Source organism: Ambystoma mexicanum, chromosome 4p (assembly GCF_040938575.1).
Source record: "Ambystoma mexicanum isolate Mex_15411 chromosome 4p, UKY_AmexF1_1, whole genome shotgun sequence".
NCBI classification, from domain to species: Eukaryota; Metazoa; Chordata; class Amphibia; order Caudata; family Ambystomatidae; genus Ambystoma; species Ambystoma mexicanum.
The window spans coordinates 1,204,495,916-1,204,640,094 of NC_090927.1; positions in this window are offsets into that span (position 1 = coordinate 1,204,495,916).

The following is a 144,179-nucleotide window of genomic DNA, read 5'->3' on the forward strand; positions in this document are numbered from 1 at the left end:
TAGTTTTCGACAAATAATGTTGAGATTGTTGCTTTTATGTTTTTATATTCAATACATACCTGGAAGAAGGTAAAATGTATACTAGGTTATCGATGGAGCCCTGAACCCTGAATATACCTGTATAAAATACCTCAGATGTTTTCATAATTTTTTGTATGTTATGCAATGTTATTGAAAATGTTCTGATTTTAGAAATTTGTTTTATTTCACTTTTGTACTTTGATGGCTTTTAGCCGAATAAAGTCTTTGTTATGTCACAAATCAGAGCGTTTATGTAAAATGTAACTTTCAGTCAGAGTGTTTGTGTGTGAAAGAGTGTAAGTAAACGAGAAGGCACATAAAAAGATGTTCCCACTGAATGCATACATGCCCATCATGAGTATTTAAAACACAGAGTTTCATGAAATGAAATGTTCATGCCTAGAAGTATCCCTGTTTCATCAATGATTAAGTATCAGTCCCCCTGGATGCCTCAGGAATTCTTCACAGGGAATTCTCCATCTTTTAATGCAGTGCAATAAATGTGAAATGCTCGTCTGGCTTGGAACAAAATGAACATTAGATTTGCAGGGTAATTCATAGAAAATCGCACAAAAGTGGCGCACGCGACTGGCGCACAGCATGCCCATGCGAATGTCTGCGCCAGCCGCGTGCGCTAAAATCGATTTCTGCGCACAGCGTATTCATGGATTTTCGCATCCAAAACCAGCTGTGGCGCAGCGTGGCGCAGCGACCCTGCAGCAGCGCCAGTTACGCCCCCAAGAACGCCCTCGCGCAAGGAAAAGCCTTCAAAATCCCCAAATAATCGCAAAGGGCTGCGCTAACCCTGGACCAGTTCACAGGGCTGGCAGACAGCAAACGCCAAGCGGGGAACGTGTATTACAGGGGTTCGTGGGAAGTATCACACGCGATTCCAGCAGGGTACGTGTATTTCAGGGGTGCGCGGGAAGTTCCACACGCGATTGGCCCCGTGCGAGCAGGGTACGTGTATTGCAGGGGTGCGCGGGAAGTTCCACACGCGATTGGCCCCGTGCGAGCAGGGTACGTGTATTCCAGGGGTACAGGGGAAGTTCCACACGCGATTTCAGCAGGGTACGTGTATTTCAGGGGTGCGAGGGAAGTTCCACACGCGATTGGCCCCGTGCGAGCAGGGTACGTGTACTTCAGGGGTGCGCAGGAAGTTCCACACGCGATTGGCCCCGTGCGAGCAGGGTACGTGTATTTCAGGGGTGCGCGGGAAGTGCCACACGTGATTTCCGCAGGGTACGTGTATTTCGGGGTGCGAGGGAAGTTCCACACGCGATTTCAGCATGGGTACGTGTATTTCAGGGGTGCACGGGAAGTTCCACACGCGATTTCCGCAGGGTACGTGCATTTCGGGGTGCGGGGGAAGTTCCACATGCGATTTCCGCAGGGTACGTGTATTTCAGGGGTGCGCGGGAAGTGCCACACGCGATTTCCGCTGGGTACGTGTATTTCGGGGTGCGGGGGAAGTTCCACACGCGATTTCCGCAGGGTACGTGTATTTCAGGGGTGCGCGGGAAGTTCCACACGCGATTGGGCCCGTGCGAGCAGGGTACGCGTATCTCAGGGGTGCGCGGGAAGTGACACACGCGATTTCCGCAGGGTACGTGTATTTCTGGGTGCGGGGGAAGTTCCACACGCGATTTCAGCATGGTACGTGCATTTCAGGGGTGCGCGGGAATTTCCACACGCGATTGGGCCCGTGCGAGCAGGGTACGCGTATCTCAGGGGTGCGCGGGAAGTTCCACACGCGATTCCATCAGGGTACGTGTATTACAGGGGTGCGCGGGGAGCACCACACGTGAATTGCACGTGTGGGTCCTCCCAGGTGTTCCCTCTACACCCTCCACGGCCCCTGCACGTGGCTCACACCACAGGGGCCTACCCTGCACATGTCCTGCAGGCACCCCATCCACCATGGCCATGCCCCCCAGCCAACCCACATGTTAACTTGCACTACTGCCCACCAACGCATGTCCCCCTGCACCCTCAGCCACCAGGGGCACCCTCCACCAGGCCCCCACCCATGTCGCCCACCACCCCCAGCAGTGCAGGGGCACCCTCCACCAGGCCCCCACCCATGTATCCCACCACCCCCACCCCCCAGCCACCAGGGGCACCCTCCACCAGGCCCCCACCCATGTCTCCCACCCCCCTACCCCCCAGCACTGTGGGGCACCTGCCAGCAGGCCCCCACCCATGTCCAACTCATGTTCCCCACCACCCCCACCGCCCAGCACTGTGGGGCACCTGCCAGCAGGCCCCCACCCATGTCCAACTCATGTTCCCCACCACCCCCACCCCCCAGCACTGTGGGGCACCTGCCAGCAGGCCCCCACCCATGTCCAACTCATGTTCCCCACCACCCCCACCCCCCAGCACTGTGGGGCACGTGCCAGCAGTCCCCCACCCATGTCCAACTCATGTTCCCCACCACCCCCACCCCCCAGCACTGTGGGGCACCTGCCAGCAGGCCCCCACCCATGTCCAACTCATGTCTCCCACCACCCCCATCCCCCAGCACTGTGGGGCACCTGCCAGCAGGCCCCCACCCATGTCCAACTCATGTCTCCCACCACCCCCACCCCCCAGCACTGTGGGGCACCTGCCAGCAGGCCCCCACCCATGTCCAACTCATGTCTCCCACCACCCCCACCCCCCAGCACTGTGGGGCACCTGCCAGCAGGCCCCCACCCATGTCCAACTCATGTTCCCCACCACCCCCACCCCCAGCACTGTGGGGCACCTGCCAGCAGGCCCCCACCCATGTCCAACTCATGTTCCCCACCACCCCCAGCCCCCAGCACTGTGGGGCACCCTCCACCAGGCCCTCGCCCGTGTCCCATCCATGCCCCCCTGCACCTGGGTCCCACCAATCCCCAACCATGTCCGTAATGGCCATCCTCCCCTGCCAAAAGGCCCAACCAACTATCACATCCACCCACATATCAAAGGCAATTACATGTTACACACCCAATGTAAATAATGCAAATGAACACATGTCTGTCACACACAATGGCTGCAAGTGAATGTTAAAACACCCAACATGACATGCATGAAAGCAATCAGATGATACGACACATTGAAGGATGAAAATAAAAATGTATTTAAAATCAACTTGAATGGAAATGAAATGAGAAAAACCACAAAGCAAAACAACCAAAAGAAGATGAATGTCCATGAAAAATAATCAAAAACACACAGCACAATCAAAATAAATGGTGTCCAAAGTCACAGTCAGAAAAGTAATCCAAGTGTAAATGATAAACAAAAACCATTGCTCCATGGCGATGAAGAAAATCAAAAAAATAAAAAAATCTATTGAAGAACTATTTACAAGATAATCCCGGGTCCATGAGCCCAACCAAATGAAACCTAACTATGACAACTAACTAATAACTGAACTACATACAAAAATGTGGCGCATTGTCCAATCGCAACCAAATTAAAAAAAAGAATAAAGGAAACCTAACACTAACTATATAACTATATACAAAGGCGGCGGGCAAGTCCAGCGGCTCACTCCGTGGTGTTCCGGGCCAGGGCATCATCGAACTCCTGTTCGATGTCCCGGAGGCGGTCCTGTTCCATGGCCCCGAGGGTCCGCAGGGACGACGCCATCTCCTCCTCCAACCCCCTGCGGATTGCCTCGAGGCACTCGGCCCGCCTCAGGGCCCTCCGCATGGAGTTCTCCGCCCTGACCATTGTGAGCCGCGCCTCTTCCGCCCGCCGCCGCTCCGCACCTATCTGCTGGCCCAACCGCTGCCACACGGAAGACACTTCCCGTCCTGGGTCCTCCTGCCCTCCGGCCGATGCCTGCCCCTCCGATGTTGATGGCCCCGAGCCATGATGCCTCCCACGCCGAGCCAGCTGCTTCCTCCCACGCCACTGCCTCTGCCAGCACGACGGCATCCAGGCTGATGGAATCCACCGACGCCGTCGTGCACGTGCCCTGCCTGATGATGCCGGCACATCCTCCATCTGCTGGGGTACAGTTGCTGTGGTGTCCACCCCTGCTGGACCTCTGACTCCCGACTGTGGCAGGGATGGGATCCCCACCAAGCTGGCTGCATTGGTCAGGGCAGGTCCACAGGGGGCCCTGGTGGCATCTGGGCCGGAAGACGGCAAGGAGAACGACTGGCGTATAGTCTCCACAGAGGAGGAGAGGGCCGCCAGTTTTGGCCGACACATGCAGGAAACCCCCGAACATGGAGGATCCCAATTGGGCCACGTCGGCACGGTGCTCTTCGTGATGACGTGCGGGCTCCTCCTGGGAAGCACGCACGGCATCACGAATCACAGCCGTGCGCATCGCGACCCAAATCAGGACCTTCTCCATACGGCCAGGGGTCCCCTCGTCCGCAGGTGGAGGGGAGTCAGATGACATGGACATCCCCTCTACCTCCGGACGGGCCTGGGACGGGGCATCCCTGCTGGTGCATGGTGGTGCAACCACAGGGTCAGGGACAGCGACATGCACAGGCCCCTCCACGGTGACCTGTGCTGCCTCCTGCCCCTGCCCCTGGACTGCACCACTTGCACCAGCAGGGATGCCCCCACCAGGCCCCATGTGCGCCTCAGTGGCGGCCTCCTCCTCCTCTGTGGAAACCACCAACCTGGATGGCTCCTCACCGTCTTCCGCCATAGCAGGCCCCTGTGGGGGCTCACCCACCCCTTCCGCTGCAGCCGTGGGGGCATCCCCGCCATCTTGCTCCACAGCGCCGTCTCCGCCCTCTTCTTCACTAGCCGCTGCGTAGAGGGAGACATAGAACACAAGCATCAGGGTACTGTACAATGGTCCCCTAGACAGGAAGCAATAGCAGATGAGTGCCACTGTCAAAGTACACTTCCATCATGTCCCTCCACAACACATGTGTCAGTCCAGGCAAAACACACACAGTATCTTCAGATGCCTTGGCTCATGACCCTTGTGCGTGATCCACAAACATTGCAAGAGACAGCATACAACCAGTCACGCAGCTAGACCCGCATATGCATTGATCGCACTGGGGGCACTGATGTACGCCCCTGAAAAAGGTGGCCGAATCGTGCTACTGTGTTGCATGTTGCACAATATCTGCATGCAGCAAAATGTACCACTAACCCCTGATGTAGACATGTCACTCCAGAGCCATGATGACAATGATGCTGGGGCTGCAGTACGCATCAACAGGGATGATGTAAGGGATGGCAGGATAGCATGCCAGGCCCTCATGGACAATTTTTTCTAACACATGCACATGGCACAGGACATTTACCACTGAGAGCAACCCACTATTGTGAATAAACCTGGCTTTGCCACAATCAAAAATGGCATTGCATCGATGCAGTTCAACAGATTTATTGCTACCAGCTCCCCAGCACACTATCCCCCTCCGCCTCCCACCACCAACTCCAGAGCACACTATTTCACCACCCCCCACCCCCACCAACTCCCCAGCACACTATTCACCCTCCCCCACCAACTCCCCAGCACACTATCCCTCCTCCCCTCCTCACCATCATCTCCCCAGCACACTATGCCCCCATCACCAACTTCCCAGTACACTATCCCCCCTCCCACCACAAACTCCCCTCCCCAGCACACTAGCCCTCTCCCACCACCAACTCCCCAGCACTCTCCCCCCAGACCATGTCCCACCACCAACTCCCCAGCACACTATCCGCTCTCCCACCACCAACTTCCCGGCATGGCTACTCATGGCGGCCGATGTCCCAGTGTCATTCACTGTTGGGGCCTCTCCCGCCTTGCCGGCCCAGGTGATCTTGGGCACAGTAGTCCCTGCTCTGTCGTCGTGGCATTCCCTGCTGTGAACCCTCCATGGGCTTGGTGGAGGTGGATGGGACGGACTCCGCCACAAGGTTCTGTTGCTGCTGCTGCAGTTCATTGCCCTGCTGTAGGGTTTCTGCTAGGGCAGAGACACTGTCTATCATTTCACAGCTACATTGCGCATATACTGTCAGGGCGGACGTGTTTGCACTGATCTCGGCCCTGTTCCGCACCATCTGCCGCACTACCCTGTGGGTGGCCCCTTGAACACAGTCCCTGATGGCCTGCAGGTGTGCAGAGTGAGTGCGCCTGATCGCTTCATTCTCGCGCTGCCTCCCCTCCATCACATCCATCCTTTGCATCAGCACGCTGCAAAATTGACTAGGCTGTCTGGGTGTGGGGCTCTGCACTGGACTGGGGCTGAAAGCAGGGGAGCCAGGTGATGGGGTGTCCACAATCGACTCCGTTGTGTGGACATGTGCTGGCGGTGCTGAGGGCTCCCTGGGGATTGATTGTGCTGGCGGCATGGAGGGCACCCCTGTGATTGATGGCGCTGGCGGCGCAGAGGGCTACGTGAGGATTAATGGCACTGGTGGGGCCGAGGGCTCCCTGGGGATTGATGGCCTTCACCAAGAGTGACTCTGCGCTGCTGCCCCCCTGTGGCTCCTCAGTGCCCGTGGCAGCAGGTGTTGCCTCTGTCTCCGTGACTATGGTTGCTGGTTTTTGGGTAGGGCCTGCGGGGCCACCTGCAGGCCTGGACTTGCTCGAGGACCAGCACTGTGCTGCATTTCTCCTCTCAAGCGTTGAGTGCCAGTGGCTCGGCAGTGACTCCTCCTGTCGCCAGGAAATCCCGGTGGTGTTTTGACAGCAGTCCCCGCACTCTTACCCTCAGGTCGTTCCACTTTTTTCGGCAGTCCTCACCATCACGGGGTAAACCGGAAACTGCTGTGATCTTCTGTGCAATGTTGTGCCATATTGCTGTCCACCGCTGCCCACTGGTCTTTCTTTGCCTGGCTCCAGACAGCTCCTCACAGTGGGCCACTACCTCATCTGTGAGGACCACAAGCGCACCCTCGCTAAATGTGGGCTTTCTGAGGCGAGATTTGGCCCCCTTCTCTCTCAGCCACTCCTGAGACATTTTGGATGGTTTGCAGTGATGTATGGCTGCAGGAAGTGGAGATATTTAATGGATTGTGTTTTTCAAAATGGCTGCCACGATGCTACCCATTCCGGCAGTGATGCAATTTCCACCTGCGTTAATAGCACCAGGGTCACCGGTGGTAGCACTAGTAGTGCTGTTTTTCCAGCAGTAGCCTTTATTTCGGTGCAATTACCTCCGGTCACTAATTGCGTTACCGTCTGAGTCATGGCACGTGCGTGCCAGGTGGTGATGCGGCTTTGTTACCACTGCATGACCCGGCGATAACGCTGTTTGCACCCAGCAGCAATTGCACTGATTTACTGCCAAACTTGTGATGAGGCCCTATATCAGGAGATGGACCAAAGATGAGTCTTCCATTCCAAGCTTTCATATGCTTCAGCGGTATTAGGTCTAGAGACCTTTCTAAAAAAAGCACAAAAAAAACAAAACGATTTAGAAAGAGCGCTCTGTGACTGCACAGAGTGGTCTTTCTAAATCGAACTGCCAGCCCCTGCGACACACACAAGTGCACGCGAAGAAATGTCATTATTTCTACAAAAATCGAAATAATGGCATAGAACCGCTTTAGCTACCATACTAACTCTTCTCTGGCATCTGGTGATAACTGTATCAGTCATAAGAGAGATGTTTGCAATGAGGCTCTGAAATGTCCTGAAGTGCGGAGGGGCGTGAAATTCCCCTGAATGGAGGCCGACAGCATCCCCACTACACGATCAAGGAGTCTGAGAGAGAAGGTATTCTTATGTAAAATGGAGCTGATTATAGTATCCCATTTTCTTCATTCTTGTCTTTGGAAGAAGAAGACCTCTGAGAATCAATAGCAAAGCCCAGAAAATGGCTATATGTGTTGTTTATTAAACATTCTACGTCTTGTAGGAGAGGTAATGTCATCTTGAGATGCACAGGAAGAAAGGGTCAGTTCTTGGCCATCAGGAGCATATCGTTGAGGTAAATGTTTATTCCTATTCCCCAAGCCCTTAGGAATGGCATAACTGGGCACAACAGTTTGGTAAAGCATTAGGGGGGTGGAGGGCAGGCTGAACGGTAGAGAAGAGAACTGCCATTGCTTGCCTCGCAGGAGAAACTGGAGAAATTCTTGATTGGACTGATACATGGGTATGACTAAGAAGGCATCACTCGGTCCACCTTGACCATCCAATCTCCTTGAAGGAAAACATCTCTTAAAAAATGGAACCCTCCAGTTTGAAGTGTCTGTAAACTACAAATGTATTGAGGGCTTTACGATTGATTACTAGATGCCAACCCTTGTCTGTCTTTGGAGCTGGAAAAATTCATCTGAGGAAGGGAAAAGCAAAATGAGTTGCACGGACTACTGCTCCATTGAAGCTCCTGATCTACTAGATGCCCCTTCCAGCCATGGTAAAAAAAACAGTAGAGAATACTTTCCTAAAATGTGTTTGGGCTCTATCTAAAGCTGTGAACGTGCATAGGCAAACTTTCCAATATGGCTGCCCGTTCCATGATGCCTTCCACCAGAGCCTAACTAGGCAAATACTCCAGCATCTGACCCCCTGATTGGCCGCCGCTCCCCCTAGGGCACCCATTGGTCACCGGCAGGCGAAGCCGGCCCACCAGCACCAAGGACCACTTGAACAAGGACAACGCCTGTTTTGCTGCCTGTTTACTGCCGTGTCTGCCTTCTGCCAGTCCCCCTGGCTGCTTTCCCTTCGCCCCACCACAAGGTAACATCTGCAGCCCTTCTCTGCACTGTCGCCACACATGTTATGGGTCAATATTCACCACAACTACATCTCTACTCGCCATTACTAATGTTATGATGCCACATTGTTACACACTACCCAATTGCGATATACCGCCTGTGCAAATACGTTGGCTCTCAAATTCCTTCCGCCAAAAATGTCGCTATGTTGCTTCTAACTGCACCTGTTTAAACCACTCAGACTGCCTGTAATTTTGCTCTGCATAGAACTGCATTGATTTAATGCTTTGGCATCTTGTGTGAACATGCTGAACTCAACCTTACCTGATAAAGTGGCACCTAGACTGCCTGAAATCTGGTCAACTCTCAACTGCTTATACATGCATGTTAGCCAAACTGCTGCATTCCGATATTAGCTGTTTACCTTTTACATTTTAGCCACACTGCCTCATATTGAACTTAGTGGTTTCTCCATGTATTTTAGGCAAATTGCTGCATTTCGATCCTAGCTGTTTTTACCTTTTACATTTTAGCCATACATACTGAACTTAGTGGTTTCTCCATGCATTTTTAGCGATACTGCCTCATATTGAATTTAGCGGTTTCTCCATGTATTTTAGGCAAATTGCTGCATTTCGAACTTAGCTGTTCACCTCTGCATTTTAGCCATACATACTGAACTTAGTGGTTTCTCCATGCATTTTTAGCGATACTGCCTCATATTGAATTTAGCGGTTTCTCCATGTATTTTAGGCAAATTGCTGCATTTCCAACTTAGCTGTTCACCTCTGCATTTTAGCCATACATACTGAACTTAGTGGTTCCCCCATGTATCTTAGCCATACTGTCCCATATTGAACTTAGTGGTTCATCCATGTATTTTAGCCTAAGTGCCGCATTTCGAACTTAGCTGTTCACCCCCTGAATTTTAGCCAAACCTCCATACCTCAAAGTTAGTTGTTTACCCAGGTACTGTGGCGAATCCGCGCTGCCTAATTTTAAGCACTACCTACTGCTTGTTGACCTCACCTTCTAGTATGTGTCTTCTCACCACCAATTTGGTTGCCTACCTCCTGATTAGTCTCAATCTTGCTTTACCAACCAAGATGGCTCCATTCTTACCCAACCTGCCAGCTTCATCTAGGTCTAACAACCAAGTACCATACCTAGTCCTTAACGACCCTCAGGCATTGCTACTGTCCAGTCACCCACGCACCACTATAGAAAGGAACCTAGGACTCAGAGCCAGACTAGCAAAAATCTACGAGCCCCTGGCCCGCTCTTTGCCCTTCACACAGAAATCTAGAACGTCACCACTCCGACCTAATCCCCCCTTACAAAACAGCAACCCCTCACAAAAATGTCACCTCACACCCCTCCATAACTCCTTTATCCAGGGCACTCCTGACATACACAGGACAAGCGCCATACCTCGACGCCAAAAAATTCAGCCACTACTCCCAAAAACCAAGCTTGCCCTAAAATTAAGGGAGCCTTAATCAATGCAAGATCGCTAGTAGCTCATGCTACAGAAATTGCAGACTTAATCCTCACTGAAGACCTCGACTTCTTAGCCATCACCGAGACCTGGTTACACCCAGCAGCGGGCCCCATGCTCATGTTGGCAGTCCCAGATAATTACACCATTTTAAGACAAGACCGCCCTAACTCCAGAGGAGGTGGTGTCGCCATCATCCATAAGTGCAGTCTCGCCATGAGACTAGCTACCTCTACTAATGCCCTCTCCTGCGAAACACTAGCAGTTAAACTACCACTTACCAACACTCAAACTCTTAACATATACTTGATCTACCGCCCACCAGGCCCCATTGGCACCTTTGAGGAAGACCTTAACTCCATTCTATCCTACAACCTTAAAAGCTCCACTCAAGTTCTCACATTAGGGGACTTCAACCTGGGCTACAATGACCCGGATGACCATTTCGCCAGCGCCACAGCCAACACTCTCACTGAACTAGGCTTCGTGCAAAGATGCACGACACCTACGCACGCAAAAGGCAGAACACTCGACTGGGTGGCTGACTACAACTGCCTAGTGAATATCATAAATATTTCACCTTTAGCCTGGACTGACCACCACCTGGTATCATTCATGCTTTCCACCGACAGACCTCCACCCACACCCATCACTAAGGCCCCACCCACTCTCACCAGAAACAAGAAGAACCTGACAGTGGAAAGACTCACCCCCAACCTACTTCCCTCACTCAATGCACTTCCTGACAACCTGGATCCCGAGTCACTGGTCGAAGAATATAACAAGATTATGGCCACCTCGCTGGACCGCATCGCCCCCCTCAAACTTAGATCTAGTAAACCGAAAACACACCTCAACAAATGGTACACACCATTCCTCAAAAATCTGAGACAGCAAAAAAGAAACTGCGAGGCCATTTGGAAAAAATCCCCTTCAGTCCCCAACAAAATCAAACTCTCCAAACTAGCTGCACTCTACAAAAAAGAAATCTACCTGGCCAAACGAGCTTCCTTTGACTCTCGCATATCCCAAGCTAAATCCAACATGAAAGAACTTTTCTCCATCCTTAAAGAAATAGAAACCCCCATAGCACCCCTTGACACGTGCATCAAAGATAAAAACTGGTGCTCAGAAATCCAAAGTGCCTTAGCGAATAAGATTGTGAATCTTCAAAGCAAAATATCCAGAAAAAGAGCCACCCTGAATGACACCCTCTACGCAAAAATTCTGGATAAGCCCATGCCCACAGACCCCACCCGCTTCAAGTTCTCTAAAGTCAACATACTGGAAGTTGAAAAAATCATCTTGTCCCTGAAACCGTCTAACTGCCAGGGAGATCTGTGCTCTGCACAGCTCATTAAAGATGCTGCCCGCGATCTCTCCCCTTTCATCACAAAATTAATAAATGCCTCCTTCGCTACTGGATCCATCCCTACTAACCTAAAACAATCCTGGGTACTCCCACTACTGAAAAAACCCACACTTGACCCAGCCATACCTACAAATTACCGTCCTATAACGACTGTTCCCTTTTTACTAAAAATTCTGGACAAGGTTGCCTATGTACAAATACAGAAGCACTTGGAAGAACACAACCTCCTTGGATCTAGACAATCTGGATTCCGTCCCCAACATGGGACTGAAACTGCTCTCATTGACCTGAAAGCACAGATCGATCTGCTCAGAGACAACAGACAAGCGGCCCTACTCCTCCTCCTAGACCTATCTGCAGCGTTTGATTTGGTCGACCACTCTGTCCTATGCTCACACCTCCACACCTCAGCTCACTTCTCCACTGAAGCCATCACCTGGATCACATCCTTCCTTAACGGCAGGACCATGAGGGTCTTCTCTCTCACAGCGGCAGCTGACCCTATGCCCATCACCGGCGGTGTCCCTCAGGGCTCCTGTGTCTCCCCCACACTATACAACATATTTACCAAGCCCCTTTTCGATGATTTGGATCATCTTGGTATCACCTACACTAACTATGCAGATGATACTCAGATCCTCCTTCCGCTTTCAGGAGATTATGGAAAGGATTTGGCCTTGCTAAATAGGGTGTACATCATCATCCAGGCATGGATGGCCACTCATGTACTATGCCTGAATGATGATAAAACAGAGCTTATCATCTTAGGTACTACTTTCAGTATAAAGAAACTTGGCCCTGCCTATAATTCCTTCATGATTGACAGGAATAACATCAAAGTCGGACTGGAGGTCAAAACATTGGGATTCTACCTAGACTCTACTTTTTCGCTCAAAAGACAAGTGAGTTCTCTTGCATCCTCCACGGCCTATACGTGTAAATTAATCCGCGCAACCAGACCTTTCCTGTCGAACTCTAGCTGCCTGACACTTGCCAGAGCCCTCATACTGTCTTGTCTCGACTACTGCAATGCCATGTACTTGGGGTCTACCAATGCCACCACCAGTAAATTGCAAACCCTCCAGAATAATGCTCTCAGAGCAGCTCTGGGCATTTCCAGAAGAGAGCACATTACAGAACTCAGCCAACAGAACAACTGGCTCTCTACTAGAGATAAAATTCTCTTTTAAACGGCATCACTCACCCACAAATCCCTTAACAATGCTGCCCCAATCTACCTGATTAACAGATTCCACAGACAATCCTCCTTAAGACCCGTCAGAACTATATACAAAGACTGCTTATCTGTTCCCCACTACAAACGGGCCACCATAGGGGGTAATAGTTTCCCGGTAAAAGCTGCCAAGCTCTGGAACTCGCTGCCCCCAAACCTTAGAGCAGACCTACCCTATCAGAACTTCCGATACAAGGTTGTCTCCTGGCTGAAATTGGAGTCCCATTAAGAAAATGATATGCCCAGCACTACCCGCACACTTGTGCCTTCTTGCTCACTGGTATATTACGGTCCTGTAATATGACTGCTGATTTGTATATAACATTATGTACCTTATTATGGCATCGTGTATATTCTATGTTTATTGTAACCAAGCTTTGAAATTTCTTGTAAATGCTGCGCCCTGATACCCCTGCGTACATTCGCGCATTATAAATAATAAAAACAAACAAACAAGAGGTCCTTCCCAATCCCGTCTTCAAAGAGACACCACTGAGCTTCGGACCAGTTTCAGAGGGTGCTAATTCTTCCAGCTTTGAGTCCATTTGAAAGAGGAGTGGTTTTCTCATTTCTACCATCAAGGAGGACTTCACTTTGCCGAACAGGCAAAATGACCTCTGTATCCATCCCTTAAGGACTTTCACATCTGGATCTGAGCTTTAACAGTGCTATTTTGTATCTAGTAGCTCAAATATCTGAGATATGGGACCCGGCACATCCAATAATTTGTCCTGGCATGATCTTAATGCTTTGTCAATACCTTTTTTTGGATCTTTAGCCCTTCTTGGGAGCTACTATTGACTGGTCTATCTCATGGGTTTGGGCAACCCTGTCTGGCTAGAATGTTCTGGGACATTCAGAATGTATTGCGTTCTTCTTTACCGAAGGGTATTCAGATCCAGTGTCTCATGAAGGATCACACTGTCCCTGATGAGTGCCTTTCTGTTGATCGCAGATGTTGGAAATTCGGTGGGTCAAAAAAGGTTTCCCTATCTGATCTAGTAGCCCTGTTTCAGGCGACGCCCGTCCCCCAACACGTTCCTCTTAGCAAAAGAATCAGAGTCTTCGGAAGAAGCAGAAGTAGTAGAACTTATAATTGTCTTGTCTCAGGTGTTTGTCTTTTTGAAAAGGGCGCCACCACAACCCCGAAATGAGCAGCTTCACGTTCTTTTTCTTCCTTTTAAGGTTATAGGATATTAAAGTGGGATCTCTAGGAGACACCTCATCTCGAAATATTTGGTTTTGACAATGCATTTCGCCGGAGCAGAAAGTACAACCTCAGGCTGTTTTTGGAGCATTATCAGAGTGTAACACTGCATTTTTTCAATAAGACGCCCACAAATTGCTGACTGGGTGTTATTTAAATCCCATTCTCCATTGATTCCAGAAACAACTTTATTAAAAGAACAAGGAACCATACACTCTTTACGGTATGAACCTTCTGCTTTAGGGCAATGCCCACACTTTCTGAGGAACTGGATTCTCTTTGCACCATGGACATATCTTTACTTAAGGGCGTCTGTCTGGTACCTTCTTCCCGTTTAGTGGTAGACATTTTACAAAAATGAAAACTCCCCCTTGCTTTACTTTAAAAGCTCCATTTAAGTTTCATTCAACTTGGACATGTTAAACAATAAAGCAGGAACAGGGGTACCAGAGAAAACAGCTTCTGTCCTGCAGGCTCTGTGAAGAGAATCGGCGGAGCAGCGCACTACCAATCCAAGTGTCCTGAAGGGCAACTAGTGTGCACCCTAGCCCTGAGGGCCATTTGAAATCAAGAATGTAGAGGAGGGAGAGAAGAAATTCAAACACTGTTCTGTCTCCACAGAACAGTATATTGTTTGAAATGGCTATTCAACCAGCAACACTTTCCCAGAACTCTCGACTCACATGCTTTTAGGGGGGTGTCAACCGCCATGGAATCCTTTTACTCACCCACCAAGCTCCTAACCAGCCCATGCAATTTTCTGGTCTCTCATCCACCAACAAGGGCATTTTCTGTTTTCACCCACACAGGGTACAGAAAGGGTTGAGAGCTATGCTTTCCATATGCAAACTCTCTTTGATGACAACGTGACTCAAACTGGGAGGGTACACGTCAGATCACAAAGCCGTTGTTTGACTTCCCACTTGCAGTGATTTTTCGCAGCGACAGAAAACAATACACAATAAATGAATAATTGGTTGTGCGTGATATGCACTAAACAAAACTCAATAGCACATTACATAAATCATGAACATTAAATAAATAAAAGTACGATAAACACTAAACCACGCAGTAAGGACTGGCAGAACTTATATCAGCTGGTTGAGCAGAAAAGAAGCGGGTGAAGGACTAACGTGAGAGAGCTTTATACTAAGAGGCTGTGACTGATTGGCTGATGCAGGGCCATGAACTGGACTTCAATTTTGGGTTGTGTTGAGTTTATGGAAAGACATTTTTTCCTGTGTTAAAAAATGTTAATTTTTCATAAAGTCTGCAAAATATTGTATTTCTTATTTATGTATAGTCAGCACCTAAGATTCTATGTCAAGAAAGAGGTTTCTTATTATCCATTAATCTCTGTTTACTTCAACACGCAGCAAAGAAATAAATTATGTATTTATGTATTTTATTTATTTATTTATTAGTATTTGTTATTAGTTCATATAAGAACTTTTACAAATTAACAAAGTATTAACAATGAATGATGATGATTCTGGATGCTTATGAAATTAATAGCAAATGAAATTGAAAAGATGAATTTGAATTTTTAATACTTTGTTAATTTGTAAAAGTTCTTATACAGATAACACGTGCACATTTTCAAAATATTCATATATATCTGTGAGGGGTCAGAAATGAGATGTGGACACAAAGTTGCAATATTTTAAACAACACACATCTTTATCAAAGAAAAGGGGTTGGAGAACGGCCTTTCTGTCCCTATCCTAAAAGAGAGTTTCCCTGCCTAGGAAACTAAAACTAAAGATCAGTCTCTGCCTCATCGTCAAAATTATGCAAACTGTCCTTGTGTACAAAGCGTTCCTTACCCTCACACTAAAATAAACAATCAAAGGTGTAAGGTAAGTATCTCTGTTTTGATTTAGCAAAAAGTGTGTAAAAACCAAAGTTCGAACATTCAACAAACACTCCTCGAATCCAGGAGGTGGTTCCCTTCCCCTGGAATGTTTCAGATAGAACAGCAAAGTTTTCTTTTCAACCAATGATTCCTTAAGAGTGGCGGAAATGTCTCTTTTCACACAACACTTTCTTCAGGATGGTGAAACGTCTTTTTGAAAATTAGCAAAACTGTCTCTTTTACACACTTTCTTCAGGATGGCAAAATAGTCTTTTGAAGAATAATTGTCTCTTTCCTACAAACCTTTCTTAGAAATGCCAAAAGTGTATTTTCAAGCATAGTAGAAGTGCTTCTTTTCCACAACAACTTTAAAAGGATGGCAAAAATTGGCAAACGTGTCTTTTCAAACATTGACTCCTCAAGATAAGCAGAAATGTCTCTTTCGCCCAATACATTCTCGAGGATAGTTTCCTGGTATGATTCCCTGCCAGGTATCTTTCTCTCAAAGGCTCACTGCCTGATGTACATCTTTCACCAGGACTTCTTATAAAGTTCTCTTCAACATATTCAAACTATATTACCTGGTATACTCTCCTGCCAGGAATCCTCCTCTGGGCGTTGTAGATCCCTTTGTATACTGCCATGACAGGTATCTTTCTCCCAAAGGCTCACTGTCTGATGTGTATCTTTCACCAGGACTTTCTACAATGTTCTCTTTTCAGTAGAGCACAGTTGCACTCCTTTACTGTTTATAGTGTTTTGATTTTAGGTACTACTTGTTCCAACTTTCCCCATACTGACATCTCATATATGGAGACTTGTACAAGTTCTGTCTGTTAACTTCTTCACTGGTATTCATTTGCTTGTGGCAATGCTTATTCCAATGTTCCCCAATTGACATCTCATATATGGAGATGTGTACACATTTTGCCTTTCAACTTCTTTGTTAATGTTCATTTGCTGTTGATAACATTTTCTCCAACTTTACCCATATTGACATCTCATATATGGAGACTTGTGTAAATGATGGCTTTCTAATGTACATGGTCGGTATTCCAAATAAATGTTCAATTGTTCATAGGCCTTTCGGCACGTCCACAGAGCATGCCGGTGCTATGAAGACATCAAATGAAGGAATGTCAGAGGAAAGATGGACCATAAAGAATCTACATTTCACAGATTCCTGAATCTAGTGCAGATATCCACTCCCAAAAGTCTCTAGGCTTTCTTTTTGTGAAAGGAAAAACATGAGAAACCGTTCCTATAGGACACTCAAGAAATTACCAAAACATATTTCACTAGTGCAGTTACAAAGAATACTGCTGCCAACAAAGTTCCAGGTAATGTAACATTTGCACCAGTGCTCAAAATTGAGCAAATGCTTCGATAACACAATGGAGCAAACAGTTATCGCCACAATACGTATCATCGGAGAACGTTTGTATTCGGGCAAAAATGAATCCGACTTAGTAAAAAGAAGTGTATTTGCTAAACCTCTTGGCTCCATTCTGTATTTCCTAAGCACCAATATTAGTGCTAAATTATTTTTTTGCTCCAATTTTCTTCACAAGGGGAAAGTTTTGATAATCTGGTATCTGGCATTGCACAAAAACCTACTGGTATGGATTCAATTTTAGCTCTGAACAGATCTGTGACTGCAAATAATCATACACACACACACCCCTCACAGAGATAGCCTACATGCAAACTGAAAAATCCTTGCTGCTATAGCAGCATGGAGAAATGTTTGCTCTTCCTATAGCACAACCATCAGCGGCTATTGTGCAACCCCCTGCAAGAGTATCTATTATGCAGGAACTCTGCTCCCACTGCATGAAGCAATAGTTGGAAGCAATATGTCAAGTGTTCTGAAGGCAAAATCAGACTTGAAAAGTGGCAGGCACAGTGACGCAAGACATATCTTTCATCAGAATAGAACATTAAGGGCACCTCGGGACAAAATAGAAGAAAAAGAAATTTGTTGGCACCCTTTACAGAATATGAGTATTGTGTAACAATGTAAATGGGATTTATTTATTACTGTAAAATTATTAAGGTTTAACTGTGTAAACTTTAGTGTTGGATGCCTGATATGAAATGTATTCACATAGTTTATGGATAGCAAACATTTACTACTGGGTATACAACAATAATAGCACCATGTACAATTATGTTAGTAAAATGGGTCTTACGTGATCAAAACATGTTTACAGCTTGTCAACAGTCAACAACAACAGGCTTGATTCCTTCTCTGTGACTATTTAATATTGACCTGAACGCCCTAGCTGGCATCATCACTCGTTTCACTGCCACTTTCCAAACATCTAGATGAGGGGCATCTGTTAAAGAAACCTAGTCCATGGGATTTTGAATGAAGTGAAGGCTTGCCTACTGGGGATGCATTGATAATAAAGCATACAATCATGTACCACCAGGTGTTTTGTCTGAATTTGTGGCAGAGGGCCTGTGTGATGTCATTAATCCAAGATGGCCACCGGTATCGATTACAATTTTGTTTTTGAGCTGTAACTGCTTTCAGGGTGGTTCTATGAAAAATGTGCTGAGTAGGTTTTTTATTAAACATGATCAAAGGAATATAAAAGTTCATATAAGGAATTTTTATATCTGTTACCATTTCAGAGATATAGCCTTGTAAATTATTGTTACTTCATCGCAAGCCTTCGACTGTATGCTCACTAAATTAGAAAGTTTGAAATAATTTCTCATTGAAATATACTATTTATTAAAACTACACTAGCTATTTACATTTGAATAGAGAAATTAAGGTTTTACAGGTCATCTTCTGAGTCCCAGAGTTTATTTTCATCATCTACAAAATCGTTGTCATCATAGAGCTCTTTGTCGCCACCACACTTACACAGGTCTGTGCCCCTTAGTGACTGAGCTTGGCATTTGCAATGCACTGCACACCTTCCTTTGAAGCATGCACACCGTACCAGCTGTTTGATTGATTGTGGTGCACATGGAAGCGATATAGTAGGAGAATATTGATGACATGCCTTCTCCCACCCGAATTGTGATTGCTCTGGGAAATTTGGGTGTTGTTGATCAGCGCATCACTACAACATCACCTGGTAAGGTGTCCATAAAATGCATGGTATTACAGAGGATCTTGTTGGCGACAGAGTTTTACTTTGCATCTCTTTTTTGCTGAACATCCCCCAGCGCAGTTGAGCGATGTCCGAAATCTTTGATTTTTATGCCTACCTCCTCATGTGTGCTTTCTATATCTCCAACATCATTTCCATTTGATGACTTGGCTTCATTTCTTCAACTGGCTACCAGGCGTCATTTTATCCTCTTTGCAGGTAAGCTGTTAACTCATCTGAAGTTTTAGAATGCAATAGGAGGGTTCACATTGAAAATGTTTCAATATACGTAGAATCCGTGTTTTTGTACTCAACAGGTGCTGCATTTCCAGTTTTTTCCCCTTCACATGGAGTTCTTGAGTGAATTGTCTAAGTAGGTATCAAATACTAAATGAGTTTCATCATACCTGAGCAGATAAGGTTCTATTTTCTTGTTGAACTCAATTGTAAGGTCTTGGCAAGGCTTCACATATGGCGGTTTTTGCAGTGCTTGCAATTCTGCCATTATGTTAAGGACAGCTGCTAAATATGTTTGCTCTGGTACAGATAAACTATCCTCCGTAACAAATTGAGAGATCCGTGCCATGTTGTTAGAAACCTCTGTATGTTGTTCCTCTTCCAGCATATTCACCAGCTTGCCTTTGTTTGCAACTAAAATCACTGTACCATCTAAGTTGAACACTTAAAGAGGTACTGTAGAGAATTCGTAATTACATAAGCATTCCTGAAGATCAATGTCAGTTCGACTTTGTGAAGCAATCACCAAACGTGTGAACAAAGAACGCTCTGCCTTAAACTGCACTATTGTGTCTGATACTTTTATCTTAATAACTTTACATGCATTTTTACACAACTGAAGGTTCTTTTAAAAAAACCAAAAATGATTAAACATTTGGTGAACCAGCAACAAGGCAGTTATAATTTAAAGAAAGTAAATCTGCATACAGATACAGCAAAAGGAAAATGCACCACCGACCACCGTTGAGATGACACACAACATTACATATACCATAGCAATCAGAATCTATGTTATCAGTTTGAGGGGGCAGCATTTCTCATCAATTAATGACAAATGTCCTGCCACACTTTCTTAGGTTGTCATATTGGTGGTAACAATGACAAATGTAGTTCCTCCATATCGTTTGCCCACATGACGTCATGCAACCAATTCCCATGCATCAGTGGCCCACTCCAGGACGATTGCAGCAAAATAGCTCCTTTACAAGTAGCAGCCCCAAATTCAAGAATCGTTGCTTGATCATTGGCATCTTTCCTGTGAATCCCAACAAACAGTCCTGAACTTCAAGGTTAAGTGGTCGACCCAATATATCTGAGAGGGTCTGGCAGACCAAAGCCCAGTAAACAACCAGATTAGGGCACTCACAAACATATGCAGCAGCGTGGCGTTCACCTCATGACATCTGGGGAAGTCCCTAGTACTCAAGGGACCAAAACTGTTAATCCTAAAGGGTGGATAGTACAGCGTATTAAGTGTCTTAAAATGGATTAAACAACATTTTGAATTAAGCGAGACCCCCCTTGGTCAGGTTGCATATAGTCTACCACTGTAAGTAACTCAATTCTACCTGCAGATCAGCACTCCGTTTTCCCCTTGACTTCGGCCGTACCGTTGTATCCATGGCACATTGCAGTGCATAAAGTGTAGAGACATCCTTCTTGGCACCTGGGTTGGATAATATGTATTTCAAACAGGTGTGCAAAGGGGGCTCCACCGGAACGCCGGCCAGATTGTCATGAAAGCAGCTCTCATATGAAAATAGTACAGCAACTGTAGAAGTTCATTGCCTATGTGTACCTTAATAGTATTCCAATTCATGAACCATTCATCGACATATAAATCACGAAGAATAAGAATGTGTGCACTGCACTAGCAACTTTCAATATTTCCATCTGTTGTGGGAGACACCACTGAATCCATAGTGGTACCTCTTTATCGTAAGGAGCCAAGAGGCCCAGTCTATTTTTGAGTCACTTCCAGGCTCCCACATTACCCCTACTGGACCCAGGGGATGGGAGGGCTGATACAATCACCAACAAGTACCGAGACCAAGGGAACAGAACCCATCTGCAACCTCTGGAGCAAAACCTGTGGGGAGTCCGACAGTGCGCCCATCCAAAAGGTCGCAAAGTGTACCTGTGCCATCAAGTAGTATAGTTCCCAGTCTGGTGCCATCAAACCCCCAGCAGCATATGGTCGGGCAAGACGTTCCTATTTCATGCAAATCTGACTATTAGCCCACAAAAAAAAGGAGCATTCCCTGGCTAAATCATGAACAACTCCTGCCCATCCACATTGGAATATTTCGGAATAAGTACAGTAGCTTGGGCAGAATTATCATCTTGATCAGGGATAACTTCCCATCCAGGGACATCAGGATATGATCCCATTTTCAAAATATGGATATCACGACCGTCGGGTATGATGTGTATTTGAGGGCCAATGTCAGCTCTGCCGATCGGGCTACCAGTATACGTCCGATACTACCAGTCTCTTAGCAGTAAGAGGAAATATTTCAGACTTTTCAGCATTTAGGTGTAATCCAGAGTGCCTGCCAAAATCCCTAACTACTTTGATCAGTGTCAACTTCCAGATCCTGTATATACAAGACAATGTAATCTGCATACAGTGATATCCTTTCTGGTCTTCCCCCTAACCATATGCATGCAGCAGGAGCGAGAGTGGGCAGCCCTGCCTAGAGCTGCCCTATTGTAATTGTAATGGTTTATTTATAACACCCTTAATACTCAGAGGTTTCTAAGCACGGACCAGGGATCGAACCTGTGTTGCTCTGCGCCGTGTTGCCCCTGAGCTATCCCCCAAGACAATTTTAATATCGGCGATAACATCCCATTCGTGTGTACCTGAGCATAGGGGCAAGTGTAAAGGCGCCTGTCCCATGATATGAACTGGGCCCTTGCCCATAGTTGGATAACACCTGGTAAAGAAACAGCCAGGGCACTGTGTCAAAAGCGATACTGCCACTGCACGGACATCAGGGGGAGTCAATGCCATTACATCATAAAATCTCCTTAGATTCCGGATGGACCATGTAGGGCATCAGAGGAGATAGCCTAGTTGCAAGGACCTTTGCAAGTACCGTAGCATCAGTGTTTATAAGGGACAGTGCTCTATGTGACCCGCAATCCTCAGCAGCTTTGTCGGGTTTCAACAAAAGACTAATGAATGCCTTGCGGATAGTCTCAGGAAACATCCCCCCCCTCAGTAATGCTTCTTTCCATGACTGTAATAAATTAGGGGCAAGCATGTCTTTGTATCTTTATAGAATGCTGTGCAGAATCTATCGGATCCTGGAAACTTACCATTCTGCAGATTCGTTATGGCAGCATTAATCTCCTCCAACGACAGCGGCAATTCGGGATTCTCCCTCGCCTCAGTATCTAGTATCAGTAGAATGGTCTGTGTCCCATTTTAAAAAATAATCTGTTTGGAGGGGGTAGCACTTTAGACCTTTAGTCTGATAGAGAGTCAAATAAAACAGGGAAAAAAGGTTATTGATCTCCTCCTCGGTATGTGCCATCGTACCATCCTGATGTTTAATGTATGATTGAGACTGCTTCCAGTTTCCGCATTCACCAGGCATTCAAAGACCCTGGCAGGTCTGTCAGCCTGGCCATACTTCCTAGCAAGCGCGGATCTATTAAAATACCTCACTTCTCACTGTGCCACCTCACGAAAGGCATCCAACACAGTTTTGAATGCATATCTCAATTCAGGTGTGGGACTTAATGCTTACTGTTGCTGTAACATCGAAAGTTTGGCATCACTGGAGTCCAGTTTGCTCCGTATGCTCTTAAGGAACCCAAATTCTGCCGATATTTCGACCCCTAGAATACGCAACTTAAATGCCTGCCGAAGAGTCGCTACCGAGTCTACCAACCCCACGTTATTATGAAAATATGAGGATACCTGCTCATGCAAGTTCTGTAAGAAATTCACACCCAGCAGCATGACTGGTTTTAATCGCCACTGTGGACGTGGTCCGTTGCCAGGTTGAAACCCCACCGCTAGCTGAATGGGATTGTGATAGGATCTTGCAATATACCACTTTATTCAAGCAATAGGGAGTCTGCGATTTGCCAATAATCTATACGAGAGTGCATATCATGCACAGTCAAAGAAACAGAATACTCCCTGACGGTGCAATGCAGAATCCGCCAGGTGTCTGAGATACTCATCGAAGCCATATGTGAACAGATTCACTGGGGGGACCTAGTGGTGCCTGTACGATCAAGCGCAGGATAAAGGATTGTGTTGAGGTCCCCCCACAAAGTATTTCCGCCATGGGATATGCAGCGCAAAACTGAAACAGCCTGTCATAAAAATCAGGATCGTCAACATTAGGGCCATATTCATTAAGCAGCATTACCTCCTGTCGCTGTAATATACTACGCACCACTATTTTTTATTTTTTTTATAACGCGCCTAATATCATATTTGAGTTTGGATTCTAAGTGCAGATCTGGGATTTGAACCTCTGTTGCTCTGCGTGGTCTTGCTTCCGAGACCAGCGGGTTGCCCCGTGCTATCCTCCATTCACTAACTTGTAAACTGTAGAGATTGGTGTATGAGAGTCATTACTCCCCTGGCATGTGAAGAGTAGGTTGTATAGTAGCTTTGGGGGCCACATTCTGGTGGAAAGGACATTGCCTGCTTCCCTAGTGCATGTCTCTCTTGTAACATAGGATGACATTTTGTGGGCCTTGAACGGTTTGCCCAAACTGCAGACATTGCAACTTATAGGGGTTACAGGATGGGTCACATTATGCAGTGCTGCCATAAAGTCCAATGAGAACAATACTGATAACCTGAAGCAGCCTCTCTCTGCAACTGCCCTGCATCTATTGCCACCAAGTGTGTTTTCAAATGCTGCAAAACCCTGTTTCCCACCAATACAACCTCAACCCTCACCGCCCCGAAACATTGGCAGTGCACATCCCCCCACCCAACACAACACACCACACAACTAGTTGCACTTGAAAATGGGTACAGTCATTTCAGCAGAGGGTGGGTTGCAATTCCATTCATTTTGGATAACTAACCAAATATGCGGTTATAGCCCCAATCCTGACGTTCAACATATTGCAATGAACACATACAATGATCAGTATACAGTGATAATATGCACCAAACAACTTTCTACCAAGATTCAGCTCGATCCAGAAGCTTCGCCCCTCCCAGCACCCTCAAGAGGGATCTTGGATTCAATGAAGGAAACAGTTTTCTCCCGCACCGTAAAAAAAGACAACTTATTATTACACTGAAGTTTGAGTCATGCAGGAAAAAGCATCACATAGGGGATTTTCCATTTGCAGATCATTTTCTTAACCCCTAGAAACATGCATCACTCCTGCAGGATCGCCACAGTAAAATCCAGATAAATGAGAATCGACTGGGAGTCCAATCTCAGCTCCTTCGTTTCTCTTGCTCACCGAAGTATTACATTGCAGTCTTGGTTGTTCATATACGTTCAATAATAGGCCTTGGATAGTCACCAGGCTTGGGTTGCGCCATAAGAGCCCTGTGGGCACGCTCCACCATGAAATGCGGGGACAATGATAAATTATCCAGTAGGTTTTGGAACAGCTCTTCGACAGCCTCCTTCATGTTCCCAAGTAGTGCCTCCTCTGGGACCCCATTATGCGAATATTGTTCCTGCATGACCAAGACTCCAGGTCATCGCACTTTGCCTTCAACAGTTTCATGTGCTTCGATAAAGCAGCAACCATGGATTGTGGAACCGAGACGCCATCTTCGGTCGTGCTTATCCAACCCTCCGCTGCTGTCATTTGTGACATTTCTCCCTCTAGCTGAATGCAAAGGGTAGCAACATTGGTGTTAATATCGTCCGATTTTTGTTCACTGATGCAAAGCCATGTTGCATCGCCTCCAAGATTTGGTGCCTATCTAGTGGGGTGGCAGGCACAGTGGCAGGGGAATCATCCGGTGAGTGCGCCAAGGATACATTATTATCAAACAGCCTAGGAGTGGATTTTGTGAACTGGTCCATGCTCCCAGTCTTCTTGTTTCCAGCTCCCTTCAAGAACCTCATAAGATCTATTTGATTTCCTTATTTGCAGATGAAGGAGGCGCTACCAGAACAGGCTACTGCACCCTGCCTCTCGCTGCAGCCTGGCGGCTATTTTTATGTGAAAGTACACCATCAGAAATCAGAGTTGCAACCCCACTGGTACAGACCTCATCTTGTCGTGTTCACCGCACAGACAGCTATCAGGTGTCTGGGGCAAACGCCCTGCACACATGCCTCCCAGTGCAGGTGGGTCCAACTTCCACCAGACATCCCAGGAGAAACCGCAATTTTACCCATGACCTATTCTTCAGTTGATTATGGAACAGGGGCACCTGCAGATTCCACCAATACCTCTGTAACTGTATGCAGATGTGCTGAAGCAAGACCGGAACTTGCTCCAACTCTTTGAGATTGTGGTAATCCTCCAGAAGTTGCTCTTCGGCCAGCTCCAGAAATCCCTGGAAACATCTTGCCAGTAGAAGCTGACTCCAATCTCCCAGAAAACCACCTCCGCCTGTCATTGCCCAGTGCGGTTCTGTCTCCCCAACACAATCATTTTCAGGATGACTTTAGAAGTGAATCATAGGACAAAGACTTAGACGGCTGCTTGTGTCTGATGCCATTAATGGCACATTTATGTTCAACTTCTCCTCCAGGTCACAAGGACAGTGACAGAGACATTCAAAGGGGATTCAGTGACATTCCTTGTCCAAAATGATTCTGATTTTCCTTTGACAGTGGGGCAGCTAGATTATTTCTACTGATAAGCAGTCTACTCATCCTAATGAGGATGCAAGGTTGCCTTTGATCATACTGACTTCTTTGTTCACAGGACTGGTACTTTGAACTGAACTGGTTGATTATCTCCTCGCCTTGATCTGACCTAATTTCTAGAAAATTGGCTTTCCTTTGACTAGCAGTAAAGCTGCCCTTAAAAAGATAAAATGCTAATTCTCTTTCTTAAAATGCTGCAATTTCATTTAGAAATCTATAGGCACGCGATGATCATGTGTGTACCATTTCTAATCCTGTCTTTTACAACTACAATAGTTACTTTCAATACCACCTGTCACAAATCACAATGCCATCCTTGGGTGGACAACCAAAAACACCTTCCTTCTTGAGTGTATGCTCATCTGCCAACAGGATAGCTGAGAAGTCCAAGATCTGGCAGAGGCATAAAGTATATGCTGAGAAACCGAAGGTCTTGGAGCATCGAGCAATCTAAAATGAACATTAAGAAACCCAATGTGTGGTAGTTAACTAAAGCGATGCTGAAATCCAAGGTCTGGGAGCAACCTAAAGTGATTGCTGAGAAACCTAAAATCTGGAAGAATTCTAAAGTGAATGCTGAGAAACTCAATGTTTGGGAGTGACCTAAAGTCAGTGCTGCAACATGAAGGTTTTGGAGAGACCTGCAACTGAAAGCTACGAGGCATGGTGAAGTCTGAGAAGTGAAACCTCAAAATTCTGATTGAACCATGGGAGAGGTCTTGAAAGATATTTTGAAAGCAGAAAGACTGAATAGGGGTCCACTGTGTGAGTAACCCCTAGTAGAGCCTTCGCACAAGACCTTTTTCGTTTTGTTGAGTTAGACCAGTGTTGAACATTTGAGAGTAGGATTTGTACAATCTTTTGTTAGCAACTTCTTGAAAAATGTTTTGTTTTATTTTAGGGTAGCCTGGAGGTTAACAGCTTGTAAAGATTAGGATTAGGAACTTTCTGTCGTTTACATCTTTAGACATTGTTATGCGGATAGGTTGTCCCAGGAAAGAGACAAGAACTCCTAAGATTAGGGTAGGAACATTATAAATGTGAACACTCATCCTCTGAGGTGTTGGACACATGGAGAAACGGCCACATTGGGCCTCATTACAAGGTTGCCGGTCCAGTAAAAGCGCTGCTGGTATAACCAAATCGGCATCGTTTACCAGACCAGAGTATTATGGGCCGCAATGCCGGTGTCACCGGCATGCCGCAGTAAAGTGCAAATTAGGAGGTGCATAGACATGCAATCACTGGCATGGACATGCCGGTAATAACGGTTACAATGATACTGTTAACATCAGCATCGCGGCACAGGCATTAATAGTAATCTGCTGTGTAGAAGCCTGCCACAGGTGCACACAATCAGCACAGGTGGAGGCAATGGGATCTGGTACAGCCCAAAAGGAGCACTCTCACACACCACACCACACCCAAATCCACAATGCTACCAATAGCACTTGCACTACTGGAGCCGGAGGACATGCTTGCACTGCTACTCCTCTAGGAGGCAATGAGGCATAGAATGTAGCAGAGGCGCATGAGGAGGAGGATAAGGACGGCGAGATTGGGCCAGCACATTCCCATTGTGCAGGCAGTTATACCCCGCAGGCAGCCACCAATCCCTCAACTAAGGGCCAGCCCATTCAACATAACCCCTGCACAGATCTGCAACCTGTACCGCCTGGACAGGGACACCATCACCACAATAGTGGACCTCATCCATGATGACCTGATGAGCCTGATCAATATTGGGACAGCCATCCCCCCTTTGCTGAAGGTAGTGTCTGAGCTACACTTCTTTGCCACAGGCACTTTTCAGCACACAGTGGGGCATCTGCATGGAATCTCACAACCCTGTTTCTCCCGTGTGCTCAACCAGGTGCTAGATGCACTCCTGTAACACGCAAGCAACCACATCAAGTTACCACGGACTGCAGAGGAGGTGAATGCAACCAAAATAGCATTCCATGCCGTGGCAGGCATGCCAAATGTAATTGATGCCCTCGACTTTACCCATGTGGAGTTGGTTGTCAGGCATATTGTGGAGGTAGTGTACCGGAACAGGAAGCTGTACCATTCCCTGAATGTACAGATGGTGTGCGATGCACGCAAAATCATCACGCATTGCTATGCAAGATTCCCTGGCTCCACACATGACGCCATGGTGCTGTGCAACTCCACGCTATATGGCATGAAACGCTGCACAACGTACCTGGCTGCTGGGCGAGTGTAACCACAGGTCCATGAGGAGTGTTGATTGGGGGGGATCACAAGCATAGACAACGTGCCTGCTGGCTGGCCCACGAGTGGAGTTGTGTCATGATGCCTACCCCCGGGGAACCAGACCAGGTCCAGCAACCCCGGAGGCAGGCATCACGTTATTTTGAGCAAGCCCAAAAACCCCTGCTAGGGGCTGTTTGGGTGCGGTCCTGGTGCCTATGGCGCCAGGCTCATATGGAGAGTCAGTCCTGGCGCCTATAGCGCCAGGCTCATAGAGTGGAACTTACCTGATGCAGACCATGCTGCAAGCTTACCTGATGCAGACCATCATGCAGAGCTCCAAGCCAAATGAGGCTAAGAAGGGACTATTTTACCTAGGGACTATTTTTCTCGGGTGGGGCTGGGGAGGAATACTTACCTGGGACTACTTTGGAGGCTATTTAAACCACGCCCGAAGAGCAGCACACGCTTCGCGTTATTCTGCATCCAGTGTAACGCTCACCTTGTCTGCAAGCCTGCATCCAGTCTTCTGCCACGCCCGCCTCGAGTCTGCAGCTCCTAGAAAAAGGGAGGAACAGAAGGAGAAAAGGTTAGAATAAGAGCAAAACCTTCGATCCTTACCTGAATTCCGGATTCACCGCACCTTCGAGCTGGAAGAAAGAAGCATTTTACGCGCGCCGCCTCGCATGCTGCAGCGCCGCGCTGAACTCACCAGCCTTCGCAGCATCCTCACAATCCACCGCATCCTTCTGTACGTTCCCGCCGCATTCTGGCACCTAAGGGTAACACAAGAACAGCAAAGGTGAGCCAAGGGAATAAACAGAGTCAATAGTAACTACCCCCATAGACTTACCTGATTACCGCCGGGGGGACTATTCCTCTTCACGGGTCGGCGCAGTCTCCATTGCATCCTCGCCGTACCCCGGCCCCTAAGGGGAACAAAAGGACAACAAGGTAAGACAAAGGGACAAACAAGGGGAACTCTTCTCACCGCAATAGACTTACCTAATTTTACCGCCGGAGGCATTATTCCCCGAACTTTAATTTTCTCTCCACACCTGAATAAGGGAGCAAGCAACAGGTTACATTCTGGCCTTATTTTATTGAACTGTGTAGGATAAGCCAAATCCTTACCTGAACTTCGTCAGCTACCACGAGGAACTCTTCGCTGGGGTCAAGCTGCTAACTGCAAGGAATCGGACAAGAGTGAAAGTCACACATGTGAACTCTTACGAACTACATACTTTTCGGAGTCAATATTGTTCTGAAACTCACCAATTCCTTCGAGCCAGTGTAGCAACTGGTTATCAACGCGCCCCTGCGCTCAATGCAGGATGGAGAGCTCATCTTTTCAAACCATCAGGTGAGAATATAAGAGGGGACATCAAAAGTGATCTGTGGGGAGAACAGCGGGGACGGGGGGATTTACGCTCAACTCCATGGGTGGTTAATTCCCTTTCTCCATTTGCAGAAGAATATTCCTAAGGGCCAAGCAAACGAAGCTAGGTGGGCCAGTCCAGTCCGTCATCTCGGCTCTACATGTCACATTGGTGGAGACCGCAGCTGTCCAGTTCAGATCGACGCCTCTGTGGGAGCCAGGTGAGCGTAACAAGTTGGATCATAGCAAAGATTGCATGCATGAGGAGCCCAAGTGGATGCCACAGGCATGAATCCATCATCACTCCAGCAAACAGCCGTAAGCATCACCAGGCATGCAATAGAGTGCAGAGACACAGACACTTATCTGGGTAATAGAATTCAAAGTTGGATGAGGAATCAGACCTACCAACCTCCTCATCCCCAACCTCCACGACATCAAATCACACACACATAATTGAACCAGAGCACACAGAGCATCCTGGGTGGCTAAATCTGTGACCTTAGTAAAAGCAACAGAATGTGCAACACAGGCAATGCTTACATATGTGCCAGGCCCACACAGCTGTGTGTACATGCAATCAACAGACACAGTGCGCACACCAGCACATGCATCCGGAACATCAGAAAACATGAACCACCGGTACCACAATGCACCAGCCTGCAGTCACAATGCATGCAATACAATCAGCAAAGGAAATAATTAGTCATGATGCCCTGCCAGAGCTAAATCCATCGGCCACACAGCAAAATCTCAGTCACTGCACTCAGTCCACAGGTACACCGCAGATCAGTATGGCAGTCATGTCACCTTAATGGGCACCTCCAAGTACAATGGGTCAAGCATGGAAATGAATAAAATCCTAAGACATGCAGTACCACCAAGAAATGATTGAGAGGATCAGGTCCCTTCCAATGTACCTTACTACCACCATGCCACCCTCCACCCAGCCGTATCACAGAAACGTAACCCTTCACCGGTGGCCCATACCATCAATGTTAATCTAACCAATTCATATAGGTGAAGGTGTCAATGGACATGTACATGCTGACATGTATAAGTAGAGTGCATACGGTGGACACCACTGTGTTACATGATGCACATTAGGCAGATAAGTGATTATGCACTGTACATGCACAGGCCATTCCCATCAGTGACACATCAATGAAACCTGAGGACATCATGGACGTTAGGGCTTGATTTGTGAGAGCGAAGGTACACATTGAATGGTCCTTGGGACGTCAACTGCACCCTCCCCCAACATTGGAGATCCCTAAGTATACTTTCCTGGGTCTTTGAAAATGGAAGAAGTCATGTGCAGTAATGAATCCTTAGTTGCATGTAATAATTAACACTGTACAGCCAGTGGTAACATGAAATTCACATATGATTCACAAGTACCCTTCCCATTGCTCCCATGCAGGTGATGCCGGGTATCCCCTGAAGCCGTGGCTCCTGACCCCCATCAGGCAACCAGTCAACAGGCACAAAGAGGACTACAACCGTGCACATGCAAGCACTAGTGTCACCATTGAATAGACATTTGGGCTGATGAAGGCCCGGTTTCGCTGCCTCAGCAGGTCGGGGACACTCATTTATGGGTCGGAGAAGATGGGGAAAATGGTGCTATTATGTGCCATGCCCCACAACATGTGCATCCGGTGCAGCGTACCCCTGCCCTCTGATATGGACATGGTGCCACCTGAGAATGAGGATGATGATGGGGGAGATGGTGGAATTCCACATCGGCACAATGTGAATGAGGGAAGTGCAACACGGAAAGATGTCATTGACCACTACTTCCGATGGACTGGAGAAGAAAAGGGCACTGGGGATGGGTCACATTGGGCACTGGGCACAGTACATAATTAAATTGACTAGTGCTAGTATGCATGTGTGCATAATGGCCATTAAAGGTTGTGAGGCCTTTGCCGACTCCCTGCTAGCCACCCATGTCTAATTGGTGTGTGCATGGCGGAGAGAGGTACACTATGGGAAATAAGCTGGAGGGTTGTCTATAAGAGGGTAGTCACAGTTCAAAATGTTTGTCGTGAAAGGTAGCTACATTCTTAAGGCAGCAGCGTTGTGCAAAGCTTCCTTCGAGTTGTATGTGAAAGCAGATGCGTGCAAGAGTGTGGCCGTGCCTTTGGCTAATACCAAAGCGGCGAGGGGAAAGAGTGAATTGGTTATAATCAAGTGCAAGCATAGAAATAGTGCATTTAGCAAATTCTGAAACATCTGGGTTGAAAATGATGGTGGGTCCATGCATCCAGCTATCATTAAGTGGCTACATTCAAGACCCCACTTAAGCGTACAGGACGCATTACGTCAGCCTACGTTGCTCAAACATGCATGCATCATTTCTAGCTCAGTTGCAGTCAGGGTAAGATTCACTATGTAACAGCTGGGATTTCATCCTTGCCTTTTAGCGAATCCAAGCATTGACCTTCAACTTATCGCAAACACTGCTCCTGTTATTGTGGCAAAATACTGACTTTGCTGGTGGGTTTTGCTTTCTACATCTTCTAATTATGGATCGGCACAAATTAACTTGTTAAAAGGCCTCTGATAGGGTGCGTTCATAATCAACTCCATGAAATATCTAAGTACCTCTCTCGGCTGTAAATATAATGATCAAAATAAATTATTTTTGTGAATACTTATTGGCAGTCTCAAATACTTCACAATAGGTAGTTAGGAAGATTTCTTCTAGACACTACATTATACATGCATATTGCATTTGTGTTTGGTATCACACAATATTACAGAGAAAATGCTTTTGTTTTTCAGTAATGATAGCACAAATGCACATGAATTAAATCATTGTTTGGGGAGTCTTAGAGAAGAGCACTGTCAACTAAGTAGTTCCACATGCAAAGAAATGAAAACTATTTTCACTCAGACTGGTGAAATTATAGGCCTAGTCACCACTTTTGTTTATCTGGGCATCTGCATATCGAATAACAGCCATTGGTCAGACCAAAGGAGGACGAGCGAAGGCACCCTCAGACAAAAAGCAGGAGTCATACTGCAACTTGTCCCAAACTTGGTGGGGCTGCCATCCCATCAGGAGTAGAGGTATAAAAGGCGATATTATGCGAAGCAGCATAATCCGGAGCAGGATTGTGGGGTCAGACCTTGGGAGATGATATGATATGATTAGTAATTTATAACGTGCTTGTAGACATGTGTTTCTAGGCGCGACAAGACAAGGGAGGGTACGGTGGGACGACAAGACAATCATCTTTCTAGCCCTTGTGTCATTCAGATTGTGCAAGTGCGGTAACACAAAGTGCAGTGGACGGGGACGCGGAAGTGCAAGGGGGAGGGACAGGGGGAAAGTGCAATCAGGGTCGCATTGTTCTGAGTAAGTGCAGCCACGACAATGTGGCTCTGGTTAAGTGCAAGGAGGCAGGGGGTGGGGGCTGTAGAGGTTACAGATGCAGCCCCTAGTGTGAGACAGCTCCGGAGACACTGCTGGGGAGAGCGGTCCAGAGGAGCCGGGTACCCAGTGAGACTCTGAGGGCAACCAAGCAGATGGTTTGCGACTAGCAGAAGGAACATTTATTTGGAAATTACTATCAATCCTGACATCTGCTCCCTCTATTCCTGCATATTTAGAAGTGGCTGCACGTCTGATCTCTTACGGGGTTGCGAGGTACAAATTAAACCCCTCCTCTTTTGGGTTCGTATGAACACAACTACCAAATTGAGCTGACATAAAAAAAGTATTTTGGTCAATTGAACACAGTCTATCATGAAGTAATTGGAAATGGGTGAGATGTATTACAAACCTGATATCAGATTTGGACCTCCGCCCTTTTTGGAATGAGCCAGAAACAGTACTAGCAGCAATTACAAATTGGGCACTCGCTCATCTTTTAATCTCTGGCGATTTAAGTGCCAGGATGAGACCATTTCTGATTGGGCTTTGAAGAATATTTGACTTGGCTGGAGAAACCAGTACACAGAATACTGCTAACAATGTTGTGCTTACAAGTCCTTCCCTTGGCTACATTTACATCCAACAAGGCCAAAGAAAATGAATAGTATTGTACTAGATGTCAAAAATGTTACTGAAACACTAGCACATTTAATGTGCTTATGCCAGTTGTATTCCTCTACCAGGGCCAGATAGAGCAAACCAGTTTTAAGGGTGAATGGACTTAGACAAATTGAGCAAGATTGCACTTTCTAAAAGCGTTTAGCTCAAAACCAATATGTCTTATGCCAGCTAACTTTTGATAAGAATGTTAGTTTTCGACAAATAATGTTGAGATTGTTGCTTTTATGTTTTTATATTCAATACATACCTGGAAGAAGGTAAAATGGATACTAGGTTGTCGATGGAGCCCTGAACCCTGAATATACCTGTATAAAATACCTCAGATGTTTTCATAATTTTTTGTATGTTATGCAATGTTATTGAAAATGTTCTGATTTTAGAAATTTGTTTTATTTCACTTTTGTACTTTGATGGCTTTTAGCCGAATAAAGTCTTTGTTATGTCACAAATCAGAGCGTTTATGTAAAATGTAACTTTCAGTCAGAGTGTTTGTGTGTGAAAGAGTGTAAGTAAACGAGAAGGCACATAAAAAGATGTTCCCACTGAATGCATACATGCCCATCATGAGTATTTAAAACACAGAGTTTCATGAAATGAAATGTTCATGCCTAGAAGTATCCCTGTTTCATCAATGATTAAGTATCAGTCCCCCTGGATGCCTCAGGAATTCTTCACAGGGAATTCTCCATCTTTTAATGCAGTGCAATAAATGTGAAATGCTCGTCTGGCTTGGAACAAAATGAACATTAGATTTGCAGGGTAATTCATAGAAAATCGCACAAAAGTGGCGCACGCGACTGGCGCACAGCATGCCCGTGCGAATGTCTGCGCCAGCCGCGTGCGCTAAAATCGATTTCCGCGCACAGCGTATTCATGGATTTTCGCATCCAAAACCAGCTGTGGCGCAGCGTGGCGCAGCGACCCTGCAGCAGCGCCAGTTACGCCCCCAAGAACGCCCTCGCGCAAGGAAAAGCCTTCAAAATCCCCAAATAATCGCAAAGGGCTGCGCTAACCCTGGACCAGTTCACAGGGCTGGCAGACAGCAAACGCCAAGCGGGGAACGTGTATTACTGGGGTTCGTGGGAAGTATCACACGCGATTCCAGCAGGGTACGTGTATTTCAGGGGTGCGCGGGAAGTTCCACACGCGATTGGCCCCGTGCGAGCAGGGTACGTGTATTGCAGGGGTGCGCGGGAAGTTCCACACGCGATTGGCCCCGTGCGAGCAGGGTACGTGTATTCCAGGGGTACAGGGGAAGTTCCACACGCGATTTCAGCAGGGTACGTGTATTTCAGGGGTGCGAGGGAAGTTCCACACGCGATTGGCCCCGTGCGAGCAGGGTACGTGTACTTCAGGGGTGCGCAGGAAGTTCCACACGCGATTGGCCCCGTGCGAGCAGGGTACGTGTATTTCAGGGGTGCGCGGGAAGTGCCACACGTGATTTCCGCAGGGTACGTGTATTTCGGGGTGCGAGGGAAGTTCCACACGCGATTTCAGCATGGGTACGTGTATTTCAGGGGTGCACGGGAAGTTCCACACGCGATTTCCGCAGGGTACGTGCATTTCGGGGTGCGGGGGAAGTTCCACATGCGATTTCCGCAGGGTACGTGTATTTCAGGGGTGCGCGGGAAGTGCCACACGCGATTTCCGCTGGGTACGTGTATTTCGGGGTGCGGGGGAAGTTCCACACGCGATTTCCGCAGGGTACGTGTATTTCAGGGGTGCGCGGGAAGTTCCACACGCGATTGGGCCCGTGCGAGCAGGGTACGCGTATCTCAGGGGTGCGCGGGAAGTGACACACGCGATTTCCGCAGGGTACGTGTATTTCTGGGTGCGGGGGAAGTTCCACACGCGATTTCAGCATGGTACGTGCATTTCAGGGGTGCGCGGGAATTTCCACACGCGATTGGGCCCGTGCGAGCAGGGTACGCGTATCTCAGGGGTGCGCGGGAAGTTCCACACGCGATTCCATCAGGGTACGTGTATTACAGGGGTGCGCGGGGAGCACCACACGTGAATTGCACGTGTGGGTCCTCCCAGGTGTTCCCTCTACACCCTCCACGGCCCCTGCACGTGGCTCACACCACAGGGGCCTACCCTGCACATGTCCTGCAGGCACCCCATCCACCATGGCCATGCCCCCCAGCCAACCCACATGTTAACTTGCACTACTGCCCACCAACGCATGTCCCCCTGCACCCCCAGCCACCAGGGGCACCCTCCACCAGGCCCCCACCCATGTCGCCCACCACCCCCAGCAGTGCAGGGGCACCCTCCACCAGGCCCCCACCCATGTATCCCACCACCCCCACCCCCCAGCCACCAGGGGCACCCTCCACCAGGCCCCCACCCATGTCTCCCACCCCCCTACCCCCCAGCACTGTGGGGCACCTGCCAGCAGGCCCCCACCCATGTCCAACTCATGTTCCCCACCACCCCCACCGCCCAGCACTGTGGGGCACCTGCCAGCAGGCCCCCACCCATGTCCAACTCATGTTCCCCACCACCCCCACCCCCCAGCACTGTGGGGCACCTGCCAGCAGGCCCCCACCCATGTCCAACTCATGTTCCCCACCACCCCCACCCCCCAGCACTGTGGGGCACGTGCCAGCAGTCCCCCACCCATGTCCAACTCATGTTCCCCACCACCCCCACCCCCCAGCACTGTGGGGCACCTGCCAGCAGGCCCCCACCCATGTCCAACTCATGTCTCCCACCACCCCCACCCCCCAGCACTGTGGGGCACCTGCCAGCAGGCCCCCACCCATGTCCAACTCATGTCTCCCACCACCCCCACCCCCCAGCACTGTGGGGCACCTGCCAGCAGGCCCCCACCCATGTCCAACTCATGTCTCCCACCACCCCCACCCCCCAGCACTGTGGGGCACCTGCCAGCAGGCCCCCACCCATGTCCAACTCATGTTCCCCACCACCCCCACCCCCAGCACTGTGGGGCACCTGCCAGCAGGCCCCCACCCATGTCCAACTCATGTTCCCCACCACCCCCAGCCCCCAGCACTGTGGGGCACCCTCCACCAGGCCCTCGCCCGTGTCCCATCCATGCCCCCCTGCACCTGGGTCCCACCAATCCCCAACCATGTCCGTAATGGCCATCCTCCCCTGCCAAAAGGCCCAACCAACTATCACATCCACCCACATATCAAAGGCAATTACATGTTACACACCCAATGTAAATAATGCAAATGAACACATGTCTGTCACACACAATGGCTGCAAGTGAATGTTAAAACACCCAACATGACATGCATGAAAGCAATCAGATGATACGACACATTGAAGGATGAAAATAAAAATGTATTTAAAATCAACTTGAATGGAAATGAAATGAGAAAAACCACAAAGCAAAACAACCAAAAGAAGATGAATGTCCATGAAAAATAATCAAAAACACACAGCACAATCAAAATAAATGGTGTCCAAAGTCACAGTCAGAAAAGTAATCCAAGTGTAAATGATAAACAAAAACCATTGCTCCATGGCGATGAAAAAAATCAAAAAAATAAAAAAATCTATTGAAGAACTATTTACAAGATAATCCCGGGTCCATGAGCCCAACCAAATGAAACCTAACTATGACAACTAACTAATAACTGAACTACATACAAAAATGTGGCGCATTGTCCAATCGCAACCAAATTAAAAAAAAGAATAAAGGAAACCTAACACTAACTATATAACTATATACAAAGGCGGCGGGCAAGTCCAGCGGCTCACTCCGTGGTGTTCCGGGCCAGGGCATCATCGAACTCCTGTTCGATGTCCCGGAGGCGGTCCTGTTCCATGGCCCCGAGGGTCCGCAGGGACGACGCCATCTCCTCCTCCAACCCCCTGCGGATTGCCTCGAGGCACTCGGCCCGCCTCAGGGCCCTCCGCATGGAGTTCTCCGCCCTGACCATTGTGAGCCGCGCCTCTTCCGCCCGCCGCCGCTCCGCACCTATCTGCTGGCCCAACCGCTGCCACACGGAAGACACTTCCCGTCCTGGGTCCTCCTGCCCTCCGGCCGATGCCTGCCCCTCCAATGTTGATGGCCCCGAGCCATGATGCCTCCCACGCCGAGCCAGCTGCTGCCTCCCACGCCACTGCCTCTGCCAGCACGACGGCATCCAGGCTGATGGAATCCACCGACGCCGTCGTGCACGTGCCCTGCCTGATGATGCCGGCACATCCTCCATCTGCTGGGGTACAGTTGCTGTGGTGTCCACCCCTGCTGGACCTCTGACTCCCGACTGTGGCAGGGATGGGATCCCCACCAAGCTGGCTGCATTGGTCAGGGCAGGTCCACAGGGGGCCCTGGTGGCATCTGGGCCGGAAGACGGCAAGGAGAACGACTGGCGTATAGTCTCCACAGAGGAGGAGAGGGCCGCCAGTTTGGCCGACACATGCAGGAAACCCCCGAACATGGACGATCCCAATTGGGCCACGTCGGCACGGTGCTCTTCGTGATGACGTGCGGGCTCCTCCTGGGAAGCACGCACGGCATCACGAATCACAGCCGTGCGCATCGCGACCCAAATCAGGACCTTCTCCATACGGCCAGGGGTCCCCTCGTCCGCAGGTGGAGGGGAGTCAGATGACATGGACATCCCCTCTACCTCCGGACGGGCCTGGGACGGGGCATCCCTGCTGGTGCATGGTGGTGCACCCACAGGGTCAGGGACAGCGACATGCACAGGCCCCTCCACGGTGACCTGTGCTGCCTCCTGCCCCTGCCCCTGGACTGCACCACTTGCACCAGCAGGGATGCCCCCACCAGGCCCCATGTGCGCCTCAGTGGCGGCCTCCTCCTCCTCTGTGGAAACCACCAACCTGGATGGCTCCTCACCGTCTTCCGCCATAGCAGGCCCCTGTGGGGGCTCACCCACCCCTTCCGCTGCAGCCGTGGGGGCATCCCCGCCATCTTGCTCCACAGCGCCGTCTCCGCCCTCTTCTTCACTAGCCGCTGCGTAGAGGGAGACATAGAACACAAGCATCAGGGTACTGTACAATGGTCCCCTAGACAGGAAGCAATAGCAGATGAGTGCCACTGTCAAAGTACACTTCCATCATGTCCCTCCACAACACATGTGTCAGTCCAGGCAAAACACACACAGTATCTTCAGATGCCTTGGCTCATGACCCTTGTGCGTGATCCACAAACATTGCAAGAGACAGCATACAACCAGTCACGCAGCTAGACCCGCATATGCATTGGGCGCAGCTTTGGCCGGCTGAATGCATGTTTCCACTGCCTTGATCGCACTGGGGGCACTGATGTACGCCCCTGAAAAAGGTGGCCGAATCGTGCTACTGTGTTGCATGTTGCACAATATCTGCATGCAGCAAAATGTACCACTAACCCCTGATGTAGACATGTCACTCCAGAGCCATGATGACAATGATGCTGGGGCTGCAGTACGCATCAACAGGGATGATGTAAGGGATGGCAGGATAGCATGCCAGGCCCTCATGGACAATTTTTTCTAACACATGCACATGGCACAGGACATTTACCACTGAGAGCAACCCACTATTGTGAATAAACCTGGCTTTGCCACAATCAAAAATGGCATTGCATCGATGCAGTTCAACAGATTTATTGCTACCAGCTCCCCAGCACACTATCCCCCTCCGCCTCCCACCACCAACTCCAGAGCACACTATTTCACCACCCCCCTCCCCCACCAACTCCCCAGCACACTATTCACCCTCCCCCACCAACTCCCCAGCACACTATCCCTCCTCCCCTCCTCACCATCATCTCCCCAGCACACTATGCCCCCACCACCAACTTCCCAGTACACTATCCCCCCTCCCACCACAAACTCCCCTCCCCAGCACACTAGCCCTCTCCCACCACCAACTCCCCAGCACTCTCCCCCCAGACCATGTCCCACCACCAACTCCCCAGCACACTATCCGCTCTCCCACCACCAACTTCCCGGCATGGCTACTCATGGCGGCCGATGTCCCAGTGTCATTCACTGTTGGGGCCTCTCCCGCCTTGCCGGCCCAGGTGATCTTGGGCACAGTAGTCCCTGCTCTGTCGTCGTGGCATTCCCTGCTGTGAACCCTCCATGGGCTTGGTGGAGGTGGATGGGACGGACTCCGCCACAAGGTTCTGTTGCTGCTGCTGCAGTTCATTGCCCTGCTGTAGGGTTTCTGCTAGGGCAGAGACACTGTCTATCATTTCACAGCTACATTGCGCATATACTGTCAGGGCGGACGTGTTTGCACTGATCTCGGCCCTGTTCCGCACCATCTGCCGCACTACCCTGTGGGTGGCCCCTTGAACACAGTCCCTGATGGCCTGCAGGTGTGCAGAGTGAGTGCGCCTGATCGCTTCATTCTCGCGCTGCCTGCCCTCCATCACATCCATCCTTTGCATCAGCACGCTGCAAAATTGACTAGGCTGTCTGGGTGTGGGGCTCTGCACTGGACTGGGGCTGAAAGCAGGGGAGCCAGGTGATGGGGTGTCCACATTCGACTCTGTTGTGTGGACATGTGCTGGCGGTGCTGAGGGCTCCCTGGGGATTGATTGTGCTGGCGGCATGGAGGGCACCCCTGTGATTGATGGCGCTGGCGGCGCAGAGGGCTACGTGAGGATTAATGGGACTGGTGGGGCCGAGGGCTCCCTGGGGATTGATGGCCTTCACCAAGAGTGACTCTGCGCTGCTGCCCCCCTGTGGCTCCTCAGTGCCCGTGGCAGCAGGTGTTGCCTCTGTCTCCGTGACTATGGTTGCTGGTTTTTGGGTAGGGCCTGCGGGGCCACCTGCAGGCCTGGACTTGCTCGAGGACCAGCACTGTGCTGCATTTCTCCTCTCAAGCGTTGAGTGCCAGTGGCTCGGCAGTGACTCCTCCTGTCGCCAGGAACTCCCGGTGGTGTTTTGACAGCAGTCCCCGCACTCTTACCCTCAGGTCGTTCCACTTTTTTCGGCAGTCCTCACCATCACGGGGTAAACCGGAAACTGCTGTGATCTTCTGTGCAATGTTGTGCCATATTGCTGTCCACCGCTGCCCACTGGTCTTTCTTTGCCTGGCTCCAGACAGCTCCTCACAGTGGGCCACTACCTCATCTGTGAGGACCACAAGCGCACCCTCGCTAAATGTGGGCTTTCTGAGGCGAGATTTGGCCCCCTTCTCTCTCAGCCACTCCTGAGACATTTTGGATGGTTTGCAGTGATGTATGGCTGCAGGAAGTGGAGATATTTAATGGATTGTGTTTTTCAAAATGGCTGCCACGATGCTACCCATTCCGGCAGTGATGCAATTTCCACCTGCGTTAATAGCACCAGGGTCACCGGTGGTAGCACTAGTAGTGCTGTTTTTCCAGCAGTAGCCTTTATTTCGGTGCAATTACCTCCGGTCACTAATTGCGTTACCGTCTGAGTCATGGCACGTGCGTGCCAGGTGGTGATGCGGCTTTGTTACCACTGCATGACCCGGCGATAACGCTGTTTGCACCCAGCAGCAATTGCACTGATTTACTGCCAAACTTGTGATGAGGCCCTATATCAGGAGATGGACCAAAGATGAGTCTTCCATTCCAAGCTTTCATATGCTTCAGCGGTATTAGGTCTAGAGACCTTTCTAAAAAAAGCACAAAAAAAACAAAACGATTTAGAAAGAGCGCTCTGTGACTGCACAGAGTGGTCTTTCTAAATCGAACTGCCAGCCCCTGCGACACACACAAGTGCACGCGAAGAAATGTCATTATTTCTACAAAAATCGAAATAATGGCATAGAACCGCTTTAGCTACCATACTAACTCTTCTCTGGCATCTGGTGATAACTGTATCAGTCATAAGAGAGATGTTTGCAATGAGGCTCTGAAATGTCCTGAAGTGCGGAGGGGCGTGAAATTCCCCTGAATGGAGGCCGACAGCATCCCCACTACACGATCAAGGAGTCTGAGAGAGAAGGTATTCTTATGTAAAATGGAGCTGATTATAGTATCCCATTTTCTTCATTCTTGTCTTTGGAAGAAGAAGACCTCTGAGAATCAATAGCAAAGCCCAGAAAATGGCTATATGTGTTGTTTATTAAACATTCTACGTCTTGTAGGAGAGGTAATGTCATCTTGAGATGCACAGGAAGAAAGGGTCAGTTCTTGGCCATCAGGAGCATATCGTTGAGGTAAATGTTTATTCCTATTCCCCAAGCCCTTAGGAATGGCATAACTGGGCACAACAGTTTGGTAAAGCATTAGGGGGGTGGAGGGCAGGCTGAACGGTAGAGAAGAGAACTGCCATTGCTTGCCTCGCAGGAGAAACTGGAGAAATTCTTGATTGGACTGATATATGGGTATGACTAAGAAGGCATCACTCGGTCCACCTTGACCATCCAATCTCCTTGAAGGAAAACATCTCTTAAAAAATGGAACCCTCCAGTTTGAAGTGTCTGTAAACTACAAATGTATTGAGGGCTTTACGATTGATTACTAGATGCCAACCCTTGTCTGTCTTTGGAGCTGGAAAAATTCATCTGAGGAAGGGAAAAGCAAAATGAGTTGCACGGACTACTGCTCCATTGAAGCTCCTGATCTACTAGATGCCCCTTCCAGCCATGGTAAAAAAAACAGTAGAGAATACTTTCCTAAAATGTGTTTGGGCTCTATCTAAAGCTGTGAACGTGCATAGGCAAACTTTCCAATATGGCTGCCCGTTCCATGATGCCTTCCACCAGAGCCTAACTAGGCAAATACTCCAGCATCTGACCCCCTGATGGGCCGCCGCTCCCCCTAGGGCACCCATTGGTCACCGGCAGGCGAAGCCGGCCCACCAGCACCAAGGACCACTTGAACAAGGACAACGCCTGTTTTGCTGCCTGTTTACTGCCGTGTCTGCCTTCTGCCAGTCCCCCTGGCTGCTTTCCCTTCGCCCCACCACAAGGTAACATCTGCAGCCCTTCTCTGCACTGTCGCCACACATGTTATGGGTCAATATTCACCACAACTACATCTCTACTCGCCATTACTAATGTTATGATGCCACATTGTTACACACTACCCAATTGCGATATACCGCCTGTGCAAATACGTTGGCTCTCAAATTCCTTCCGCCAAAAATGTCGCTATGTTGCTTCTAACTGCACCTGTTTAAACCACTCAGACTGCCTGTAATTTTGCTCTGCATAGAACTGCATTGATTTAATGCTTTGGCATCTTGTGTGAACATGCTGAACTCAACCTTACCTGATAAAGTGGCACCTAGACTGCCTGAAATCTGGTCAACTCTCAACTGCTTATACATGCATGTTAGCCAAACTGCTGCATTCCGATATTAGCTGTTTACCTTTTACATTTTAGCCACACTGCCTCATATTGAACTTAGTGGTTTCTCCATGTATTTTAGGCAAATTGCTGCATTTCGATCCTAGCTGTTTTTACCTTTTACATTTTAGCCATACATACTGAACTTAGTGGTTTCTCCATGCATTTTTAGCGATACTGCCTCATATTGAATTTAGCGGTTTCTCCATGTATTTTAGGCAAATTGCTGCATTTCGAACTTAGCTGTTCACCTCTGCATTTTAGCCATACATACTGAACTTAGTGGTTTCTCCATGCATTTTTAGCGATACTGCCTCATATTGAATTTAGCGGTTTCTCCATGTATTTTAGGCAAATTGCTGCATTTCCAACTTAGCTGTCCACCTCTGCATTTTAGCCATACATACTGAACTTAGTGGTTCCCCCATGTATCTTAGCCATACTGTCCCATATTGAACTTAGTGGTTCATCCATGTATTTTAGCCTAAGTGCCGCATTTCGAACTTAGCTGTTCACCCCCTGAATTTTAGCCAAACCTCCATACCTCAAAGTTAGTTGTTTACCCAGGTACTGTGGCGAATCCGCGCTGCCTAATTTTAAGCACTACCTACTGCTTGTTGACCTCACCTTCTAGTATGTGTCTTCTCACCACCAATTTGGTTGCCTACCTCCTGATTAGTCTCAATCTTGCTTTACCAACCAAGATGGCTCCATTCTTACCCAACCTGCCAACTTCATCTAGGTCTAACAACCAAGTACCATACCTAGACCTTAACGACCCTCAGGCATTGCTACTGTCCAGTCACCCACGCACCACTATAGAAAGGAACCTAGGACTCAGAGCCAGACTAGCAAAAATCTACGAGCCCCTGGCCCGCTCTTTGCCCTTCACACAGAAATCTAGAACGTCACCACTCCGACCTAATCCCCCCTTACAAAACAGCAACCCCTCACAAAAATGTCACCTCACACCCCTCCATAACTCCTTTATCCAGGGCACTCCTGACATACACAGGACAAGCGCCATACCTCGACGCCAAAAAATTCAGCCACTACTCCCAAAAACCAAGCTTGCCCTAAAATTAAGGGAGCCTTAATCAATGCAAGATCGCTAGTAGCTCATGCTACAGAAATTGCAGACTTAATCCTCACTGAAGACCTCGACTTCTTAGCCATCACCGAGACCTGGTTACACCCAGCAGCGGGCCCCATGCTCATGTTGGCAGTCCCAGATAATTACACCATTTTAAGACAAGACCGCCCTAACTCCAGAGGAGGTGGTGTCTCCATCATCCATAAGTGCAGTCTCGCCATGAGACTAGCTACCTCTACTAATGCCCTCTCCTGCGAAACACTAGCAGTTAAACTACCACTTACCAACACTCAAACTCTTAACATATACTTGATCTACCGCCCACCAGACCCCATTGGCACCTTTGAGGAAGACCTTAACTCCATTCTATCCTACAACCTTAAAAGCTCCACTCAAGTTCTCACATTAGGGGACTTCAACCTGGGCTACAATGACCCGGATGACCATTTCGCCAGCGCCACAGCCAACACTCTCACTGAACTAGGCTTCGTGCAAAGATGCACGACACCTACGCACGCAAAAGGCAGAACACTCGACTGGGTGGCTGACTACAACTGCCTAGTGAATATCATAAATATTTCACCTTTAGCCTGGACTGACCACCACCTGGTATCATTCATGCTTTCCACCGACAGACCTCCACCCACACCCATCACTAAGGCCCCACCCACTCTCACCAGAAACAAGAAGAACCTGACAGTGGAAAGACTCACCCCCAACCTACTTCCCTCACTCAATGCACTTCCTGACAACCTGGATCCCGAGTCACTGGTCGAAGAATATAACAAGATTATGGCCACCTCGCTGGACCGCATCGCCCCCCTCAAACTTAGATCTAGTAAACCGAAAACACACCTCAACAAATGGTACACACCATTCCTCAAAAATCTGAGACAGCAAAAAAGAAACTGCGAGGCCATTTGGAAAAAATCCCCTTCAGTCCCCAACAAAATCAAACTCTCCAAACTAGCTGCACTCTACAAAAAAGAAATCTACCTGGCCAAACGAGCTTCCTTTGACTCTCGCATATCCCAAGCTAAATCCAACATGAAAGAACTTTTCTCCATCCTTAAAGAAATAGAAACCCCCATAGCACCCCTTGACACGTGCATCAAAGATAAAAACTGGTGCTCAGAAATCCAAAGTGCCTTAGCGAATAAGATTGTGAATCTTCAAAGCAAAATATCCAGAAAAAGAGCCACCCTGAATGACACCCTCTACGCAAAAATTCTGGATAAGCCCATGCCCACAGACCCCACCCGCTTCAAGTTCTCTAAAGTCAACATACTGGAAGTTGAAAAAATCATCTTGTCCCTGAAACCGTCTAACTGCCAGGGAGATCTGTGCTCTGCACAGCTCATTAAAGATGCTGCCCGCGATCTCTCCCCTTTCATCACAAAATTAATAAATGCCTCCTTCGCTACTGGATCCATCCCTACTAACCTAAAACAATCCTGGGTACTCCCACTACTGAAAAAACCCACACTTGACCCAGCCATACCTACAAATTACCGTCCTATAACGACTGTTCCCTTTTTACTAAAAATTCTGGACAAGGTTGCCTATGTACAAATACAGAAGCACTTGGAAGAACACAACCTCCTTGGATCTAGACAATCTGGATTCCGTCCCCAACATGGGACTGAAACTGCTCTCATTGACCTGAAAGCACAGATCGATCTGCTCAGAGACAACAGACAAGCGGCCCTACTCCTCCTCCTAGACCTATCTGCAGCGTTTGATTTGGTCGACCACTCTGTCCTATGCTCACACCTCCACACCTCAGCTCACTTCTCCACTGAAGCCATCACCTGGATCACATCCTTCCTTAACGGCAGGACCATGAGGGTCTTCTCTCTCACAGTGGCAGCTGACCCTATGCCCATCACCGGCGGTGTCCCTCAGGGCTCCTGTGTCTCCCCCACACTATACAACATATTTACCAAGCCCCTTTTCGATGATTTGGATCATCTTGGTATCACCTACACTAACTATGCAGATGATACTCAGATCCTCCTTCCGCTTTCAGGAGATTATGGAAAGGATTTGGCCTTGCTAAATAGGGTGTACATCATCATCCAGGCATGGATGGCCACTCATGTACTATGCCTGAATGATGATAAAACAGAGCTTATCATCTTAGGTACTACTTTCAGTATAAAGAAACTTGGCCCTGCCTATAATTCCTTCATGATTGACAGGAATAACATCAAAGTCGGACTGGAGGTCAAAACATTGGGATTCTACCTAGACTCTACTTTTTCGCTCAAAAGACAAGTGAGTTCTCTTGCATCCTCCACGGCCTATACGTGTAAATTAATCCGCGCAACCAGACCTTTCCTGTCGAACTCTAGCTGCCTGACACTTGCCAGAGCCCTCATACTGTCTTGTCTCGACTACTGCAATGCCATGTACTTGGGGTCTACCAATGCCACCACCAGTAAATTGCAAACCCTCCAGAATAATGCTCTCAGAGCAGCTCTGGGCATTTCCAGAAGAGAGCACATTACAGAACTCAGCCAACAGAACAACTGGCTCTCTACTAGAGATAAAATTCTCTTTTAAACGGCATCACTCACCCACAAATCCCTTAACAATGCTGCCCCAATCTACCTGATTAACAGATTCCACAGACAATCCTCCTTAAGACCCGTCAGAACTATATACAAAGACTGCTTATCTGTTCCCCACTACAAACGGGCCACCATAGGGGGTAATAGTTTCCCGGTAAAAGCTGCCAAGCTCTGGAACTCGCTGCCCCCAAACCTTAGAGCAGACCTACCCTATCAGAACTTCCGATACAAGGTTGTCTCCTGGCTGAAATTGGAGTCCCATTAAGACAATGATATGCCCAGCACTACCCGCACACATTGTAACCACTTGTGCCTTCTTGCTCACTGGTATATTACGGTCCTGTAATATGACTGCTGATTTGTATATAACATTATGTACCTTATTATGGCATCGTGTATATTCTATGTGTATTGTAACCAAGCTTTGAAATTTCTTGTAAATGCTGCGCCCTGATACCCCTGCGTACATTCGCGCATTATAAATAATAAAAACAAACAAACAAGAGGTCCTTCCCAATCCCGTCTTCAAAGAGACACCACTGAGCTTCGGACCAGTTTCAGAGGGTGCTAATTCTTCCAGCTTTGAGTCCATTTGAAAGAGGAGTGGTTTTCTCATTTCTACCATCAAGGAGGACTTCACTTTGCCGAACAGGCAAAATGACCTCTGTATCCATCCCTTAAGGACTTTCACATCTGGATCTGAGCTTTAACAGTGCTATTTTGTATCTAGTAGCTCAAATATCTGAGATATGGGACCCGGCACATCCAATAATTTGTCCTGGCATGATCTTAATGCTTTGTCAATACCTTTTTTTGGATCTTTAGCCCTTCTTGGGAGCTACTATTGACTGGTCTATCTCATGGGTTTGGGCAACCCTGTCTGGCTAGAATGTTCTGGGACATTCAGAATGTATTGCGTTCTTCTTTACCGAAGGGTATTCAGATCCAGTGTCTCATGAAGGATCACACTGTCCCTGATGAGTGCCTTTCTGTTGATCGCAGATGTTGGAAATTCGGTGGGTCAAAAAAGGTTTCCCTATCTGATCTAGTAGCCCTGTTTCAGGCGACGCCCGTCCCCCAACACGTTCCTCTTAGCAAAAGAATCAGAGTCTTCGGAAGAAGCAGAAGTAGTAGAACTTATAATTGTCTTGTCTCAGGTGTTTGTCTTTTTGAAAAGGGCGCCACCACAACCCCGAAATGAGCAGCTTCACGTTCTTTTTCTTCCTTTTAAGGTTATAGGATATTAAAGTGGGATCTCTAGGAGACACCTCATCTCGAAATATTTGGTTTTGACAATGCATTTCGCCGGAGCAGAAAGTACAACCTCAGGCTGTTTTTGGAGCATTATCAGAGTGTAACACTGCATTTTTTCAATAAGACGCCCACAAATTGCTGACTGGGTGTTATTTAAATCCCATTCTCCATTGATTCCAGAAACAACTTTATTAAAAGAACAAGGAACCATACACTCTTTACGGTATGAACCTTCTGCTTTAGGGCAATGCCCACACTTTCTGAGGAACTGGATTCTCTTTGCACCATGGACATATCTTTACTTAAGGGCGTCTGTCTGGTACCTTCTTCCCGTTTAGTGGTAGACATTTTACAAAAATGAAAACTCCCCCTTGCTTTACTTTAAAAGCTCCATTTAAGTTTCATTCAACTTGGACATGTTAAACAATAAAGCAGGAACAGGGGTACCAGAGAAAACAGCTTCTGTCCTGCAGGCTCTGTGAAGAGAATCGGCGGAGCAGCGCACTACCAATCCAAGTGTCCTGAAGGGCAACTAGTGTGCACCCTAGCCCTGAGGGCCATTTGAAATCAAGAATGTAGAGGAGGGAGAGAAGAAATTCAAACACTGTTCTGTCTCCACAGAACAGTATATTGTTTGAAATGGCTATTCAACCAGCAACACTTTCCCAGAACTCTCGACTCACATGCTTTTAGGGGGGTGTCAACCGCCATGGAATCCTTTTACTCACCCACCAAGCTCCTAACAAGCCCATGCAATTTTCTGGGCTCTCATCCACCAACAAGGGCATTTTCTGTTTTCACCCACACAGGGTACAGAAAGGGTTGAGAGCTATGCTTTCCATACGCAAACTCTCTTTGATGACAACGTGACTCAAACTGGGAGGGTACACGTCAGATCACAAAGCCGTTGTTTGACTTCCCACTTGCAGTGATTTTTCGCAGCGACAGAAAACAATACACAATAAATGAATAATTGGTTGTGCGTGATATGCACTAAACAAAACTCAATAGCACATTACATAAATCATGAACATTAAATAAATAAAAGTACGATAAACACTAAACCACGCAGTAAGGACTGGCAGAACTTATATCAGCTGGTTGAGCAGAAAAGAAGCGGGTGAAGGACTAACGTGAGAGAGCTTTATACTAAGAGGCTGTGACTGATTGGCTGATGCAGGGCCATGAACTGGACTTCAATTTTGGGTTGTGTTGAGTTTATGGAAAGACATTTTTTCCTGTGTTAAAAAATGTTAATTTTTCATAAAGTCTGCAAAATATTGTATTTCTTATTTATGTATAGTCAGCACCTAAGATTCTATGTCAAGAAAGAGGTTTCTTATTATCCATTAATCTCTGTTTACTTCAACACGCAGCAAAGAAATAAATTATGTATTTATGTATTTTATTTATTTATTTATTAGTATTTGTTATTAGTTCATATAAGAACTTTTACAAATTAACAAAGTATTAACAATGAATGATGATGATTCTGGATGCTTATGAAATTAATAGCAAATGAAATTGAAAAGATGAATTTGAATTTTTAATACTTTGTTAATTTGTAAAAGTTCTTATACAGATAACACGTGCACATTTTCAAAATATTCATATATATCTGTGAGGGGTCAGAAATGAGATGTGGACACAAAGTTGCAATATTTTAAACAACACACATCTTTATCAAAGAAAAGGGGTTGGAGAACGGCCTTTCTGTCCCTATCCTAAAAGAGAGTTTCCCTGCCTAGGAAACTAAAACTAAAGATCAGTCTCTGCCTCATCGTCAAAATTATGCAAACTGTCCTTGTGTACAAAGCGTTCCTTACCCTCACACTAAAATAAACAATCAAAGGTGTAAGGTAAGTATCTCTGTTTTGATTTAGCAAAAAGTGTGTAAAAACCAAAGTTCGAACATTCAACAAACACTCCTCGAATCCAGGAGGTGGTTCCCTTCCCCTGGAATGTTTCAGATAGAACAGCAAAGTTTTCTTTTCAACCAATGATTCCTTAAGAGTGGCGGAAATGTCTCTTTTCACACAACACTTTCTTCAGGATGGTGAAACGTCTTTTTGAAAATTAGCAAAACTGTCTCTTTTACACACTTTCTTCAGGATGGCAAAATAGTCTTTTGAAGAATAATTGTCTCTTTCCTACAAACCTTTCTTAGAAATGCCAAAAGTGTATTTTCAAGCATAGTAGAAGTGCTTCTTTTCCACAACAACTTTAAAAGGATGGCAAAAATTGGCAAACGTGTCTTTTCAAACATTGACTCCTCAAGATAAGCAGAAATGTCTCTTTCGCCCAATACATTCTCGAGGATAGTTTCCTGGTATGCTTCCCTGCCAGGTATCTTTCTCTCAAAGGCTCACTGCCTGATGTACATCTTTCACCAGGACTTCTTATAAAGTTCTCTTCAACATATTCAAACTATATTACCTGGTATACTCTCCTGCCAGGAATCCTCCTCTGGGCGTTGTAGATCCCTTTGTATACTGCCATGACAGGTATCTTTCTCCCAAAGGCTCACTGTCTGATGTGTATCTTTCACCAGGACTTTCTACAATGTTCTCTTTCAGTATAGCACAGTTGCACTCCTTTACTGTTTATAGTGTTTTGATTTTAGGTACTACTTGTTCCAACTTTCCCCATACTGACATCTCATATATGGAGACTTGTACAAGTTCTGTCTGTTAACTTCTTCACTGGTATTCATTTGCTTGTGGCAATGCTTATTCCAATGTTCCCCAATTGACATCTCATATATGGAGATGTGTACACATTTTGCCTTTCAACTTCTTTGTTAATGTTCATTTGCTGTTGATAACATTTTCTCCAACTTTACCCATATTGACATCTCATATATGGAGACTTGTGTAAATGATGGCTTTCTAATGTACATGGTCGGTATTCCAAATAAATGTTCAATTGTTCATAGGCCTTTCGGCACGTCCACAGAGCATGCCGGTGCTATGAAGACATCAAATGAAGGAATGTCAGAGGAAAGATGGACCATAAAGAATCTACATTTCACAGATTCCTGAATCTAGTGCAGATATCCACTCCCAAAAGTCTCTAGGCTTTCTTTTTGTGAAAGGAAAAACATGAGAAACCGTTCCTATAGGACACTCAAGAAATTACCAAAACATATTTCACTAGTGCAGTTACAAAGAATACTGCTGCCAACAAAGTTCCAGGTAATGTAACATTTGCACCAGTGCTCAAAATTGAGCAAATGCTTCGATAACACAATGGAGCAAACAGTTATCGCCACAATACGTATCATCGGAGAACGTTTGTATTCGGGCAAAAATGAATCCGACTTAGTAAAAAGAAGTGTATTTGCTAAACCTCTTGGCTCCATTCTGTATTTCCTAAGCACCAATATTAGTGCTAAATTATTTTTTTGCTCCAATTTTCTTCACAAGGGGAAAGTTTTGATAATCTGGTATCTGGCATTGCACAAAAACCTACTGGTATGGATTCAATTTTAGCTCTGAACAGATCTGTGACTGCAAATAATCATACACACACACACCCCTCACAGAGATAGCCTACATGCAAACTGAAAAATCCTTGCTGCTATAGCAGCATGGAGAAATGTTTGCTCTTCCTATAGCACAACCATCAGCGGCTATTGTGCAACCCCCTGCAAGAGTATCTATTATGCAGGAACTCTGCTCCCACTGCATGAAGCAATAGTTGGAAGCAATATGTCAAGTGTTCTGAAGGCAAAATCAGACTTGAAAAATGGCAGGCACAGTGACGCAAGACATATCTTTCATCAGAATAGAACATTAAGGGCACCTCGGGACAAAATAGAAGAAAAAGAAATTTGTTGGCACCCTTTACAGAATATGAGTATTGTGTAACAATGTAAATGGGATTTATTTATTACTGTAAAATTATTAAGGTTTAACTGTGTAAACTTTAGTGTTGGATGCCTGATATGAAATGTATTCACATAGTTTATGGATAGCAAACATTTACTACTGGGTATACAACAATAATAGCACCATGTACAATTATGTTAGTAAAATGGGTCTTACGTGATCAAAACATGTTTACAGCTTGTCAACAGTCAACAACAACAGGCTTGATTCCTTCTCTGTGACTATTTAATATTGACCTGAACGCCCTAGCTGGCATCATCACTCGTTTCACTGCCACTTTCCAAACATCTAGATGAGGGGCATCTGTTAAAGAAACCTAGTCCATGGGATTTTGAATGAAGTGAAGGCTTGCCTACTGGGGATGCATTGATAATAAAGCATACAATCATGTACCACCAGGTGTTATGTCTGAATTTGTGGCAGAGGGCCTGTGTGATGTCATTAATCCAAGATGGCCACCGGTATCGATTACAATTTTGTTTTTGAGCTGTAACTGCTTTCAGGGTGGTTCTATGAAAAATGTGCTGAGTAGGTTTTTTATTAAACATGATCAAAGGAATATAAAAGTTCATATAAGGAATTTTTATATCTGTTACCATTTCAGAGATATAGCCTTGTAAATTATTGTTACTTCATCGCAAGCCTTCGACTGTATGCTCACTAAATTAGAAAGTTTGAAATAATTTCTCATTGAAATATACTATTTATTAAAACTACACTAGCTATTTACATTTGAATAGAGAAATTAAGGTTTTACAGGTCATCTTCTGAGTCCCAGAGTTTATTTTCATCATCTACAAAATCGTTGTCATCATAGAGCTCTTTGTCGCCACCACACTTACACAGGTCTGTGCCCCTTAGTGACTGAGCTTGGCATTTGCAATGCACTGCACACCTTCCTTTGAAGCATGCACACCGTACCAGCTGTTTGATTGATTGTGGTGCACATGGAAGCGATATAGTAGGAGAATATTGATGACATGCCTTCTCCCACCCGAATTGTGATTGCTCTGGGAAATTTGGGTGTTGTTGATCAGCGCATCACTACAACATCACCTGGTAAGGTGTCCATAAAATGCATGGTATTACAGAGGATCTTGTTGGCGACAGAGTTTTACTTTGCATCTCTTTTTTGCTGAACATCCCCCAGCGCAGTTGAGCGATGTCCGAAATCTTTGATTTTTATGCCTACCTCCTCATGTGTGCTTTCTATATCTCCAACATCATTTCCATTTGATGACTTGGCTTCATTTCTTCAACTGGCTACCAGGCGTCATTTTATCCTCTTTGCAGGTAAGCTGTTAACTCATCTGAAGTTTTAGAATGCAATAGGAGGGTTCACATTGAAAATGTTTCAATATACGTAGAATCCGTGTTTTTGTACTCAACAGGTGCTGCATTTCCAGTTTTTTCCCCTTCACATGGAGTTCTTGAGTGAATTGTCTAAGTAGGTATCAAATACTAAATGAGTTTTATCATATCTGAGCAGATAAGGTTCTATTTTCTTGTTGAACTCAATTGTAAGGTCTTGGCAAGGCTTCACATATGGCGGTTTTTGCAGTGCTTGCAATTCTGCCATTATGTTAAGGACAGCTGCTAAATATGTTTGCTCTGGTACAGATAAACTATCCTCCGTAACAAATTGAGAGATCTGTGCCATGTTGTTAGAAACCTCTGTATGTTGTTCCTCTTCCAGCATATTCACCAGCTTGCCTTTGTTTGCAACTAAAATCACTGTACCATCTAAGTTGAACACTTAAAGAGGTACTGTAGAGAATTCGTAATTACATAAGCATTCCTGAAGATCAATGTCAGTTCGACTTTGTGAAGCAATCACCAAACGTGTGAACAAAGAACGCTCTGCCTTAAACTGCACTATTGTGTCTGATACTTTTATCTTAATAACTTTACATGCATTTTTACACAGCTGAAGGTTCTTTTAAAAAAACCAAAAATGATTAAACATTTGGTGAACCAGCAACAAGGCAGTTATAATTTAAAGAAAGTAAATCTGCATACAGATACAGCAAAAGGAAAATGCACCACCGACCACCGTTGAGATGACACACAACATTACATATACCATAGCAATCAGAATCTATGTTATCAGTTTGAGGGGGCAGCATTTCTCATCAATTAATGACAAATGTCCTGCCACACTTTCTTAGGTTGTCATATTGGTGGTAACAATGACAAATGTAGTTCCTCCATATCGTTTGCCCACATGACGTCATGCAACCAATTCCCATGCATCAGTGGCCCACTCCAGGACGATTGCAGCAAAATAGCTCCTTTACAAGTAGCAGCCCCAAATTCAAGAATCGTTGCTTGATCATTGGCATCTTTCCTGTGAATCCCAACAAACAGTCCTGAACTTCAAGGTTAAGTGGTCAACCCAATATATCTGAGAGGGTCTGGCAGACCAAAGCCCAGTAAACAACCAGATTAGGGCACTCACAAACATATGCAGCAGCGTGGCGTTCACCTCATGACATCTGGGGAAGTCCCTAGTACTCAAGGGACCAAAACTGTTAATCCTAGAGGGTGGATAGTACAGCGTATTAAGTGTCTTAAAATGGATTAAACAACATTTTGAATTAAGCGAGACCCCCCTTGGTCAGGTTGCATATAGTCTACCACTGTAAGTAACTCAATTCTACCTGCAGATCAGCACTCCGTTTTCCCCTTGACTTCGGCCGTACCGTTGTATCCATGGCACATTGCAGTGCATAAAGTGTAGAGACATCCTTCTTGGCACCTGGGTTGGATAATATGTATTTCAAACAGGTGTGCAAAGGGGGCTCCACCGGAACGCCGGCCAGATTGTCATGAAAGCAGCTCTCATATGAAAATAGTACAGCAACTGTAGAAGTTCATTGCCTATGTGTACCTTAATAGTATTCCAATTCATGAACCATTCATCGACATATAAATCACGAAGAATAAGAATGTGTGCACTGCACTAGCAACTTTCAATATTTCCATCTGTTGTGGGAGACACCACTGAATCCATAGTGGTACCTCTTTATCGTAAGGAGCCAAGAGGCCCAGTCTATTTTTGAGTCACATCCAGGCTCCCACATTACCCCTACTGGACCCAGGGGATGGGAGGGCTGATACAATCACCAACAAGTACCGAGACCAAGGGAACAGAACCCATCTGCAACCTCTGGAGCAAAACCTGTGGGGAGTCCGACAGTGCGCCCATCCAAAAGGTCGCAAAGTGTACCTGTGCCATCAAGTAGTATAGTTCCCAGTCTGGTGCCATCAAACCCCCAGCAGCATATGGTCGGGCAAGACGTTCCTATTTCATGCAAATCTGACTATTAGCCCACAAAAAAAAGGAGCATTCCCTGGCTAAATCATGAACAACTCCTGCCCATCCACATTGGAATATTTCGGAATAAGTACAGTAGCTTGGGCAGAATTATCATCTTGATCAGGGATAACTTCCCATCCAGGGACATAAGGATATGATCCCATTTTCAAAATATGGATATCACGACCGTCGGGTATGATGTGTATTTGAGGGCCAATGTCAGCTCTGCCGATCGGGCTACCAGTATACGCCCGATACTACCAGTCTCTTAGCAGTAAGAGGAAATATTTCAGACTTTTCAGCATTTAGGTGTAATCCAGAGTGCCTGCCAAAATCCCTAACTACTTTGATCAGTGTCAACTTCCAGATCCTGTATATACAAGACAATGTAATCTGCATACAGTGATATCCTTTCTGGTCTTCCCCCTAACCATATGCATGCAGCAGGAGCGAGAGTGGGCAGCCCTGCCTAGAGCTGCCCTATTGTAATTGTAATGGTTTATTTATAACACCCTTAATACTCAGAGGTTTCTAAGCACGGACCAGGGATCGAACCTGTGTTGCTCTGCGCCGTGTTGCCCCTGAGCTATCCCCCAAGACAATTTTAATATCGGCGATAACATCCCATTCGTGTGTACCTGAGCATAGGGGCAAGTGTAAAGGCGCCTGTCCCATGATATGAACTGGGCCCTTGCCCATAGTTGGATAACACCTGGTAAAGAAACAGCCAGGGCACTGTGTCAAAAGCGATACTGCCACTGCACGGACATCAGGGGGAGTCAATGCCATTACATCATAAAATCTCCTTAGATTCCGGATGGACCATGTAGGGCATCAGAGGAGATAGCCTAGTTGCAAGGACCTTTGCAAGTACCGTAGCATCAGTGTTTATAAGGGACAGTGCTCTATGTGACCCGCAATCCTCAGCAGCTTTGTCGGGTTTCAACAAAAGACTAATGAATGCCTTGCGGATAGTCTCAGGAAACATCCCCCCCCTCAGTAATGCTTCTTTCCATGACTGTAATAAATTAGGGGCAAGCATGTCTTTGTATCTTTATAGAATGCTGTGCAGAATCTATCGGATCCTGGAAACTTACCATTCTGCAGATTCGTTATGGCAGCATTAATCTCCTCCAACGACAGCGGCAATTCGGGATTCTCCCTCGCCTCAGTATCTAGTATCAGTAGAATGGTCTGTGTCCCATTTTAAAAAATAATCTGTTTGGAGGGGGTAGCACTTTAGACCTTTAGTCTGATAGAGAGTCAAATAAAACAGGGAAAAAAGGTTATTGATCTCCTCCTCGGTACGTGCCATTGTACCATCCTGATGTTTAATGTATGATTGAGACTGCTTCCAGTTTCCGCATTCACCAGGCATTCAAAGACCCTGGCAGGTCTGTCAGCCTGGCCATACTTCCTAGCAAGCGCGGATCTATTAAAATACCTCACTTCTCACTGTGCCACCTCACGAAAGGCATCCAACACAGTTTTGAATGCATATCTCAATTCAGGTGTGGGACTTAATGCTTACTGTTGCTGTAACATCGAAAGTTTGGCATCACTGGAGTCCAGTTCGCTCTGTATGCTCTTAAGGAACCCAAATTCTGCCGATATGTCGACCCCTAGAATACGCAACTTAAATGCCTGCCGAAGAGTCGCTACCGAGTCTACCAACCCCACGTTATTATGAAAATATGAGGATACCTGCTCACGCAAGTTCTGTAAGAAATTCACACCCAGCAGCATGACTGGTTTTAATCGCGACTGTGGACGTGGTCCGTTGCCAGGTTGAAACCCCACCGCTAGCTGAATGGGTTTGTGATAGGATCTTGCAATATACCACTTTATTCAAGCAATAGGGAGTCTGCGATTTGCCAATAATCTATACGAGAGTGCATATCATGCACAGTCAAAGAAACAGAATACTCCCTGACGGTGCAATGCAGAATCCGCCAGGTGTCTGAGATACTCATCGCAGCCATATGTGAACAGATTCACTGGGGGGACCTAGTGGTGCCTGTACGATCAAGCGCAGGATAAAGGATTGTGTTGAGGTCCCCCCACAAAGTATTTCCGCCTTGGGATATGCAGCGCAAAACTGAAACAGCCTGTCATAAAAATCAGGATCGTCAACATTAGGGCCATATTCATTAAGCAGCATTACCTCCTGTCGCTGTAATATACTATGCACCACTATTTTTTATTTTTTTTATAACGCGCCTAATATCATATTTGAGTTTGGATTCTAAGTGCAGATCTGGGATTTGAACCTCTGTTGCTCTGCGTGGTCTTGTTTCCGAGACCAGCGGGTTGCCCCGTGCTATCCTCCATTCACTAACTTGTAAACTGTAGAGATTGGTGTATGAGAGTCATTACTCCCCTGGCATGTGAAGAGTAGGTTGTATAATAGCTTTGGGGGCCACATTCTGGTGGAAAGGACATTGCCTGCTTTCCTAGTGCATGTCTCTCTTGTAACATAGGATGACATTTTGTGGGCCTTGAACGGTTTGCCCAAACTGCAGACATTGCAACTTATAGGGGTTACAGGATGGGTCACATTATGCAGTGCTGCCATAAAGTCCAATGAGAACAATACTGATAACCTGAAGCAGCCTCTCTCTGCAACTGCCCTGCATCTATTGCCACCAAGTGTGTTTTCAAATGCTGCAAAACCCTGTTTCCCACCAATACAACCTCAACCCTCACCGCCCCGAAACATTGGCAGTGCACATCCCCCCACCCAACACAACACACCACACAACTAGTTGCACTTGAAAATGGGTACAGCCATTTCAGCAGAGGGTGGGTTGCAATTCCATTCATTTTGGATAACTAACCAAATATGCGGTTATAGCCCCAATCCTGACGTTCAACATATTGCAATGAACACATACAATGATCAGTATACAGTGATAATATGCACCAAACAACTTTCTACCAAGATTCAGCTCGATCCAGAAGCTTCGCCCCTCCCAGCACCCTCAAGAGGGATCTTGGATTCAATGAAGGAAACAGTTTTCTCCCGCACCGTAAAAAAAGACAACTTATTATTACACTGAAGTTTGAGTCATGCAGGAAAAAGCATCACATAGGGGATTTTCCATTTGCAGATCATTTTCTTAACCCCTAGAAACATGCATCACTCCTGCAGGATCGCCACAGTAAAATCCAGATAAATGAGAATCGACTGGGAGTCCAATCTCAGCTCCTTCGTTTCTCTTGCTCACCGAAATTTACATTGCAGTCTTGGTTGTTCATATACGTTCAATAATAGGCCTTGGATAGTCACCGGGCTTGGGTTGCGCCATAAGAGCCCTGTGGGCACGCTCCACCATGAAATGAGGGGACAATGATAAATTATCCAGTAGGTTTTGGAACAGCTCTTCGACAGCCTCCTTCATGTTCCCAAGTAGTGCCTCCTCTGGGACCCCATTATGCGAATATTGTTCCTGCATGACCAAGACTCCAGGTCATCGCACTTTGCCTTCAACAGTTTCATGTGCTTCGATAAAGCAGCAACCATGGATTGTGGAACCGAGACGCCATCTTCGGTCGTGCTTATCCAACCCTCCGCTGCTGTCATTTGTGACATTTCTCCCTCTAGCTGAATGCAAAGGGTAGCAACATTGGTGTTAATATCGTCCGATTTTTGTTCACTGATGCAAAGCCATGTTGCATCGCCTCCAAGATTTGGTGCCTATCTAGTGGGGTGGCAGGCACAGTGGCAGGGGAATCATCCGGTGAGTGCGCCAAGGATACATTATTATCAAACAGCCTAGGAGTGGATTTTGTGAACTGGTCCATGCTCCCAGTCTTCTTGTTTCCAGCTCCCTTCAAGAACCTCATAAGATCTATTTGATTTCCTTATTTGCAGATGAAGGAGGCGCTACCAGAACAGGCTACTGCACCCTGCCTCTCGCTGCAGCCTGGCGGCTATTTTTATGTGAAAGTACACCATCAGAAATCAGAGTTGCAACCCCACTGGTACAGACCTCATCTTGTCGTGTTCACCGCACAGACAGCTATCAGGTGTCTGGGGCAAACGCCCTGCACACATGCCTCCCAGTGCAGGTGGGTCCAACTTCCACCAGACATCCCAGGAGAAACCGCAATTTTACCCATGACCTATTCTTCAGTTGATTATGGAACAGGGGCACCTGCAGATTCCACCAATACCTCTGTAACTGTATGCAGATGTGCTGAAGCAAGACCGGAACTTGCTCCAACTCTTTGAGATTGTGGTAATCCTCCAGAAGTTGCTCTTCGGCCAGCTCCAGAAAGCCCTGGAAACATCTTGCCAGTAGAAGCTGACTCCAATCTCCCAGAAAACCACCTCCGCCTGTCATTGCCCAGTGCGGTTCTGTCTCCCCAACACAATCATTTTCAGGATGACTTTAGAAGTGAATCATAGGACAAAGACTTAGACGGCTGCTTGTGTCTGATGCCATTAATGGCACATTTATGTTCAACTTCTCCTCCAGGTCACAAGGACAGTGACAGAGACATTCAAAGGGGATTCAGTGACATTCCTTGTCCAAAATGATTCTGATTTTCCTTTGACAGTGGGGCAGCTAGATTATTTCTACTGATAAGCAGTCTACTCATCCTAATGAGGATGCAAGGTTGCCTTTGATCATACTGACTTCTTTGTTCACAGGACTGGTACTTTGAACTGAACTGGTTGATTATCTCCTCGCCTTGATCTGACCTAATTTCTAGAAAATTGGCTTTCCTTTGACTAGCAGTAAAGCTGCCCTTAAAAAGATAAAATGCTAATTCTCTTTCTTAAAATGCTGCAATTTCATTTAGAAATCTATAGGCACGCGATGATCATGTGTGTACCATTTCTAATCCTGTCTTTTACAACTACAATAGTTACTTTCAATACCACCTGTCACAAATCACAATGCCATCCTTGGGTGGACAACCAAAAACACCTTCCTTCTTGAGTGTATGCTCATCTGCCAACAGGATAGCTGAGAAGTCCAAGATCTGGCAGAGGCATAAAGTATATGCTGAGAAACCGAAGGTCTTGGAGCATCGAGCAATCTAAAATGAACATTAAGAAACCCAATGTGTGGTAGTTAACTAAAGCGATGCTGAAATCCAAGGTCTGGGAGCAACCTAAAGTGATTGCTGAGAAACCTAAAATCTGGAAGAATTCTAAAGTGAATGCTGAGAAACTCAATGTTTGGGAGTGACCTAAAGTCAGTGCTGCAACATGAAGGTTTTGGAGAGACCTGCAACTGAAAGCTACGAGGCATGGTGAAGTCTGAGAAGTGAAACCTCAAAATTCTGATTGAACCATGGGAGAGGTCTTGAAAGATATTTTGAAAGCAGAAAGACTGAATAGGGGTCCACTGTGTGAGTAACCCCTAGTAGAGCCTTCGCACAAGACCTTTTTCGTTTTGTTGAGTTAGACCAGTGTTGAACATTTGAGAGTAGGATTTGTACAATCTTTTGTTAGCAACTTCTTGAAAAATGTTTTGTTTTATTTTAGGGTAGCCTGGAGGTTAACAGCTTGTAAAGATTAGGATTTGTTTGTTTGTTTGTTTATTTATTTATATAGCGCTCTTGACCCGGGGGTATATATGCGCTTTGAACATCAGGTTACAGGTAAAAGACAATAGTACAGTATTGATAGGGCATAGATAATAGTATTCAAACAATATACATAAAATTGGACATTCGGAGTGCATACATATGTGGTAGGACAGTTATTTGTTGGTTAACCAGGAAATGACCTTGGTTCTGAAGGGTTGGAAAGTAGGTGTAGATTTAATATCCAGTGGGATGGAATTCCAGAGTTGTGATGCCAAAGTTGGGAAGCTGGATCCTCCAGCTCTTTTGAGGGAGTATTTGGGAACTGTTAGTTGTAATGAGTTGGACGATCTGGTGGTTCTAGTGTTCTGTCTTAGTGTAAATTTGTTCGAGAGGTAGGGTGGGGCAAGATGATTGAGGGCTTTGTAAGTAAGGCATATGGTTTTCAAGTCAATTTTCTGTTGGATGGACAACCATTTGCAGGCAGTTCTGGTGGCGGAGATGTGTTCCCTTCTAGGAATATTGAGGGCGGCACGGAGTGCGTTATTTTGTAAAACTTGCAATTTATTGATTACTGTTTTGTTGGCACCTACATAGAGGCTATTACAGTAATCCAGTTTAGATTGAATGAGTGCTCTGGCTAGGATGAGACAGTTGCTAGGGGAGATCAGTGGTCTGCAGGCCCTGATTAGTTTACCAGTGTAGGCAGTGGCTGAGGCGGTCATATTGATTTGTTTAGCTAGGTTGATGTTCGTGTCTAGGTAGAAACCGAGGGTTTTTACGCTCTTGGCGATGGGTATGGTGTTACCGTCAATAGTGAAGCTAGTGTAGCCGGGACAGAGTTTACTGATAGTGTTCGGTGAGCCGACAAGAAGCAATTCAGTCTTGTCATCATTCAGGCATAGGCCATGTGTGGCCATCCATGCCTGAATGATGGAAAAGACTTCATTGATCCATTTGGCGTCCTTGTTGTAGTTGCCTGATAGGGTGAGGAGTATCTGGGTGTCATCTGCGTAGTTAGTATAGGTGACACCCAGATTGTCCAGCTTGTCGAATAAGGGCTTGGTGAAAATATTGTAAAGGGTAGGTGAGACACAGGATCCTTGTGGGACACCGCAGGTGATGGGGATGGGGTCAGCCGCTGCTAGGGGGGAGAAGACCCGCATGGTTCTGTTGTCCAGGAAAGATTGGATCCATGTGACTGCAGAGTGGGAGAAGTGTGCTGCCAGAGACAAATGGTTGCACAGGATTTTATGGTCGACCAGGTCAAAGGCAGCGGAGAGGTCAAGGAGTAGAAGGATGGCAGCCTTGTTTTTGTCTTTGAGTTCGTCTATCTGGCATTTGAGATCAACAAGGGCCGTTTCTGTCCCGTGTTGTGGTCGAAAGCCAGATTGGCGAGTTCCTAGCAGGTGATTGGCCTCAAGGTAGTCCTGGATTTGTAAATAAGCCACTCTATCCAAGATTTTTAGTAGGAATGGGACGGTGGTAATGGGTCTGTAATTCGTGGGGATGTCAGGGTTGAGAGTAGTTTTTTTTAGTAGCGGTAGGACCCAGGACTGTTTCAGATTGCTGGGGACCATGTTGTTGGCGAAGGACAGGTTTATTAATTTGGTGATAAATGGGGAGAGATCCCTAGCTGCATCTTTTATGATCTGTGCGGGGCAGCTGTCCCCCTTGCAATTCGATGGTTTGAGGGATGCTATAATTTTCTGAACCTCCAAAATGGATACCTTTTTGAAGGTGAAGCCTGAACTAGTGGCAGTAGGTGGAGGGGGCGTGGGGATGGAGGTGGGATCGAGAGTGAGTTGTTGTCGTTTGTTGTTGATTTTAGTTTGGAGCCCTGAGATTTTGTTAGCTAGGGCATTCTGGATCCCTGTGCACCAGGGTTTATCCTTAGTGCAAGAGTCAGTGGGGGTAATGGGGTTTTCTAATTCCTTTAGTATGTTAAAGAGCTCCTTAGTACTGGAGCTTGCCTGGGAGATCCTAGTATTGAGAGATTCTTTCTTGGCCCGTATAATCTCATTTTTGTAGAGGGTGGAGATGTTGGTGAGATTGGTTCTGTTATTTATAGAAGGCACTGATTTCCAGAGTGCTTCAAGTTTGTTTTTTTGTTGACGCAGGGTTTTGAGCTCCGGGGTGAACCATGTGTTCAGGTGCGCTTTGGGTATTCCTTTGCGCAGTTTCAGTGGGGCAATGATGTCAATGGCTTTGGCCATGGACTCATTGTAGGCGTTGACCAGTTGGTTCAAGTCCGTTGTAGCGGGTAGTGCGTTTAAAGTAGGGATCACCAGAGGTATTAGGGCTTCCGCTGTGATATTGCTCTTTTTCCTAGTAGGGCAGGCAGGTGCAATGATAGGCCTTTTATGTGCTAAGTTGCTGGTAAGAATGTCAAACGGGAGGAGGTGGTGGTCAGTCCAGATAAGTTGTGTGGGATCTTTCGTAGTAATGTTGCAGTTAAGGGTAGTTATCCAGTCAAGGATTCTACCTTTCGAGTGGGTGGGTTTGGAGCAAAGTTGTTGGAGGCCATGCTCCTCTAATGCCATGGCCAGGGCAGTGGCTGGGGTGTCTAGGGGGTCGTTAAACCCAAGGTTAAAGTCTCCGAGTATAATCAATTGTGCTGATGGTTTGGAGCTTTCAGCAACTAGTGAAGTGATGTCTTCCTCAAATGAGCCAGGAGGGCCCGGGGGTCGGTAAATTAAGTGCAGCGTAATAGTACTTTTAGGGGAGGTTTGAAATTTGACTGTAATGTGTTCACAGGATTTGAGTGGGGGAGCAGAGGATAGTCTGATGTCAAGCGTGGACTTAAAGATGATAGCTACACCGCCACCTCGAGCGTTCGGTCTATCTGCTCTAAGGATGGTGTAGTTATCAGGTATGGCTAGGGTAAGAGATGGACCTGCAGCATCGTGCAGCCATGTTTCAGTTACCGCAAGGAAGTCCAGGTTGTTTGTTAGAATAATGTCAGCGACTTCTGTGGCATGGGCGACTAATGATCTGACATTTAGGAGAGCTCCTTTAAGACTGGGATGGATAGTGTTGATGGGTGTTACAGTGTGAGGGTTGATCTTATTGAGTGATTTGGTAGGGCCTTTGCTAGGTCTGTGGTGGGTTCTGGCGCCAAGTCTAGAATTCCGATCGGAGGGGATGAGGGTAGTGTTACGGGAGTTGGTTGGGTTAGCTAATGTAGAGGTGTTGTAGTCAATGGTAGGGCAAGATGCTCTCGTGTTGATGGGGTTCTGCTTATAGACAGCTAGGTGTGTGTTAGCTGCGACATGCGGAAAGTGTGCATGTCTATGGGTGGGAAGGGCGGACTTGGTATCCGGGGGGAAGGCTGGTGTGGTGGGCAGGAATGGTGTAGGGCAGGTGATCGGGTGGTGTCTTGGGCAGGCGGGTCTGACTAAACCATTATTATAGGCTAGGTAACTGTTGCCAGTTACCTGGTGCCTATGGATTAGGAACTTTCTGTCGTTTACATCTTTAGACATTGTTATGCGGATAGGTTGTCCCAGGAAAGAGACAAGAACTCCTAAGATTAGGGTAGGAACATTATAAATGTGAACACTCATCCTCTGAGGTGTTGGACACATGGAGAAACGGCCACATTGGGCCTCATTACAAGGTTGCCGGTCCAGTAAAAGCGCTGCTGGTATAACCAAATCGGCATCGTTTACCAGACCAGAGTATTATGGGCCGCAATGCCGGTGTCACCGGCATGCCGCAGTAAAGTGCAAATTAGGAGGTGCATAGACATGCAATCACTGGCATGGACATGCCGGTAATAACGGTTACAATGATACTGTTAACATCAGCATCGCGGCACAGGCATTAATAGTAATCTGCTGTGTAGAAGCCTGCCACAGGTGCACACAATCAGCACAGGTGGAGGCAATGGGATCTGGTACAGCCCAAAAGGAGCACTCTCACACACCACACCACACCCAAATCCACAATGCTACCAATAGCACTTGCACTACTGGAGCCGGAGGACATGCTTGCACTGCTACTCCTCTAGGAGGCAATGAGGCATAGAATGCAGCAGAGGCGCATGAGGAGGAGGATAAGGACGGCGAGATTGGGCCAGCACATTCCCATTGTGCAGGCAGTTATACCCCGCAGGCAGCCACCAATCCCTCAACTAAAGGCCAGCCCATTCAACATAACCCCTGCACAGATCTGCAACCTGTACCGCCTGGACAGGGACACCATCACCACAATAGTGGACCTCATCCATGATGACCTGATGAGCCTGATCAATATTGGGACAGCCATCCCCCCTTTGCTGAAGGTAGTGTCTGAGCTACACTTCTTTGCCACAGGCACTTTTCAGCACACAGTGGGGCATCTGCATGGAATCTCACAACCCTGTTTCTCCCGTGTGCTCAACCAGGTGCTAGATGCACTCCTGTAACACGCAAGCAACCACATCAAGTTACCACGGACTGCAGAGGAGGTGAATGCAACCAAAATAGCATTCCATGCCGTGGCAGGCATGCCAAATGTAATTGGTGCCCTCGACTTTACCCATGTGGAGTTGGTTGTCAGGCATATTGTGGAGGTAGTGTACCGGAACAGGAAGCTGTACCATTCCCTGAATGTACAGATGGTGTGCGATGCACGCAAAATCATCACGCATTGCTATGCAAGATTCCCTGGCTCCACACATGACGCCATGGTGCTGTGCAACTCCACGCTATATGGCATGACACGCTGCACAACGTACCTGGCTGCTGGGCGAGTGTAACCACAGGTCCATGAGGAGTGTTGATTGGGGGGGATCACAAGCATAGACAACGTGCCTGCTGGCTGGCCCACGAGGGGAGTTGTGTCATGATGCCTACCCCCGGGGAACCAGACCAGGTCCAGCAACCCCGGAGGCAGGCATCACGTTATTTTGAGCAAGCCCAAAAACCCCTGCTAGGGGCTGTTTGGGTGCGGTCCTGGTGCCTATGGCGCCAGGCTCATATGGAGAGTCAGTCCTGGCGCCTATAGCGCCAGGCTCATAGAGTGGAACTTACCTGATGCAGACCATGCTGCAAGCTTACCTGATGCAGACCATCATGCAGAGCTCCAAGCCAAATGAGGCTAAGAAGGGACTATTTTACCTAGGGACTATTTTTCTCGGGTGGGGCTGGGGAGGAATACTTACCTGGGACTACTTTGGAGGCTATTTAAACCACGCCCGAAGAGCAGCACACGCTTCGCGTTATTCTGCATCCAGCAGTGTAACGCTCACCTTGTCTGCAAGCCTGCATCCAGTCTTCTGCCACGCCCGCCTCGAGTCTGCAGCTCCTAGAAAAAGGGAGGAACAGAAGGAGAAAAGGTTAGAATAAGAGCAAAACCTTCGATCCTTACCTGAATTCCGGATTCACCGCACCTTCGAGCTGGAAGAAAGAAGCATTTTACGCGCGCCGCCTCGCATGCTGCAGCGCCGCGCTGAACTCACCAGCCTTCGCAGCATCCTCACAATCCACCGCATCCTTCTGTACGTTCCCGCCGCATTCTGGCACCTAAGGGTAACACAAGAACAGCAAAGGTGAGCCAAGGGAATAAACAGAGTCAATAGTAACTACCCCCATAGACTTACCTGATTACCGCCGGGGGGACTATTCCTCTTCATGGGTCGGCGCAGTCTCCATTGCATCCTCGCCGTACCCCGGCCCCTAAGGGGAACAAAAGGACAACAAGGTGAGACAAAGGGACAAACAAGGGGAACTCTTCTCACCGCAATAGACTTACCTAATTTTACCGCCGGAGGCATTATTCCCCGAACTTTAATTTTCTCTCCACACCTGAATAAGGGAGCAAGCAACAGGTTACATTCTGGCCTTATTTTATTGAACTGTGTAGGATAAGCCAAATCCTTACCTGAACTTCGTCAGCTACCACGAGGAACTCTTCGCTGGGGTCAAGCTGCTAACTGCAAGGAATCGGACAAGAGTGAAAGTCACACATGTGAACTCTTACGAACTACATACTTTTCGGAGTCAATATTGTTCTGAAACTCACCAATTCCTTCGAGCCAGTGAAGCAACTGGTTATCAACGCGCCCCTGCGCTCAATGCAGGATGGAGAGCTCATCTTTTCAAACCATCAGGTGAGAATATAAGAGGGGACATCAAAAGTGATCTGTGGGGAGAACAGCGGGGACGGGGGGATTTACGCTCAACTCCATGGGTGGTTAATTCCCTTTCTCCATTTGCAGAAGAATATTCCTAAGGGCCAAGCAAACGAAGCTAGGTGGGCCAGTCCAGTCTGTCATCTCGGCTCTACATGTCACATTGGTGGAGACCGCAGCTGTCCAGTTCAGATCGACGCCTCTGTGGGAGCCAGGTGAGCGTAACAAGTTGGATCATAGCAAAGATTGCATGCATGAGGAGCCCAAGTGGATGCCACAGGCATGAATCCATCATCACTCCAGCAAACAGCCGTAAGCATCACCAGGCATGCAATAGAGTGCAGAGACACAGACACTTATCTGGGTAATAGAATTCAAAGTTGGATGAGGAATCAGACCTACCAACCTCCTCATCCCCAACCTCCACGACATCAAATCACACACACATAATTGAACCAGAGCACACAGAGCATCCTGGGTGGCTAAATCTGTGACCTTAGTAAAAGCAACAGAATGTGCAACACAGGCAATGCTTACATATGTGCCAGGCCCACACAGCTGTGTGTACATGCAATCAACAGACACAGTGCGCACACCAGCACATGCATCCGGAACATCAGAAAACATGAACCACCGGTACCACAATGCACCAGCCTGCAGTCACAATGCATGCAATACAATCAGCAAAGGAAATAATTAGTCATGATGCCCTGCCAGAGCTAAATCCATCGGCCACACAGCAAAATCTCAGTCACTGCACTCAGTCCACAGGTACACCGCAGATCAGTATGGCAGTCATGTCACCTTAATGGGCACCTCCAAGTACAATGGGTCAAGCATGGAAATGAATAAAATCCTAAGACATGCAGTACCACCAAGAAATGATTGAGAGGATCAGGTCCCTTCCAATGTACCTTACTACCACCATGCCACCCTCCACCCAGCCGTATCACAGAAACGTAACCCTTCACCGGTGGCCCATACCATCAATGTGAATCTAACCAATTCATATAGGTGAAGGTGTCAATGGACATGTACATGCTGACATGTATAAGTAGAGTGCATACGGTGGACACCACTGTGTTACATGATGCACATTAGGCAGATAAGTGATTATGCACTGTACATGCACAGGCCATTCCCATCAGTGACACATCAATGAAACCTGAGGACATCATGGACGTTAGGGCTTGATTTGTGAGAGCGAAGGTACACATTGAATGGTCCTTGGGACGTCAACTGCACCCTCCCCCAACATTGGAGATCCCTAAGTATACTTTCCTGGGTCTTTGAAAATGGAAGAAGTCATGTGCAGTAATGAATCCTTAGTTGCATGTAATAATGAACACTGTACAGCCAGTGGTAACATGAAATTCACATATGATTCACAAGTACCCTTCCCATTGCTCCCATGCAGGTGATGCCGGGTATCCCCTGAAGCCGTGGCTTCTGACCCCCATCAGGCAACCAGTCAACAGGCACAAAGAGGACTACAACCGTGCACATGCAAGCACTAGTGTCACCATTGAATAGACATTTGGGCTGATGAAGGCCCGGTTTCGCTGCCTCAGCAGGTCGGGGACACTCATTTATGGGTCGGAGAAGATGGGGAAAATGGTGCTATTATGTGCCATGCCCCACAACATGTGCATCCGGTGCAGCGTACCCCTGCCCTCTGATATGGACATGGTGCCACCTGAGAATGAGGATGATGATGGGGGAGATGGTGGAATTCCACATCGGCACAATGTGAATGAGGGAAGTGCAACACGGAAAGATGTCATTGACCACTACTTCCGATGGACTGGAGAAGAAAAGGGCACTGGGGATGGGTCACATTGGGCACTGGGCACAGTACATAATTAAATTGACTAGTGCTAGTATGCATGTGTGCATAATGGCCATTAAAGGTTGTGAGGCCTTTGCCGACTCCCTGCTAGCCACCCATGTCTAATTGGTGTGTGCATGGCGGAGAGAGGTACACTATGGGAAATAAGCTGGAGGGTTGTCTATAAGAGGGTAGTCACAGTTCAAAATGTTTGTCGTGAAAGGTAGCTACATTCTTAAGGCAGCAGCGTTGTGCAAAGCTTCCTTCGAGTTGTATGTGAAAGCAGATGCGTGCAAGAGTGTGGCCGTGCCTTTGGCTAATACCAAAGCGGCGAGGGGAAAGAGTGAATTGGTTATAATCAAGTGCAAGCATAGAAATAGTGCATTTAGCAAATTCTGAAACATCTGGGTTGAAAATGATGGTGGGTCCATGCATCCAGCTATCATTAAGTGGCTACATTCAAGACCCCACTTAAGCGTACAGGACGCATTACGTCAGCCTACGTTGCTCAAACATGCATGCATCATTTCTAGCTCAGTTGCAGTCAGGGTAAGATTCACTATGTAACAGCTGGGATTTCATCCTTGCCTTTTAGCGAATCCAAGCATTGACCTTCAACTTATCGCAAACACTGCTCCTGTTATTGTGGCAAAATACTGACTTTGCTGGTGGGTTTTGCTTTCTACATCTTCTAATTATGGATCGGCACAAATTAACTTGTTAAAAGGCCTCTGATAGGGTGCGTTCATAATCAACTCCATGAAATATCTAAGTACCTCTCTCGGCTGTAAATATAATGATCAAAATAAATTATTTTTGTGAATACTTATTGGCAGTCTCAAATACTTCACAATAGGTAGTTAGGAAGATTTCTTCTAGACACTACATTATACATGCATATTGCATTTGTGTTTGGTATCACACAATATTACAGAGAAAATGCTTTTGTTTTTCAGTAATGATAGCACAAATGCACATGAATTAAATCATTGTTTGGGGAGTCTTAGAGAAGAGCACTGTCAACTAAGTAGTTCCACATGCAAAGAAATGAAAACTATTTTCACTCAGACTGGTGAAATTATAGGCCTAGTCACCACTTTTGTTTATCTGGGCATCTGCATATCGAATAACAGCCATTGGTCAGACCAAAGGAGGACGAGCGAAGGCACCCTCAGACAAAAAGCAGGAGTCATACTGCAACTTGTCCCAAACTTGGTGGGGCTGCCATCCCATCAGGAGTAGAGGTATAAAAGGCGATATTATGCGAAGCAGCATAATCCGGAGCAGGATTGTGGGGTCAGACCTTGGGAGATGATATGATATGATTAGTAATTTATAACGTGCTTGTAGACATGTGTTTCTAGGCGCGACAAGACAAGGGAGGGTACGGTGGGACGACAAGACAATCATCTTTCTAGCCCTTGTGTCATTCAGATTGTGCAAGTGCGGTAACACAAAGTGCAGTGGACGGGGACGCGGAAGTGCAAGGGGGAGGGACAGGGGGAAAGTGCAATCAGGGTCGCATTGTTCTGAGTAAGTGCAGCCACGACAATGTGGCTCTGGTTAAGTGCAAGGAGGCAGGGGGTGGGGGCTGTAGAGGTTACAGATGCAGCCCCTAGTGTGAGACAGCTCCGGAGACACTGCTGGGGAGAGCGGTCAAGAGGAGCCGGGTACCCAGTGAGACTCTGAGGGCAACCAAGCAGATGGTTTGCGACTAGCAGAAGGAACATTTATTTGGAAATTACTATCAATCCTGACATCTGCTCCCTCTATTCCTGCATATTTAGAAGTGGCTGCACGTCTGATCTCTTACGGGGTTGCGAGGTACAAATTAAACCCCTCCTCTTTTGGGTTCGTATGAACACAACTACCAAATTGAGCTGACATAAAAAAAGTATTTTGGTCAATTGAACACAGTCTATCATGAAGTAATTGGAAATGGGTGAGATGTATTACAAACCTGATATCAGATTTGGACCTCCGCCCTTTTTGGAATGAGCCAGAAACAGTACTAGCAGCAATTACAAATTGGGCACTCGCTCATCTTTTAATCTCTGGCGATTTAAGTGCCAGGATGAGACCATTTCTGATTGGGCTTTGAAGAATATTTGACTTGGCTGGAGAAACCAGTACACAGAATACTGCTAACAATGTTGTGCTTACAAGTCCTTCCCTTGGCTACATTTACATCCAACAAGGCCAAAGAAAATGAATAGTATTGTACTAGATGTCAAAAATGTTACTGAAACACTAGCACATTTAATGTGCTTATGCCAGTTGTATTCCTCTACCAGGGCCAGATAGAGCAAACCAGTTTTAAGGGTGAATGGACTTAGACAAATTGAGCAAGATTGCACTTTCTAAAAGCGTTTAGCTCAAAACCAATATGTCTTATGCCAGCTAACTTTTGATAAGAATGTTAGTTTTCGACAAATAATGTTGAGATTGTTGCTTTTATGTTTTTATATTCAATACATACCTGGAAGAAGGTAAAATGTATACTAGGTTGTCGATGGAGCCCTGAACCCTGAATATACCTGTATAAAATACCTCAGATGTTTTCATAATTTTTTGTATGTTATGCAATGTTATTGAAAATGTTCTGATTTTAGAAATTTGTTTTATTTCACTTTTGTACTTTGATGGCTTTTAGCCGAATAAAGTCTTTGTTATGTCACAAATCAGAGCGTTTATGTAAAATGTAACTTTCAGTCAGAGTGTTTGTGTGTGAAAGAGTGTAAGTAAACGAGAAGGCACATAAAAAGATGTTCCCACTGAATGCATACATGCCCATCATGAGTATTTAAAACACAGAGTTTCATGAAATGAAATGTTCATGCCTAGAAGTATCCCTGTTTCATCAATGATTAAGTATCAGTCCCCCTGGATGCCTCAGGAATTCTTCACAGGGAATTCTCCATCTTTTAATGCAGTGCAATAAATGTGAAATGCTCGTCTGGCTTGGAACAAAATGAACATTAGATTTGCAGGGTAATTCATAGAAAATCGCACAAAAGTGGCGCACGCGACTGGCGCACAGCATGCCCGTGCGAATGTCTGCGCCAGCCGCGTGCGCTAAAATCGATTTCCGCGCACAGCGTATTCATGGATTTTCGCATCCAAAACCAGCTGTGGCGCAGCGTGGCGCAGCGACCCTGCAGCAGCGCCAGTTACGCCCCCAAGAACGCCCTCGCGCAAGGAAAAGCCTTCAAAATCCCCAAATAATCGCAAAGGGCTGCGCTAACCCTGGACCAGTTCACAGGGCTGGCAGACAGCAAACGCCAAGCGGGGAACGTGTATTACTGGGGTTCGTGGGAAGTATCACACGCGATTCCAGCAGGGTACGTGTATTTCAGGGGTGCGCGGGAAGTTCCACACGCGATTGGCCCCGTGCGAGCAGGGTACGTGTATTGCAGGGGTGCGCGGGAAGTTCCACACGCGATTGGCCCCGTGCGAGCAGGGTACGTGTATTCCAGGGGTACAGGGGAAGTTCCACACGCGATTTCAGCAGGGTACGTGTATTTCAGGGGTGCGAGGGAAGTTCCACACGCGATTGGCCCCGTGCGAGCAGGGTACGTGTACTTCAGGGGTGCGCAGGAAGTTCCACACGCGATTGGCCCCGTGCGAGCAGGGTACGTGTATTTCAGGGGTGCGCGGGAAGTGCCACACGTGATTTCCGCAGGGTACGTGTATTTCGGGGTGCGAGGGAAGTTCCACACGCGATTTCAGCATGGGTACGTGTATTTCAGGGGTGCACGGGAAGTTCCACACGCGATTTCCGCAGGGTACGTGCATTTCAGGGTGCGGGGGAAGTTCCACATGCGATTTCCGCAGGGTACGTGTATTTCAGGGGTGCGCGGGAAGTGCCACACGCGATTTCCGCTGGGTACGTGTATTTCGGGGTGCGGGGGAAGTTCCACACGTGATTTCCGCAGGGTACGTGTATTTCAGGGGTGCGCGGGAAGTTCCACACGCGATTGGGCCCGTGCGAGCAGGGTACGCGTATCTCAGGGGTGCGCGGGAAGTGACACACGCGATTTCCGCAGGGTACGTGTATTTCTGGGTGCGGGGGAAGTTCCACACGCGATTTCAGCATGGTACGTGCATTTCAGGGGTGCGCGGGAATTTCCACACGCGATTGGGCCCGTGCGAGCAGGGTACGCGTATCTCAGGGGTGCGCGGGAAGTTCCACACGCGATTCCATCAGGGTACGTGTATTACAGGGGTGCGCGGGGAGCACCACACGTGAATTGCACGTGTGGGTCCTCCCAGGTGTTCCCTCTACACCCTCCACGGCCCCTGCACGTGGCTCACACCACAGGGGCCTACCCTGCACATGTCCTGCAGGCACCCCATCCACCATGGCCATGCCCCCCAGCCAACCCACATGTTAACTTGCACTACTGCCCACCAACGCATGTCCCCCTGCACCCCCAGCCATCAGGGGCACCCTCCACCAGGCCCCCACCCATGTCGCCCACCACCCCCAGCAGTGCAGGGGCACCCTCCACCAGGCCCCCACCCATGTATCCCACCACCCCCACCCCCCAGCCACCAGGGGCACCCTCCACCAGGCCCCCACCCATGTCTCCCACCCCCCTACCCCCCAGCACTGTGGGGCACCTGCCAGCAGGCCCCCACCCATGTCCAACTCATGTTCCCCACCACCCCCACCGCCCAGCACTGTGGGGCACCTGCCAGCAGGCCCCCACCCATGTCCAACTCATGTTCCCCACCACCCCCACCCCCCAGCACTGTGGGGCACCTGCCAGCAGGCCCCCACCCATGTCCAACTCATGTTCCCCACCACCCCCACCCCCCAGCACTGTGGGGCACGTGCCAGCAGTCCCCCACCCATGTCCAACTCATGTTCCCCACCACCCCCACCCCCCAGCACTGTGGGGCACCTGCCAGCAGGCCCCCACCCATGTCCAACTCATGTCTCCCACCACCCCCACCCCCCAGCACTGTGGGGCACCTGCCAGCAGGCCCCCACCCATGTCCAACTCATGTCTCCCACCACCCCCACCCCCCAGCACTGTGGGGCACCTGCCAGCAGGCCCCCACCCATGTCCAACTCATGTCTCCCACCACCCCCACCCCCCAGCACTGTGGGGCACCTGCCAGCAGGCCCCCACCCATGTCCAACTCATGTTCCCCACCACCCCCACCCCCAGCACTGTGGGGCACCTGCCAGCAGGCCCCCACCCATGTCCAACTCATGTTCCCCACCACCCCCAGCCCCCAGCACTGTGGGGCACCCTCCACCAGGCCCTCGCCCGTGTCCCATCCATGCCCCCCTGCACCTGGGTCCCACCAATCCCCAACCATGTCCGTAATGGCCATCCTCCCCTGCCAAAAGGCCCAACCAACTATCACATCCACCCACATATCAAAGGCAATTACATGTTACACACCCAATGTAAATAATGCAAATGAACACATGTCTGTCACACACAATGGCTGCAAGTGAATGTTAAAACACCCAACATGACATGCATGAAAGCAATCAGATGATACGACACATTGAAGGATGAAAATAAAAATGTATTTAAAATCAACTTGAATGGAAATGAAATGAGAAAAACCACAAAGCAAAACAACCAAAAGAAGATGAATGTCCATGAAAAATAATCAAAAACACACAGCACAATCAAAATAAATGGTGTCCAAAGTCACAGTCAGAAAAGTAATCCAAGTGTAAATGATAAACAAAAACCATTGCTCCATGGCGATGAAAAAAATCAAAAAAATAAAAAAATCTATTGAAGAACTATTTACAAGATAATCCCGGGTCCATGAGCCCAACCAAATGAAACCTAACTATGACAACTAACTAATAACTGAACTACATACAAAAATGTGGCGCATTGTCCAATCGCAACCAAATTAAAAAAAAGAATAAAGGAAACCTAACACTAACTATATAACTATATACAAAGGCGGCGGGCAAGTCCAGCGGCTCACTCCGTGGTGTTCCGGGCCAGGGCATCATCGAACTCCTGTTCGATGTCCCGGAGGCGGTCCTGTTCCATGGCCCCGAGGGTCCGCAGGGACGACGCCATCTCCTCCTCCAACCCCCTGCGGATTGCCTCGAGGCACTCGGCCCGCCTCAGGGCCCTCCGCATGGAGTTCTCCGCCCTGACCATTGTGAGCCGCACCTCTTCCGCCCGCCGCCGCTCCGCACCTATCTGCTGGCCCAACCGCTGCCACACGGAAGACACTTCCCGTCCTGGGTCCTCCTGCCCTCCGGCCGATGCCTGCCCCTCCGATGTTGATGGCCCCGAGCCATGATGCCTCCCACGCCGAGCCAGCTGCTGCCTCCCACGCCACTGCCTCTGCCAGCACGACGGCATCCAGGCTGATGGAATCCACCGACGCCGTCGTGCACGTGCCCTGCCTGATGATGCCGGCACATCCTCCATCTGCTGGGGTACAGTTGCTGTGGTGTCCACCCCTGCTGGACCTCTGACTCCCGACTGTGGCAGGGATGGGATCCCCACCAAGCTGGCTGCATTGGTCAGGGCAGGTCCACAGGGGGCCCTGGTGGCATCTGGGCCGGAAGACGGCAAGGAGAACGACTGGCGTATAGTCTCCACAGAGGAGGAGAGGGCCGCCAGTTTGGCCGACACATGCAGGAAACCCCCGAACATGGACGATCCCAATTGGGCCACGTCGGCACGGTGCTCTTCGTGATGACGTGCGGGCTCCTCCTGGGAAGCACGCACGGCATCACGAATCACAGCCGTGCGCATCGCGACCCAAATCAGGACCTTCTCCATACGGCCAGGGGTCCCCTCGTCCGCAGGTGGAGGGGAGTCAGATGACATGGACATCCCCTCTACCTCCGGACGGGCCTGGGACGGGGCATCCCTGCTGGTGCATGGTGGTGCACCCACAGGGTCAGGGACAGCGACATGCACAGGCCCCTCCACGGTGACCTGTGCTGCCTCCTGCCCCTGCCCCTGGACTGCACCACTTGCACCAGCAGGGATGCCCCCACCAGGCCCCATGTGCGCCTCAGTGGCGGCCTCCTCCTCCTCTGTGGAAACCACCAACCTGGATGGCTCCTCACCGTCTTCCGCCATAGCAGGCCCCTGTGGGGGCTCACCCACCCCTTCCGCTGCAGCCGTGGGGGCATCCCCGCCATCTTGCTCCACAGCGCCGTCTCCGCCCTCTTCTTCACTAGCCGCTGCGTAGAGGGAGACATAGAACACAAGCATCAGGGTACTGTACAATGGTCCCCTAGACAGGAAGCAATAGCAGATGAGTGCCACTGTCAAAGTACACTTCCATCATGTCCCTCCACAACACATGTGTCAGTCCAGGCAAAACACACACAGTATCTTCAGATGCCTTGGCTCATGACCCTTGTGCGTGATCCACAAACATTGCAAGAGACAGCATACAACCAGTCACGCAGCTAGACCCGCATATGCATTGGGCGCAGCTTTGGCCGGCTGAATGCATGTTTCCACTGCCTTGATCGCACTGGGGGCACTGATGTACGCCCCTGAAAAAGGTGGCCGAATCGTGCTACTGTGTTGCATGTTGCACAATATCTGCATGCAGCAAAATGTACCACTAACCCCTGATGTAGACATGTCACTCCAGAGCCATGATGACAATGATGCTGGGGCTGCAGTACGCATCAACAGGGATGATGTAAGGGATGGCAGGATAGCATGCCAGGCCCTCATGGACAATTTTTTCTAACACATGCACATGGCACAGGACATTTACCACTGAGAGCAACCCACTATTGTGAATAAACCTGGCTTTGCCACAATCAAAAATGGCATTGCATCGATGCAGTTCAACAGATTTATTGCTACCAGCTCCCCAGCACACTATCCCCCTCCGCCTCCCACCACCAACTCCAGAGCACACTATTTCACCACCCCCCTCCCCCACCAACTCCCCAGCACACTATTCACCCTCCCCCACCAACTCCCCAGCACACTATCCCTCCTCCCCTCCTCACCATCATCTCCCCAGCACACTATGCCCCCACCACCAACTTCCCAGTACACTATCCCCCCTCCCACCACAAACTCCCCTCCCCAGCACACTAGCCCTCTCCCACCACCAACTCCCCAGCACTCTCCCCCCAGACCATGTCCCACCACCAACTCCCCAGCACACTATCCGCTCTCCCACCACCAACTTCCCGGCATGGCTACTCATGGCGGCCGATGTCCCAGTGTCATTCACTGTTGGGGCCTCTCCCGCCTTGCCGGCCCAGGTGATCTTGGGCACAGTAGTCCCTGCTCTGTCGTCGTGGCATTCCCTGCTGTGAACCCTCCATGGGCTTGGTGGAGGTGGATGGGACGGACTCCGCCACAAGGTTCTGTTGCTGCTGCTGCAGTTCATTGCCCTGCTGTAGGGTTTCTGCTAGGGCAGAGACACTGTCTATCATTTCACAGCTACATTGCGCATATACTGTCAGGGCGGACGTGTTTGCACTGATCTCGGCCCTGTTCCGCACCATCTGCCGCACTACCCTGTGGGTGGCCCCTTGAACACAGTCCCTGATGGCCTGCAGGTGTGCAGAGTGAGTGCGCCTGATCGCTTCATTCTCGCGCTGCCTGCCCTCCATCACATCCATCCTTTGCATCAGCACGCTGCAAAATTGACTAGGCTGTCTGGGTGTGGGGCTCTGCACTGGACTGGGGCTGAAAGCAGGGGAGCCAGGTGATGGGGTGTCCACATTCGACTCCGTTGTGTGGACATGTGCTGGCGGTGCTGAGGGCTCCCTGGGGATTGATTGTGCTGGCGGCATGGAGGGCACCCCTGTGATTGATGGCGCTGGCGGCGCAGAGGGCTACGTGAGGATTAATGGGACTGGTGGGGCCGAGGGCTCCCTGGGGATTGATGGCCTTCACCAAGAGTGACTCTGCGCTGCTGCCCCCCTGTGGCTCCTCAGTGCCCGTGGCAGCAGGTGTTGCCTCTGTCTCCGTGACTATGGTTGCTGGTTTTTGGGTAGGGCCTGCGGGGCCACCTGCAGGCCTGGACTTGCTCGAGGACCAGCACTGTGCTGCATTTCTCCTCTCAAGCGTTGAGTGCCAGTGGCTCGGCAGTGACTCCTCCTGTCGCCAGGAACTCCCGGTGGTGTTTTGACAGCAGTCCCCGCACTCTTACCCTCAGGTCGTTCCACTTTTTTCGGCAGTCCTCACCATCACGGGGTAAACCGGAAACTGCTGTGATCTTCTGTGCAATGTTGTGCCATATTGCTGTCCACCGCTGCCCACTGGTCTTTCTTTGCCTGGCTCCAGACAGCTCCTCACAGTGGGCCACTACCTCATCTGTGAGGACCACAAGCGCACCCTCGCTAAATGTGGGCTTTCTGAGGCGAGATTTGGCCCCCTTCTCTCTCAGCCACTCCTGAGACATTTTGGATGGTTTGCAGTGATGTATGGCTGCAGGAAGTGGAGATATTTAATGGATTGTGTTTTTCAAAATGGCTGCCACGATGCTACCCATTCCGGCAGTGATGCAATTTCCACCTGCGTTAATAGCACCAGGGTCACCGGTGGTAGCACTAGTAGTGCTGTTTTTCCAGCAGTAGCCTTTATTTCGGTGCAATTACCTCCGGTCACTAATTGCGTTACCGTCTGAGTCATGGCACGTGCGTGCCAGGTGGTGATGCGGCTTTGTTACCACTGCATGACCCGGCGATAACGCTGTTTGCACCCAGCAGCAATTGCACTGATTTACTGCCAAACTTGTGATGAGGCCCTATATCAGGAGATGGACCAAAGATGAGTCTTCCATTCCAAGCTTTCATATGCTTCAGCGGTATTAGGTCTAGAGACCTTTCTAAAAAAAGCACAAAAAAAACAAAACGATTTAGAAAGAGCGCTCTGTGACTGCACAGAGTGGTCTTTCTAAATCGAACTGCCAGCCCCTGCGACACACACAAGTGCACGCGAAGAAATGTCATTATTTCTACAAAAATCGAAATAATGGCATAGAACCGCTTTAGCTACCATACTAACTCTTCTCTGGCATCTGGTGATAACTGTATCAGTCATAAGAGAGATGTTTGCAATGAGGCTCTGAAATGTCCTGAAGTGCGGAGGGGCGTGAAATTCCCCTGAATGGAGGCCGACAGCATCCCCACTACACGATCAAGGAGTCTGAGAGAGAAGGTATTCTTATGTAAAATGGAGCTGATTATAGTATCCCATTTTCTTCATTCTTGTCTTTGGAAGAAGAAGACCTCTGAGAATCAATAGCAAAGCCCAGAAAATGGCTATATGTGTTGTTTATTAAACATTCTACGTCTTGTAGGAGAGGTAATGTCATCTTGAGATGCACAGGAAGAAAGGGTCAGTTCTTGGCCATCAGGAGCATATCGTTGAGGTAAATGTTTATTCCTATTCCCCAAGCCCTTAGGAATGGCATAACTGGGCACAACAGTTTGGTAAAGCATTAGGGGGGTGGAGGGCAGGCTGAACGGTAGAGAAGAGAACTGCCATTGCTTGCCTCGCAGGAGAAACTGGAGAAATTCTTGATTGGACTGATATATGGGTATGACTAAGAAGGCATCACTCGGTCCACCTTGACCATCCAATCTCCTTGAAGGAAAACATCTCTTAAAAAATGGAACCCTCCAGTTTGAAGTGTCTGTAAACTACAAATGTATTGAGGGCTTTACGATTGATTACTAGATGCCAACCCTTGTCTGTCTTTGGAGCTGGAAAAATTCATCTGAGGAAGGGAAAAGCAAAATGAGTTGCACGGACTACTGCTCCATTGAAGCTCCTGATCTACTAGATGCCCCTTCCAGCCATGGTAAAAAAAACAGTAGAGAATACTTTCCTAAAATGTGTTTGGGCTCTATCTAAAGCTGTGAACGTGCATAGGCAAACTTTCCAATATGGCTGCCCGTTCCATGATGCCTTCCACCAGAGCCTAACTAGGCAAATACTCCAGCATCTGACCCCCTGATGGGCCGCCGCTCCCCCTAGGGCACCCATTGGTCACCGGCAGGCGAAGCCGGCCCACCAGCACCAAGGACCACTTGAACAAGGACAACGCCTGTTTTGCTGCCTGTTTACTGCCGTGTCTGCCTTCTGCCAGTCCCCCTGGCTGCTTTCCCTTCGCCCCACCACAAGGTAACATCTGCAGCCCTTCTCTGCACTGTCGCCACACATGTTATGGGTCAATATTCACCACAACTACATCTCTACTCGCCATTACTAATGTTATGATGCCACATTGTTACACACTACCCAATTGCGATATACCGCCTGTGCAAATACGTTGGCTCTCAAATTCCTTCCGCCAAAAATGTCGCTATGTTGCTTCTAACTGCACCTGTTTAAACCACTCAGACTGCCTGTAATTTTGCTCTGCATAGAACTGCATTGATTTAATGCTTTGGCATCTTGTGTGAACATGCTGAACTCAACCTTACCTGATAAAGTGGCACCTAGACTGCCTGAAATCTGGTCAACTCTCAACTGCTTATACATGCATGTTAGCCAAACTGCTGCATTCCGATATTAGCTGTTTACCTTTTACATTTTAGCCACACTGCCTCATATTGAACTTAGTGGTTTCTCCATGTATTTTAGGCAAATTGCTGCATTTCGATCCTAGCTGTTTTTACCTTTTACATTTTAGCCATACATACTGAACTTAGTGGTTTCTCCATGCATTTTTAGCGATACTGCCTCATATTGAATTTAGCGGTTTCTCCATGTATTTTAGGCAAATTGCTGCATTTCGAACTTAGCTGTTCACCTCTGCATTTTAGCCATACATACTGAACTTAGTGGTTTCTCCATGCATTTTTAGCGATACTGCCTCATATTGAATTTAGCGGTTTCTCCATGTATTTTAGGCAAATTGCTGCATTTCCAACTTAGCTGTCCACCTCTGCATTTTAGCCATACATACTGAACTTAGTGGTTCCCCCATGTATCTTAGCCATACTGTCCCATATTGAACTTAGTGGTTCATCCATGTATTTTAGCCTAAGTGCCGCATTTCGAACTTAGCTGTTCACCCCCTGAATTTTAGCCAAACCTCCATACCTCAAAGTTAGTTGTTTACCCAGGTACTGTGGCGAATCCGCGCTGCCTAATTTTAAGCACTACCTACTGCTTGTTGACCTCACCTTCTAGTATGTGTCTTCTCACCACCAATTTGGTTGCCTACCTCCTGATTAGTCTCAATCTTGCTTTACCAACCAAGATGGCTCCATTCTTACCCAACCTGCCAACTTCATCTAGGTCTAACAACCAAGTACCATACCTAGACCTTAACGACCCTCAGGCATTGCTACTGTCCAGTCACCCACGCACCACTATAGAAAGGAACCTAGGACTCAGAGCCAGACTAGCAAAAATCTACGAGCCCCTGGCCCGCTCTTTGCCCTTCACACAGAAATCTAGAACGTCACCACTCCGACCTAATCCCCCCTTACAAAACAGCAACCCCTCACAAAAATGTCACCTCACACCCCTCCATAACTCCTTTATCCAGGGCACTCCTGACATACACAGGACAAGCGCCATACCTCGACGCCAAAAAATTCAGCCACTACTCCCAAAAACCAAGCTTGCCCTAAAATTAAGGGAGCCTTAATCAATGCAAGATCGCTAGTAGCTCATGCTACAGAAATTGCAGACTTAATCCTCACTGAAGACCTCGACTTCTTAGCCATCACCGAGACCTGGTTACACCCAGCAGCGGGCCCCATGCTCATGTTGGCAGTCCCAGATAATTACACCATTTTAAGACAAGACCGCCCTAACTCCAGAGGAGGTGGTGTCGCCATCATCCATAAGTGCAGTCTCGCCATGAGACTAGCTACCTCTACTAATGCCCTCTCCTGCGAAACACTAGCAGTTAAACTACCACTTACCAACACTCAAACTCTTAACATATACTTGATCTACCGCCCACCAGACCCCATTGGCACCTTTGAGGAAGACCTTAACTCCATTCTATCCTACAACCTTAAAAGCTCCACTCAAGTTCTCACATTAGGGGACTTCAACCTGGGCTACAATGACCCGGATGACCATTTCGCCAGCGCCACAGCCAACACTCTCACTGAACTAGGCTTCGTGCAAAGATGCACGACACCTACGCACGCAAAAGGCAGAACACTCGACTGGGTGGCTGACTACAACTGCCTAGTGAATATCATAAATATTTCACCTTTAGCCTGGACTGACCACCACCTGGTATCATTCATGCTTTCCACCGACAGACCTCCACCCACACCCATCACTAAGGCCCCACCCACTCTCACCAGAAACAAGAAGAACCTGACAGTGGAAAGACTCACCCCCAACCTACTTCCCTCACTCAATGCACTTCCTGACAACCTGGATCCCGAGTCACTGGTCGAAGAATATAACAAGATTATGGCCACCTCGCTGGACCGCATCGCCCCCCTCAAACTTAGATCTAGTAAACCGAAAACACACCTCAACAAATGGTACACACCATTCCTCAAAAATCTGAGACAGCAAAAAAGAAACTGCGAGGCCATTTGGAAAAAATCCCCTTCAGTCCCCAACAAAATCAAACTCTCCAAACTAGCTGCACTCTACAAAAAAGAAATCTACCTGGCCAAACGAGCTTCCTTTGACTCTCGCATATCCCAAGCTAAATCCAACATGAAAGAACTTTTCTCCATCCTTAAAGAAATAGAAACCCCCATAGCACCCCTTGACACGTGCATCAAAGATAAAAACTGGTGCTCAGAAATCCAAAGTGCCTTAGCGAATAAGATTGTGAATCTTCAAAGCAAAATATCCAGAAAAAGAGCCACCCTGAATGACACCCTCTACGCAAAAATTCTGGATAAGCCCATGCCCACAGACCCCACCCGCTTCAAGTTCTCTAAAGTCAACATACTGGAAGTTGAAAAAATCATCTTGTCCCTGAAACCGTCTAACTGCCAGGGAGATCTGTGCTCTGCACAGCTCATTAAAGATGCTGCCCGCGATCTCTCCCCTTTCATCACAAAATTAATAAATGCCTCCTTCGCTACTGGATCCATCCCTACTAACCTAAAACAATCCTGGGTACTCCCACTACTGAAAAAACCCACACTTGACCCAGCCATACCTACAAATTACCGTCCTATAACGACTGTTCCCTTTTTACTAAAAATTCTGGACAAGGTTGCCTATGTACAAATACAGAAGCACTTGGAAGAACACAACCTCCTTGGATCTAGACAATCTGGATTCCGTCCCCAACATGGGACTGAAACTGCTCTCATTGACCTGAAAGCACAGATCGATCTGCTCAGAGACAACAGACAAGCGGCCCTACTCCTCCTCCTAGACCTATCTGCAGCGTTTGATTTGGTCGACCACTCTGTCCTATGCTCACACCTCCACACCTCAGCTCACTTCTCCACTGAAGCCATCACCTGGATCACATCCTTCCTTAACGGCAGGACCATGAGGGTCTTCTCTCTCACAGTGGCAGCTGACCCTATGCCCATCACCGGCGGTGTCCCTCAGGGCTCCTGTGTCTCCCCCACACTATACAACATATTTACCAAGCCCCTTTTCGATGATTTGGATCATCTTGGTATCACCTACACTAACTATGCAGATGATACTCAGATCCTCCTTCCGCTTTCAGGAGATTATGGAAAGGATTTGGCCTTGCTAAATAGGGTGTACATCATCATCCAGGCATGGATGGCCACTCATGTACTATGCCTGAATGATGATAAAACAGAGCTTATCATCTTAGGTACTACTTTCAGTATAAAGAAACTTGGCCCTGCCTATAATTCCTTCATGATTGACAGGAATAACATCAAAGTCGGACTGGAGGTCAAAACATTGGGATTCTACCTAGACTCTACTTTTTCGCTCAAAAGACAAGTGAGTTCTCTTGCATCCTCCACGGCCTATACGTGTAAATTAATCCGCGCAACCAGACCTTTCCTGTCGAACTCTAGCTGCCTGACACTTGCCAGAGCCCTCATACTGTCTTGTCTCGACTACTGCAATGCCATGTACTTGGGGTCTACCAATGCCACCACCAGTAAATTGCAAACCCTCCAGAATAATGCTCTCAGAGCAGCTCTGGGCATTTCCAGAAGAGAGCACATTACAGAACTCAGCCAACAGAACAACTGGCTCTCTACTAGAGATAAAATTCTCTTTTAAACGGCATCACTCACCCACAAATCCCTTAACAATGCTGCCCCAATCTACCTGATTAACAGATTCCACAGACAATCCTCCTTAAGACCCGTCAGAACTATATACAAAGACTGCTTATCTGTTCCCCACTACAAACGGGCCACCATAGGGGGTAATAGTTTCCCGGTAAAAGCTGCCAAGCTCTGGAACTCGCTGCCCCCAAACCTTAGAGCAGACCTACCCTATCAGAACTTCCGATACAAGGTTGTCTCCTGGCTGAAATTGGAGTCCCATTAAGACAATGATATGCCCAGCACTACCCGCACACATTGTAACCACTTGTGCCTTCTTGCTCACTGGTATATTACGGTCCTGTAATATGACTGCTGATTTGTATATAACATTATGTACCTTATTATGGCATCGTGTATATTCTATGTGTATTGTAACCAAGCTTTGAAATTTCTTGTAAATGCTGCGCCCTGATACCCCTGCGTACATTCGCGCATTATAAATAATAAAAACAAACAAACAAGAGGTCCTTCCCAATCCCGTCTTCAAAGAGACACCACTGAGCTTCGGACCAGTTTCAGAGGGTGCTAATTCTTCCAGCTTTGAGTCCATTTGAAAGAGGAGTGGCTTTCTCATTTCTACCATCAAGGAGGACTTCACTTTGCCGAACAGGCAAAATGACCTCTGTATCCATCCCTTAAGGACTTTCACATCTGGATCTGAGCTTTAACAGTGCTATTTTGTATCTAGTAGCTCAAATATCTGAGATATGGGACCCGGCACATCCAATAATTTGTCCTGGCATGATCTTAATGCTTTGTCAATACCTTTTTTTGGATCTTTAGCCCTTCTTGGGAGCTACTATTGACTGGTCTATCTCATGGGTTTGGGCAACCCTGTCTGGCTAGAATGTTCTGGGACATTCAGAATGTATTGCGTTCTTCTTTACCGAAGGGTATTCAGATCCAGTGTCTCATGAAGGATCACACTGTCCCTGATGAGTGCCTTTCTGTTGATCGCAGATGTTGGAAATTCGGTGGGTCAAAAAAGGTTTCCCTATCTGATCTAGTAGCCCTGTTTCAGGCGACGCCCGTCCCCCAACACGTTCCTCTTAGCAAAAGAATCAGAGTCTTCGGAAGAAGCAGAAGTAGTAGAACTTATAATTGTCTTGTCTCAGGTGTTTGTCTTTTTGAAAAGGGCGCCACCACAACCCCGAAATGAGCAGCTTCACGTTCTTTTTCTTCCTTTTAAGGTTATAGGATATTAAAGTGGGATCTCTAGGAGACACCTCATCTCGAAATATTTGGTTTTGACAATGCATTTCGCCGGAGCAGAAAGTACAACCTCAGGCTGTTTTTGGAGCATTATCAGAGTGTAACACTGCATTTTTTCAATAAGACGCCCACAAATTGCTGACTGGGTGTTATTTAAATCCCATTCTCCATTGATTCCAGAAACAACTTTATTAAAAGAACAAGGAACCATACACTCTTTACGGTATGAACCTTCTGCTTTAGGGCAATGCCCACACTTTCTGAGGAACTGGATTCTCTTTGCACCATGGACATATCTTTACTTAAGGGCGTCTGTCTGGTACCTTCTTCCCGTTTAGTGGTAGACATTTTACAAAAATGAAAACTCCCCCTTGCTTTACTTTAAAAGCTCCATTTAAGTTTCATTCAACTTGGACATGTTAAACAATAAAGCAGGAACAGGGGTACCAGAGAAAACAGCTTCTGTCCTGCAGGCTCTGTGAAGAGAATCGGCGGAGCAGCGCACTACCAATCCAAGTGTCCTGAAGGGCAACTAGTGTGCACCAAAGCCCTGAGGGCCATTTGAAATCAAGAATGTAGAGGAGGGAGAGAAGAAATTCAAACACTGTTCTGTCTCCACAGAACAGTATATTGTTTGAAATGGCTATTCAACCAGCAACACTTTCCCAGAACTCTCGACTCACATGCTTTTAGGGGGGTGTCAACCGCCATGGAATCCTTTTACTCACCCACCAAGCTCCTAACAAGCCCATGCAATTTTCTGGGCTCTCATCCACCAACAAGGGCATTTTCTGTTTTCACCCACACAGGGTACAGAAAGGGTTGAGAGCTATGCTTTCCATACGCAAACTCTCTTTGATGACAACGTGACTCAAACTGGGAGGGTACACGTCAGATCACAAAGCCGTTGTTTGACTTCCCACTTGCAGTGATTTTTCGCAGCGACAGAAAACAATACACAATAAATGAATAATTGGTTGTGCGTGATATGCACTAAACAAAACTCAATAGCACATTACATAAATCATGAACATTAAATAAATAAAAGTACGATAAACACTAAACCACGCAGTAAGGACTGGCAGAACTTATATCAGCTGGTTGAGCAGAAAAGAAGCGGGTGAAGGACTAACGTGAGAGAGCTTTATACTAAGAGGCTGTGACTGATTGGCTGATGCAGGGCCATGAACTGGACTTCAATTTTGGGTTGTGTTGAGTTTATGGAAAGACATTTTTTCCTGTGTTAAAAAATGTTAATTTTTCATAAAGTCTGCAAAATATTGTATTTCTTATTTATGTATAGTCAGCACCTAAGATTCTATGTCAAGAAAGAGGTTTCTTATTATCCATTAATCTCTGTTTACTTCAACACGCAGCAAAGAAATAAATTATGTATTTATGTATTTTATTTATTTATTTATTAGTATTTGTTATTAGTTCATATAAGAACTTTTACAAATTAACAAAGTATTAACAATGAATGATGATGATTCTGGATGCTTATGAAATTAATAGCAAATGAAATTGAAAAGATGAATTTGAATTTTTAATACTTTGTTAATTTGTAAAAGTTCTTATACAGATAACACGTGCACATTTTCAAAATATTCATATATATCTGTGAGGGGTCAGAAATGAGATGTGGACACAAAGTTGCAATATTTTAAACAACACACATCTTTATCAAAGAAAAGGGGTTGGAGAACGGCCTTTCTGTCCCTATCCTAAAAGAGAGTTTCCCTGCCTAGGAAACTAAAACTAAAGATCAGTCTCTGCCTCATCGTCAAAATTATGCAAACTGTCCTTGTGTACAAAGCGTTCCTTACCCTCACACTAAAATAAACAATCAAAGGTGTAAGGTAAGTATCTCTGTTTTGATTTAGCAAAAAGTGTGTAAAAACCAAAGTTCGAACATTCAACAAACACTCCTCGAATCCAGGAGGTGGTTCCCTTCCCCTGGAATGTTTCAGATAGAACAGCAAAGTTTTCTTTTCAACCAATGATTCCTTAAGAGTGGCGGAAATGTCTCTTTTCACACAACACTTTCTTCAGGATGGTGAAACGTCTTTTTGAAAATTAGCAAAACTGTCTCTTTTACACACTTTCTTCAGGATGGCAAAATAGTCTTTTGAAGAATAATTGTCTCTTTCCTACAAACCTTTCTTAGAAATGCCAAAAGTGTATTTTCAAGCATAGTAGAAGTGCTTCTTTTCCACAACAACTTTAAAAGGATGGCAAAAATTGGCAAACGTGTCTTTTCAAACATTGACTCCTCAAGATAAGCAGAAATGTCTCTTTCGCCCAATACATTCTCGAGGATAGTTTCCTGGTATGCTTCCCTGCCAGGTATCTTTCTCTCAAAGGCTCACTGCCTGATGTACATCTTTCACCAGGACTTCTTATAAAGTTCTCTTCAACATATTCAAACTATATTACCTGGTATACTCTCCTGCCAGGAATCCTCCTCTGGGCGTTGTAGATCCCTTTGTATACTGCCATGACAGGTATCTTTCTCCCAAAGGCTCACTGTCTGATGTGTATCTTTCACCAGGACTTTCTACAATGTTCTCTTTCAGTATAGCACAGTTGCACTCCTTTACTGTTTATAGTGTTTTGATTTTAGGTACTACTTGTTCCAACTTTCCCCATACTGACATCTCATATATGGAGACTTGTACAAGTTCTGTCTGTTAACTTCTTCACTGGTATTCATTTGCTTGTGGCAATGCTTATTCCAATGTTCCCCAATTGACATCTCATATATGGAGATGTGTACACATTTTGCCTTTCAACTTCTTTGTTAATGTTCATTTGCTGTTGATAACATTTTCTCCAACTTTACCCATATTGACATCTCATATATGGAGACTTGTGTAAATGATGGCTTTCTAATGTACATGGTCGGTATTCCAAATAAATGTTCAATTGTTCATAGGCCTTTCGGCACGTCCACAGAGCATGCCGGTGCTATGAAGACATCAAATGAAGGAATGTCAGAGGAAAGATGGACCATAAAGAATCTACATTTCACAGATTCCTGAATCTAGTGCAGATATCCACTCCCAAAAGTCTCTAGGCTTTCTTTTTGTGAAAGGAAAAACATGAGAAACCGTTCCTATAGGACACTCAAGAAATTACCAAAACATATTTCACTAGTGCAGTTACAAAGAATACTGCTGCCAACAAAGTTCCAGGTAATGTAACATTTGCACCAGTGCTCAAAATTGAGCAAATGCTTCGATAACACAATGGAGCAAACAGTTATCGCCACAATACGTATCATCGGAGAACGTTTGTATTCGGGCAAAAATGAATCCGACTTAGTAAAAAGAAGTGTATTTGCTAAACCTCTTGGCTCCATTCTGTATTTCCTAAGCACCAATATTAGTGCTAAATTATTTTTTTGCTCCAATTTTCTTCACAAGGGGAAAGTTTTGATAATCTGGTATCTGGCATTGCACAAAAACCTACTGGTATGGATTCAATTTTAGCTCTGAACAGATCTGTGACTGCAAATAATCATACACACACACACCCCTCACAGAGATAGCCTACATGCAAACTGAAAAATCCTTGCTGCTATAGCAGCATGGAGAAATGTTTGCTCTTCCTATAGCACAACCATCAGCGGCTATTGTGCAACCCCCTGCAAGAGTATCTATTATGCAGGAACTCTGCTCCCACTGCATGAAGCAATAGTTGGAAGCAATATGTCAAGTGTTCTGAAGGCAAAATCAGACTTGAAAAATGGCAGGCACAGTGACGCAAGACATATCTTTCATCAGAATAGAACATTAAGGGCACCTCGGGACAAAATAGAAGAAAAAGAAATTTGTTGGCACCCTTTACAGAATATGAGTATTGTGTAACAATGTAAATGGGATTTATTTATTACTGTAAAATTATTAAGGTTTAACTGTGTAAACTTTAGTGTTGGATGCCTGATATGAAATGTATTCACATAGTTTATGGATAGCAAACATTTACTACTGGGTATACAACAATAATAGCACCATGTACAATTATGTTAGTAAAATGGGTCTTACGTGATCAAAACATGTTTACAGCTTGTCAACAGTCAACAACAACAGGCTTGATTCCTTCTCTGTGACTATTTAATATTGACCTGAACGCCCTAGCTGGCATCATCACTCGTTTCACTGCCACTTTCCAAACATCTAGATGAGGGGCATCTGTTAAAGAAACCTAGTCCATGGGATTTTGAATGAAGTGAAGGCTTGCCTACTGGGGATGCATTGATAATAAAGCATACAATCATGTACCACCAGGTGTTATGTCTGAATTTGTGGCAGAGGGCCTGTGTGATGTCATTAATCCAAGATGGCCACCGGTATCGATTACAATTTTGTTTTTGAGCTGTAACTGCTTTCAGGGTGGTTCTATGAAAAATGTGCTGAGTAGGTTTTTTATTAAACATGATCAAAGGAATATAAAAGTTCATATAAGGAATTTTTATATCTGTTACCATTTCAGAGATATAGCCTTGTAAATTATTGTTACTTCATCGCAAGCCTTCGACTGTATGCTCACTAAATTAGAAAGTTTGAAATAATTTCTCATTGAAATATACTATTTATTAAAACTACACTAGCTATTTACATTTGAATAGAGAAATTAAGGTTTTACAGGTCATCTTCTGAGTCCCAGAGTTTATTTTCATCATCTACAAAATCGTTGTCATCATAGAGCTCTTTGTCGCCACCACACTTACACAGGTCTGTGCCCCTTAGTGACTGAGCTTGGCATTTGCAATGCACTGCACACCTTCCTTTGAAGCATGCACACCGTACCAGCTGTTTGATTGATTGTGGTGCACATGGAAGCGATATAGTAGGAGAATATTGATGACATGCCTTCTCCCACCCGAATTGTGATTGCTCTGGGAAATTTGGGTGTTGTTGATCAGCGCATCACTACAACATCACCTGGTAAGGTGTCCATAAAATGCATGGTATTACAGAGGATCTTGTTGGCGACAGAGTTTTACTTTGCATCTCTTTTTTGCTGAACATCCCCCAGCGCAGTTGAGCGATGTCCGAAATCTTTGATTTTTATGCCTACCTCCTCATGTGTGCTTTCTATATCTCCAACATCATTTCCATTTGATGACTTGGCATCATTTCTTCAACTGGCTACCAGGCGTCATTTTATCCTCTTTGCAGGTAAGCTGTTAACTCATCTGAAGTTTTAGAATGCAATAGGAGGGTTCACATTGAAAATGTTTCAATATACGTAGAATCCGTGTTTTTGTACTCAACAGGTGCTGCATTTCCAGTTTTTTCCCCTTCACATGGAGTTCTTGAGTGAATTGTCTAAGTAGGTATCAAATACTAAATGAGTTTCATCATATCTGAGCAGATAAGGTTCTATTTTCTTGTTGAACTCAATTGTAAGGTCTTGGCAAGGCTTCACATATGGCGGTTTTTGCAGTGCTTGCAATTCTGCCATTATGTTAAGGACAGCTGCTAAATATGTTTGCTCTGGTACAGATAAACTATCCTCCGTAACAAATTGAGAGATCCGTGCCATGTTGTTAGAAACCTCTGTATGTTGTTCCTCTTCCAGCATATTCACCAGCTTGCCTTTGTTTGCAACTAAAATCACTGTACCATCTAAGTTGAACACTTAAAGAGGTACTGTAGAGAATTCGTAATTACATAAGCATTCCTGAAGATCAATGTCAGTTCGACTTTGTGAAGCAATCACCAAACGTGTGAACAAAGAACGCTCTGCCTTAAACTGCACTATTGTGTCTGATACTTTTATCTTAATAACTTTACATGCATTTTTACACAGCTGAAGGTTCTTTTAAAAAAACCAAAAATGATTAAACATTTGGTGAACCAGCAACAAGGCAGTTATAATTTAAAGAAAGTAAATCTGCATACAGATACAGCAAAAGGAAAATGCACCACCGACCACCGTTGAGATGACACACAACATTACATATACCATAGCAATCAGAATCTATGTTATCAGTTTGAGGGGGCAGCATTTCTCATCAATTAATGACAAATGTCCTGCCACACTTTCTTAGGTTGTCATATTGGTGGTAACAATGACAAATGTAGTTCCTCCATATCGTTTGCCCACATGACGTCATGCAACCAATTCCCATGCATCAGTGGCCCACTCCAGGACGATTGCAGCAAAATAGCTCCTTTACAAGTAGCAGCCCCAAATTCAAGAATCGTTGCTTGATCATTGGCATCTTTCCTGTGAATCCCAACAAACAGTCCTGAACTTCAAGGTTAAGTGGTCAACCCAATATATCTGAGAGGGTCTGGCAGACCAAAGCCCAGTAAACAACCAGATTAGGGCACTCACAAACATATGCAGCAGCGTGGCGTTCACCTCATGACATCTGGGGAAGTCCCTAGTACTCAAGGGACCAAAACTGTTAATCCTAGAGGGTGGATAGTACAGCGTATTAAGTGTCTTAAAATGGATTAAACAACATTTTGAATTAAGCGAGACCCCCCTTGGTCAGGTTGCATATAGTCTACCACTGTAAGTAACTCAATTCTACCTGCAGATCAGCACTCCGTTTTCCCCTTGACTTCGGCCGTACCGTTGTATCCATGGCACATTGCAGTGCATAAAGTGTAGAGACATCCTTCTTGGCACCTGGGTTGGATAATATGTATTTCAAACAGGTGTGCAAAGGGGGCTCCACCGGAACGCCGGCCAGATTGTCATGAAAGCAGCTCTCATATGAAAATAGTACAGCAACTGTAGAAGTTCATTGCCTATGTGTACCTTAATAGTATTCCAATTCATGAACCATTCATCGACATATAAATCACGAAGAATAAGAATGTGTGCACTGCACTAGCAACTTTCAATATTTCCATCTGTTGTGGGAGACACCACTGAATCCATAGTGGTACCTCTTTATCGTAAGGAGCCAAGAGGCCCAGTCTATTTTTGAGTCACATCCAGGCTCCCACATTACCCCTACTGGACCCAGGGGATGGGAGGGCTGATACAATCACCAACAAGTACCGAGACCAAGGGAACAGAACCCATCTGCAACCTCTGGAGCAAAACCTGTGGGGAGTCCGACAGTGCGCCCATCCAAAAGGTCGCAAAGTGTACCTGTGCCATCAATTAGTATAGTTCCCAGTCTGGTGCCATCAAACCCCCAGCAGCATATGGTCGGGCAAGACGTTCCTATTTCATGCAAATCTGACTATTAGCCCACAAAAAAAAGGAGCATTCCCTGGCTAAATCATGAACAACTCCTGCCCATCCACATTGGAATATTTCGGAATAAGTACAGTAGCTTGGGCAGAATTATCATCTTGATCAGGGATAACTTCCCATCCAGGGACATAAGGATATGATCCCATTTTCAAAATATGGATATCACGACCGTCGGGTATGATGTGTATTTGAGGGCCAATGTCAGCTCTGCCGATCGGGCTACCAGTATACGCCCGATACTACCAGTCTCTTAGCAGTAAGAGGAAATATTTCAGACTTTTCAGCATTTAGGTGTAATCCAGAGTGCCTGCCAAAATCCCTAACTACTTTGATCAGTGTCAACTTCCAGATCCTGTATATACAAGACAATGTAATCTGCATACAGTGATATCCTTTCTGGTCTTCCCCCTAACCATATGCATGCAGCAGGAGCGAGAGTGGGCAGCCCTGCCTAGAGCTGCCCTATTGTAATTGTAATGGTTTATTTATAACACCCTTAATACTCAGAGGTTTCTAAGCACGGACCAGGGATCGAACCTGTGTTGCTCTGCGCCGTGTTGCCCCTGAGCTATCCCCCAAGACAATTTTAATATCGGCGATAACATCCCATTCGTGTGTACCTGAGCATAGGGGCAAGTGTAAAGGCGCCTGTCCCATGATATGAACTGGGCCCTTGCCCATAGTTGGATAACACCTGGTAAAGAAACAGCCAGGGCACTGTGTCAAAAGCGATACTGCCACTGCACGGACATCAGGGGGAGTCAATGCCATTACATCATAAAATCTCCTTAGATTCCGGATGGACCATGTAGGGCATCAGAGGAGATAGCCTAGTTGCAAGGACCTTTGCAAGTACCGTAGCATCAGTGTTTATAAGGGACAGTGCTCTATGTGACCCGCAATCCTCAGCAGCTTTGTCGGGTTTCAACAAAAGACTAATGAATGCCTTGCGGATAGTCTCAGGAAACATCCCCCCCCTCAGTAATGCTTCTTTCCATGACTGTAATAAATTAGGGGCAAGCATGTCTTTGTATCTTTATAGAATGCTGTGCAGAATCTATCGGATCCTGGAAACTTACCATTCTGCAGATTCGTTATGGCAGCATTAATCTCCTCCAACGACAGCGGCAATTCGGGATTCTCCCTCGCCTCAGTATCTAGTATCAGTAGAATGGTCTGTGTCCCATTTTAAAAAATAATCTGTTTGGAGGGGGTAGCACTTTAGACCTTTAGTCTGATAGAGAGTCAAATAAAACAGGGAAAAAAGTTTATTGATCTCCTCCTCGGTACGTGCCATTGTACCATCCTGATGTTTAATGTATGATTGAGACTGCTTCCAGTTTCCGCATTCACCAGGCATTCAAAGACCCTGGCAGGTCTGTCAGCCTGGCCATACTTCCTAGCAAGCGCGGATCTATTAAAATACCTCACTTCTCACTGTGCCACCTCACGAAAGGCATCCAACACAGTTTTGAATGCATATCTCAATTCAGGTGTGGGACTTAATGCTTACTGTTGCTGTAACATCGAAAGTTTGGCATCACTGGAGTCCAGTTCGCTCTGTATGCTCTTAAGGAACCCAAATTCTGCCGATATGTCGACCCCTAGAATACGCAACTTAAATGCCTGCCGAAGAGTCGCTACCGAGTCTACCAACCCCACGTTATTATGAAAATATGAGGATACCTGCTCATGCAAGTTCTGTAAGAAATTCACACCGAGCAGCATGACTGGTTTTAATCGCCACTGTGGACGTGGTCCGTTGCCAGGTTGAAACCCCACCGCTAGCTGAATGGGTTTGTGATAGGATCTTGCAATATACCACTTTATTCAAGCAATAGGGAGTCTGCGATTTGCCAATAATCTATACGAGAGTGCATATCATGCACAGTCAAAGAAACAGAATACTCCCTGACGGTGCAATGCAGAATCCGCCAGGTGTCTGAGATACTCATCGCAGCCATATGTGAACAGATTCACTGGGGGGACCTAGTGGTGCCTGTACGATCAAGCGCAGGATAAAGGATTGTGTTGAGGTCCCCCCACAAAGTATTTCCGCCTTGGGATATGCAGCGCAAAACTGAAACAGCCTGTCATAAAAATCAGGATCGTCAACATTAGGGCCATATTCATTAAGCAGCATTACCTCCTGTCGCTGTAATATACTATGCACCACTACATATCACCACCCATCATCAATCTTGGTATCTATTTTTTTTTTTTTTTTAATAACGCGCCTGATATCATATTTGAGTTTGGGTTCTAAATGCAGATCTGGGATTTGAACCTCAGTTGCTCTGCGTGGTCTTGCTTCCGAGACCAGCGGGTTGCCCCGTGCTATCCTCCATTCACTAACTTGTAAACTGTAGAGATTGGTGTATGAGAGTCATTACTCCCCTGGCATGTGAAGAGTAGGTTGTATAATAGCTTTGGGGGCCACATTCTGGTGGAAAGGACATTGCCTGCTTTCCTAGTGCATGTCTCTCTTGTAACATAGGATGACATTTTGTGGGCCTTGAACGGTTTGCCCAAACTGCAGACATTGCAACTTATAGGGGTTACAGGATGGGTCACATTATGCAGTGCTGCCATAAAGTCCAATGAGAACAATACTGATAACCTGAAGCAGCCTCTCTCTGCAACTGCCCTGCATCTATTGCCACCAAGTGTGTTTTCAAATACTGCAAAACCCTGTTTCCCACCAATACAACCTCAAAACTCACCGCCCCGAAACATTGGCAGTGCACATCCCCCCACCCAACACAACACACCACACAACTAGTTGCACTTGAAAATGGGTACAGCCATTTCAGCAGAGGGTGGGTTGCAATTCCATTCATTTTGGATAACTAACCAGATATGCGGTTATAGCCCCAATCCTGACGTTCAACATATTGCAATGAACACATACAATGATCAGTATACAGTGATAATATGCACCAAACAACTTTCTACCAAGATTCAGCTCGATCCAGAAGCTTCGCCCCTCCCAGCACCCTCAAGAGGGATCTTGGATTCAATGAAGGAAACAGTTTTCTCCCGCACCGTAAAAAAAGACAACTTATTATTACACTGAAGTTTGAGTCATGCAGGAAAAAGCATCACATAGGGGATTTTCCATTTGCAGATCATTTTCTTAACCCCTAGAAACATGCATCGCTCCTGCAGGATCGCCACAGTAAAATCCAGATAAATGAGAATCGACTGGGAGTCCAATCTCAGCTCCTTCGTTTCTCTTGCTCACCAAAGTATTACATTGCAGTCTTGGTTGTTCATATACGTTCAATAATAGGCCTTGGATAGTCACCAGGCTTGGGTTGCGCCATAAGAGCCCTGTGGGCACGCTCCACCATGAAATGCGGGGACAATGATAAATTATCCAGTAGGTTTTGGAGCAGCTCTTCGACAGCCTCCTTCATGTTCCCAAGTAGTGCCTCCTCTGGGACCCCATTATGCGAATATTGTTCCTGCATGACCAAGACTCCAGGTCATCGCACTTTGCCTTCAACAGTTTCATGTGCTTCGATAAAGCAGCAACCATGGATTGTGGAACCGAGACGCCATCTTCGGTCGTGCTTATCCAACCCTCCGCTGCTGTCATTTCTGACATTTCTCCCTCTAGCTGAATGCAAAGGGTAGCAACATTGGTGTTAATATCGTCCAATTTTTGTTCACTGATGCAAAGCCATGTTGCATCGCCTCCAAGATTTGGTGCCTATCTAGTGGGGTGGCAGGCACAGTGGCAGGGGAATCATCCGGTGAGTGCGCCAAGGATACATTATTATCAAACAGCCTAGGAGTGGATTTTGTGAACTGGTCCATGCTCCCAGTCTTCTTGTTTCCAGCTCCCTTCAAGAACCTCATAAGATCTATTTGATTTCCTTATTTGCAGATGAAGGAGGCGCTACCAGAACAGGCTACTGCACCCTGCCTCTCGCTGCAGCCTGGCGGCTATTTTTATGTGAAAGTACACCATCAGAAATCAGAGTTGCAACCCCACTGGTACAGACCTCATCTTGTCGTGTTCACCGCACAGACAGCTATCAGGTGTCTGGGGCAAACGCCCTGCACACATGCCTCCCAGTGCAGGTGGGTCCAACTTCCACCAGACATCCCAGGAGAAACCACAATTTTACCCATGACCTATTCTTCAGTTGATTATGGAACAGGGGCACCTGCAGATTCCACCAATACCTCTGTAACTGTATGCAGATGTGCTGAAGCAAGACCGGAACTTGCTCCAACTCTTTGAGATTGTGGTAATGCTCCAGAAGTTGCTCTTCGGCCAGCTCCAGAAAGCCCTGGAAACATCTTGCCAGTAGAAGCTGACTCCAATCTCCCAGAAAACCACCTCCGCCTGTCATTGCGCAGTGCGGTTCTGTCTCCCCAACACAATCATTTTCAGGATGACTTTAGAAGTGGATCATAGGACAAAGACTTAGACGGCTGCTTGTGTCTGATGCCATTAATGGCACATTTATGTTCAACTTCTCCTCCAGGTCACAAGGACAGTGACAGAGACATTCAAAGGGGATTCAGTGACATTCCTTGTCCAAAATGATTCTGATTTTCCTTTGACAGTGGGGCAGCTGGATTATTTCTACTGATAAGCAGTCTACTCATCCTAATGAGGATGCAAGGTTGCCTTTGATCATACTGACTTTTTTGTTCACAGGACTGGTACTTTGAACTGAACTGGTTGATTATCTCCTCGCCTTGATCTGACCTCTCATGCCATAGGAAGGGTCTCAGGTTTGGTATAAGCATTGAGATATCTTTCAAGAAATTTTCTAGAAAATTGGCTTTCCTTTGACTACCAGTAAAGCTGCCCTTAAAAAGATAAATTGCTAATTCTCTTTCTTAAAATGCTGCAATTTCATTTAGAAATCTATAGGCACGCGATGATCATGTGTGTACCATTTCTAATCCTGTCTTTTACAACTACAATAGTTACTTTCAATACCACCTGTCACAAATCACAATGCCATCCTTGGGTGGACAACCAAAAACACCTTCCTTCTTGAGTGTATGCTCATCTGCCAACAGGATAGCTGAGAAGTCCAAGATCTGGCAGAGGCATAAAGTATATGCTGAGAAACCGAAGGTCTTGGAGCATCGAGCAATCTAAAATGAACATTAAGAAACCCAATGTGTGGTAGTTAACTAAAGCGATGCTGAAATCCAAGGTCTGGGAGCAACCTAAAGTGATTGCTGAGAAACCTAAAATCTGGAAGAATTCTAAATTGAATGCTGAGAAACTCAATGTTTGGGAGTGACCTAAAGTCAGTGCTGCAACATGAAGGTTTTGGCGAGACCTGCAACTGAAAGCTACGAGGCATGGTGAAGTCTGAGAAGTGAAACCTCAAAATTCTGATTGAACCATGGGAGAGGTCTTGAAAGATATTTTGAAAGCAGAAAGACTGAATAGGGGTCCACTCTGTGAGTAACCCCTATAGAGCCTTCGCACAAGACCTTTTTCGTTTTGTTGAGTTAGACCAGTGTTGAACATTTGAGAGTAGGATTTGTACACTCTTTTGTTGTATTTTAGGGTAGCCTGGAGGTTAACAGCTTGTAAAGATTAGGACTAGGACTTTCTGTCGTTTACATCTTTAGACATTGTTATGCGGATAGGTTGTCCCAGGAAAGAGACAAGAACTCCTAAGATTAGGGTAGGAACATTATAATGTGAACACTCATCCTCTGAGGTGTTGGACACATGGAGAAACGGCCACATTGGGCCTCATTACGAGGTTGCCGGTCCAGTAAAAGCGCTGCTGGTATAACCAAATCGGCATCGTTTACCAGAACAGAGTATTATGGGCCGCAATGCCGGTGTCACCGGCATGCCGCAGTAAAGTGCAAATTAGGAGGTGCATAGACATGCAATCACTGGCATGGACATGCCGGTAATAACGGTTACAATGATGCTGTTAACATCAGCATCGCGGCACAGGCATTAATAGTAATCTGCTGTGTAGAAGCCTGCCACAGGTGCACACAATCAGCACAGGTGGAGGCAATGGAATCTGGTACAGCCCAAAAGGAGCACTCTCACACACCACACCACACCCAAATCCACAATGCTACCAATAGCACTTGCACTACTGGAGCCGGAGGACATGCTTGCACTGCTACTCCTCTAGGAGGCAATGAGGCATAGAATGTAGCAGAGGCGCATGAGGAGGAGGATAAGGACGGCGAGATTGGGCCAGCACATTCCCATTGTGCAGGCAGTTGTACCCCACAGGCAGCCACCAATCCCTCAACTAAGGGCCAGCCCATTCAACATAACCCCTGCACAGATCTGCAACCTGTACCGCCTGGACAGGGACACCATCACCACAATAGTGGACCTCATCCATGATGACCTGGTGAGCCTGATCAATATTGGGACAGCCATCCCCCCTTTGCTGAAGGTAGTGTCTGAGCTACACTTCTTTGCCACAGGCACTTTTCAGCACACAGTGGGGCATCTGCATGGAATCACACAACCCTGTTTCTCCCGTGTGCTCAACCAGGTGCTAGATGCACTCCTGTAACTCGCAAGCAACCACATCAAGTTACCACGGACTGCAGAGGAGGTGAATGCAACCAAAATAGCATTCCATGCCGTGGCAGGCATGCCAAATGTAATTGGTGCCCTCGAATTTACCCATGTGGAGTTGGTTGTCCGGCATATTGTGGAGGTAGTGTACCGGAACAGGAAGCTGTACCATTCCCTGAATGTACAGATGGTGTGCGATGCACGCAAAATCATCACGCATTGCTATGCAAGATTCCCTGGCTCCACACATGACGCCATGGTGCTGTGCAACTCCACGCTATATGGCATGACACGCTGCACAACGTACCTGGCTGCTGGGCGAGTGTAACCACAGGCCCATGAGGAGTGTTGATTGGGGGGGATCACAAGCATAGACAACGTGCCTGCTGGCTGGCCCACGAGGGGAGTTGTGTCATGATGCCTACCCCCGGGGAACCAGACCAGGTCCAGCAACCCCGGAGGCAGGCATCACATTATTTTGAGCGAGCCCAAAAACCCCTGCTAGGGGCTGTTTGGGTGCGGTCCTGGTGCCTATGGCGCCAGGCTCATATGGAGAGTCAGTCCTGATGCCTATAGCGCCAGGCTCATAGAGTGGAACTTACCTGATGCAGACCATGCTGCAAGGTTACCTGATGCAGACCATGCTGCAGAGCTCCAAGCCAAATGAGGCTAAGAAGGGACTATTTTACCTAGGGACTATTTTTCTCGGGTGGGGCTGGGGAGGAATACTTACCTGGGACTACTTTGGAGGCTATTTAAACCACGCCCGAAGAGCAGCACACGCTTCGCGTTATTCTGCATCCAGCAGTGTAACGCTCACCTTGTCTGCAAGCCTGCATCCAGTCTTCTGCCACGCCCACCTCGAGTCTGCAGCTCCTAGAAAAAGGGAGGAACAGAAGGAGAAAAGGTTAGAATAAGAGCAAAACCTTCGATCCTTACCTGAATTCCGGATTCACCGCACCTTCGAGCTGGAAGAAAGAAGCATTTTACGCGGGCCGCCTCGCATGCTGCAGCGCCGCGCTGAACTCACCGGCCTTCGCAGCATCCTCACGATCCACCGCATCCTTCTGTACGTTCCCGCCGCATTCTGGCACCTAAGGGTAACACAAGAACAGCAAAGGTGAGCCAAGGGAATAAACAGAGTCAATAGTAACTACCCCCATAGACTTACCTGATTACCGCCGGGGGGATTATTCCTCTTCACGGGTCGGCGCAGTCTCCATTGCATCCTCGCCGTACCCCGGCCCCTAAGGGGAACAAAAGGACAACAAGGTGAGACAAAGGGACAAACAAGGGGAACTCTTCTCACCGCAATAGACTTACCTAATTTTACCGCCGGAGGCATTATTCCCCGAACTTTAATTTTCTCTCCACACCTGAATAAGGGAGCAAGCAACAGGTTACATTCTGGCCTTATTTTATTGAACTGTGTAGGATAAGCCAAATCCTTACCTGAACTTCGTCAGCTACCACGAAGAACTCTTCGCTGGGGTCAAGCTGCTAACTGCAAGGAATCGGACAAGAGTGAAAGTCACACATGTGAACTCTTACGAACTACATACTTTTCGGAGTCAATATTGTTCTGAAACTCACCAATTCCTTCGAGCCAGTGAAGCAACTGGTTATCAACGCGCCCCTGCGCTCAATGCAGGATGGAGAGCTCATCTTTACAAACCATCAGGTGAGAATATAAAAGGGGACATCAAAAGTGATCTGTGGGGAGAACAGCGGGGACGGGGGGATTTACGCTCAACTCCATGGGTGGTTAATTCCCTTTCTCCATTTGCAGAACAATATTCCTAAGGGCCAAGCAAACGAAGCTAGGTGGGCCAGTCCAGTCCGTCATCTCGGCTCTACATGTCACATTGGTGGAGACCGCAGCTGTCCAGTTCAGATCGACGCCTCTGTGGGAGCCAGGTGAGCGTAACAAGTTGGATCATAGCACAAGATTGCATGCATGAGGAGCCCAAGTGGATGCCACAGGCATGAATCCATCATCACTCCAGCAAACAGCCGTAAGCATCACCAGGCATGCAATAGAGTGCAGAGACACAGACACTTATCTGGGTAATAGAATTCAAAGTTGGATGAGGAATCAGACCTACCAACCTCCTCATCCCCAACCTCCACGACATCAAATCACACACACATAATTGAACCAGAGCACCTAGAGCATCCTGGGTGGCTAAATCTGTGACCTTAGTAAAAGCAACAGAATGTGCAACACAGGCAATGCTTACATATGTGCCAGGCCCACACAGCTGTGTGTACATGCAATCAACAGACACAGTGCGCACACCAGCACATGCATCCGGAACATCAGAAAACATGAACCACCGGTACCACAATGCACCAGCCTGCAGTCACAATGCATGCAATACAATCAGCAAAGGAAATAATTAGTCATGATGCCCTGCCAGGGCTAAATCCATCGGCCACACAGCAAAATCTCAGTCACTGCACTCAGTCCACAGGTACACCGCAGATCAGTATGGCAGTCATGTCACCTTAATGGGCACCTCCAAGTACAATGGGTCAAGCATGGAAATGAATAAAATCCTAAGACATGCAGTACCACCAAGAAATGATTGAGAGGATCAGGTCCCTTCCAATGTACCTTACTACCACCATGCCACCCTCCACCCAGCCGTATCACAGAAACGTAACCCTTCACCGGTGGCCCATACCATCAATGTGAATCTAACCAATTCATATAGGTGAAGGTGTCGATGGACATGTACATGCTGACATGTATAAGTAGAGTGCATACGGTGGACACCACTGTGTTACATGATGCACATTAGGCAGATAAGTGATTATGCACTGTACATGCACAGGCCATTCCCATCAGTGACACATCAATGAAACCTGAGGACATCATGGACGTTAGGGCTTGATTTGTGAGAGCGAAGGTACACATTGAATGGTCCTTGGGACGTCAACTGCACCCTCCCCCAACATTGGAGATCCCTAAGTATAATTTCCTGGGTCTTTGAAAATGGAAGAAGTCATGTGCAGTAATGAATCCTTAGTTGCATGTAATAATGAACACTGTACAGCCAGTGGTAACATGAAATTCACATATGATTCACAAGTACCCTTCCCATTGCTCCCATGCAGGTGATGCCGGGTATCCCCTGAAGCCGTGGCTCCTGACCCCCATCAGGCAACCAGTCAACAGGCACAAAGAGGACTACAACCGTGCACATGCAAGCACTAGTGTCACCATTGAATAGACATTTGGGCTGATGAAGGCCCGGTTTCGCTGCCTCAGCAGGTCGGGGACACTCATTTATGGGTCGGAGAAGATGGGGAAAATGGTGCTATTATGTGCCATGCTCCACAACATGTGCATCCGGTGCAACGTACCCCTGCCCTCTGATATGGACATGGTGCCACCTGAGAATGAGGATGATGATGGGGGAGATGGTGGAATTCCACATCGGCACAATGTGAATGAGGGAAGTACAACACGGAAAGATGTCATTGACCACTACTTCCGATGGACTGGAGAAGAAAAGGGCACTGGGGATGGGTCACATTGGGCACTGGGCACTGTACATAATTAAATTGACTAGTGCTAGTATGCATGTGTGCATAATGGCCATTAAAGGTTATGAGGCCTTTGCCGACTCCCTGCTAGCCACCCATGTCTAATTGGTGTGTGCATGGCGGAGAGAGGTACACTATGGGAAATAAGCTGGAGGGTTGTCTGTAAGAGGGTAGTCACAGTTCAAAATGTTTGTCGTGAAAGGTAGCTACATTCTTAAGGCAGCAGCGTTGTGCAAAGCTTCCTTCGAGTTGTATGTGAAAGCAGATGCGTGCAAGAGTGTGGCCGTGCCTTTGGCTAATACCAAAGCGGCGAGGGGAAAGAGTGAATTGGTTATAATCAAGTGCAAGCATAGAAATAGTGCATTTAGCAAATTCTGAAACATCTGGGTTGAAAATGATGGTGGGTCCATGCATCCAGCTATCATTAAGTGGCTACATTCAAGACCCCACTTAAGCGTACAGGACGCATTACGTCAGCCTACGTTGCTCAAACATGCATGCATCATTTCTAGCTCAGTTGCAGTCAGGGTAAGATTCACTATGTAACAGCTGGGATTTCATCCTTGCCTTTTAGCGAATCCAAGCATTGGCCTTCAACTTATCGCAAACACTGCTCCTGTTATTGTGGCAAAATACTGACTTTGCTGGTGGGTTTTGCTTTCTACATCTTCTAATTATGGATCGGCACAAATTAACTTGTTAAAAGGCCTCTGATAGGGTGCGTTCATAATCAACTCCATGAAATATCTAAGTACCTCTCTCGGCTGTAAATATAATGATCAAAATAAATTATTTTTGTGAATACTTATTGGCAGTCTCAAATACTTCACAATAGGTAGTTAGGAAGATTTCTTCTAGACACTACATTATACATGCATATTGCATTTGTGTTTGGTATCACACAATATTACAGAGAAAATGCTTTTGTTTTTCAGTAATGATAGCACAAATGCACATGAATTAAATCGTTGTTTGGGGAGTCTTAGAGAAGAGCACTGTCAACTAAGTAGTTCCACATGCAAAGAAATGAAAACTATTTTCACTCAGACTGGTGAAATTATAGGCCTAGTCACCACTTTTGTTTATCTGGGCATCTGCATATCGAATAACAGCCATTGGTCAGACCAAAGGAGGCCGAGCGAAGGCACCCTCAGACAAAAAGCAGGAGTCATACTGCAACTTGTCCCAAACTTGGTGGGGCTGCCATCCCATCAGGAGTAGAGGTATAAAAGGCGATATTATGTGAAGCAGCATAATCCGGAGCAGGATTGTGGGGTCAGACCTTGGGAGATGATATGATATGATTAGTAATTTATAACGTGCTTGTAGACATGTGTTTCTAGGCGCGACAAGACAAGGGAGGGTACGGTGGGACGACAAGACAATCATCTTTCTAGCCCTTGTGTCATTCAGATTGTGCAAGTGCGGTAACACAAAGTGCAGTGGACGGGGACGCGGAAGTGCAAGGGGGAGGGACAGGGGGAAAGTGCAATCAGGGTCGCATTGTTCTGAGTAAGTGCAGCCACGACAATGTGGCTCTGGTTAAGTGCAAGGAGGCAGGGGGTGGGGGCTGTAGAGGTTACAGATGCAGCCCCTAGTGTGAGACAGCTCCGGAGACACTGCTGGGGAGAGCGGTCAAGAGGAGCCGGGTACCCAGTGAGACTCTGAGGGCAACCAAGCAGATGGTTTGCGACTAGCAGAAGGAACATTTATTTGGAAATTACTATCAATCCTGACATCTGCTCCCTCTATTCCTGCATATTTAGAAGTGGCTGCACGTCTGATCTCTTACGGGGTTGCGAGGTACAAATTAAACCCCTCCTCTTTTGGGTTCGTATGAACACAACTACCAAATTGAGCTGACATAAAAAAAGTATTTTGGTCAATTGAACACAGTCTATCATGAAGTAATTGGAAATGGGTGAAATGTATTACAAACCTGATATCAGATTTGGACCTCAGCCCTTTTTGGAATGAGCCAGAAACAGTACTAGCAGCAATTACAAATTGGGCACTCGCCCATCTTTTAAACTCTGGCGATTTAAGTGCCAGGATGAAACCATTTCTGATTGGGCTTTGAAGAATATTTGACTTGGCTGGAGAAACCAGTACACAGAATACTGCTAACAATGTTGTGCTTACAAGTCCTTCCCTTGGCTACATTTACATCCAACAAGGCCAAAGAAAATGAATAGTATTGTACTAGATGTCAAAAATGTTACTGAAACACTAGCACATTTAATGTGCTTATGCCAGTTGTATTCCTCTACCAGGGCCAGATAGATCAAACCAGTTTTAAGGGTGAATGGACTTAGACAAATTGAGCAAGATTGCACTTTCTAAAAGCGTTTAGCTCAAAACCAATATGTCTTATGCCAGCTAACTTTTGATAAGAATGTTAGTTTTCGACAAATAATGTTGAGATTGTTGCTTTTATGTTTTTATATTCAATACACACCTGGAAGAAGGTAAAATGTATACTAGGTTATCGATGGAGCCCTGAACCCTGAATATACCTGTATAAAATACCTCAGATGTTTTCATAATTTTTTGTATGTCATGCAATTTTATTGAAAATGTTCTGATTTTAGAAATTTGTTTTATTTCACTTTTGTACTTTGATGGCTTTTAGCCGAATAAAGTCTTTGTTATGTCACAAATCAGAGCGTTTATGTAAAATGTAACTTTCAGTCAGAGTGTTTGTGTGTGAAAGAGTGTAAGTAAACGAGAAGGCACATAAACAGATGTTCCCACTGAATGCATACATGCCCATCATGAGTATTTAAAACACAGAGTTTCATGAAATGAAATGTTCATGCCTAGAAGTATCCCTGTTTCATCAATGATTAAGTATCAGTCCCCCTGGATGCCTCAGGAATTCTTCACAGGGAATTCTCCATCTTTTAATGCAGTGCAATAAATGTGAAATGCTCGGCTGGCTTGGAACAAAATGAACATTAGATTTGCAGGGTAATTCATAGAAAATCGCACAAAAGTGGCGCACGCGACTGGCGCACAGCATGCCCGTGCGAATGTCTGCGCCAGCCGTGTGCGCTAAAATCGATTTCCGCGCACAGCGTATTCATGGATTTTCGCATCCAAAACCAGCTGTGGCGCAGCGTGGCGCAGCGACCCTGCAGCAGCGCCAGTTACGCCCCCAAGAACGCCCTCGCGCAAGGAAAAGCCTTCAAAATCCCCAAATAATCGCAAAGGGCTGCGCTAACCCTGGACCAGTTCACAGGGCTGGCAGACAGCAAACGCCAAGCGGGGAACGTGTATTACAGGGGTTCGTGGGAAGTATCACACGCGATTCCAGCAGGGTACGTGTATTTCAGGGGTGCGCGGGAAGTTCCACACGCGATTGGCCCCGTGCGAGCAGGGTACGTGTATTGCAGGGGTGCGCGGGAAGTTCCACACGCGATTGGCCCCGTGCGAGCAGGGTACGTGTATTCCAGGGGTACACGGGAAGTTCCACACGCGATTTCAGCAGGGTACGTGTATTTCAGGGGTGCGAGGGAAGTTCCACACGCGATTGGCCCCGTGCGAGCAGGGTACGTGTACTTCAGGGGTGCGCGGGAAGTTCCACACGCGATTGGCCCCGTGCGAGCAGGGTACGTGTATTTCAGGGGTGCGCGGGAAGTGCCACACGCGATTTCCGCAGGGTACGTGTATTTCGGGGTGCGGGGGAAGTTCCACACGTGATTTCAGCATGGGTACGTGTATTTCAGGGGTGCACGGGAAGTTCCACACGCGATTGGCCCGTGCGAGCAGGGTACGCGTATCTCAGGGGTGCGCGGGAAGTGCCACACGCGATTTCCGCAGGGTACGTGTATTTCGGGGTGCGGGGGAAGTTCCACACGCGATTTCCGCAGGGTACGTGTATTTCAGGGGTGCGCGGGAAGTTCCACACGCGATTGGGCCCGTGCGAGCAGGGTACGCGTATAACAGGGGTGCGCGGGAAGTGACACACGCGATTTCCGCAGGGTACGTGTATTTCAGGGTGCGGGGGAAGTTCCACACACGATTTCAGCATGGTACGTGCATTTCAGGCGTGCGCGGGAATTTCCACACGCGATTGGGCCCGTGCGAGCAGGGTATGCGTATCTCAGGGGTGCGCGGGAAGTTCCACACGCGATTCCATCAGGGTACGTGTATTACAGGGGTGCGCGGGGAGCACCACACGTGAATTGCACATGTGGGTCCTCCCAGGTATTCCCTCTACACCCTCCATGGCCCCTGCACGTGGCTCACACCACAGGGGCCTACCCTGCACATGTCCTGCAGGCACCCCATCCACCATGGCCATGCCCCCCAGCCAACCCACATGTTAACTTGCACTACTGCCCACCAACGCATGTCCCCCTGCACCCCCAGCCACCAGGGGCACCCTCCACCAGGCCCCCACCCATGTCTCCCACCACCCCCAGCAGTGCAGGGGCACCCTCCACCAGGCCCCCACCCATGTATCCCACCACCCCCACCCCCCAGACACCAGGGGCACCCTCCACCAGGCCCCCACCCATGTCTCCCACGCCCTACCCCCCAGCACTGTGGGGCACCTGCCAGCAGGCCCCCACCCATGTCCAACTCATGTTCCCCACCACCCCCACCCCCCAGCACTGTGGGGCACCTGCCAGCAGGCCCCCACCCATGTCCAACTCATGTTCCCCACCACCCCCACCCCCCAGCACTGTGGGGCACCTGCCAGCAGGCCCCCACCCATGTCCAACTCATGTTCCCCACCACCCCCACCCCCCAGCACTGTGGGGCACCTGCCAGCAGTCCCCCACCCATGTCCAACTCATGTTCCCCACCACCCCCACCCCCCAGCACTGTGGGGTACCTGCCAGCAGGCCCCCACCCATGTCCAACTCATGTCTCCCACCACCCCCACCCCCAGCACTGTGGGGCACCTGCCAGCAGGCCCCCACCCATGTCCAACTCATGTCTCCCACCACCCCCACCCCCCAGCACTGTGGGGCACCTGCCAGCAGGCCCCCACCCATGTCCAACTCATGTCTCCCACCACCCCCACCCCCAGCACTGTGGGGCACCTGCCAGCAGGCCCCCACCCATGTCCAACTCATGTTCCCCACCACCCCCACCCCCAGCACTGTGGGGCACCCTCCACCAGGCCCTCGCCCATGTCCCATCCATGCCCCCCTGCACCTGGGTCCCACCAATCCCCAATCATGTCCGTAATGGCCATCCTCCCCTGCCAAAAGGCCCAACCAACTATCACATCCACCCACATATCAAAGGCAATTACATGTTACACACCCAATGTAAATAAAGCAAATGAACACATGTCTGTCACACACAATGGCTGCAAGTGAATGTTAAAACACCCAACATGACATGCATGAAAGCAATCAGATGATACGACACATTGAAGGATGAAAATAAAAATGTATTTAAAATCAACTTGAATGGAAATGAAATGAGAAAAACCACAAAGCAAAACAACCAAAAGAAGATGAATGTCCATGAAAAATAATCAAAAACACACAGCACAATCAAAATAAATGGTGTCCAAAGTCACAGTCAGAAAAGTAATCCAAGTGTAAATGATAAACAAAAACCATTGCTCCATGGCGATGAAAAAAATCCAAAAAATAAAAAAATCTATTGAAGAACTATTTACAAGATAATCCCGGGTCCATGAGCCCAACCAAATGAAACCTAACTGTGACAACTAACTAATAACTGAACTACATACAAAAATGTGGCGCATTGTCCAATCGCAACCAAATTAAAAAAAAGAATAAAGGAAACCTAACACTAACTATATAACTATATACAAAGGCGGCGGGCAAGTCCAGCGGCTCACTCCGTGGTGTTCCGGGCCAGGGCATCATCGAACTCCTGTTCGATGTCCCGGAGGCGGTCCTGTTCCATGGCCCCGAGGGTCCGCAGGGACGACGCCATCTCCTCCTCCAACCCCCTGCGGATTGCCTCGAGGCACTCGGCCCGCCTCAGGGCCCTCCGCATGGAGTTCTCCGCCCTGACCATTGTGAGCCGCGCCTCTTCCGCCCGCCGCCGCTCCGCACCTAATTGCTGGCCCAACCGCTGCCACACGGAAGACACTTCCCGTCCTGGGTCCTCCTGCCCTCCGGCCGATGCCTGCCCCTCCGATGTTGATGGCCCCGAGCCATGATGCCTCCCACGCCGAGCCAGCTGCTGCCTCCGACGCCACTGCCTCTGCCAGCATGACGGCATCCAGGCTGATGGAATCCGCCTACGCCGTCGTGCACGTGCCCTGCCTGATGATGCCGGCACATCCTCCATCTGCTGGGGTACAGTTGCTTTGGTGTCCACCCCTGCTGGACCTCTGACTCCCGACTGTGGCAGGGATGGGATCCCCACCGAGCTGGCTGCATTGGTCAGGGCAGGTCCACAGGGGGCCCTGGTGGCATCTGGGCCGGAAGACGGCAAGGAGAACGACTGGCGTATAGTCTCCACAGAGGAGGAGAGGGCCGCCAGATTGGCCGACACATGCAGGAAACCCCCGAACATGGAGGATCCCAATTGGGCCACGTCGGCACGGTGCTCTTCGTGATGACGTGCGGGCTCCTCCTGGGAAGCACGCACGGCATCACGAATCACAGCCGTGCGCATCGCGACCCAAATCAGGACCTTCTCCATACGGCCAGGGGTCCCCTCGTCCGCAGGTGGAGGGGAGTCAGATGACATGGACATCCCCTCTACCTCCGGACGGGCCTGGGACGGGGCATCCCTGCTGGTGCATGGTGGTGCACCCACAGGGTCAGGGACAGCGACATGCACAGGCCCCTCCACGGTGACCTGTGCTGCCTCCTGCCCCTGCCCCTGGACTGCACCACTTGCACCAGCAGGGATGCCCCCACCAGGCCCCATGTGCGCCTCAGTGGCGGCCTCCTCCTCCTCTGTGGAAACCACCAACCTGGATGGCTCCTCACCGTCTTCCGCCATAGCAGGCCCCTGTGGGGGCTCACCCACCCCTTCCGCTGCAGCCGTGGGGGCATCCCCGCCACCTTGCTCCACAGCGCCGTCTCCGCCCTCTTCTTCACTAGCCACTGCGTAGAGGGAGACATAGAACACAAGCATCAGGGTACTGTACAATGGTCCCCTAGACAGGAAGCAATAGCAGATGAGTGCCACTGTCAAAGTACACTTCCATCATGTCCCTCCACAACACATGTGTCAGTCCAGGCAAAACACACACAGTGACAGTCATGGTGCATGCCATGGACATTTCCATACATGTCCAATGGACTCTCGAAACATACAATGTAATGGAACTCACATGCATCATGGGTCATGCCTATCACATGCACACACTTCACCTCAGTCACATCCATCTGACCCCGTACACCCCAATCACAGTGGATACAAGGATGACTAGGCTGCATCAGTGAATCTGTACATTGTCACAGACATGTGTCATGCCTCCATGGCATTCACAAGTCACAGACACGCAGGTCAGGCACACAGACATGGATACCATATATGTACCTGGCATCAGCACCCATCCCTCACCCCCACCCATGTCCAGGAACAGAGACTGCCATGCTCTCATGTGTACAATCTGCATAGGGCTCCCCATGTCGCATTTAAACACATGCAACAACCATGCGGTTCACACATTACTGGTCGCACATGCATTACCATGATGTCCCTGCACACATACATGCGTACATGGCCTATGTCACACATACAGAAAAGTATCAGACAACCAGCACACTGCAACATGCCCTGTCTCACACAGCAATGCTTGGCCACTTATTGCTCAACTCCAGGCGGGTCTCCCTCTCAAGGACCTGGGCGTGGAGCGCTGGGTGTACGCGTTCCAGGACCCTCATCTGGATGGAACTCATGCGGCCCCGGCCCCCGCTCCACGAGGCGCCGGGCCTTTATGAGGGTCCTGGACCTCAAGTCCTCCCAGCGCTTCTTGACCTTCTGGATGGTGCGGGTTGCCAGCCCCTCCGCGTTGATGGCAACCACACAGTCGGCCCAGATCCACTCCCGTCCTTCCTTGTTGGCGCGGGACGATCCGAAGAGGGCATCATACTGCCCCAGGACTTGCTCCACCAGGACACCAACTTCGGTGGCAGTGAAGCTGGTGCCCCTCTGCCCCTCTTGCCGGGGGTTGCCACTGGTGCCAGATGTTGATGTGCCCGACGTGGCAACCCAGGGGCAGAAGTGGGTGGGCAACTGGGTCCTGGGGCTGGGCTGTGGAGCGATGTTATCCGAGTCGGGAGTCTTCTGTTCCAGCAGGGGTGGACACAGCAACTGGACCCCTGCAGATGGCTGATGTGCAGGCACCAAATGGCAGGGCACGGTGGCAGCAGGCAGGCAGGCAGCAGCAGATGGCACGTGGGAGGCTGCTCGGGGCACTGGGGGGCAGTAATTCGGCCTTCTGCGCAGGAGCGTGGTCTTCCATGTGTTTTCGCGTGGCCAGCTTGATACGGAGTGATTTGGCACGTGAAAATCCTGCACGTCAGCGTGAAATTCGAGGAAAGGCCCTTAGCGCGTAAGCGCGTTAGCACGCGTACGCGATTTTATTGGACCAAAGGCCCTTACAGCGTAAGCGCGTCTGTGACGTTTCGCGCACGGGCGTTGCCCTGGCAGGGCTTGGAGATCCCGCGTGCCTTTACACTGCTCTGTACGTGCTTTTCGTGCGGTGCGTGTGTTTTCCATCAGTTGGGGTTCACACGCTATTACTTCACAGCGGGTGTTGGCTACGCGTTCTTCAACACGCAAGGCAGACGGTGAGTGGTACCCCGCTCCCCCCCAGGCCCGATCGCGTGAAAAACTTCACGCGAACCCCTGAAATACACGTAGCCCGCTCCCCCAGGCCCGATCGCGTGAAAAAGTTCACGCGAACCCCTGAAATGCACGTAGCCCGCTCCCCCAGGCCCGATCGCGTGAAAAAGTTCACGCGAACCCCTGAAATGCACGTAGCCCGCTCCCCCAGGCCCGATCGCGTGAAAAAGTTCACGCGAACCCCTGAAATACACGTAGCCCGCTCCCCCAGGCCTGATCGCGTGAAAAAGTTCACGCGCACCCCCGATATACATGTGCCCCGCTCAATCGCGTGTATAACTTCCCGCGCACCCCCGATATACACGTGCCCCGCTCGCAGAGGCCCAATTGCTGTATGTTGCCACTTTTGTAATGCGCAGGGACGCTACCGCCTGCCTTCGTGTGGCGGACGTGTTTCGGCTTGTGCGTGTCTTTGGCTGTGCGTGGCTTTACCCTATTCGATTCCATGAATACGTGTGGTTCGAGTGCGTGTGGGCGTTCCGTCTGCTTCCCTGCAGTACATCCCCAGTTACGCCCTTATTTTCGCGCGTTGTTCCCCATTCCGCGCGTTATGCCCCGTGTTACGCCCACTTTCTGGTGTATGCGCCGAGGTTGTGCGCTTTCACTGTGCGCGTCGCGCACGCCTTTTCGGGATGTTGCAGTGACTTGTGCGCCATGCACGGGTTTGGCGCACATCCCGAGGTAAACACGCGCAGGGACTTCCATGAATCGCACGCGTGCGCGTGCGCCTGTTTTTTTGCGCTTGCGCCTTCTTGCGCCTGCTTGCGCCAAGATTTTCGGCGCATGTTTGTTCCATGAATCGGCCCCTAAATCTTCATGATACCTGCAATGATAAAAAGACAGATTGCCCTGGTCTGGTTTTGCATAATGACTCTGAGCTGATCGAAAATACCTGCAAATGAACATGAGGCAGAAATTGCAAATACATCTAAAAAAGAGATTTGGTTTAACCTGAAGTTAAATCAAACGTTGGAAATTTGCACAAATGAAAAAGGAAAACGAGAAAAGCATGAAATTCAAAAAGAACAAAGAGACAGATTTAAGAAAGACAACTCCTGCACGGGTAACATAATTGATCAGGGAGTAAGTATGGATATTAGAACGCTCTCCCTAGACAATCAAGATGCTAATAAAATACAGGTAGGAAGAATAAGTACTCAAAAGGAGAGTACAGATCAGTCACCTGAAGAGTTCTTTGAGCCACAGATTTTTGAGAAAGTTAAAAACACTGGTATCATGCCAAATACCCACAAATGGCCAGAATTAGAAAATGACAAATTATCAGGTGATGTGTATATGCATATTCAGTTGGAGAATTGCAGTGTGAACTCTGATGATCCCTGGATAGAAGTGCGAACAGTGGCCACACTCCAAATGACCTTTGAATATGGGGAGATGAGTAAGGTTTCTCAAATGGAAATGGACAGAAAGGAGGGAAAAATGTCCTTTCATTTACCAATGTGCTTAGCCAAAAGTGAGAAAGGTCTGGGAAAAGTGAATCCTGAAATCAGTAAAAATGTGCACTTTTTGTGTGTGTTAGAGGAAGTTGAAGACAGATATTATGCTCCCATTACTGTGGAAGAGAAATGCAATACATTTGCAATGATTGACAAAGGCGCACAGGCCACAATTATGTCCAAAGAATTGGTAAAAAGTATCAATGAAGGGAGATCTCCACAGAATCAGATCACAGTGAGGCAGAGTGAAGGCCCAGTACATAACTTTAACGGTGAAGAGGTGCCTATCATGGGTGTTACCAAGGTTGACATAAAGATAGGAAAACACAGAATGAAACAGGAAGTATTGATCACATCCATTTGTGAAATTCCATTTTTGATGGGAACAGATTGCCTGAAAAGATTGTCTCCTCTCATAGATGGGGTAAATGGGGTACTGTGGTCTTTAACCAAAAAAACATTAAGACCTAAGAAAATAAAGTCACAAAACAGCAGTATAAATGAATGCCATACTGTTGCCCAATAAAATGATGCAGCGGAGATGTACCAACAGAATAGCTGTGTGCCTAGTGTCACTGTCATTTTGATGTGTCAGGACAAAATGCAAAATGAAAAAGAAAAACAATCTGTGCAGATTTATTTGGATCCTAGGAAGAAATGGCAAGCTGAAATAGATGAACACACATTGCGCTTCTATTTAAAAGAGAAGACATGCAAAGAGAACACTATTCCTAAAGCAGACACAGAAAAACACATCACCACCCTTGCTGAAATACACATGGAAGATGAGCAGCAATGGATTCACATTGATATAAATGGCCATTCTAAAATGATAAAAGCCACTTTGGCGCTTGAACATGAAAGGAGTTTTATTAATGAGAAACTACTGCAGGAAATAATGGAAAGGGAGGAGATCCCAAAATTTAGAATTAAAAACCAATATGTCTCTGGTTTGGACAATCCAGATTTTGAAAATCAAATTGCAGGAAGGATTAACATCGGACAAAAAAACATCTGTCACAATGTGTGGATAGTGAGTGGAACACAAAAAGATTTTTATATAGGCAATGATATCATGCACAGAATGTGCATGGTGTTAGATTTCCTTAACCCAAAAATATGGTCCCGTCTAGGTGGGCCTGCGCTCGAATTTGAAGACAAGAGAAAGGCACAAAAAGATGATCCAATATTGGGGATCTAGTATAATCACTTGATGGACCCCAAACAAAATCCTTTAACTGAAAATTATTGTACAGGAAAAGAAGAGTTGAGGATGTTATTAAAGAATAAAAAAACGGATTAGACTACAGGATGGACTTATGATCAGGGAATCCATAACAGGACAGATACAGTGGGTGGTACCCCTTTCACTCAGAGGGCTAATGTTACACCATGCACATGATGCAATAACTGCAGGACACAGAGGTTCACAAAAGACTCTAGAAATACTGAAAGATTATGCTTACTGGCCACATATGTCCCAAGATGTGGAATTATACACCAGGGGGTGCTTGGTATGTGACCAATTTAAACCCGCTTCACCAATGCATAGAGCTCCACTGATGAAAAGAGGTTTAACTCTTCCATGGTCAGATTTACAAATTGACTATGTAGGGCCTGTAAAGAGGTTGAGTAGGGGAAACCGTTATCTTTTAACCGTGGTTTGTTTGATGTCAAAATGGGTAGAGTGTATTCCTGCACCAGATTGTAGTGTGCCAACAGCAGCTACATTACTGGTAAATCATATCTTTTCAAGTTTTGGATTACCACAAAGAATAGAGTCAGACAGAGGAAGTCATTTCACAAGCACCTTAATGAGTAAGGTGTGGTAGATATTGGGGATGAAAAGGAACCTGCATATAGCGTACCGGCCCGCCTCTTCTGGGAATATTGAACGTTGCAACAGGTCTTTTGTGGAGATATTAAAGAAGTTTGTAGCGGAGGCAGGTTCCAGTTGGGACTTACGATTGTCACTGGTATTGATGGCAATCAGATCGACTCCGGCCAAAGCGACAGGTATCAGTCCTCATGAGGTGTTAACAGGAAGGTAGATGGTACTGCCACAACATTTATTATACAGGACACATGAGCAGACACTTGTGAGTGCATCTACAGTTCACGAATATGTGGAAGAACTGAGGAATCATTTATAACATGTATTTGCATTTGTGCAGCGAAATTTGGAAAGAGCTGCTGACAGTGCAAAGTCATATTATGATAAAAGGACGTCTGTGAAAGAGTATAATGTAGGGGATCAGGTATATCAGTTTCATTTTGGAAATGGTAAACATAAAAATTCTAAATTTCTAGCAGCCTGGCAAGGGCCATTTCAGATTGTGTATTAGGTGTCCCCAGAAGTTTACAAAATATTAAAGAACGAGGGTGAAATGGTGACAGAACAATTTGTTCATGTCAACCAAATTAAACCCTGTCACCCCAAACATGAAATCAGGAGGCTCCGGCAAGTAGAGACAGCTTAAGTGCCCAGAATACATGGAGAGAAAGACACAGTGGTTGTCTTCATAGTGTCCCACACCATAAAAATAAAAATAGATGTAATGTTTATTGTGGAGATAAATACAGATGAAAATACCACATTTGAGAAAGGTGTGGAAATAAAGATTGATAGAAGGTGCTGGATCAGGTTAACTCACTATGGTACAAATGAGATGTTCTACATGAAAATTGTTTGGATGTATGATGATGTAATATGTATGTTATTGTTTCTCTCTAACATGTGCTTAGTTACAGATATCAGAAGAGTCAATTGGAATGTTTTGGACTATATTTTGTTTTTGTGTGATAGAAAGGGTAAAATTGGTATTGTGCAATGTACTTAATCTGTCCCTTTTCTATTTAATTTAGAAAGCTAACTAACTTTGGTTGGGGTCGGCGGTCGCAGGACCGGAAGACACGAGAGATGATGGCGTCCTGGAGTCCACAGGATGAAGCTCGAGTAAAGCCTCCAGACCGAAGTATGGAGGTGAAGACAGAGCGACAGGGATGCCTAAAGAGATGATTTCTATGGAAAAGCACCCAAGAGCGCCAGGATGAAAGAGTTTCACCGAATGAACCAGATGATGAAAAATTGATGATCAGAACATCTCAGAGGTGCAGTCATAAAGATGGTGAACGTCATTAATGGAACAGTAGTGAATTGAACTTAATTCTGCAGCGTTGCGGGTGGAGCATAATATCATCCTATATGACTGGAAGTGAGGGCGATGGAGTCTCACAACTTTATTATTTTATTTAATTGTTTTAATTAGTTATGTTAGTTCTTTGTTTTATTTATTTGTTTTATTTTATTATTTTGTTGTTATAACTAAAATGTTGATTTCACAACTATATAAAGACAGTTGAATATACATGGACAATTCGGTTGGAAAGAAATACGTGTGGATATTTCATTATACATGCACATGTGCATGTGTATGAGGACTCATGGACCCATTTGGGATATGTTACTTTTATTACGATTAAGCAGTGGTTAGTTATGAAATGTTTAAATGTTCATTTTATTAAGTTGCTATTATTTCAATTGCGATTCATATCATGGAAAAAGAGAGATGTACATTTGAAAGGTTTCCTTCAATTATGGGTTTGTTGGCCTGAATTGTCGGAAAAAGGAGGGTATATGTAAGGATATATATAGCATTTTCATTGCCAGCATACAGTAGGTAACATTTTATTGCCAGCAGATAATAGCATTTTGCCAGTATGTAATATAGCATTTTTTTTTGCCAGTATAATATATAGCATTATTGGTAGTATGCATAGTACAGGATTTATAACACAGCCAGCCCCAAACTGCAGATATTCAGAGTACATATAGAAAAACATACAGGGTAATTCATAGAATTTCGCAGAAAAGTGTCGCAAGCGTCTGGCGCAGAGTGTCCGCGTGCGATTGTCTGCGCCAGGCACGTGCGCTAAAACCGATTTCCGCGCACAGCGTATTCATGGATTCTAGGCTCCCAAACCAGCCGTGGCGCAGAGTATCGCAGCGACCCTGCAGTAGCGCCAGTAACGCCCCCAAGAACGCCCTCGCGCAAGGAAAAGCCATCAAAATCGCAAAATCATCGCAAAGGGCTGCGCTAACCTTGGACCAGTTTACAGGGCTGCCAAACAAGGAACGCAAAGCGGGTAACGTTCATATCAGGGGTACGCGGGAAGTTTTACACGCGATTAGCCAGGGTACGTGTATTACAGGGGTACGCGGGAAGTTCAACACGCGATTGGCCAGGGTACGTGTATTACAGGGGTACGCGTGAAGTTTTACATGCGATTAGCCAGGGCACGTGTATTACAGGGGTACGCGGCAATTATCACACGCGATTTGGCTGGGTACGTGTATTACAGGGGTATACGGGAAGTTTTACACGCGATTTGGCTGGGTACGTGTATTACAGGGGTGCACGGGAATAATCACACGCGATTTGGCCAGGTACGTGTATTACAGGGGTGCGCGGGAATTATCACACGGGATTTGGCTGGGTACGTGTATTACAGCGGTGCGTGGGAAGTTAAACACGCGATTAGGCTGGGTGGGTCCTCACAGGTGTACCCTGTACACCCTCCACGGCCCCTGCAGGCCGCCCACACCACAGGGGACTACCCTGCACACCTGCTCATGTCCCCCTGCACCCCCACCCCCCAGCAGTGCAGGGGCACCCTCCACCAGGCCCCCACCCATGTCCCCTATCACCCCCAACCCCAGCCACCAGGGGCACCCTCCACCAGGCCCCCACTCATGTCCCCTATCACCCCCCCCACCCCCCAGCCACCAGGGGCACCCTCCATCAGGCCCCCACCGATGTCTCCCACCCCCCCACCCCCCAGCAGTGCAGGGGCACCTGCCAGAAGGCCCCCACCCATGTCCAACCCATGTCTCCCACCACCCCACCACCCAGCAGTGCAGGGGCAGCCTCCACCAGGCCCCCACTCATGTCCCCTATCACCCCCACCCCCCAGCCACCAGGGGCACCCTCCACCAGGCCCCCACTCATGTCCCCTATCACCCCCACCCCCCAGCCACCAGGGGCAGCCTCCACCAGGCCCCCACCCATGCCTCCCACCACCCCACCCCCCAGCAGTGCAGGGGCAGCCTCCACCAGGCCCCCACTCATGTCCCCTATCACCCCCACCCCCAGCAGTGCAGGGGCACCTGCCAGCAGGCCCCCACCCATGTCCAACCCATGTCTCCCACCACCCCCACCCCCCAGCCACCAGGGGCACCCTCCACCAGGCCCCCACCCATGTCTCCCACCACCCCACCCCCCAGCCACCAGGGGCACCCTCCACCAGGCCCCCACCCATGTCTCCCACCACCCCACCCCCCAGCAGTGCAGGGGCAGCCTCCACCAGGCCCCCACTCATGTCCCCTATCACCCCCACCCCCCAGCAGTGCAGGGGCACCTGCCAGCAGGCCCCCACCCATGTCCAACCCATGTCTCCCACCACCCCCACCCCCCACCATCCAGGGTCAGCCTCCACCAGGCCCCCACCCATGTCTCCCACCACCCCCACCCCCCAGCAGTGCAGGGTCAGCCTCCACCAGGCCCCCACTCATGTCCCCTATCACCCCCACCCCCCAGCCACCAGGGGCACCCACCACCAGGCCCCCACTCATGTCCCCTATCACCCCCACCCCCCAGCAGTGCAGGGGCACCTGCCAGCAGGCCCCCACCCATGTCCAACCCATGTCTCCCACCACCCCCACCCCCCAGCCACCAGGGGCACCCTCCACCAGGCCCCCACCCATGTCTCCCACCACCCCACCCCCCAGCAGTGCAGGGGCAGCCTCCACCAGGCCCCCACTCATGTCCCCTATCACCCCCACCCCCCAGCAGTGCAGGGGCACCTGCCAGCAGGCCCCCACCCATGTCCAACCCATGTCTCCCACCACCCCCACCCCCCAGCCACCAGGGGCACCCTCCACCAGGCCCCCACCCATGTCTCCCACCACCCCCACCCCCTAGCAGTGCAGGGTCAGCCTCCATCAGGCCCCCACTCATGTCTCCCACCACCCCCACCCCCACCATCCAGGGTCAGCCTCCACCAGGCCCCCACCCATGTCTCCCACCACCCCCACCCCCCAGCAGTGCAGGGTCAGCCTCCACCAGGCCCCCACTCATGTCCCCTATCACCCCCACCCCCCAGCCACCAGGGGCACCCACCACCAGGCCCCCACTCATGTCTCCCACCACCCCCACCCCCCAGCCACCAGGGGCACCCTCCACCAGGCCCCCACCCATGTCTCCCACCACCCCACCCCCCAGCAGTGCAGGGGCACCCTCCACCAGGCCCCCACTCATGTCTCCCACCACCCCCACCCCCCACCATCCAGGGTCAGCCTCCACCAGGCCCCCACCCATGTCTCCCACCACCCCCACCCCCCAGCAGTGCAGGGTCAGCCTCCACCAGGCCCCCACTCATGTCCCCTATCACCCCCACCCCCCAGCCACCAGGGGCACCCACCACCAGGCCCCCACTCATGTCTCCCACCACCCGCACCACCCAGCCACCAGGGGCACCCTCCACCAGGCCCTCACCCATGTCTCCCACCACCCCACCCCCCAGCAGTGCAGGGGCACCCTCCACCAGGCCACCACCCATGTCTCCCACCACCCCACCCCCCAGCAGTGCAGGGGCACCCACCACCATACACCCCACCAACCTGGATGACTCCGTGCCATCTTCCCTCGTTGGGCCCTGTGGGGTCCCAGCTGCCTCTTCTGCTGCCGAGGAGTCCAACTCTGACCTCCGCCTCTTGGACCTCCCCTTGCCAGCTGCGGCCTGGGACGCGGCACCAGACTCCTCACTCCCCGACGAGATCACAACTTGGGAGGGGATCTGGCCCTTGCGTCTCCGGCTGGTGGTGCGACCCCTGCCGCTGTGCTCCACAGCACCTTCTCCGTCCTCTTCATCAGTTGACGGTGCAGACAGGGAGAAAGAAAACACAGGCATCAGGGCACTGTAAAATGGACTCATACACACATGACAGTTATACATGAGTGGCATTGGTAAACCTCACACATGGCATCACAATCCCCAACACACATGTCATTTCAACTTGCACACATGAGCCATACCACAGCCATGATGCAACAGCCAGCACCATCCATTCACATACAACAGCATGTGCAGCCAAAGGTCATCCACACATCACATGCAACATAGGGAGTACACTACACATGCACACACAACACCAAACCTGCATGCATGTGTACACCTCCGCCAACTGTCGCAGTGTCTCCATCGACATCCATGTCACACCTGACAATCATTCCTCCACATCCTGTACCATGCAAGCCCACACACACAAGCACCATCCATGTGTCACACATGAGACCCCTCGCATGTGTCACCCTCACAGCCCTGTACACCCCCCCTACTTGGCCACATAAAAATACATGTTCAACCTGCACACTCCTGGCACACCACCACACGCACAACTTACTATCAGTATGCATGTACACTTACCGCTCGACTCCAGACGGGTCTGCTTCTCAAGGACATGGATGTGGAGCGCAGGGGATATGCGTTCCAGGACCCTCATCTGATCTTCCGACAAGTGGCCCCGCCCGCCCCTTAGCATCTGCTGCCATCATGAGGCGCCGGGCCTTGTTGAGGGTGCTGGACCTGAAGTCCTCCCAGCGCTTCCTGACACATTAGTAGTCGCGGACTGCCACCTCCTCCGCGTTGATGGCAGTCACGACGTCCATCGGCGCGCAACCTTCCGAAGAGGGCATCATACTGCCCCACGACATGCTCCACCAGGACAACAACTTCCCTGGCACTGAAGCTGGTGCCCCTCTGCCTCCTTGGCCGGGGGTTGCCACTGGTGCCAGATGTCGTAGTGCCCGACATGGCAACCCCAGAGGCAGGAGTGGGTGGGCAACTGGGTCCTGGTGCTGGGCTGTGGGGTGACGGAAAAGCAGTCGGGAGCCTTTGGTTCCAGCAGGGGTGGTCACAGCAACAGCACCCCTGGCTGATGTGCAGGCAGCAAATTGCAGGGCACGTGGCCAGCAGGCAGTCAGGCAGCAGCAGATGGCAGGTGGGAGCGTGCTCAGGGCTCTGGGGGGCAGTCATTTGGCCTCCTGGGCAGGAGCGTGGTCTTTCGTGTGTGAACGCGTGGACAGCCTGATAGGGAGTGATTTTGCATGTGAAAATCCCACACGTCTGCGTGTGAATCGAAGAAAGGCCCTTAGCGCGTAAACCCATCAACAGCATATGCGCGTCCATGAAGTCACGTGCACGTGCAGGAAAATGTTGCGTGACACGTCCGAGTGTCAAAGCGTTTGATTGGAGAAAATAGACCTACACGCAGAAGTCACAAAGCGTGTAAATGGTTAAAATGGACCTACACGCAGAAGTGACAAAGCGTGTGATTGGTGAAAATGGATCTACACGCAGAAGTGACAAAGCGTGTGATTGGTGAAAATGGATCTACACGCAGAAGTGACAAAGCGTGTGATTGGTGAAAATAGACCTACACGCAGAAGTGACAAAGCGTGTGATTGGTGAAAATGGATCTACACGCAGAAGTGACAAAGCGTGTGATTGGTGAAAATGGATCTACACGCAGAAGTGACAAAGCGTGTGATTGGTGAAAATGGGCCTAGCACGTACACGCCGCGTAAGTGACGCTGTACGTGTGGGCCTGTATATAAGGTACGTGTAGAACACCATTTCCTTGTACGTGCTTTTCGTGGAGAGCGAGTGGGTGAATTCTGTACTTCTTGTCGTTTCACACGCGATTTACTTCACAGCGTTTCCAGTTCGTACTCCCTGTTACCTCTGACAGCTTTTTCTCTTTTTTCTCTCGTACTGGTTTACCTGGGCCTGTTCCCTCAAGCAGTGTCCCCTTCTACTGTTGTCCTGTCTCCTCAGACAGTGTACATATCTTCTTTTGGCGGGGGTGTTGCCAACCAAACGCGCTCATTTTTCACGCTCTTTTACCTGGCAGACGGTGAGTCACGCACGTATCTAACTTCTGTGCTTGCCCCGTGTGTAGCCTACCCCTTCAGAGGTCATTCTAGGCTGCGTGTGACACGCATACGTTCATTCTTGTGTTACTGGGTGCCACAGCGTAGTGCAGGTTTTTCTTTCTGCACACGTGGTCTAGGAGGGGTTGCGTGCACGTCATCTCCCTTTTTTGGGCCTCCTGTGCGTTGCATGACCCGTCATCTTTCCCCAGGGGTTACAATCAGCCTTGCTAGAGCACTAGGGTACAATTACCATCTGGTACCCAACCCCTTTGACCCCCAATTGCCCAGGACTATAGTCTACAGCCACTCCCATACGCACATCAATATCAGTGCCATGGCTGGGAGGCGAGGATTCCGTAAGGGTGGCAAAGGTGGAAGAGCCACAAGTGGTGGCCGTGGTGGATCCGGTAGGGGACGTGGTCGTAACTTGCAGGGTGAGCCTGTCCCCCCATGTGCGGAGGACCAGTCAAGGGCACCCATTATCCCCCCCCTCCCCCCCTCTCCCCCTCCCGTTGAGGCTGATGTGGCTTACACCATCCATGCTCAGCCCTTGTTGGACCAGCCCATTGTGGCACCAGACCTGGCTGACTCCATGGCTGACTTCCAGGTCAGCAGGGCTACCACACGTGCGCTGGTGCACGTTGATGCCATCATGCCACGTGGATCTGGGGCAGCAAGGTCATCTGCTGCCCCAAGTAGGCAGGGCGGAGAGGCTGCAGGGGCAGCTGCGGCTCCATCCACCCCAGCTCTCACACACCCAGCCAGGACAGTGTCCGTCCTAGTCCATTCTGCTGACATTCCCCATGACACCATTACACTTGAGCCAATGCCTGCACCAATTCCCATGCTGAGTGTGCAATCCCACACACCTGATACAGAGCCCACCAGGGCTCCTGCCCCTAGTGTCCAGAGCGGCGCAGGACACTCAGGATCACCACCACCTTCCAAGCGGAAGAGGAAGAGTGCTCGTCCGGCACAGGCTGATGCCCCAGACACGGCTACACAGTCCGGTCCGTCGAGGAAGCCCAGCTTCACGGATGACGAACTGAATGCACTTGTCGAGTATGTGTCCGGACATGATAACGAGATGGTCATTGTTGCAGGATCAAAGACCACACCTGCACAACGCCAGGCACACTGGCAGACCGTTGCGGACATCGTAAGTGCCCTTGGAATCGTGAGGCGCACAGCCAATGATTGCTACAAGCGCTGGAATGACCTAAAGCGCAGGGCAAAGAAGAAGCTGGCCTCAAGTCATGCTGCAACTCTAGTGACTGGAGGTGGGTCTCCAGTAGAAGACATGGAACTCACTCCACATGAGTCAGTCGCTGGGACCTACGTCACGGAGGAACAGATCCAAGGCGTGGGAGATCTGCCTGATTACGAGGCATTGTCCGGTGAGTGCACATGCATGTGTGTGTCATCCATGTGCATGGTGTGTGTGTGAGGGCATCTGTTTGTGTGCCAGGTGAGAGTGTGTGCGCCTGAGTCGAATGTGTCAGCCATGTGCTTCATGCAATACATCCTGCACAGCTGCAATTGGCCATTGCAGTATCCCTTCTGCCAACAGTAGACATCTAGCCCAACAGCACCCCAGTTGCCCTTGAAGTGTCACCTTGCCACAACATTGTAGCTTATTTTCCTATGTTCAATCAGACAGATTGTATGCATTCCACCACTTATACTAGGCATTCCTCAGTCCTCTAGTCACATGTCTGGCATGGCCATGGTAAAGTGTAGTGACTTTGTTACCTGGATATCATATGTTCACACATGTCCCTGTGCAATTGGACCATATTGGACTGGCAGCTCCAGGTGATAAAGCAGACCTGTTTCAATTAGAAAAGCTATTGCATGTGGGAACTGGACAGAATGAATAAGTGCTGCCCTCCTCTCCATCTACACTCAATAGCAATGGAACATGCCATCTGTGTGATGGCATGTGTGTGTCACCTGGCAATCACAGGGCAATGTGTGATGCCACTGCCAGGCAGCATGCAGAAAATGTGTTCATCTTCCATCTTTGTGTAATGAGTGTGTGCCATTTGCCTGCCCTTCATACGCAGTGAGGGTGCATGCATGGGAGGGTCTTAGTCATGTGGGACATGTGTCAATCAAGTACTGGTTCTCTTGCTTCTCAGCCCTCATTGTGTGCCATGGTGCTAATGCGGGTTTCCATTTCTTTGTTATTATGTCATTGCAGGGGAAGACGCACCTGATACTGCTGGGGTTGTGGAGATGGTGCAGAGCCAGGAGGGGTCCGAGGGCCGACCAACCACCAGTGAGGGACGTGGTGTACTGGTGGGTGAAAACCCACAAGTGCTACAGGTTGTGCTCTCAAGGGGTGTCTCTGGCTGCACCTCCCCCGAGCTGTACTCAGCTGTTGACTCGGATGATGAGACCTACGTGCCATCGCAGGTGAGTGTTCCAGGGAGGGAATCTGTTCTGTCCCACCCACCTGCACCAGGGTCAGAACCCTCAATGGGGATGTCAGTGTTGGCAGCTAGGCCTTTGGTGGTTACGGATGCAGGGTCACACTCCGCGACATCTGATCCTGTTCCTGGGCCAGCAGATCAGAGGGGGAATGCAGTCCTGCAGCCTCAGGCAGTGCCGGCACAGCAAGGCGCAGTCCGCCTTGCCCCAGACAGGTGTGGTGCCCGCCGACGTGGTGGCCGTGCGCCACCTGGCAATACCGCATGGGAGCAATCCATTTACGGTATGGCTACCCAACAGGCAGCATCATCCGAGATGATGGCTCAGGCCATGGATAGGGTGGCCACTTCCATTGTCCCCCCTGAAAGGCTGATGGAGCGACTAGAGCAGGCAACCGACTCCATCTGCCAGTCACACAGGGAGGACATGTTGGCGTCCAACAGGGACAGGCGGGCGGCACTGGCGACTCTGCAGGAGGCCATCTCCATAGAGTCCCAGGGCCACAGGGAAGCCCTGAGGCAGGAGCTACATCAACTCAGGACGACTCTTGTTGAGCTTGAGGCTTCAACACACCAAAGGACAGAACAGCAGCTGGAGCGTCTCACCCGTACGCTCTCAGCTGAGATGCAAGCAACGAGGGCGGAGGTCCGGGCATCCCGTGAGTTGTTGCATGGGGACCTCCGCACCCTCATCCTCCAGAATGAGACCTACCACACCCGCATGCTTGCAGCCATGGAGGAACAGAGTAGGGCCTTGCGTGGGCTGCCTCCCATAGTGCAACCACCTCCGGATGCAGCTGCACAGGGTGATAATACAGCAGTGATACTCCCACAATAGGGTAGCCGTGTGGGCCATGAGCCCATGGAGGTGTTTTTTTTCCCAGGATCCACACAGGTGGTTTCTGGTGTGCACCCTGACCTCGGACCTCCTGGGTGGCCTCCCCAACCCCCCCGGGCCCTTTAATGGCCATTTTTGTTTTTTTTTTATTTTTATTTTTATTTTTATATTTTTCCCAATTTTTTTGGGACAATTTGTTGGCTTCCGTGGTTCCTGTGGGCATACGCTGCATTGTGGCTGGGCACATGCAGGCTTGTCATGTATTAGGTTCAGATGCCTGGGTTTGAGTCACACACACCCCTCCTGCTTCCCGTTTCCATGGGCTTGCAAAGGGTGTGCCCAAGTGACATTGAAGTACATGGTGACATTGGACTCCCACTACATGTGTGGGTAGTCTAGTCAATACTGTGTATACATTCCTAGTGCATATTGCTGTTGTGTTGTACACTGCATGTTGCATTGATGTGTAACTCATCATCTGTGTCTGCCTCCCAATTTGCAGGTCCCTTCCTCATGTCTACACAAGGCCCTCTAGTCTGGAGATGGGGTCCTTGTTGGCAGCAGTGCACCTACAACTCTACATGGCACCAACACTGTTCAGTTGGAAGTGGTGGGAGTGCAGGCATATCCAGGTGGTGAGACAACTGATTTATTACATTACTGAAGTCATGTTAATGGTAGTACCTGCTCAAGTTTGTTGTTGGTCCTGCATTACAGTGAGCATTTCAGGTGTAGGAAGTTTCAATTGGGGACACTGTACATTGCAACACTTGTCATGTTGTGGGGATTACTTTGTTTACCTGCACATAGCATGACATGGCACGGTGTGTTGTGTGGCGGTGCTGGGGATGGGTTGGGTGACATGGCACTGTCCTCTTGTTGCATTTAGCAAGTGGGTATTCATTTTGGCTGCTTGAATGTGTTTCTTCACAAAACTGCATTGGTGTTGTGTGTGGGTAGGGATGCACACATTGTAACACTTCCAGGTGAACAATCTCAGGCTGATATGCTTTTCACGGTTGAATCTCCAGACATTCAGGATCAGTGTCAGGTTGAGTCATCATTGACTGTCAGATGGAATGTGCCAGGCCAGTGTGCACTCCACAGGGGAGTGAATACTATGTGAGGTAATTAGCCACTAGCTGTGTACGGGCTGCCTCCCCCCGTGCCCTTTCCCCTCCCATGCGCAGCGGCTGTGCATGTGGTTGGGGATGTGGGGCCACCACCATGTCCACGGGCAGGCCCCGGCGTGTTGCAACGTTGTGCAGGACACATGCTGCCACTATGATCCTGCACACTACTGGGGGAGCGTATAACAGCTGCCCGCCAGAACGGTCAAGGGAGCGAAAGCGTGACTTTAGCACTCCGAATGTGCGCTCCACTATGCCCCGGGTTGTAATGTGGGCTGTGTTATATCTTACCTGGGGTGGCGTGGTGGGGTTCCGAATTGGCGTCATCATGTGGGGGCTGAGAGGGTAGGCACTGTCCCCTGTGGAGGTGGTGATTGGTATCATTGGTGGGGCTGTGACCTTGCTCAGTATCCAACATGCATGCATGTGCAGTGGCATACATACTCACCAAGCAGCCATGTATCGCCATGCCGCCCAGCATCTATGTCCCGGCATAGGGTGGACATTCGGTAAATGAAGCTGTCGTGGGTGGACCCGGGATAGTTGGCATATACTGAGGTGATGATTCCCTTGGCATTACATACTACCTGCACGTTGATGGAATGCCAGTGCTTGCGGTTCCTATAGATGTGCTCAGATGCCCTGGGGGGACGTAGAGCCACATGGGTGCAGTCGATGGCACCTAGCACTTTGGGTAATCGTGCCACACCGTAAAAATCCAGGGCCGCAGCATGCCTTTCTGCAGGTGTTCTGGGCAGGTATATGTGCCTGCGGACTGATGGGCGTGCAGTGATGATGTCCAAGACCTGGTGTAGGCAGCGTGACTGGGTGGCCTGTGACACCCCACCCACTATGGCACTTGTCCGCTGAAATGATCCAGTGGCTAAGAAGTGCAGTACATTGAGGACCTTCTCCAGGGGGCTGAGTGCTTGGGAGCACAGGGTGGGTGATGTGAGGTCATCCTCCCACTCACTCACCAGGTCCAGTATTATGTGTGGTGGAAACCTGTACCTTCCATACACCTGGTCATCAGGCATCCCGAACAGGCTGGTTCTGGGTGTGAATATTCTGGCCCTGACTCTCCTCCTCCTCCTCCTTTGGTAGCCCACTGCCACTGCTGCTAGGAACGGTATGTTCATCCTGGCATCTGGCTTGTCATTTGATAAGTGCGCAAATTAATGCTTTGCGCGTGTACTAGGCGAGCGTGTGACCCGCGCACCCCTGGAATCTAGTTCCCAGTCCAATAGCGTGTGGAAATTCTCACGCACCACGGGATACAGGTGCGCTGACGTACTTGCGTGTGTAAGTGCCCGCGCACCCCTGAAATACACTTACATAGGCCAATCGCGTGTAAGCGCACTTTTGTCCAATTACACGCGATGACACTCGGACGTGCAGTATTTTCACGTGTGCTCCGTCATCACGTGCTGAGTGGGGAACACCCGTGCGGGTCACGTCACAGACGCGCTTACGCGCTGAGGGACTCTGGTCCAATAGAATCGCGTATGCGTGCTGACGCGCTTACGCGCTAAGGGCCTTTCCTCGGATTTCACGCTGACGTGCAGGATTTTCACGTGCCAAATCACTCCGTATCAAGCTGGCCACCGAAAAACACATGGAAGACCACGCTCCTGCCCAGAAGGCCGAGTTACTGCCCCCCAGTGCCCCGAGCAGCCTCCCACGTGCCATCTGCTGCTGCCTGCCTGCCTGCCTGCTGCCACCGTGCCCTGCCATTTGGTGCCTGCACATCAGCCATCTGCAGGGGTCCAGTTGTTGTGTCCACCCCTGCTGGAACTGAAGACTCCCAACTGGGATTACATCGCTCCACAGCCCAGCCCCAGGACCCAGTTGCCCACCCACACCTGCCTCTGGGGTTGCCATGTCGGGCACTTCCACATCTGGCACCAGTGGCAACCCCAGGCCAGAGGGGCAGAGGGGCACCAGCTTCACTGCCACCGAAGTTGGTGTCCTGGCGGAGCATGTCCTGGGGCAGTATGATGCCCTCTTTGGATCGTCCCGCGCCAGCAAGGAAGGACGGGAGAGGATCTGGGCCGACTGTGTGGTTGCCATCAACGCGGAGGGGGTGGCAACCCGCAACGTCCAGAAGATCAAGAAGCGCTGGGAGGACTTGAGGTCCAGGACCCTTGTGAAGGCCCGGCGCCTCGTGGAGGGGGGCCGGGGCCACATGAGTTCCATCCAGAAGAGGGTCCTGGAACGCGTACGCCCAGCGCTCCACCCCCAGATCCTTGAGAGGGAGGCCCGTCTGGAGTTGAGCGGTAAGTGTCCAAGCATTACTGTGTGAGACAGGGCATGTTGCGGTGTGCTGGTTCTATGATACTTGCCTGTATGTGTGCCATAGGCCATGTATGCATGTATGTGTGCAGGGACATCATGGTAATGCATGTGCGACCAGTGATGTGTGACCCACGTGGTTGTTGCATGTGTCCAAATGCGGCATGGGGAGCCCTATGCAGATTTTGAACATGAGAGCATGCCAGTCTCTGTACCTGGACATGGGTGGGGGTGAGGGATGGGTGCTGATGCCAGGTACATATATGGTAGCCATGTCTGTGTGCCTGACCTGCGTGTCTGTGACTTGTGCATGCCATGGATGCATGACACATGTTTGTGACAATGCACAGATTCAGTGAAGCAGCCAACTTACCCTTGTTTCGGCTGTGTTTGGTGTGTTTGGGGCCAGATGGATGTGACTGAGGTGAAGTGTGTGCATGTGATATGCATGAGCCATGATGCATGTGAGTTACATATCATTGAATGTTTCAAGAGTCCATTGGACATGCATGGAAATATCCATGGCATGCAGCATGCCTGTTACTGTGTGTGTTTTGCCTGGACTGACCCATGTGTTGTGGAGGGACATGATGGAAGTGTACTTTGACAGTGGTGCTCATCTGCTATTGCTTCCTGTCTAGGGGACCATTGTGCAGTACCCTGATGCTTGTGTTCTTTGTCTCCCTCTACGCAGCGGCTAGTGAAGAAGAGGGCGGAGACGGCGCTGTGGAGCAAGGCAGCGGGGATGCCCCCACGGCTGCAGCGGAAGGGGTGGGTGAGCCCCCACAGGGGCCTGCTACGGCGGGAGACGGTGAGGAGCCATCCAGGTTGGTGGTTTGCACAGAGGAGGAGGAGGCCGCCACTGGGGCATACATGGGGCCTGGTGGGGGCATCCCTGCTGGTGCAAGTGGTGCAGTCCAGGGCCAGGGGCAGGAGGCAACACAGGTCACCGTGGAGGGGCCTGTGCATGTCGCTGTCCCTGACCCTGTGAGTGCACCACCATGCACCAGCAGGGATGCCCCGTCCCAGGCCCGTCCGCAGGTAGTGGGGATGTCCATGTCACCTGACTCCCCTCCACCTGCGGACGTGGGAACCCCTGGCTGTGTGGAGAAGGTCCTGATTGGGGTCGCGATGCGCACGGCTGTGATTCGTGATGCTGTGCGTGCTTCCCGGGAGGAGCACGCACGTCATCACGAAGTGCACCGTGCCGACGTGGCCCAATTGGGATCGGCCATGTTCGGGGGTTTCCTGCATGTGTTGGCCAATGTGGCGGCCCTCTCCTCCTCTGTGCAGGGTATCCACCAGTCGTTCTCCTTGCCGTCTTCCGGCCCAGATGCCACCAGGGCCCCCTGTGGACCTGCCCCGACCACTGCAGCCAGCTCGGTGGGGATCCCATCCCTGCCACAGTTGGGAGTCGGACGTCCAGCAGGGGTGGACAACACTGCAACTGGACCCCAGCAGATGGAAGATGTGACAGCATCATCAGGCAGGGCACGTGCACGACGGCGTCGGTGGTTTCCATCAGCCTGGATGCCGTCGTGCTGGCAGAGGCAGTGGCGTCGGAGGCAGCAGCGGGCTCGACGTGGGAGGCATAATGGCTCGGGGCCATCAAGATCAGAGGGGCAGCCATCGGCCGGAGGGCAGGGCAACCCTGGGATGGTGGTGTCTTCCGTGTGGGAGGAGTTGGTCCAGCGGATAGGTGTGGAGCGGCAGCGGGCGGAAGAGGAGCGGCTCGCCATGGTCAGGGCGGAGTTCTCCATGCGTCGGGCATTGAGGCGGGCTGAGTGCCTCGAGGAAGCTCGCAGGGCGTTTGAGCTGAACATGGGGTTATCCCTGCGAGACCTCGGGGCCAGGACAGAGTCCCGCCTCCAGGACATCGACATGGAGTTCGATGATGCCCTGGCCAGCAACATCAACAAGTGAGCCGCAGGACTTGCCCGCTGCCTTTGTATATAGTTATTTAGTTAGTTAGTGTTAGGTTTCCTTTATTTTGTTTTATTATTTTGGACCGCTCGGACAATGGCCACTTTTTTGTATATATTTTTTAGATTAGGTAGTAGTAGGTTTCATTTATGGTGTTGTGCTCATGGACCCTGGAACATTCCTGTATATAGTTTGCTTTTTGTAGATACTTCATTTTCATTTCTTATTGTGTTCACCATGAGGAAATGGTTTTTCATTTTTTTCATACTACATGATATTGCTTTGGACGACAATTTTTTTTTATTCCTTTGTTTTTTTGATTATGACTTTTGTTCTCGGACATGGACCATTAATTTGCTTATCCACATAGTTGTATGTTTGATTTGTTTACTTATTTTTAATCTATAATACATTTTTTATTTTTACTTTCACTTGTGTTATTTTCTCATTGGTTTCATACATGTCATGATATGGGTTTTGACATTCACTTGCACCCATTGTGTATGTGTGTGTGTCGGGCATGTGTCCATTTACATAGTTGCCATTGGGGTTGTATCATGTAATTGCATTCACTATGTGGGTGGATGCTATCCTTGCCTGGGTGTTTGTGCTGGGTATGCTGCCCATTACTGCCATGATTGTGTATCGTCAGGACCTGGGGCCAGGGGGACATGTGTGGGTGCCTGGTGGAGGTTGCCCCTGCACTGCTGGGGGGTGGGGATGGTGGGAGACATGGGTGGGGGCCTGGTGGAGGGTGCCCCTGGATGGTGGGGGGTGGGGGTGATAGGGGACATGAGTGGGGGCCTGGTGGAGGCTGACCCTGGATGGTGGGGGGTGGGGGTGGTGGGAGACATGAGTGGGGGCCTGGTGGAGGCTGCCCCTGGATGGTGGGGTGTGGGGGTGGTGGGAGACATGGGTGGGGGCCTGGTGGAGGGTGCCCCTGGTGGCTGGGGGGTGGGGGTGGTGGGAGACATGAGTGGGGGCCTGGTGGAGGTTACCCCTGGATGGTGGGGGGTGGGGGTGGTGGGAGATATGAGTGGGGGCCTGGTGGAGGCTGCCCCTGCACTGCTGGGGGGTGGGGTGGTGGGAGACATGGGTGGGGGCCTGCTGGCAGGTGCCCCTGGTGGCTGGGGGGTGGGGGTGGTGGGAGACATGAGTGGGGGCCTGGTGGACGCTGACCCTGCACTGCTGGGGGGTGGGGGTGGTGGGAGACATGGGTGGGGGCCTGGTGGAGGCTGACCCTGGATGGTGGGGGGTGGGGGTGGTGGGAGACATGAGTGGGGGCCTGGTGGAGGCTGCCCCTGGATGGTGGGGGGTGGGGGTGGTGGGAGACATGGGTGGGGGCCTGGTGGAGGGTGCCCCTGGATGGTGGGGGGTGGGGGTGATAGGGGACATGAGTGGGGGCCTGGTGGAGGTTGCCCCTGCACTGCTGGGGGGTGAGGGTGATAGGGGACATGAGTGGGGGCCTGGTGGGGGGTGCCCCTGGATGGTGGGGGGTGGGGGTGATAGGGGACATGAGTGGGGGCCTGGTGGAGGTTGCCCCTGCACTGCTGGGGGGTGGGGGTGGTGGGAGACATGAGTGGGGGCCTGGTGGAGGTTGCCCCTGGATGGTGGGGGATGGGGGTGGTGGGAGACATGAGTGGGGGCCTGGTGGAGGCTGCCCCTGCACTGCTGGGGGGTGGGGTGGTGGGAGACATGGGTGGGGGCCTGGTGGAGGGTGCCCCTGGATGGTGGGGGGTGGGGGTGATAGGGGACATGAGTGGGGGCCTGGTGGAGGCTGACCCTGGATGGTGGGGGGTGGGGGTGGTGGGAGACATGAGTGGGGGCCTGGTGGAGGCTGCCCCTGGATGGTGGGGGGTGGGGGTGGTGGGAGACATGGGTGGGGGCCTGGTGGAGGGTGCCCCTGGTGGCTGGGGGGTGGGGGTGGTGGGAGACATGAGTGGGGGCCTGGTGGAGGCTGACCCTGCACTGCTGGGGGGTGGGGGTGGTGGGAGACATGGGTGGGGGCCTGGTGGAGGCTGACCCTGGATGGTGGGGGGTGGGGGTGGTGGGAGACATGAGTGGGGGCCTGGTGGAGGCTGCCCCTGGATGGTGGGGGGTGGGGGTGGTGGGAGACATGGGTGGGGGCCTGGTGGAGGGTGCCCCTGCACTGCTGGGGGGTGGGGGTGGTGGGAGACATGAGTGGGGGCCTGGTGGAGGTTGCCCCTGGATGGTGGGGGGTGGGGGTGGTGGGAGACATGAGTGGGGGCCTGGTGGAGGCTGCCCCTGCACTGCTGGGGGTGGGGTGGTGGGAGACATGGGTGGGGGCCTGCTGGCAGGTGCCCCTGGTGGCTGGGGGGTGGGGGTGGTGGGAGACATGAGTGGGGGCCTGGTGGAGGCTGACCCTGCACTGCTGGGGGGTGGGGGTGGTGGGAGACATGGGTGGGGGCCTGGTGGAGGCTGACCCTGGATGGTGGGGGGTGGGGGTGGTGGGAGACATGGGTGGGGGCCTGGTGGAGGGTGCCCCTGGTGGCTGGGGGGTGGGGGTGGTGGGAGACATGGGTTGGACATGGGTGGGGGCCTGCTGGCAGGTGCCCCTGGTGGCTGGGGGGTGGGGGTGGTGGGAGACATGAGTGGGGGCCTGGTGGAGGTTGCCCCTGCACTGCTGGGGGGTGGGGGTGGTGGGAGACATGAGTGGGGGCCTGGTGGAGGTTGCCCCTGCACTGCTGGGGGGTGGGGGTGGTGGGAGACATGAGTGGGGGCCTGGTGGAGGCTGCCCCTGGATGGTGGGGGTGGGGTGGTGGGAGACATGGGTGGGGCCTGGTGGAGGTTGCCCCTGCACTGCTGGGGGGTGGGGGTGGTGGGAGACATGAGTGGGGGCCTGGTGGAGGCTGACCCTGCACTGCTGGGGGGTGGGGGTGGTGGGAGACATGGGTGGGGGCCTGGTGGAGGCTGACCCTGGATGGTGGGGGGTGGGGGTGGTGGGAGACATGAGTGGGGGCCTGGTGGAGGCTGACCCTGGATGGTGGGGGGTGGGGGTGGTGGGAGACATGAGTGGGGGCCTGGTGGAGGCTGCCCCTGGATGGTGGGGGGTGGGGTGGTGGGAGACATGGGTGGGGGCCTGGTGGAGGCTGCCCCTGCACTGCTGGGGGGTGGGGGTGATAGGGGACATGAGTGGGGGCCAGGTGGAGGGTGCCCCTGGATGGTGGGGGGTGGGGGTGATAGGGAACATGAGTGGGGGCCTGGTGGAGGTTGCCCCTGCACTGCTGGGGGGTGGGGGTGATAGGGGACATGAGTGGGGGCCTGGTGGAGGGTGCCCCTGGATGGTGGGGGGTGGGGGTGATAGGGGACATGAGTGGGGGCCTGGTGGAGGTTGCCCCTGCACTGCTGGGGGGTGGGGGTGGTGGGAGACATGAGTGGGGGCCTGGTGGAGGTTGCCCCTGGATGGTGGGGGGTGGGGGTGGTGGGAGACATGAGTGGGGGCCTGGTGGAGGCTGCCCCTGCACTGCTGGGGGGTGGGGTGGTGGGAGACATGGGTGGGGGCCTGCTGGCAGGTGCCCCTGGTGGCTGGGGGGTGGGGGTGGTGGGAGACATGGGTTGGACATGGGTGGGGGCCTGGTGGAGGCTGCCCCTGGATGGTGGGGGGTGGGGGTGATAGGGGACATGAGTGGGGGCCTGGTGGAGGTTGCCCCTGCACTGCTGGGGGGTGGGGGTGATAGGGGACATGAGTGGGGGCCTGGTGGAGGGTGCCCCTGGATGGTGGGGGGTGGGGGTGATAGGGGACATGAGTGGGGGCCTGGTGGAGGTACCCCTGCACTGCTGGGGGGTGGGGGTGGTGGGAGACATGAGTGGGGGCCTGGTGGAGGTTTCCCCTGGATGGTGGGGGGTGGGGTGGTGGGAGACATGAGTGGGGGCCTGGTGGAGGCTGCCCCTGCACTGCTGGGGGGTGGGGTGGTGGGAAACATGGGTGGGGGCCTGCTGGCAGGTGCCCCTGGTGGCTGGGGGGTGGGGGTGGTGGGAGACATGGGTTGGACATGGGTGGGGGCCTGGTGGAGGCTGCCCTTGGATGGTGGGGGGTGGGGGTGATTGGGGACATGAGTGGGGGCCTGGTGGAGGGTGCCCCTGGATGGTGGGGGGTGGGGGTGCAAGGGGACATGAGCAGGTGTGCAGGGTAGTCCCCTGTTTTGTGGGCTGCCTGCAGGGGCCGTGGAGGGTGTACAGGGAACACCTGTGAGGACCCACCCAGCCTAATCGCGTGTGTAACTTCCCACGCACCCCTGTAATACACGTACCAAGCCAAATCGCGTGTGATAATTCCCGCGCACCCCTGAAATACACGCGCCCAGGCTATTCGCGTGTGGAAATTCCCGCGCACCCCTGAAATACACGTACCCTGCTGTAATCGCGTGTGGGACTTCCCGCGCACCCCTGAAATACACGCGCCCAGCCTATTCGCGTGTGGAAATTCCCGCGCACCCCTGAAATACACGTACCCTGCTGTAATCGCGTGTGGAACTTCCCGCGCACCCCTGAAATACAGGCGCCCAGGCTATTCGCGTGTGGAACTTCCCGCGCACCCCTGAAATACACGCGCCCAGGCTATTCGCGTGTGGAAATTCCCGCGCACCCCTGAAATACACGCGCCCAGGCTATTCGCGTGTGGAAATTCCCGCGCACCCCTGAAATACACGTACCCTGCTGTAATCGCGTGTGGGACTTCCCGCGCACCCCTGAAATACACGCGCCCAGCCTATTCGCGTGTGGAAATTCCCGCGCACCCCTGAAATACACGTACCCTGCTGTAATCGCGTGTGGAACTTCCCGCGCACCCCTGAAATACACGCGCCCAGGCTATTCGCGTGTGGAACTTCCCGCGCACCCCTGAAATACACGCGCCCAGGCTATTCGCGTGTGGAAATTCCCGCGCACCCCTGAAATACACGCGCCCAGGCTATTCGCGTGTGGAAATTCCCGCGCACCCCTGAAATACACGCACCCAGGCTATTCGCGTGTGGAACTTCCCGCGAACCCCTGAAATACATGCGCCCAGGCTATTCGCGTGTGGAAATTCCCGCGCACCCCTGAAATACAAGCGCCCAGGCTATTCGCGTGTGGAAGTTCCCGCGCACCCCTGAAATACACGTACCCTGCTGTAATCGCGTGTGGGACTTCCTGCGCACCCCTGAAATACACGTACCCTGATGTAATGGCGTGTGGAACTTGCCGCGCACCCCTGAAATACACCTACCCTGATGGAATCGCGTGTGGACCTTCCCGCGCACCCCTGAAATCCACGTACCAGGCCAAATCGCGTGTGAGACTTCCCGCGCACCCCGGTATACACGCACACGTATTTTTTGTCAGCGTGTCCGTGTTTGTGGGTACCCCTTTGCACGTCATTTGTCCTGGAGGGCCACAGTATAGGACATTCATCATGGCAGTATATGGGTGCTATTTGTTGGCGCACCTTTTGGCGCACATTTCTTACAGCCGCAGAGACGCTACCGCCTGCTTTCTTGTGGCGGTCGTGTTTGTGCCTGTGCGCTGGTTTGAGCGTGCGCTTTTTTGCCCTATTCTATTCCATGAATACGTGTTGTAGGCGAGCGTGTGGGCGTTCCGCGCACTTGTGCCCTGTGCTTCCCCCGTGACGCCCACGTTTTTGCAAGTTGTTCCCCATTCCGAGTGTTACGCCCGTGTTCCGCCTACTTTTGTTGCGTGCGCCGCGCTATGTGCGAATTTCGCTGTGGCCTGTGCGATTTTCGCTGTGACCTGGCACACGCTGTTAGATGGCCTGTGCGCCAACGTGCGCGGCGCACTTTTTATCGCACATCCGCTGGTTTTCTCGCGCACGGACTCCCATGAATCGACGTGCGCTGCTTTTCATGCGATTTTCGCACTTGCACTGCGATTTTCGCTATTCCACTGCGATTCGCACGTTTTTGCCCACTTGCGCCGCGCTAATTATTCCATGAATCGGCCTGTAAGTGTGCTGCCAGGTTCAAATAATGAAGTGCACCATGTATTCTGGATGCTTCATGTATGGAGACTACATTAGAATACATCACCAACTAACATTATTAACATTACTAAAATACTAATTCAAACTTTTGTAACATTAAAATGCAGTCTTCTGGGGATTCTAAGATGGCGGCCGAGCCGGGCAGACGTGCGTTAGCGTAGCTCCGTCCCCCAGCTCGGGCCGCGATAATAAAGAAAATAATATAAGCTGGTACTGAGCCCATCAAGTCCACTCCTCTATCCCTCCTCTCTCGGATAGAGAAATGGGAGCGAAGAATCGCCGAACCGTGCACCTCGGAGGCAGTCGCGCCGAAGTCTCGCCCCTGGCCCAGCTCTGCTTCCCGCCGGCGCGGAACCTCCGACAAGGATCGGATGCCAGGGCCATCAACAGAGTGAGGTGCTTCCAGCCCGGGACCAGCGTACACTCCGGAAGAAGCAGAGTGAGTCCCGAAGGACAGGTCCCGGACCTCCGCCCGCGAGAAACCCAGAGGAGAGCGGCGACATCAGACTCGGGAAACCGCCCCGCAGAGACGCCGCCAAAGATGACTAGGCGGGCCCCGAGGCCACCGCAGCGCCGAAAAGAAGGGAAGCAGCCGAGAGAGAAGCCGCCCGAGAGAGGGAGTTGGCCAGGAGGGAGAAAAGGCGCCTCCGATCGACCAGGAAGAGGAGGTACCGGAGCGAGCAGCAGAGAGCAGCTGGCGGAGCCCAGCGGATCCAGAGGCAGGCGATCAAGCCCAGCTGAACCCAGAGGCCCATACGGGGACTCGAAAAGCAGGTACGAAGCGAGGCGGAGATCCCGGGACAAGCGGGGACTCCTACGCAGCTCCAGAATATGGAATAGGGGGCTCCAGAGCGAGGAGTAAGTGGAGGGTAGCCTAGCCCCCCCCCCCCACAGACACGCAAGGGGACGAAAGAGAGCCTCCAGCACTCACCCACACAAACAAATAGAGACGAGGTGGGTCCGAAACAGCACAGTCACCCAGGGAAAAGACCGGGCCAATAACGCACGAAGGACCATGGGGGGACCGCGAAGGCCCCCAGAGACCCCCCAAGCACGGACCCCTACGTAGCTCCAGAACGCAGAATAGGGGGCTCCAGAGCGAGGAGTAAGTGGAGGGTAGCCTAGCCCCCCCCGGACACGCAAGGGGACGAAAGAGAGCCTCCAGCACTCACCCACACAATCAAATAGAGACTCGGACCCCACCCCCACGAGGTGGGTCCGAAACAGCACAGTCACTCAGGGAAAGACCGGGCCAATAACGCACGAAGGACCCAGGGGGACCGGGAAGGCCCCCAGAGACCCAGACCCCCAGACACATATAAAGATCCCCAACCTCAGTGCCAGCGCAGGCGCAAGAAATCCAACAGGCCCCAGGAAACAGGACACGCCTCACCCCAACACTCGAAAAGCGGCGGGGCACAAGATATTGCAAAGGGGCAAACGAACCCTCACAACGACACTAGGGCCTGGTAGGCCCGAAGAGTGAACCTCACTGAGAAAGTGCTCCGAGTAAAGAAAATACACATATGTCCAAAGCCAGGATGAGGCAGGGGTTACAGGCTTTAACTAAAAATAAAGGAGGGTCCAAACAGACACAAGATCTGACCCACATTTGGGGAATAGGAAACGCAGGAATAAAGCAATCAAACAAACAGAAAAGCTCAGAGAGAGACTCTATAGAGCAAAACGAAAATTAGGATATGGCGGCCTCACGAGATGACATGAAAATGTGGTTTAAGGAGTTTCAAGACCAATTCATCGCCTCAACACAGTCACAATTTGACAATATGAAGGGGAATTGAAACAGGCAGTACAGGATCTAAAAAAAGACATTGAATCCCTAGAGGAGAGGACAAACAATTTAGAAAAGATGGTCCAGAACAACTGCAAGCCGAGGCACAAGACCGCCTTGCACGTCTGGCGCTGGAACTCAAAACACAATGCGAAGACTTGGAAAACAGATCTAGGAGATCGAACATACGCATCAAAAATATGCCGGAAACCGTAGAGGACAAAGATCTCCGTACAGCAGTACAACAATGGTTCCAAGACATATTGAAGGACGACTCCAGGGAAGACATCCACATCGACAGAATACACAGGGTAGGCCCTCGGCGAGCAGGGGACCCCGGGTCCCGCCCCAGAGATGTCTTAGTGGCCATGACAAGTTACGTACAAAAGGAACGAATATTGAGAGAGGCCAGGACACTGGAACAAATAAGATTGAACGGCAAAAGATTTTACTATTCCAGGACTTAGCACAATCCACGCTCAGAAAGAGAAGAGAAATGAGCCAGCTGACCAAAATCTTATCTGAAAAACAAATTCGATACAAATGGACATTCCCTTTGGCCTTCTATTCTCATGGGAAGAAAGACAACATCAAATCACAACATGCGAAGATCATGGGATGCCAGGAACACGAGCCAGATCCTACAAAAACTAGGGAACCCCCAAAACAACGAAGACAGCCGAGGGGGTGGCAAATGGTGAAAAGAAGAACGAGACTCCAATCATGCAACCTAGACTACAATTAATGTCCCAGAAAAGGAACTCCAAGGCAGGCCAGGAGGGAGAGACTACAGGAACACTAGTACTTCAGTAAGGGCAAGTGACGAAAACTTAGCATGGCAGAGCCACGGGACCATCGTGGAAATGCGCCACAAGCAGGGTTTAGGAACCCCTGCGAACTGTCACCCTGAGATGTTAGAGGGCATGGAGCAAAGGCGCAACGCCGGAGCAACCATAGGGCCCAGGGCCCTCCTCAGGGACAATGTTGGGGGGAATGGAAGGGAGGGGTTAGGGGAGGGAGTTCATGGGAAAGTTTGGGAGGGAATAGACTAAATCACCGGCTCGAACGCAAACATTGAGATCCACTGGATGGTCCCTGTAAGGAACATCAAAAACACAAGGAAGAATGGGGCTGAAAATCTTAACTTTTAACATCAGAGAGCTGAACACGCCCGTGAAGAGGAAAAAAACGGAACACTTCTTACAAAGAGAAAAGTTCAATATAATAATGCTCCAAGAAACTCATATACAGAAGAAGAGGAAGAATCTACTAAGGATAAGAGGATACAAACCGATTATTCAATCCAACGATGAAGAAAAAAAAAAAGGTGTACTCATTGCTTTTGCCAACCACCTGAAGGTCCAAATCAAGGAATCTCTAGCAGACAAAAACGGCCGCTACGTCTTTGCGAAGATCCAGCTAGACAGTCGCAAAGTGACTATTGCAACCCTATACGCCCCTAATAAGGACCAGGAAGGATTCATCAAAGCAACTGTTAACAGACTTGAAAACTTCGCGGAAGGAGAGGTGATCCTGACAGGAGACTTCAACATAGCGTGGAACCTATCAGAAGATCGCTCGAAACCAAAACATCCCAACAGGGGGCCCCGTCACCAGCGCTCAGGCAGGAGATGCAGAACCTGGCACTAGAAGACGTGTGGAGAAGACTCAGAGGATCTATCGACGGATATACTTATCACTCACACGTACACAATACAAGCTCTAGAATAGACTACATATGGGCTTCAGGACCCTTACTTGGAGAAATTCAGGATATCGAAAAAGGCACTATATCACTATCAGACCACGCACCACTTTGGATCACCCTCCCCAAACTGCGGAACCATTCAGGGTTATGGCGATGGACGCTCCCTGGACAAATACTACAAGATATAGTGACAAGAGAAACTATCAGAGAAAAAATTGACGAATACTTTGAGCACAACGATACCCCGGACGTCTCCCCGAGCACCAAGTGGGAAGCCTTCAATGCAGTGATAAGGGGTCAATTAATAGCTTTACATGCTCGAAAAGATAAGCTCATACACAAATGGGAAGACGAGCTGGGGGAAAAATTGGAAGAAATAAGGGAAGAAATGACCAAGAATACCTCCAGGAAATTAAAGAGAGCGTACCGACACATTCAGAGCCAGATAGACCTGATAAGGACCAAAAGAGCCAAAACGCAATTACTACATACAAAACACTGGTATGCGATGAAATCAAATAAAGCGGACAAGCTACTAGCACGACAACTAAAAGGCAGACGGCAAGACCAAACAGTGAAAATCCTGACAGATGGACAAGGAGAAAAGAAAACACAAACGAAGGACATAAAAGAAGTGCTTCGAGAATTCTACCAGAACCTGTACACGTCGCAGCGGTCAGGCAAAGAGGCACAAATGGCATTTCTGACAGGGGTAACACTCCCAACAGTAACTCCATCAGAAAAAGCAGCCCTCGACCAACCAATCACGACTGAGGAGGTAGGGAAGGCAATAAGAGACCTCCCCAAGAATAAAGCCCCGGGGCCAGATGGCTTTACTGCTGCATTTTATAAAACATATGCGGACATATTAACTACCCATCTAACCACTCTATTCAACACTTTCAAGACAACACGTAACATCACTGCATCAATGAATGACGCAAAAATACTAGTCTTCCACAAGAAAACCCTGAAAAACCGGGCTTATATCGGCCAATCGCCCTAATCAATGTCGATGCCAAACTCTATACAAAAGTCCCGGCCAACAGATTAGCTCCCCTGCTCCCCAAACTAATCCACCAAGAACAATCAGGCTTCATCCCCAAAAGGAAACCCCACGACAACATAAGACGAATAATTCACCTCATAGAGAAGACCGGAATCATGGAAATCCCCTCGGCAATAATAACATTGGATGCGGAAAAAGCATTTGACCGGGTAGAATGGTCAATGCTACTTGCTACATTACAGAAAATGGGCATCGGAAAGGACTTTATCGACATGATCCGGGCCAATTATAATACTCCGATGGCCAGAATCGCAGTCAATGGTGAACTCTCAGACCCAATCAAAATCAACAGGGCAACGAAACAGGGATGCCCCCTATCACCCCTACTCTATGCAATCTTCCTAGAACCCCTCCTAGCAAAGATTAGAGTGGCACCGGACATTAGGGGCATAGAAATGGGAGGGCACACACATAAGACAGCGGCATATGCAGACGACATGTTGTTGACCGTAGCAGATCCAAGCAAAACGCTCCCCCTCCTCATCCAGCAAATAGACGACTATGGAGCGATCTCGGGGTTGAAGATAAATAAGCAGAAATCATCAGTATTGGCCCTGGCGGGAGACAAAGAAGAAATATACAAGACAACAAAAGACCTCCAACTACAAAAGGCCGAAGAAGGAGTGAAATATCTGGGAGTTACCTTGGCACCACAGATTCAGAACCTCTACAAAGGAAACTACCCCAAACTCTTGGAAGACATAAAAAGCGATTTACTCAGATGGAACCCACTGTCAATCTCATGGTGGGCCAGAATAACTGTCATCAAAATGACGATATTACCCAGATTGCTCTACTATTTCCAGGCTCTCCCATCCATGTCCCCCCAGCTTTTTTTAAAACCCTCTCCAAAATCATCACGAAATACATATGGCAAAACATAACTCCGAGATTGTCACAACAGGCGCTCACTGCACATAAATCAGACGGAGGAATAGCGCTCCCCCACTTGAAGAAGTACTACGAGGCGGCACAACTGTGGGTCTTACACAAATGGATCACGGATAACTCAGAAAAATGGTGGGAGGCACAGGACAGAGCGGTTGCAAGAGCAAATCTGCGCCACCTCCTATGGAGGAAACCCGAACACAGACACCATAACATCAAACTTAGCGAAGTCATGAGCTCCACCATGGAAATATGGAACAGATCAACAAAAAAAGGAACCCCAACGATAGATCCCGCCCCCTTCATACCACTGTTCGACAACCCAGACTTCCCCCCCCGGTCAGGAAAAAGGATCCTTTAAGAAATGGCGCAAAGCGCACTGCACAAAAGTGGGAGGTATGATTGAGGGACATCAGATCAGATCCTTCCAAGAATGCCAGGAACTGCTGGGCCTTACGGAAAGGGACAGAAACCAGTATGAGCAACTCCACCACTGGCTCACAACACCAAGAATAACAAAAGCATGGACTAGAGACCTCACCCCATTTGAGACCTATATTATGACCCAAACGGGCGAAACAAAATTCGTATCCACTCTTTACAAATTCATTAACGCCCAAGAAGAAAACACCACCTGGCAGTACATGAAAAAGTGGGAAATAACCCTAGGAAAACAAATCACGAGGGACCAATGGTCATACCTTTGGCAAATAATCCCGAAATGGACACGGGCAGTACAAACGAGGGAAGCCTGGACAAAAGTGATGATTCAATGGCATTATATGCCAGAGAGAATCCACAAAATGTTCCCAACAACACAAAGGAAATGCTGGAGGGGATGCGACTCATTGGGAACTTGGAGACATATCTGGTGGCACTGCATAGAAATACAACAATTTTGGGAGGAAGTGAAAGCACAAATGCAGGCAATCTTTGAGGGCGCGGCCAACCTAGGAGAAGAAATTTGGATGTGCGGCATGTGGGCCCCCCGAGATAAGTCCTTTACAAAGACACAAAAACGGAACTTCATGGGCTTCCTTATAGCAGCGTGGTTAGCCATAGCGCAAAAATGGAAACGAAAAGGCCCCTCCAACCACTCAAGAATGGCTTCGAAAGATTTGGACATACGTAGCTATGGAGAGGATCACATATAACCTTCAAGGAGACAGACAGAAGTTCACCACGGATTGGGCAGAAGCCATTGAATTCCTGCAAAGCGATTACATAAAGCAATGCTGCCCCCACAACTTCTGCATACTTGATATGTTCACAGCCTAAGCTAAAAACATCTAAGGGTCGCAGAGACAGTGCAAAGACGTTAAAACCGGTGAGGAGGGCGGAGGGTTGGGAGGGGGGGGGGGTTTGTGGGACACTGTTGAGTCCCGAAGTTCATGTTTGAAGAAATGCCAATAAAAATCATTTTAAAAAAAATGCAGTCTTCTATGCAAAATGAGGTGAAATCCATGTTTTGATGGCACTGCTGAGATTCATTTTTAAATGCATACTGGCGTTTTCTTCAGCTTGTGGAGAACAGAAAATATGCAAGCTGCAGGAAACAAAGTGAAACAGTAACTCTGGGCCTGAAGGTGTCATTGTTTGGAAAATGAAGGCCGGCACAGAATACATTCTTTTTAACCTGATTGGGAGAAAATTTAGGCAGACAAGCCACGTCAATAAAGGGACGGGTGAACGTTTTATTGGAAAATAGAAATTAAGAGTGCAGTTAGTTCATGCTGGACTGAGGAGACAGACAGAGGTTCCAAGGGGTAGAGCGCTAACTTTGGGACCTAATCAGTTGGCACTCCCCCACACAAGCTTATGGAAGAATTTCGCGCTGACACTAGGTCTGCATTTGCGAACACAATGAGGTTGTGCGGGAACTTCATTCAAAGAAAGACCGATCTTGGTAAGATAAGTGCTAAGTGAGGACCAGATAAAATGCTCTATGTGTGACTAAGATTTATTGCAGTGTAGGGAAGTTAGGAAATCATTGCATGTTTATTTTTCTCTATTTTCAGAATGTGGGAACATTGATTCATGTTTTCAAAAATACCTGCTTGTTCTGTTTGTTTTTTAAAAATATATTTTGCAGTTGACACTGTAAATAACACATGGTAAGATCTGGTGACTTGTAAATGAGATGCAATACAAAAAGCGTACATAAAAACAATTGAGATTTTTGTGTCATTCATGCATCTGTGAATTATTTACATAAGTGAAGTACAAAGGGGAGGTTTATATCAGTGCATTAGTGCATTTACTAATTTACCACTGTAATTGAAATAGCAAATAAGAGAAAGTCAGTACTAAATATCTACAAGGTAACAGATGTGTGTGCTATGTCATGAGTGAGCCCTTCTTTGCATGCTGATGGGAAGGTGTCTAATCTGGTACACAGATTACTGGATGTACATAAACCAGTAATGCCTACATGACACATAGTTTACTGGATGCACATATGCCAGTAATGCCAGCCACAAACTATAGGTGGCACATTGAATAAACTCATTGGGTTTACTGAAGTGCATAAGTCTGGCACTCTCTACAGACAACTAGAAGGTATTCTAATGGAAAGGAAAGGTTTGTTTCATGATGGGGTTATAGTATAAAAAAGAAACCAAGCTCACAACTATACCACAGGAATAAAATACTGCAAAACAAGATACCACTAAAATTACCACCAATACCAGCTAACAAGGTATGGTCACTAAAATAGTGTGATACCAAGCCCACTCTAAATGTAAGACTAATTTACTGCCAAATTACCGTCAATATTTTTACAGTAAGAAAATACCACCAAATCCCAAATTTACC